Source organism: Rattus rattus, chromosome 11 (genome assembly GCF_011064425.1).
Source record: "Rattus rattus isolate New Zealand chromosome 11, Rrattus_CSIRO_v1, whole genome shotgun sequence".
In the NCBI taxonomy this organism is placed as follows: Eukaryota; Metazoa; Chordata; class Mammalia; order Rodentia; family Muridae; genus Rattus; species Rattus rattus.
Genome location: NC_046164.1, coordinates 53,908,253 through 54,052,431, shown reverse-complemented (window position 1 = coordinate 54,052,431; position 144,179 = coordinate 53,908,253). Strand labels below are relative to the sequence as shown.

At 42.1% G+C, this 144,179-nt stretch overlaps 2 protein-coding genes and 1 long non-coding RNA gene across 3 annotated transcripts in view; 1 reads left to right on the top strand and 2 right to left on the bottom strand.

The window, feature by feature from the left end:
* Positions 1-31,956, bottom strand: part of Ppargc1a (PPARG coactivator 1 alpha) — a 648,614-nt gene extending 616,658 nt beyond the window's left edge. The window contains exon 1 of the mRNA XM_032916066.1: positions 31,445-31,956. The gene's annotated coding sequence lies outside the window, so the exon portion shown is untranslated. The remainder of the gene's footprint in view (positions 1-31,444) is intronic.
* A 36,341-nt stretch (positions 31,957-68,297) lies between these two features.
* On the bottom strand, positions 68,298-105,935 carry Dhx15 (DEAH-box helicase 15). Its single transcript, XM_032917002.1, has 14 exons — positions 105,697-105,935; positions 100,518-100,953; positions 97,092-97,285; positions 88,048-88,207; positions 86,787-87,005; positions 83,647-83,814; positions 80,467-80,553; positions 79,439-79,588; positions 78,796-78,904; positions 78,098-78,289; positions 75,285-75,407; positions 72,063-72,253; positions 69,695-69,864; positions 68,298-68,866 (listed from the first exon to the last, which is right to left on the bottom strand). Exons 1-14 carry the CDS (start codon positions 105,765-105,767, stop codon positions 68,749-68,751), a joined length of 2,388 nt encoding a protein of 795 aa, XP_032772893.1. The 5' UTR covers positions 105,768-105,935; the 3' UTR covers positions 68,298-68,748.
* A 161-nt stretch (positions 105,936-106,096) lies between these two features.
* Positions 106,097-125,686, top strand: LOC116912417. Its single transcript, XR_004389459.1, has 3 exons — positions 106,097-106,269; positions 121,779-121,873; positions 125,489-125,686. It is a non-coding gene; the product is annotated as an uncharacterized LOC116912417 (long non-coding RNA).
* The last annotated feature ends 18,493 nt before the right edge of the window (positions 125,687-144,179 follow it).

Genomic DNA, 144,179 nt, shown 5'->3' with positions numbered 1-144,179 from the left:
ATTATACCAGGAGCTACCAGATGAGGTGAGGAAGGAGTGACTGACTCCAGACACAGTCCAGGAGGTGAAGCAGCATGGCTTCCTGAGAGGTTCAATGTGAAGAGACAGAGAGAGGGAGGCTGATCCTTGGATCTTGTAACAGCGCAGAGTTGGGGAGGCAATAGAAGACTTAAAGCACAGGAGCTGTGAGGTTCAAGATGGAGTGAGGGGTTCTCGTCACAGTCTCTGGCCAAGGTATGATACGGGAGAACAGGATACACAGCCACTGCAGTGCCCTGACCCCCAGCTGAAAACAATCACCCCTCCCCCTCACGTCTTACTCACAGCGATGAAGTTTATTCCTAATAATACAGTTGTGATAATTTATTCACCGCCCTTGTGTTTTAGAATTACCATAGCTGTGGAATTTATATTCAACAGCACTATTACAATTTTCAGCTACTAATGAAATTATTGTTTCTGTTTGTGATGTGTTTGGGAGCTATAATGATAAACATTTCCTTTCAAAAATAACCACTGCAATGTTTATGTCCTCAAAACCTGCCATAAATGACAAATTGCCAAGGGCCCCTAAGCAGTTAAACTCTCTTCTTGGGAAGGCTGAGCTTCTCGCTTTTGCCATAGTGGGAATTAGATCCTGGAGTAGATAGGATTTGCAATACCAAAGGTTGACATTTATAATCTAGGACTGTGTGGTCTCCAGGTATTTTTGATACTATAGCTCATCAACCACAACGAAAAAATTTAAGTTTGGTACATACTCATAAAGCATGCTGATGCTCGATTTATAATATAACATAACGTAATTTAGCTGTGATTATTTTCCACTGAGCTAATTAATATACAATGCATACAATGAGGCATCCACCGAAAAGAATTTGAGGGGATGGTAAATAGAGTCACACAGACCTGCTGCCTCCATCCCTCTCCCCATTGTGGGGAACTTGCCTGGGGAGTCTCCCTGTGATGTGGAGAGCCTGGCCTAGAACATTGTCTTCCCACATCCTCCATCTTTCTCATCCTTTAAGAGAGGAACTGATATAATATTGGATTCCCAAGCCCCAGGGCTAAACACAGAACCCTGAAAGAAGGCTTGCTGGGGAGACGGGAGCACCATTTTCATCTGTTTTAAATTTGAGGGTTTTGAGTGAGAAATTCTGCTGAGCACTGGGGCTTTGTAGTTAATAAGATCAGGTCTAAAAATCCACAGCTCTCCAGAGCAGTGAGGGCTCCTGATGCATGCTGGGAAGAAGTTGCCTGCTCGCTCCCTTCCATACTTTTTCTATACCCCTTGCTACACTTGGCCCCCAGGCTTTTCTCTCAGGGCCAAGGCAGTCCCAGTGCCTCCTTACAATGTATAACTGGTACTGGGCAGACTCTTATACCCAGGGGCAATACAGCCACCATCTGGGTTCCAAAAGCAACTGCTTTTACCTTAAAACAAGTTTTTTTTCAAAGAAGTGTTTAAAAGTCTATGCCACCTCTAACTAGCATCCATGGGAACATTGAAGTGGCATGGAGTGACTTTGCCATAACTGTTCTCATCCCTGGACATCAAAGGTTCAAGACTCAGCTAACAAGATGACCAGTAGACAGTTACACACAGCAAGGCCTAAGGCCCGAGCTTTGCTTGCTGTGTGTGCCTCTGCAAGTCCCTTACCTCAGAGCATCTTCTCCAGAAGGAACATGCCCAAAAGAGAAGCTACCTGAGTCCTTCACTCTGAACTTCCCTCCTCTTTATCCTCTCTATCTCAAGTAATATACCTGTTCCTTTGGTTCCTGGAGATCCTTCAGTCTAAGAAGCCTAAGAGAGGTCTCCCTCCTTCTATCTCATTCCCTTGCAATTGAATCCTGAGAGGCCTATACCATGTGATTTCAATCTAATGGTAGGAACATTTGCAGATACCCCTTCATTGCTCTGAGGTTGACCAGAAGTATCTACAGAACAGAAACCCTGGTACATTTCCCTGCACACAGTGGTTATCAGGGAACATTTGTTGAATTCCAAGTCTCTTCCAAGCTCCTCATCAATTTCTTCCTTTAGCTCCTATCAAGAGGACTAGGAATCCCAGCCTAAGAGTGAGGCTAGACCAAGAAGGGAGGAAACTAGATCATAGAAGACGCTTAGTACCACATGCCTCACACCTTAAACCAAGCCAAAACCTGTGGCCCTGGACACATTTATGCACACACCACCCCATGATTTGGTAATGTTCGAGTTTTTGTGGTTTTGTTTGGTTGTTGACATTTAAAAGCCAGCAGACCCACAAAGCAAGGAAGGCATAGGTAAAAGTGGGATATCCACTCATGCTGAAAAAGCCAAACCCACAGGGCAGTGATGGACTACGAAAGGTTGCCTCCTCTCCAGACATAGAGGTTCTTTTTGCTTTACAAGGCCCTCACATTGCCCAGAAATCTAGAGCAGCGTGAAGCTAAGATTTGAAATCCTATCAACTTCACATTCCTTTGAACAGCTGTCACTTACTGGCCAGAGACACTGTGGGGTAGTGACTACTGTAGCGAAGGGCAAACACACGCTCTAGTCACCACGCAGCCAGACTCCTGCAGTCCTGGGAGGGTTCCACCTGCAGTGTTCACTTAGCACAGGTTTCCTGACCCACTTCCCCTATCCTGACACTCCTCTCCCTGCTTTGATTTATTCTCACTATAATTACCTAATTGCTTCTGTGTCCTTCCACTTCCTTTTCCGATTAGTATTCCCCTGCCCTGTTCCTGCCGTGAGATCCTGTTGGTAGGACATCTGAACCAGACCTTACCTCATTCTCAGAGTCTAGGCTGCTGCGGCCTTGCTTCTGAAGCAAGTCAATGAGGAACAGGGGCAGGACCACAGGCCAAGCCACGGGCCTGGCCAAGGGCAGGGCTAGCGGCAGTAAAATTCATTCCTAAGGCTGGCTAGGCCTGGCAGAGTGGGGCGACCTCAGTCACAGGCCCTGGAGGCCCAGGAGGTAGGAGAAAGGGTCAATGCCCAGAAAGTGCAGCTTGCTGGCGTAGGTGAAGGCCAGCCTCACATCTGTCAACCCCTCTGACCAGGTTCTTTGCCAGGAGAGGAAACAGAAATACAGAGACAGAGGTAGAACAGGGGGAGGGGCAGTAATAGAAAGAATGGCAGCAAAGGAGTTTGCAGAAGGAGAGGAGAGCTCAACAGAACCCCTGAGATCCAGCAGGCTCCTCTCAGAATGCGTTCCTACCCAGAAGCACACAGCACCACCTGATTTAAGCAACGCAAGGAATGTGAAGTACGATTTGTCCTTAAAATTCAACAGCACAAGAATGAAAAGAAAAGGCTCCGGCGAGTTGTGACATTTAAGTGGTCATGCATTTTTCAACATATCGGCTATGCAAAGATGTTTATATTCCTCTCCTCCGCAGTCATGTTTCATTTAAATAGGGTGAAAAATGCCTTCAAAAAGTTTAATTAAATAAAATAGAAGCACAGAAAGCAAAGTTAGCTGCAAAAGACTTTAAAGGTATTCTTCTTAAAGGGGGGAGAGAAATATAAATTCCATAAATAATGAGGGAGAGAATAAAAAGCCAAGGGGTAAACTAAATAAATACCCTTGTTATCTCCACTCCTTGCCGTTTCAAATCCAAGTGCATTTTTATCTTGTATTATATTTCTAAAAATCCAGAAGGAAAAATGTCAGGAGTTGACAACATGTAAAGGTTCATGGATGCTGAGTTAATCTAAAGCCTTTCACGAAAGGGGGAAAAAAACTTCATTTAAAGAAGCAATTTTTAAAAAAAATCTGTAGGGCTGCACGGACGGATTTAATTCATCATCTTGCAAGCATGCACAATGAAGTTCACAAAGGTCTAATAGTGGCCCTGGCTAGATTCTGGCCCATCCATCTCGGCTCTCTGTTCATACACGCCAGCGTTAATACGCACCATAATGACAGCAACAATAATGACCTTAACTTGGGTAATCCATTTGTTGACAGCAGGTGATAATTCGGCCATCCTGATAGTAATCTGTTTTTTTGGCAAACGGGAGAGAAGGCTATTTGCCACGTACATTTATTTTTATGGGGATGACATGTTTTATAAAGCTGGATGAGGGACAGTACAGGTGTGGAATTAATTGTCCAAGTTGCAGAATATGTTCGTGCTGGTTAAATCTATAGCACACAGTGGCCCTGACACAACGAAATGCTCGCTTCCATTAAGTAACCACAGGCCTGGCTTTCCAGTCATGGCACTGCCTTTTTGCTGAGTGGAGAGCTTGGGGCTTCCTTTTGCTGCCGGTTTATGATCTGAGCTCTTTAATTTTCCCAATCCAACTCTTAGGGCCACAAAGACAAGCCGCCTGACTTTTAAATAACATATTCCCCCTTTTAAATTTCTGCCTCCTACCATTTCCTGTCATGATAATTACAATAATTTGTATGTAGTTCCTGGGATCACATTCCTAATTGAGTCCTAAATTGGTTAGCCTCACGAAGTTATTAGTATGCTTTTTTAACCTGCACAAAATATCTATTTTTTTTCCAGCTGGGCAAACAATCTTCATTGTTTCATATATTCTTTACCTCCCTTCCTTTTGTTTTAATATCACTATTTTAGTTCAAAAAAAAAAGTGAGACTTTTCAAAACAGAAACATTAGAACCAAAGGGGAAGATTTGGTCAGAGAGAGTCTTGCGTGTGACCAACCAACCAGGTCAGAGATCAGGCTGGCCTAGAACATTCTAGGTAGCCCAGGCTACTCTTGCCTGAGTCCCAGAGTTCTGGAATTACAGATGTGGAGTCACTCTGCATCCCGTGAAAGTAGTTGTTTTTTAAAGGGATTATCACAGCCAGACTTCTGTTTTAGAAACATTGATTCTTAGGCAGTTCAAATTAATAGTCTATGGAACTTGTCTAAGCTAAAAATACGTAAATGCAAACACATAAACTAAAGTTAGAGCAAAGAGGAAAAAATGAGATTGGGGAATTTTCACCTGCAGGGAAGCGCCCATTCAGCTGGAAGATGAAACTAATTCAATAAAACAGAACAGCTGGGCGTGATGGTGCACACCTATAATCGGAACGCTCAGGACTCTGAGCACGAGGCTTTTAAGTTCGAGACCACCCTGAGCTACACAGAGAGGCCTTGTCTAGATGAATAAATAACAGAGAATAATACAAAGTGGCTATGGTCTGAAATGAGTTATCCTTTAAACGCACACACACACACACACACATGAACTTGCAATCCCCACTATAAAGTGTTAAGAGGGAGGGAATGAGGACTTTGCATTAGGGAATGGGTTCATCCGTCTGTAAAGAAGTGCATCCATGGTAAATGGGACCTCTCACGAGTAAACTGTTTGGTTAGATCTTTTGCCACATGATGCCCAGCACCACTGTGGGACTCTATAGCAAGAAGGTTGTCATAAAACAAAGTATCTTGACAGTGAGCCAGCTATGGCTATGGCCATGGGCTAGCTTCTTGCCTTCCCAGGAAACCGTGGCTTGAACGTGTATGTAAGTCATCTGCCTGGGAGAAAGGAGAATGGAGGATGCTCTTTGGATAACCTCACCCCAGACCTGGCAGTGCAGCCGTACTTCAGACTGCAAGGCCTGAAGTCAGTTCAGGGACTCTTCCGCTGAAACTTTCTCCCAGGGTTAGGCCACTGGAATCTCAGGTCCACCGAAAACACACATCCGTGTTCGATCACTACATCAGCCAGAATCAGACTCCATGGTCAGTGGCGTCCACAGGTGTGACCATTGAATAAGATCTCAAGATGGATCGCCTCACTCTATTGAAGGCACATAATCCCTGACTGCTTTTTCATTTAAGCGTTTTCTAAATCATGTGTCTGTGAGGCTGTGTTGAGACAAAAATCAATACGCTGACAATTCCTCTTTGTCTCTTCTGACGACAAACCAGTCTGTCAGGGCCCCTATCCTGCCATTTCACACAGGCTCCTTTCAAAGTGGCAGGGACCGGGTTTAATATAATTATACAATAGTAATGACCTCACGTGCGGAGGATGAAATGTGGTGTTTGCTCGGCTTAGGGTTTAAAGCCTGTCAGTGGTCCAGAGCGCCGATCCTCAGCACGTTGGAGGGTCTCGGGTCTGGGTAGGGCAGGAGAGAGGTGTGAACATAATCTGAAGAGTCTTAAGCCCCTTCCATGTTTATTGGGCAAATGCATACATTCTGAGAGTGCAGAGAACGTTTCTGGGAAACAGGTGTTGATTCAACACCACTGAAATGGGCTTCTAATTCCCAGTGGCGCCTTGCCCTGGAATCTAGCATGTATCAAAGTCAGAATGGGAAAGCAGACAGCGTACTTTGTCCACATCCTCACTGACTCCTGTTGTTTCTGTTTCTCAGGTTTGTTGTTTTTGTATAGTTTTTATATAATTGGTTTATAGTGCATAAATATATATCTTATATTGCTTTTATATATCACACAGAGGTGTGGTGATATCAAAATGTGGTTTTGATTGGCATTTGCCTGCTACTCTAGTGACTGAGCGTCCTCTCATACTTCTGGGCCTCTTCTGGTGATCCGTGTATTCAGGTCTCTGGCCTATAGTCTTGATTATTTTTAAGGTAGCACACAGAGTGGGTCTTGTCATGGCACCTCGTGTACCTGTCCTTATACTTGATTTTCCTCTGTTTCCTCCCCGTCTTCCCTCATTGGCGTCTCCTCCCCTTCTCCCCCAAGTCAGCCCCACCCTGCCTTTTACTTTCTTTTCACAGAAGTCCCACTACTATTTCTGTTTCCACCTCCCAAAAGATCTCTCCCTTCAGAGTTGGAGAGGTGGCCCAGTGCTTACGAGTGCATCCCTCTCTTGCAGAGGACCCAAGTTTGATTCCCAGCACCCACACGGAGCAGCTCACTCTAGCTCCAGGGGGATCTGACTCCTTTGGCTTCTACAGGGCAGCACTCATATGGTCACTCCCACACACAGGGACACCATAATTAAAAGTAATAAAATCAATCCTTTTTAAAAATCTCTGTTCCTCTCACAATGCCACTTCTAGCTTCATACTGTACAAATTTACACACACACACACACACACACACACACACACACACACACACACTTAAGCCCCACACAGCAGAGAAAGCATGTGGTATTTGTTTCTTTCCTGAGTCTTCTTTAACCCATTTGGATTTACACTATCTAGTGCAGAAACTCTTCACATATTTTAATCCATCAAGAAAAGGAAAGAGACAGTCTATGTTTTGTGTAATAACACGGAAGATGCTGGGGAAAGGTCTGGCTCTCACAGCAGAGAATGTGGGAAACAGAATCTTCTAGAGAATTGTCTCACATCTTTGCCTTTTCTTGCAAATCTGTCTGCAAACTACATATACATGTACACACACACACGCACACACACACACATACACACACACACATACAAACACACACACACACACACACACACACACACATACACACTCCTTCCCAGTAATGTTCTTGTGCCCTGCCAGGCTCTCTCATCCACCTGACTGTTGCCCCTTCTCCCGTGTTCCTCTAGTCCTCCCTTAGAGCAGCTGTGGAATTCTCCAGAGCCCAAGCCAACTGGAGAACACCAGCCAAGTCTTCTTCAAGAATGACGAGAAATGCTCTCTGTTCTCCGCGTCCTGCCCCATGATGGCCAGGCCTTTGAGAGACGGAAGATGGTTCTTCACCAGACAGTAGTGCATATCCAGTGTTACCTAGCCAGCTCCACTGACACGCTGCCCAGCCAGAGAGCCCCAGGCTCTGTCAACCAATGAGGAGGCCTGTGAGTCCAAAGGCTGACCACAAAGCACTAACTGCCCTCTTTAAAACTGGGACAAGTGAAGCAGAGACAGCCAGTGGAGTGCCACACAGAGATGGCTCTGCCCCTGAGATGGAGAGAGTATGGATCAGAACATGCCGGCAGCCCTTTGCTGACTCAAGCCCAAGTGAGTCAGAACAGAACCGGGCTCTAAGAACCTCCTGGCACAAGAGACACAGCTTCACCTCACTCTTGACCGTGGATTGCAAGGTACGCCAGAGTCCTCCCAGGGTGTCTGCTATGCTATCCACTCTTACAAACCAAAGAGCCAAGGAAAACAAAGAATGAAAGCCAGGTCCCCGGGTTCTACTGTGTCCCTGGTCCACTCCTTTCTCTCACACTTAACCTATCCTTCCCCATTTAGGTTTCCCTCAACATTAGAAAAAAAATTGGCTTGAAACATTCCCAAGAGACATTCTTTTCTATGGGACAATGGCAGCCTATGACTCACATCTCCCAGAAATGTCGTTCTGACTTATCCCTTCCAACTGGGCAGCTCTTCTGCTCCCTAACCAACAGAACAGCTGTCTGCTTTAAAAAAAAATCCAAATCACTCCACTGTTAAAAACTGAGTGCCTAGAACCCTGTCTCCATCCTTATCAGCCATGGAATCCCATCTCATGATAGAGAATCATGGACACCTGCCCTTCGCTTCTGCCATGCTGAATTCCCTAGTCTCTCCCTCAAAAAGGGATGGTTTCCTTACACAGGCAGATGGAACATTCTCAGAACTTTACAATAACCCAGCTGTCCAAGCCAAAGGCTCAGCACACCTTGGGTGTGGGGTTTGTCTGCTGTCCAATGCCTGAGGGACTGACTTCAAATTCCTATGCTCACACCAAACACGCCCATTAGCCTGGCATACTGCTGGCAAGCAGAAGCAGCTGCACAAATGCTTTTTGGTTTAAATTAGTGTCTTAGCTTCTTCTCCTGTTGTTGTGATAGAAGACCCTAATGAAAACAATTCAAAGGAGGAGGGATTTATCTGACTTGCCATCCCAGGTAACTGTGAAGTAAGCTGGTAGCAGCAGGCCTTGAGGGAGCTGGTCACCATGCATCTGCACTCAAAAAGCAGAAAGCTGTAAAGGCTTGCTTTTGTGTACTCAGCTTGCTTTCTTGATTTTGACAATCCAGGGTGGCAGCCAGGGAATGGTACCGCCCACAGTGAGCACGCCTTCCCACCTCAATTAATGGAATCAGGATAAACCCCACTAGCATACCCAAAGATTATTCCCATGTTAGTCTAGACTCTACGGAGTTGACAATTAATGCCATACACAATGGTTAGCAATTCACTTTCTTTAATCCCTATGACAACCATCTCTCACCTGACTCACACAAGAGGCTCCAACTGACCTCATTCTTACCCCTTCTCTGTTAAGGAGCCAGACATCAGAAAGCATCAATCAGGCCTAGTCCTTCCTCTGCTCCAAACATTCTCAGTGGTTTCCAATGTCATTGAAATAGATTCTAGAGTCCTCATGGGGCCTGTGGTCCATCATGACCTGGGCTATGTAGTTCCTGATCTTATCTCTCACTGCACCCTCTCTGTTCCTCAGCCAGTTTGCTGAGTGGAGAATGCTTTCTCTGGAGCCTGCCCTGAAGAAAGGCTCAACCAAGCCCTTCCAAGGAAGGTGACAACTTCCAGCCTGGACACTTCACATCTCATGCAGTGTGACCCATTCTTGTCACAGGTTACTCTCTGTGGTCCATTTTCATAATGGTCACAGACATTTTCAGATAGTATCATGTGTTGACACCACTCTGTCCAGTGTTGTTGGACTGATTGTTTTGTTCTTGCTCTCTGTGCCCAAGTCTTCAAATCATGCCTGCTCTGCCATAGGTACTTGCAAAGCATTGTTCCCTTATTCAGAAGGACAACCTCTTAGCTTGTATTCAAAAGAATGGGTGTTTTTGAGACACTTTTGTTCATAAGACATTCCCCATTTCTAACCCCAGAGTACTAATTTCCACCTTGATATTACTTTCTCCCCCAATAATAGAAATAATAGCCACCATTTGGTTTTGAAATACCACTCTATATTAAATACCTAGACAATCTGCATTTATTATAGGTCAACCAAAAAAGAACTGGATATTACCTGTCTTCTATAATTGGATTGTATTTTCTGAGGAATCATGTTATTCTGGAGTTTTGCCTTCTAATTTTCTTTGGTATTATATGTTTTTATTCCTTGCAAATAAATGGGCAAATTGTTCCATTTTTGCATGCAGAAATCAGGAGGGAAATATTAAAATCTTAATCAGACTACAAACCTCCTAGAAATGACCTGACGCGTGTATATTTGAGCATAAGGCTTCTGAATAAAGCAATAAACAAGTGCATTCTTAGAAAATACTGTAGAGGGACTGGAGAAATGGCTCAGCGGTAAAGAGCAGCGACTGCTCTTCCAGAGGTCCTGAGTTCAATTCCCAGCAACCACATGGTGGCTCACAACCATCTGTAATGGGCATGTCTGAAGTCAGCGACAGTGTACTCACACACATGAAATAAATTAATAGATAAATAAATCTTTAAAAAAAAAAAAAAGAAAGAAAATACTGTAGAGAAACTGAACTCACCATCATCATGATCTCTGGGAATAAATCCAGCATAGGATAGCTGAACCAAACAGACCATGGTTTCTCAAAATGGTCTCTTGTATATCTAATTAACATCATCATTTAATATACCACCCGTCTGTCTCTTTCGTTCTTAATGTTTTATTAATATATGTAAATTATACATAATAATGGGTTGTTATGACATTTTTATACATGTACATAATGTATTCTATCATTTCCCTCTTATTCCTCTCTGTTCCCCTTCTCTACCCCCATTCCCATTAACCTTCTTCTTCCTCCCATTCCTCCCAACTGGTCTTTCCTTTGTTTCCTCTCATAATGTGTGTGTGTGTGTGTGTGTGTGTGTGTGTGTGTGTGTGTGTGTGTGTGTGTTGTCCCATTTGGGTTTCATTAGGGTTGTTTGTAGTAGTTTGTTTGGGTGAGTTTGTTTTACAGGAGAACATTGCCTTACTGGTGGCTATACCACTGAAGAAAATGTCCCATCATCCCCCACCAACCGTTATCTGCAAATAACTGGAAGGGTAGGACCCCAAAAGCTCCTTCCCTAGGGTGATGACCAGCCTAGTCTTCTGCAGAGCTTGTGCAAGTTCTCGTAGCTTCTCTTGACTTCAAGGTTACCACAGCCATGCCATGTCTTCTGTCAACATTCTGCACCACTCCTTTTTGTCCCTTCTCTGAGTCTTGGGGTTTGGAGGGGTGATACAAATGTACCTCTTATGTCTGAGCGTTCAACAGTCAATTATTCTCTGCACTTTGACCAGTCTGTCTCTCAGTATAAAACTGACATCATGACTTGCTCCCTACGTGTCAAACGTGTTCCTAAACTCATAGAGCCTATAATCTCATTTAACTGCTAAAAATCAGAAAGTAGATGTTGAAGGTCCATTTCACAGATCAATAGACAGGGTTAGTGATGTGCAAAACCAACTGTGAAGCATGCGACTTTCACTGTCACATCTAGTTACACTACCTCTGAAACTTTCTTGTAGGAGGATTTCTCCCAGGGGAGGCTACAATGTTAAAGCAAGGCAGAATTCTTATAGGAGTCTGCCTAGGAAGACAGAAATGTTTTGAGAAGTCTCCTGGTAAAAGCGAAGGGATGACACTCACTAGGAAAAATGGTGGCAGCATTACTAACAGCCTTGTTGAATTTATCACTACAAGTAACCTTTCTCTCGCGCCTTGATTTTATAAACACTGCATATTAAATCTGGGCCAGGTGCCTACAGTCATCTTGGAAGAGTGTATTTCATCATCTGAATATCTGGCCATTGAAGAAAAGAGAATCGCTTGTCCCAACTTCTACCAGTGTTTTCTCTGCCCTGTGATAATACAGGGACCCGCCCTTTCCTGCCTCATGAATGCCACCCAGGGACAGTACTTTTGCTACAGAAAGATTTTCTCAGAAACCGAAAGCTATCTAGGAAAACAGTGGTTTCTTCTCTGAACTCCTCTGCATCTGCTCCAAGCCAGGAAGCATCGGACATTTGAAGAGAGCCACAGACAGAGTAGATACAGGGGGAGGACAAGGGAACACAGGCTGTCAGCACTTGAGCCTGCCCTCCTGATCAAACACCACACGGTTTTCACTGTTTTACCATTCCAGGCACATGCCATAAACTTTGATTTCATGTTTGCATAAAAATGAATACTGTTTCTATATTTCTGTTGTATCTTATTGACCAGAATTTAATTAACCCTCAAATAAGAATATTAAAGTTTCCTTAAATATTCAGGGCTTTTCCTAGCTCTGACAATAGTTACCCCTAAGTCCTCTGACTATTTATTTTTAAACTACTGAGTATGTTTTTAAACATTGACTGACATTGAAATCAGGCAGTATCCTTATGATGTCTTCAAGGTCATTCACTTCTACCCATGTATACATCAGTGGCTAAATTATTTTTAAATACTCTTGCCTACACTATGGCTACTACATTCTCTGCCCTGGGATCGTCAAACATGGAATGTGTGATATAGTTTGCCAAAGGTTTGACCAGACAATTTTCTGAATGTTTAAATTGGATGATCAACATTTAAATGAGTGGATTTGAGCAAAGCAGATTACCCTCTCTGGGGTAGATAAACCTCATCCAGTCTGATGAAGGTTGAGTGACGTTTTCTTGTAAGTTACTCTTCCCTGCATCTCAAGCCTGACAGCTTACCTTGCAGACTTTGGACTTACCAGGTCTCTAGAGCAGCATGATCCAATTAATTACCAACAGATCCAGTAGATGAGAGATTTATAGATAGATGAAGATATATTGATAGATGATAAATAGGTAGATATAGATAGATAGATAGATAGATAGATAGATAGATAGATAGATAGATAGATAGATAGATACTCTTGTCTGTTTCTCTAGAGAATACTGAACAATATAGACTGATTCAGACAATTTTAACATCATCGTCATTGGCAAGGTACCCCATTTCTTTGTTAATAGAACATGTGCTAATCCAGCAGATCTGGCAAGTTCCACTCTGTCAATTTTCAATCGTTCTGTACTGGTCAGAATCCTGTTGCGAGTGAGTAAAGACCAGAATCTTGTCCATTCCATGGCGATGGTCAGACTAAAAGCATAGAATCGGGGTTCACTGTTCTTCTTTGTCTTATAAATCTTGAGACCGTCATGTCTCTGGCAGACTATGTCCTCAGTGTAGCTAATTTTACTCCTTTTCTATAAGCAGAAAAAGTTCGCCATTTTTGTTCAAGGTAGTAACTGTGTATCAAGGGATCTACTCTTCCTTGACTTAGAAGTCATGAAGGCAAATACCCTACCTTCAAAAAGCTTAGAGTCCAGAAGAGCAGAGAAAAATAACCACAATATTTGACATTAGGACCAGAGCTCTCAGACTCATCGCTGGACTCATCCCTGTTCTGCGTGTGCACATTTGAATTCGCGTGTGTGACTGCAGACACATGCCCACACTGGCAGGTGTATGGAGGTCAGAAGTCAACCTCAGCTTTTATCCTTCTAGGTTATTTAAAGCAGGATCTCTTGAATAGCTGTCCAATACTGGCTTCTGTCTCGGCCTCCCTTTGCCCTACGGGAGGGCAGAGATTACAGACATGTGCTATCACGTCCAGTTTTATGTAGGTGCCCACTGAGCCATCTCCTCAACCCACAGTGGAGTGAAACTGAAAATTAGCTGATAGAAAGTTATACTAACAGTATTACTTTGGTTAAGTTCAGGATGTAGTCAGGTTGGAAGAAAGGGTCCTTGCAGGTATAAGTATATGCACAGGACAAAATTAAAGTGTCCCTTAACCCAACATGACCAGTGCCCTTATAAGAAGAGGAAATGTGGACTGAGATGCATAGAACAGGAGTATTCTAGGAGACACAGGGAGGAGGTGGCCATCCTCAGGGAAAGGATCCAAACCGCCAGTATCACAGACCTCAAACCTGCAGACTACAATCTGTAAATATCAGTGGTTCAGGACACCCAGTTTCTGGTACTTTGCTACACTGGCCTTAGAAAACTAATGCAGATGTCAAGTATGAGAAACGTGTTGGGCAGCAGGTGAAGAGGTGTGCAAGTGGGGGAGCCACCATCGAGACAACGTTATCTTCATTTAATGACTGGCCATAAGTAAAAGAGCGTTCTGTGTGAATCATGTAGGGTTACAGGTGCAGTAAGCTATGAGGTGGCTACTTGCTTTGTCACACATGCGTGAAACTTTCTTACAGTATGTCTTTAAAGACTCTCTGAAAGGTAAACTCTCCCATCAAGAGTTAGAGTGCCTTCTTCCTCTTCTCTCCGAATATTGGCCTGAACCTGGCCCTGTGATTTGCTCTGACCAATAGGATGAACTAGAAGTGATCTCTTGTGAGCTCCAATCCAGGCCTCCCGAGACCTCACTCTTCTTGTTTTTTTTCAAGAATCCTATAATCACTACTATTGGGTAAGTTACAGCTAACTTCAGAACGATGGGCTCCTAGCTCAGTTAGCCCACTCCCCTGTCAGTAGCCAGGCATCTGCCACCATAGGCACAATTACCAGCCGAGTGCTGGCTGCAGACACAAGTGATCCAACAGCAAACTCCAGCAGAAGAACCACCCAGCCGACCTCGACACATGTCCTTGATGCATATTGTACACTTACTCATGGATGCTGTTTTAGACCAAAGTCTTGGGGTAACTTTAGTATACTGCAAAAAAATAACAGCACACACACACACACACACACACACACACACACACACACACACACATTGTGTATTGTTGCCTTCTACCCAGATAAGTAATTCAAAAGCAATGGAATCTAGATGGAAATTCTCTCTTCAACATTCTGTGTTACAAATGTCTATGGCACTGTTGAGTATCTTGCTGGTTACATAATCCTGAAACTCACAGGCGAGAAGGCTTATCTGAAATACAAATCTGAAAAACAGTGAGGTGGCTGATTTCCATGCACGGGGAGGTCCCTCTAAAAATAATATGGACAGAATGAAGAGGGAATCGATTCACAGTGAGAACTCGGAATCAACATTTAAGGTTAAACAAAACAAGAGAGTCGAGAAAGGAGAGGAGACAAGATGACAGATAATAGAAGGGCTACAGAAGAAAAAGGCAGTTCTCAGCAGAGTCAAGTCATTGATACATATGTATATGTATGTGTATATGTATATGAATATGTATATTATATATGTATATACAGATAGATAGATAGATAAATAGATACATAGATACACACACACACACACACACACACACACACACACGGCTAAACCAGGCATGGTGCCTTTTACTTTTTATCCTAGTACTAGAGAGACCAAAGCAGGCAGAGCTCTGTGAGTTCCAGGCTAGCCCAGGCTACACAGTGAGACCTTGTCTTGGAAAAAAAAAAAAAGACTGATAAGATTCCAACATTTAGACATTATGAGGAGATGGAGATAAAGGAGCATCCTCACCCTGATAACCTGATTTCAGATCCCTGGACCCTACATTTTAAAAAAAACCAACAGCAACAAAAGCCAAATCCAGTACCTGTACATCTGTCACTCCATTTGTCTTAGAGTGAGATGGGGGACAAGGGCACTCCAGGGATAGCTATCCTGGACACACAGTGTAGCAACAGACACAGAAAGGCTGCCCCCTGACCTCCATGTGTGTGCTATGACTCATGTAATCTCTCTCTCTCTCTCTCTCTCTCTCTCTCTCTCTCTCTCTCTCTCTCTCTCTCTCTCTCTCTTTCCCCTCTCCCTCTGTGTGTGTGTGTCTGTGTCTCTGTGTGTGTCTGTGTCTGCATCTCTCTGTGTCTCTCTCTGTCTCTCTCTGTCTCTGTCTCTCTCCCTCTCTCCCTGTCTCTCTGCTCTCTGTCTCTCTGTCTCTCTGTCTCTCTGTCTCTCTCTGTCTCTCTGTCTCTCTGTCTCTCTCTCTCTCTCTCTCTCACACACACACACACACACACACACACACACACACACCTTGCACCAAGATTTAAGAAAAAAGAATTCCAACATTTATGAATTAGGCAACATTACTACAAGACCAGCAAATTATTGAAGGCTAAATTCATATTAGAGGTCACCAGAAGGAGGAAGGAGGAGGAGGAATGAATGAATGAAAGAATGAGGTTTTTAAAATCATGAGTGAATACAATTCTCTTGCTGAGTAGCACAAACTTATCACTCTGCCTTAATATTACCTGCCTCTTGCTCTAAGAACCTGTGAGCTACAGAACACAACCAACCTCAAGCATACAGACTGACGTCATTAAAACGTATGGTCTCCAGTCCAAGCTGAGCCTTTCACGTCACACAGTAAAAGGAAAGAGACAGCCCTCGAGTGGAAGTGAAAGGCTCACAGAGGGATTTCTTCAAATAAGAGATGTGGGGGCATTCGTTCTGAACTTGATTGAATCATGAAGTCATAAGTTAGATCAAAGTCTAAAAGAAGGAAGGAGATACGTCCACAGCACTGGCCGAAGGAAAGCCACAATGGGGATTTGGTGAGAAGAGGCCAGAAAACTTGGATTACCAGGATTCCTTATCTGGCAAGGAGCCCAGTGATGCTCAAGGGAGTCAAGAGTAGCAGACAGTGTTTGAAGTTGCAGATAGAGACAGTGAATGGTATGGACGGAGGTGGAGGACACTAAATTTTCACTGTCATTCTTCGGAATAACTGGTCTTTATCCAACACCATGGCTTATATGATGAAGCAAAGAGGACGGGTAGACTGAGGAGGATGGGTTTTTTATGGACACATATAGGGGGGTAAGAGACTGTGGTCTTTGTGACTTAGGCAAGATAACAGTTTAAGTGATGGATCCTGAGATTCATCACCCATTTTCAGGGAATAGGGACAGCAGGTGGTTGAAGATTAGGAGAGAAAAGGGGGCTTGGGGGTCAGAGACCTTGCAAATAAATGCTCAAAGAAGCACAGGGAAGAACTTCGAGGCCGTCATCCACTGCTGTCACCCGGTGTGGTTATAATGGAGGCTTCAGAAGGGTGGGGCTAGGGTGGCATGGCTGGGCTGCCTGAAGTGTTGCAACTGTGAAATTAAGCCACCAGATAGTCCTCCACAGGGGGATACTAAAGACCACCACAGAGGTAGAAGTCGAGGTAACGGAGGAAATAAGACCAGCAAGTAGCTGAGCTCTCAGGAGCAGTATCTGGGAAGAGAGTAAGGTGTGACATGTGTGTGGGGGTAGCCATACAACTCTTATGTGTACACAGATCCTCGAGGCTAGCAGTTCTCAACCTGTGAGTTGCAATCCCTTCGGGGTCATATATCAGATATCCTTCATATCAAATCTTTATGTTACTACTCATAACAGTAGCAAAATGGCAGTTATAAAGCAGCAACAAAATAATCTTATTGTGATGGTTGGTATATGCTAGGTCCAGGGAGTGGCACTATTAGGTGTAGCCCTGTTGGAGTAGGTGTGGCCTTCTGGAGTAGGTGTGTCACTGTGAGTGTGAGCTTTAAAGTCTTCATTCTAACTGCCTGGAAGCCGATATTCTGCTAGCAGCCTTCAGATGAAGATGTAGAACTCTCAGCTCCTGATGCACCATGCCTGCCTGGATGCTGCCCTGCTCCCACCTTGATGATAATGGACTGAACCTCTGAGCCTTTAAGCCAGCCCCAATTAAATGTTGTCCTTCTAAGAGGTGCCTTGGTCATGGTGTCTGTTCACAGCAATAAAACCCTAACTAAGACAGTTATGGTTTGGGGAGGGGTCACCTCAACATGGGGAACTGGGAAAGCAGCACTGGGAAAGTTGAGACGCTGCTCCAGGTCTAAGGAGTGTGAACAAATGAGCAGTTCCTGTCCCCTCCCCCTCTGTCCTTTCCTAAGGAAGAATCAGACCGTAGCAAAGGCGAGACGTGGAGAAGAGGAGTTAGTTTTGAAAAGACAAGACCCAGCAAAGTTGTGACTGTCACCTGAGGACAAATGCTCAAGAGCAAGCATGGCGACTGTGTCTGCGCCACGTGGACACATTTCATTTCGTTTAAAAACTTTATTTTCACAGAAATATTTATGTTTCGTCATGGTTGGGTCTGGTCTACACCAGAAACGTGATGCTTTCCTATATTCTACAATGGCGGTCTTAGACTTTTCCTGGGAATTGCTTAAGAACTTGACTGAGAGGGAGCTTAGGCTGACTTCTTGCTCCCAGTGACTAGAAAGACATTTTCTGTATGTCTCAGAGGAACTAAGCTGGTAGGTGTTTTCAGGGCTACGGAAAGGAGAGAATCAAGGACCCGCCTGATAACCAGGGTCAACACTCCACACCACTGGCTTGAATGACAAGCCAGACGTTTGGTTCCAGTAGCTGAGTTTGCAGAATCTATGGTGGAGAAAGTTCTTTTCTGGAATGAATGTGACCTTTGGACTGATACGGCAACTAAAAAAAAAAAAAAAAAGGTTTGTTTTTGAGTTTTCAGTAGATAGAGAATATTCTGGGAAAGAGGGCACATTTTAAAATGGCCACCATTTGGTGCCCTGGACCTGGAGCTGTCCGGAGTGAGCTGATTCGTGTTCATGGAGAGGCAACAATCATGACGTCTTGAAGTTTTGTGTGCTCTTTATCCAAGATTTTCTACTACTGTGCGTTGTCCTAAAGAAGGAATTACGATGTGCATCACTAGTATGAATTTGTGAGACCTAAATACCCAACGGTCCAGGAAGATTAAGCAAATGGCACTGTAATTATGCAACGGAATATCTAACAGTCACATACGACACAGAGGGATGTGAAGCAGCATATGGAAAATGGGTTAAAAAGTCAAGTTATAAAAACATTTACAGGTGATGCCGAGGGGAAAAGTTGGGGCTGATGAAATAAGTTGTCCTCTGTGAGCCATACACGCACTGTAGTACTTATACCCACGCACTCGCACACAAGACGGAAATAAATAAATAACTTTAAAAACTGGGAAAATATGCATTGAAAAGTGATCTGTAATTCTCTTTAGGTGGTCAATTAAGGGTGGTTTTGATTTTCTTCATTTTTTTCTGATTTTTTTCTAAGAAAAATCCAAAACAAAAAAGTTAGCACGGGATATACATCTATAACAAGAAAAAAATGACTTTAATCATTTCTCCAGATATAGTTTCCAGCAATGGTACTCCAGGAAACAAAGTTTAAATATTTGTTTAAGTTAACCAGTAAAATATAGATACATATTCTCTATAAATTAGAATGCAGATTGAGAGAAAGAGTGTGTGTTAGTCCTCCTAGGTCCAAGAGAAAAACACCACTGTTCAGAAAATGTCCTTATGTGGAGGTGCTTTAAAGAATCTGCCTTACCCTCTAGCTCCTGGTCTTCTTGATTCCTAGTTGTGTGATTATGAGATGATCATGTCTCTAGGTTGATAGAGGGAGTTCCGGGTTACTTCTCTCATAAATGGCCAGTAGGATATTAGTTAGCCCCTATCCTATGCCTTTTGCTGTATTTAATGTTGCAAGTGATATGTGATGTCATTTGGTGATGTCAGAGGCATGCCAAAATACACACGCGTGCGTGCGCGCGCACACACTCACACACACACACACACACACACACACACACACACACACACACCAGTATGAAAAAAGAGGCATTTATAAATCAATTGACAAAAATCTGTAGCTATTTTTACTCTAAATATAAAGGACATAAAGGAACTAATAGCAACTCACCTTCAAACAATGCTTAATATTTATAAACTGTTGGGTTTTTTTAATTGCATTTTCGAGATAGGGTCTTGCTGAGGAGCCCTGGCTGGCCTGCAACTTACTATTATATCAGATAGAGGCCTTCAAACTTACAGTGATCCTCCTGCCTCAACTTCCCAACTCCTGGGATGACAAGTTTGACTTGCAACTTCCTTAAATATGGTCTATTCCTACATACAAGATAAAAAATTTTTTCCCAAAATTCTCTAGAAAGGGAATATTTTAATATTTTCAACCATTCTCGCATTAAGGAGCAATCTCTAATTACTTTATTTAAGCAACTAAGTGATGCTTGGGGGAAGCTCTTTAGCCTGAGATGACCTCAGTAAAAGCTACAGGAAGGGATACTTAGAGAGGTTGTAACTGGTTATACAGACAATGAAGAAATTTAATAAGGCTAGTGATGACTCCCAGGCACCACAATGCAAGTGTTAAGTGTCACTGTAAACAACCATGCTCACATAACTTCCTGAGTAAGTAGCCAGTATGGTTCTTTAACACTTCTTCTGTTCCTGAGTCTGGACTCAAGGCTAACAGTCCCTCTTTTCACAGACGTACTCTTCTTCCATTGTGAGAATGACTAAGAGAGAACCATGTACACTTCACAAACACGCCCCAGACAATCTTCATACTGAATTATACTGGTGTAGCGAAAGGATAAACAAGACCAAGGCTTTTTAAAAAAATAAACATTTATTTGTAAACCACATAAACAATGTGAAATCGGGGAAAATTTTTTAAAATTATTTTTAATCCAGCTATTACTATCAGGGTCAGAAAAATCAATTAGCAATGGAGTCTTACTTCTTAAACCATAAGGCTTTGACAAGTATTGCCAGGATCATGCCATTCCTATTTTTTTTGCGATGTTTTGGGCTCTTTTCTTCAAAGCCCTGTAACCCTTTTAGGTTGACATCATGCAAAGAAAGGCGTCAAGGATTTCATTAGCACGGCTGCATGGGCCTCAGAGTGTGTCCCAACCTCCGATACTATTTCACTCTCTAGCTTGGGTGACTAATTTTAATCTCAAATAAAGTTTAGCAATCGAGTGAAGTGCAATGAAACCTCAAAATAAAGCTTTACGTTTGACTTACTAATTAAACTGTTCTTTTGACATTGTCAGCCAAGCAAATTTCAGTGATGCAAAGATCTTAAGGTTCCCCCCAAGTTCAAAAGCTTGTTCGCTTGCTGGCTGGTGTGAGATAGGACAATGTGTAAAAGAACTCCCCCAGGCTGGCTCACGAGAGCCCAACTGTGCCATCTCTTTCCCTTTGCTAAGAAAGAGTTCGAAGAGGATCTGTTGGTAAACAAAGTCAACGGACCCAAAGAAGGCCTCAAGCTCACACTGGAAAGTGCCTCCCTGTCCATTTCCAATTAAAAGTTCATGATGACCAGATGAGCGATAATTAGATCGTAGGTAGATATCTGACAGATGACAGCCGGGTGTGTACACACCTACATGAATCGATGATAAAAGATAACATATGCATATATGCATATATTATGTATGTATAGATATGTCTATATCCTTTATATATAGACATGTGTAATAAAGATGACATTTATCTGCCTATTCACCTATCTCGTGTATACATACTATAGGCAAATGTGTATGTGTATGCGTGTGTGTGTGTGTATGTGTGTGTATGTGTGTGTATGTGTCTGTGTATGTATCTGTGTATGTGTCTGTGTGTGTATGTGTGTGTGTGTGTATGTGTGTGTATGTGTGTGTGTCTGTGTGTGTGTGTGTGTGTGTGTATGTGTGTGTGTGTGTGTGTGTGTGTGTGTGTGTGTGTGTGTGTGTGTGTGTGTGTGTGTGTGTGTGTGTGTGTGTGTGTGTGTGTGTGTGTGTGTGTGTGTATGTGTGTGTGTGTGTGTGTGTTTGTGTACATCCTACTAAATTACATATCCTGGTAAACAGACATAACACAAGTACAAGAAAAGTGTTAGATCATTTTACCGAATAAAAAGGTTTTACCAAGTAACTACCCACTCTGAGAGACATCTCCGTTGTGCTTTCCCTCTGACTGGAATGCTCCTTCTTCTCCTGGTTGCACACCTATCCTTTTTGCCTACATTGTTTATCCCTCAAAGTCCATGGCCTATGGACTGATCTTCTGAAACTCTGCAGTTCCTCCAGCAAGAAGGCAGGTCCCTCCCCCATGTTGCCATAGTGATGTCTTTGTGCCTTGGTCGCTTTCTAATTACTCTGACCACAAGTGAGGGCCCCCATGCTGTAAGAACTTTTCCTTCATCCTCGGTGCTCCTCTGACCATTCACCCATCTGTTCACCCAGCTGATGGTAGCTGGTGGTGGCCTCCTTGAGAGTTCAAACTTCGACTTGAGCAAGAAGCATGCTTAGCTACAAATCCTGGCTCTCCCACTTTGCCAACTGGGTGACCTTGGTTAGGCCACTTGTCTGTTCCTCTGCTACATCGCTTGTAATATACAATACTGGTAATAGTGGCCTCCCCATAGGGCTGCTTTGAAGAGTTGATCATGGAAATCACTTTAATGGGTTCCCACTGTTACAGTAATGGATCAATATATGGATCTTGCTGTGACAGGCCAGCATAATTTACTGAGAGTCTACTGTGTCCCAAACTTTCCCCTTGTAGGTATCCCATAGAAAATGGAACAGATGAGAAGTCCTATCTTAACCACGCCCTAAAGAGTCTTCAACGCAGGTCTTCCAGGTCTGCAGTCTCTCTGTAGCCTCAACGACTGTGCTGAGGCTGACTGTCCTCTCTTCTGTTCTACCCTACACACCACAGCTTCATGAGTGAGCTGCTCCCAACGCTCACCTCACAAGCCCTCCAACTTCTAGACACTTTTTTCCGACTCCCTCCTGCAGCTCCCTCGACTTCACATGGAGCAACGTTGCCAGCATCTGCTCACTCCCGTCATTAGATACATCCTTGTGTGTGTATAATGCACCACTGATTTGTTTCAGACTAAATCGTGGGATCTAAAAATAAAGAGATGTTGAACATATTTCCCTGCATATTAACTTTAAAGAAATGGATTAATCTTTTAGAAATAATCAAAAATGAAAGCTCCACTCAGTGTGCAGCAGTTGCCAAGAGCATTGAGATGTAACACTGCCCTCACCCCGATTCTCATCCCCTTACACTTTCTGAGTGTATTAAGCATAAACTTTATACTTTTTCACTTTAGAAATTAAGAAATACAAGTGAGCCTATGGTAACCCAGCCATGCTCTTCCCTGGGGACAAGTTAATAGAAACAGAATTCATTTGTTCTCCAAGTCAGATTCCCATTTTCAAAAAAAGGCATCGCAGAACTGACTTCATCTTCCCAAGCAATTGAACACAAAGATATAAAGTAACATACAAAAAGGGGAAAAAAACGACGTTTTCTGATATCTCAGCCATGTCTCCAGCACATACATGCTGTCTGCTGCAGGCTGGACACGGTGAGGGACCAGGAACATAGAGAGCCATGGCTTTCACTACAAAGAAGCTTCCTCAGTAGAAACGCAATGGCGGGGATACATAAGGAGTTACAATCAAGAGAGAAAAAGTTAAGGGTGGAAGTGGAGGGGCTAAGAGAGTCAAATCAGAATATGATTGACCTGTGTGATAGGGCACATAAAGGGGTCTTCCTTCAGCCATCTTCACCCACTTTCGTCTTCACTCCGACCACCTCCTCCCTCCCCTGCTGCAACCTGAAAATGCCCTAGTCACCAGCCAGCCCTTGGATAGTCATCTGTCACCAAAGCTTGATGACAGAACTCATTGTTTTCCTATTACTCGGGAAGGGTTACAAGTAACGTGAAGTATATATTCTGGGTGTACCATGAAATAACGAGGCATAAAGCAGCTTATAAAATGCAGTCATCCCCTGCCAGTTCCGTCTCAGCAGAGGGAGCACTACAGCCAACTGGGTGGGAACAATTACCAAATTGTCAATGGAATTCAATAAACGTTGTTTTAAAAAAACTAATTATTTGTTACAATAACCAGCTACTCGTGCCACTTTGTATTTGGAGGTTTGTAAACTACTTCCATTTGAAACGTAATTGATTCCATTTTTATCATTTGTTCAAGTTTATGTGGTTGTTCTCCTCCTAAGAGATGATAACATCTATTTTCAGCAAATTATACATTATAATTCCTCATTCAAAAGCTGTAACGGAAAACAAAATGCTAATTTATGCTGTAAACGAAACTACGGAATCATAATCACTCATTGTTAACATTAGGGACAAACCGCTACTGGAAATAATAAATTGGACTAAAATGTGGTTAAGGTTGCTGCTGGGTCTCCTTTTCCTTCCTGACTTTTCCCAGCCAGTTTGATTTCTAAGGCTATTTCCCCTGAGAGATTTCTTGGGTGTCTTGTCTTCTTCTGGAATAGACCAAACATTCCCTTTATCTTTAGCTATTACCTGCAGCTCCATTTCAAATGTACAGGAAGACGAGCTCACAAAGCAATCAGAAGCGCGCTCTACAGAGGGAAGCATATTAGAGCCACACACCTGCTTCTCTACGTTCCATTAAGTCTCCATTCCTACATCCCCTACACATCAACCATCTTCCCCTACCTCACCCCAGGTTCCCTCTGTACCAAGGTCCCTCTAAAGTCCCTTCTGGCCAAGGGGAGCCTTCTCTCAGTGCAACTCCCCTTCTTAAGTAAATACACCAAAGAAATAAACAATTGCACAAGCCCAGTTACATTCTTATTAACAAAAACAAGGGGGGAATGAGGGAGAGGTCCGGCACCATATTCCAGAAAGGCACTGGGCTTTTTAAATAAGTATGTTTGGGAGAAAAGATTTTAACATAGGGTAATGGCATTTTTCTCTTTTCTTCATTTTTAAAACATATAATAGTGCAAACCAAATGGAAAGATTTAAATACAAGCATTATATCAAAAAATGTGAGTTCTTTGAAGGGACCAAAAAGTCACACCGTCTTGGAGAGTGAGTCACGTTTCCGCTGCCCTTTGAGTCAATGCCATCTGCTGCACACGTTTACCTCTTTGCTGGCAAGGTGTGATCATTGATTTCCTATGGTCTCTTGGAAGGAAGCTCTGCTTCCTTGATGATGACTACAAAGGGGAGGTGACCCCATTCCCACTCCAATGCAAACCCTGCACTTTTATGTTTCCGCTAGGGCCACGGGAACAGTGAAGCCAGCAAGAAACATCCTCTCCGTATTGCTGCTGACATCAAGTGTCTTTTCTCCTCTTCCCACAACTACAGGGTGGAAGAACACGATATAAGGGCCCAACCACAAAAGGGCACAAAAGGTTCCTGATGGACAGGAACGTTAGGTGCCCAGCTCCTTACAGAAGACTCCTGGGAAAACATGGGGTGATGAGAGAAGCAAGTCTCGGTCTGAATTGAAAACATAGCCAAGCTGATATGAATTCATGTATAAAAGGGACATGAATGCATGCCTAAATTGTGTATACACGTGTGTGTGTGTGTGTGTCAGAGAGAGAGAGAGAGAGAGAGAGAGAGAGAGAGAGAGAGAGAGAGTTTTAATGTGTCTGAGAAATTTAAAATTAGTCTATTTGATTCAGGAATTCAACCAATCTATAGGCTGTCCATTTCTCTGGCCAGATCCACTATCCAAATCAAACAGAACAGCAAACTCAAGTATCTAGCAAGGTCCATCACCAAGGGGGAAAAAGCATCAGGTGGTTATAGTTGGCTCCACCAAAGCAGACAAGTTCACCCAAAAGAATTCTATCTACAATATAAAAGAAAAGAGAAGAGGGCTGGGGTTGGGGCGGGGAGATGGACCAGTCGGTGATGTCCATGATGAGCTGTTTAAGCAACCTCCTCAGCACCTGTATAAAAATCTACAAACTGGGAGGCAGAACCAGGATAACTGGATCTGGCCGGCCAGGCTGTCTAGCTGAATTGGTAAGCTCCGGGTTCCATGAGTGACCCTGACTCAACAGAATAAGGTGAGAGCGCCTGAAGAAAGCACTTGGCCTCAACCTCTGGCCTCCCCGATGTACGCATACATACCTGCACATATATTTATGTAAACACACATGAACATGTATGTGTGCATACTACACACAAAAAAAAAGTGAAGAGAGAGAGGTATGTAAAGATTTGGATAAGCACAGAAGATGTTCACTCTTTGTACAGGCAAATAAATGACATCGCCAGAGACTTTCAGGGGACCGATGTGTAGCCTCACAGTGCCTTTGTGTTGCAGAGAGGAATGGAGAAAGTGGAGACAGTAAGAGGAAGCTGGCCTCAGGCTGCCAAACCAACCCTCATTACTTGCCCCTAACTAGCACTTAATTCTGTCTTGTTTGCATTCTCTGTAAAATGGGAATAACAAGACAAGGCCCTACCCTGTGCTGTTATACAGACTAAAAGAGCCATGTATGTGTAAAGTGTTTGAAACAGCATTTTAATTGTATTTTATTTATAAAAATAGTAACCACCATCTAAATCCTTTGATCCCAAGTTTATAGAAATTTATAAAAGGTGCCGGATATTTTCAAACCAAAGCTACCAGAAGGCAGCTCATCTTACAGGAAGACCACAACAAACCTACGTATGCCTTTCTTTCTGTTACTGTGTACTGTGTCATGTATGTGTAAACAGACATACATCCTACACGGATGAGTATGCACGTATGCATGTAGGGGATAAGAGACAGCCTCGGGTATCACACTCGTGAGCACCGTCAGGTCAGCACTGTTCCAGACTCCACTCCCTAAGCTGAACTGACTGTCTAGTGAGCCCCAGGCCTCTTCCTGTCCCTGCATCCCCTGCGTGTCCCTATGCCTGCGAAGTTAACGTGGGTGCTGGAGATGGGAGAAGACTCTTCCCAGTTGCAAGTCTTGGTACATCTCTATGGATCCAAACACCGCCATCACTTTAAGAATTGTGGAATAGCCAGAAAGAAAACATAGATATATTCAGTTCTACCTGGTGTTTCCTGCTTCGTCTATTTCTATTCCTGGAACTGAAGCCAAGCTCCTCCTATTCCTCCAACCAAAAACAAAAGGCAGACAAAAGTGGTCAACAACTTACCCACCAAACTCCCTGCAATGAGGCTGTATTAAAACTTCTGCCTTGCTAGACAAGAGAGAGTCACAAGCACTGAGTAGCTAAAAAGATAGAGTGGAATCAACAGGAAACCCGACTGCTCTGCAAAGGAGCAGTCCTTCCAAGGAGGCCATTTTTTTTTAAATTGGATATTTTCTTTATTTACATTTGTTGTCCCCTTTCCAGGTTTGGTTTCCCCTCCAGACACCCATCCCATCCCATCCCCCCACCCCCTGCCTCCATGAGGGTGCTCCCCCACCCACCCACCCACTTCCTCCCAAGGAGGCCATTTTATATTGAAAGCCTAGAGTTGGATGGCTCAGGAGGCTAAGTTAAAATGCATAGTCACACCAGATAGTGATGTGTCTTTCACAAACTTGGAGTTAAGCTGCCAGGTAACCAAAGAACTGGTCGGATGTCTGGCCTCTGGGACACCCACGCAATCAGCTAATTGGCTTCATTTTTCACTTTCAATGGATTGATTCTGTATCATACAGACCCGGCCCGCTTCGATCTGGGCTTACATAGTGACAACTAATAAGGTGACCCGGGTTCCAAATGCAAGCAGGTAATGGCCACCACGGCAGAGGATGGAGCCTGAGCGCTTAAACAACTCCAGGGGAGATGCCCAGGCTGAAAGGCGAACATAAAAAGAGAAAGCTGGGTGTTGGAAGCTTGCTCTACCGCCATCCCTTGGCGTGAAACTGTAAATTAAAGAACGGGCTGCCGTCTGCTGCATGAGCCAAAGCAGACACATCTCACAGATACACTTTAATTGGGGGTTTCATTCTGACTGAAGCAGATTCTTCCTCAGCAGATGCTTCCCCCACACTCCGACTCCTGCCCACACACACACTTGTGGTTTGTTTTGCACATTGGAAAGCCCATGCAAAATACCTGCAGCATGGTCTCAGAAACAGGATGGAATCTCCCAGTTTTAAAATGGTAACAGATGTAGTTTCGGCTCTAATACACATTAGACTCTTTCTCTCTCTCTCTTTCTCTCAAAAAAAAAAAAAATCAACATCCACCCCCTCCAGCTTCAATAAATGTCACAGAATATCTAAAATCCTTCCCTTCTACAATGATCTGTAGCAGGAGTATTTTCAATGTCTGTGTCTTTGCTTGTTTTTGTTTGCCTGGTTTTAGAAGTGAATAAATGACTCGCTACTTTCCAGATGCTCCATCTCGTCCTATTTTTCAATCCCTTGTTTATAAGGAACAGTGTCATAATCGTGCTTCTTGTGAAAACGAAAGAAATCAAACCGCCTTGTGATTCCAGGAAAGGAGGTTCTTCGTAGCCATGCCTGCCTACTATTGATGTTGTAAAAAGGTTCCTTTTACATAGTATTAGATGTTGAGAGCACATCATATTGATCTAGAAATAAAAAGCTTGATTTTTTTTTTTTAGTACAGCCAACCCTTACCTTCATAAGCACTTTATAACACTAAGGAGAGGGTTTTATTTTTAATTGAGGTAAACAAATTATAGTTGAAGAACGTTGCTATTTTTAGGGAATGAAGGGTTTGTAAGCTTTTTGGCAGCAATTCAGGTAAAATCATGAATAAGTCTCACTCTTTCAAATTTGGCCCAGGCCTCTCTCCCCATGTCAGTGCTGCCTGAATCCTGGGTTAAGATTTTAAACTATTGCCTTTGTTTTCTCCTTGTTCTTCGTAGGAACAGTTGCAAGCAGTTTTCGCAGTCATTTGCCCATGCTCGGATGCTGAAAGGGCAAACTGGAGCTCAGTAAGGCCTAATGCATACGCTGTATAATTCTCCTTCCTTGAAAATGGTGGTGGTGACTGAGCCGGAAACCGCAAGTCCCGGTAAGGCATTGCTCTGCTGGCCTGCACTTCCCACCGGACAAGCACAGCTCGGGTAGTGGCCGCCCCTTCCTCGAACAATGCACGTCTTTCGTTTGTTTCTGCACTTTATCTTAAAGTTCATACCGTAGCACTGGTGGAAGAAATCAATACTTCAAATCATCTGCTTTCCCCACCATCCAATTTCTCTACATTCAGGTTAGCTCGCTCCCCAGTACCAGTCTGTGAGCTAATCACCCTCCACAGATCAGCCCCAGCTGCTTTTTCAGAAATTCTTTCCATTTTCTTAGCAACGCAAGTGCCCCTTTCTGGAAGAAAGATGTTGTCTTTGGGAGAGCTGCTTTTTCCTAATCAAGTTAAACTAACTTTACCCAAAGAGAAGCCAATAGTTTGCCTCTTTCGAAAAGAACCCCTCTTTAAGGTTCCCATCTCTTCGGGGTCTCCCAACCTGACCCCAACGAACCTGTCTGCAACCACACACACAAACCCAGACGCCCACCAACTTGGGCTTGTGATTGCCTATCTTGAAAAACAAGGCCCGGCCCTCGGTTTTTCCAAGCTCTTGGACTCCTTTCCCATCTCCTTAAAGATGCTGCAAAGCCTCCCATGGCTCTAGAGCGGCGTTGCTGAGTGCCTGGCGACACCCACCGGGTCTCCCTTCTCTCTTCTTCCTGACGAATAGCAAGCGGACGAGTTTCTGCTCCCTGCGGTGTTGGTCAGAGCCACTTGCCCGGAAACTTAGCCTAAAGCATTCAGGTCCAGGAATGGTAAGAGCGGCGCAGCCGAGGAATCCCCTACCACCCCCCGGGCTGGTGGCCCGTGTGTGCTTCAAGCCTCAGTCCGCGCCTCGGTCCTCAAAGGCGAGCTGGGGTTGGTTTCTGACTCATCGACAGCCACACGCGCGCGTCACACACACACACACACACACACACACACACACACACACACACACGCACACACACACACACACACACACACACACCACACAGACGCGCTCATGCAGGCTCCTGGAGACTGGAGTTTGCCAAGCCCGAGGGGTCCGTGGCTTTCGGCAAACAGGAGCTGCCGCGGACAGGCGTGGAGAGAGCACCCCGAGCCTGCCATGCGGGGTGGGGTAGCTGGGTAGAAAAGCCTCAGGGCGCTCACAACCTGCAGCCAGGGCGCCCCCTTGACCCCATCCGTGTCTCTCCAGGGTCCCCAACTCCACCGCCAGCGCGACCACCTCCGCAGCTCCCGCAAGTTTCAGATCGCAGCCGGGCCTGCTCTCTCCCGCCGCTCTGCGCCCCGCGACCTGCCGGCTGATCTGGGGGCGGCCCGGCGCCCCATCGCAGCGGCGGCCGGCCGGCTGGCAGGATCTTATAGCCCCGCTCCCGGGCGATTGAGGCGGCGGGAGCCTTTTGGATCTCCCGAGCGGTTTCTGAATTATTCACTCCGGCGGCCGCGGCGGGATCCGGCGAGCCCACGCCAGGGAGGCGAGGTCGTCACCTGGCCACTACTACTTTGGCTATTTGTGCCTGGGAGACGTGGGAGGTGATGAAGGAGTAACGGAGTACGTTTTTCTGTTCTTTGGCTTTAGGGCTTCGGTTTATTTATTTTTAATTTTTTTCCCCTTTACGCGAGCTCACAGGAGCGCGCTGAGATCTGGGCCCCGGAGGGAGCGCGCCAGGGCGGGCAAGCGCGGCGGGCAGCCCCGAGAGCGGCCAGAGGCTAGCGGGCGGGCGGGCGGGCGGGCTCCGGGAGAAAGACGCCGCAGCAGCCTGGAGAGCCGTGCGGGACCGAGCAGTTCCCTTCGGCACCCTCAGCCTCTCGGGCCCGCGCCCTCGGGTGCGCGCTCCACCGGGCCCAAGAACTCCCGGCGCCCTGACCGGCCCACCGAGTTGGTGCCGCTTTCACCAATGCTCTTCCACCTAGCTTCTGGCCCCAACTTTCCCAAGCCGTACACACACGAGAGCGCGCACAGACACACACACACACACACACACACACACACACACACACACACACACACTCCTCCTCCCATCCCTAGACCCCAGCTCCACTTCCCCGGTAGTTTGAAGATGACAGATGCCTGTAGACTTTCACCAAACAAGCGGTGGGGGCAGCAGACTACAACAGTTATTTAATTAAAAGGAATTTTTTTTTCCCTCTAATTCTCGCTCTGGCTCCTGGAATAGCTTTGGCAACCCCCCTCCCAGAACCTGAGCACATGCCCGTCTCTCTCCAGGTAATCAATGGCCGGAGGACACCGGTCTCTTTCCACGCCCCCACTTCCCTCATCCACCTCCAGTTTCCCCGGCCCCCCCCAAGCCACACCGATTCACACACCTACAGGCCGGCAGCGGGGAACGTGCAGGACACGATGCAGCCGGACTGCATTGCACAGTCATCAAAGTTAAGTGTGTGTTTGTGGGGTGCTCGTGCGCACCCGGGAAGGTGCGGGGTCGGGAGGAGTAGAGCCTCCTCTCTGCTTCTCACTACCACCCCCATCCCCGCGGGTCAGGGGACGCATCTACTTGAGATTGCAGCCATTTTAGGGAAAGAGGTGGCTCCGGGCCCCAGGGGAGTGGAGGGAGGGACAAGGCGTCGCGGGGGGTCTCACAGCTAGGCAGCCTCGGGGCTCAACGGGAGGGCGGGCGAACGCCCGGCGCACAGGGGCGCGGCGCCCGCGGCGACTTGGTGAAGGTTGCGCTCGAGTTCCCTGCTTTTGCCTGGAGTTGTCCGGGGTAACGCGCCAGCTCCTGCCTCTTTCTCGGGTACCCTCTGGGCTGGGAGGTTTAGGGGCGAGATAGGTGTCTATAGCCAAATGAGCACTGGAGGGACGCGACAGCCTCTGGAGCTGGCGCTATGCATGGGGTTATAGAGAAGGGGGAACACCTCTGTCGCCGGTTGGCGCTGACCCAGACAGTGCGACCCACTTGGCCCCCCATCCTCCCCACCCCCTCCCGAGAGTCTGTCTACCCGCCTGGTGCCAAGTGAGCGAGCAGCGGGGGGCACGGGGAGACGCCGCCCGACACTGAGACACCCCTTACCTGGTTGGAAGGGGTTTCCCAGGAGGAGCCGTAGTTGTAAAAGAAGGAGGAGAGGAAGGTGTCTTCCGACAGCCCGCAGCCCGCCATGCTCTGGATGCAAATAAAACGAGGAAAGAAAAAAAAACAGGACACACACACACACACACAAAGCAACCAAAAATGTTTCCAAATCAAACGAAACCAATAAGGCAGCTGAAATTCTCTCGCAAATAAAGAAAAGGAGGGGGGAAGGGAATGGCCGAGGGGACGGGAACTCTCGGCGATGCTCCCTCTCCGGCTGAGCAGGGATGCTCGGGCTGCCGCCGCCGCCGCCGCTCTGCCGCCTTCTCAAGACGGTACCTAGAGAGGTTCGTCCTGACTCCGGCAGCCGCCGCCGCCGCCACCGCCGCCGCCGCCGCCTGTGCCGGCTGCGTGTATGCGCGCGTGTGTGTGCGTGTGCGTGTGTGCGGGGTGTGCGCGCAGAGCGAGAGACCGCAGGGGAGGCGAGAGGGCGAGAGAACGAGCGAGCCGGGATGCAGGGCGCAGAGGCAGAGCAGGCGGGCGGGCGTGTGCGCGCGAGGCTGGGTGCGTGCGTGCGTGTGTGAGTGTCTGAGTGTGTGTGAGCGCGCGCCCCCGTGTGCGCGCGCGCCTGGGTGTGCGTCTGTTTGGGGAGCTCACCGGAGAGCCGGGGCCATCACGTGGGCTCCCCGACTCCGCCGGCTGCCGGGGACAGCCTGTACTACAGCCCTGGCCACTAAATCAGCCCGCGCCACCAGACCTTTGCAGCCCCTGCGGCGGGCCGGACCTCCTGGTCTTCCCCCTTCTGGCTGTGCGCCCCCAAGACGGCAGGGGGCGCAGGTGCTGTCGCGGGCAGGTGGGCGGATGAGGAGAGGGCCAGGCCAGGGGAGAGAGAGTATGCCTGGGAGATACACAGCACCCGGTTACAACCTGAGCCTTCCTCGAGCCTTCCTCCCACTCTGCTGGAAGATCTTTTTCATCTTAATTCCTAAAATTGTCTTCCTATGCAGGGACTCTTCTCCCAGCTACGGGAAAATTGTGTTCACACAGTTGCTACGTCTCGATTTTCTTCCTGTCCGGAGCCACTAGTCCACCCCAACCCCGACTGTGAGCACAGACAGACAGTCGCGCGCGCGCACGAAGACATACACACACACACACACACACACACACACACCCACACTCACACACACATATGCACGCGCGCGCGCGCGTACACACACACACACACACACACACACACACACACACACACACACACACACACACACACACACACACACACACACCCCGGTGGCTGCCTTCTCAACCATTCCAAAGGCAGATCCACTTATTTCGCCGGTTGCTGTAGTAGGCGAAGTCAGTGCTATATCAAACTAGGCTAGGCTGAGAGGGCTGGAAAGTGGATTTAGGGGACAATACTGCCCCAGCAGGAAGAAAGACTCTGGTCTGGTGTTCTGTTGATTTAACCATTCAAAACAGAGAACTATTTTGTAGCTTCTGCCCTAAGAGTCAGGCCCTTCGAGTTACAATTCTTTAAAGAGATATAGCCTCTTAAGTCCATTATGTGTAATAAAAATGTAAATAATGTAATTTCCTCCCCTCCCCTAGCCAAGGTATTTCAAAACCAAATCATTGTGTCCCAGTAACTGCGTAGCTGAAACTTTTTTCCCACTGTAAGATATTCTTTCCTTACTTCTCTTGACTCTTTATATAGATATTTATAGAAAGTAAAATTTTAAAAAAGGCATATCTGTGTATGATGTTCTTCTGAGTACTTGATTCCTCTCAGGGAAACTTGCAAACAACCTCTTAGCGGTTCATATTGCTTTCTTTCTGAATCTCCTCTTTCTCAGACCAATTTTGTTTTTCCAAGAGTTTGCACTTCCTCTTCCAAATTCCCCACGTGAGGCCCAACTCCTCTGTGGAATAAACATTTCCACAGCAACCCAGTGATGTCACAAACCTTCGGCTCATGATTGCAGGAGGGAAATAAAGCAAGAAGAATGGATCTCTCTAGAAAGACGGCTCCCTTTTTATTCAAAAAAAAAAAAAAAAATGGCTCCCAAGTTTTTGGGTTTGTAAACTAAGTGTCTAGCTAAATGCCTCTTTTCTTCTCTTTCCTTTTCTTTTCTTTCTTCTTTAGTTTTTTGAGATTGACTTATTACAAGATTGACTTTCTGAGATATGTCTAATGACCTTTAAAAAAAAATAGACCAACATCCTAACTTCTGAGTCCATGAAAAATGACATTTCAAATCACTCGTTCCTAGATGTACTGACCATTTAGATTTTTTAATAGGAAGGAAAAGGATTGATGCTTTTCAAACACAACAAACAAAACATGCTAGAAAGAACATTATGAGATGAAATTTAATGTAGTAATGTCAGAACCAAGTAATGCTGACAAAGCTTCGAAAGTGCAACTAATTCTTTAAAACATTAGGCCTATGGGACTCTATTCAGTTCTCCATGACTGATCTCATCCGTGTTGACTAGAGAGCCTTCTCTACCTCCTGGGTATCCTGGCTGTGATGAAGAAGGGACTCTTCATCATGCTCCTGTTTCAATCTCGACGATGAGGTGTCACCCTGCACACGTTAAATACAGAGGGAGAGTCGGACACAAAGCCTTGAGTTTACTTAGGAACTTCCCGTTCCCCTTCCAGGTCAATGGGAGTTACTTCAGTCTCTGTTATCGGTTCGCCTACTTGTTGAATAGATGGATATATTCATCCCAAAAACTTTGGAAGGATTCCCCTCCCTTATACAGATGGAGAAGTGGGCTCAGTGATGTCCTGGGTCATGCAGCCAGGACGTGAAAGCCGTGAAATGCAGGTCTTGCTAACTTGTCTGCTCGAGAGGGCATCACTGTGCGGGCTACTTCACAGGCGAATATTCACGAATGGAAACCCCAGCCTTCCCTTTGCCCCCAGTTGATAACACCTCCTGGGCTATGGCAGGGGCAGCTTGGTTTGAGCTGTGTGATACAGGCCCTTACTCTATCCCCAGATGACCTGGAACTCACTGTACAGTGAGTACATAACTCACAATCCTCCTGCCTAAGGCTTGAGTGCTGGAATTAAACAGTTGAGCCACCATACCTGGATTTAATTTTGTTTTATAGATGAATAAACTAAGACGCGGTGGGAAACTCTTGCCTCCCCTCCTACCCACACAACTGGGTCTTGAAGAAGACTTTTCAGCTCAATACTTCTCTTTCTCTGAAAGCTGGTCTCTCCCATTACTAAACTGACAGGAAAATAAATACACGCAACCGCCAAGCGTGCCTAGGGCCTGCAGAGGCATCCAGAGAGAGCAGGGAGGTCCAAGTGACAAGAACTTCCCTGGCACACTTGGGGACAACCGTACACATAAAGGTTGACCTCTAGTCATCAACATTTGGCTTCCCTCAAATCTCTAGCACTTGACTTCTTTAATAGGGACATCCAAAAGAAGACCACACCGCTGGCGGTCTGTTTCTGGTAAGCTGTCTCCTTTCTCTGTCCCGAGTGGCCGTCTCCTGGGGCAGCCCTGCCACCCCAAAAGAATTCCTCTCTCCTCAGGTTTGTTCAACAGCACACGGCACAGTAACACTGAGGTTCGGCTGCTAGTTCTCAGCGACATGAAAACAAACCACCCCCGCCCCACCCACACACACAAACCCCCAGGGCCAAAACAGATGGAGCTGGGCCCCTTGGGAAGCCCTGGGAGCAAGCAGCAAGCTCATTGAGAAACCATAGCTCCAGTCACCTTGCCAGCTCCTCGCTGTGCAAGAGACAGACGTCTGAAGAGGAAACCAACCCCACAGCAGCAAGCTTCTGGTTTCCAGATCCACAGTGGCTGGATCTCCCAAGACAAGCTAAACCACAGTCATCTTCAGTGTGATTTTCTTCATCATAATGCCAAGTCACAACCTGTCTCGCTAAAAAATGCACGGTGTTGACTTGCTGTGGCCTTGCTAATGAACCATCCTCCTTCATTCGCAAACACTTCCCCCAAAGACGTAGGGTTAGCAATCACCTCACTTTGGAAATTGGGTAATAGTCCAGATGATGGCGGGGTGGTTTCCTTGTTTATAAATGAGTTGCATTAACACTCTCCTACCACTAGGGTGTCATTTAGTGACGGGCTGCTCAGCTCTGTAGATGCAAGAGGCCAACTTCTTAGAGATGGAGATATTAAAAGAGAGAGATGGCTTTGGCTAAAACTGCTGATGGGAAGCAAATGTAGCCTACAGACAAAGTGGGTCTCTTTTCTCAGTTTCTTTCTTACTGAAATCAGCCTGCTGTCTTATCTTCTACTTCCTCTCCTTCCTTTTCCCCTTTCCCCTTCCCCTTCCCCTTCCTCCTCTTCCTCCTTCAGCAACCTGAATACAGCTATTCGTGACACAGCTGGATCAGAACCAAAGAGTTCTAGCTTGTCATAGTAACTTCTGGCAAAGTGAAAGCCAATATTTTATCCCTATCCCCAAGAAGTTTACAGTGTCAGCAAAAGTCTGGATTACTGTTTGTTTGCTTGCTTGCTTGTTTTGGAAAGAGAGCTAAAGAAACTAGTAGAGAAAACTGGGAGAAGCTGTGCAGTGTCCTTCTAGGCCAGGAGGACTCAGTCCCATTTGGAGCCTCTAGGGGCAGTACGGAACGTGTCTTATTGGTAGCCTACATCAAGGATGAAGTGGCCCAATTCCCTGGTGGACAGCTACTGGCAAGTGTTGTCACCTTTCTGGCACACCCTCCCTGTGGCCAGGACAGTCGTGGTGGGATCCAGCAGCTGGGAGAATGTCTTCGGTCCATCAGCTGAAGTGCTGGTTATGGGGGCAGTGTGCCTGGGAGTGCTAAGGGCTGTGAAAATGAGGCTGGGGAAGAATTAGCATCTGGCCCAGCATGAAGTTGTGTTCTCTTACACAAGCCCGGTGAAGTGGGAACGGCCACATCTCCAGGCTGCCCAGGAGGATACAGTGGAGCAGTATAGAGTGGAGCAGTATAGAGTGGAGCAGCTAACGTCAGTTCCCTGCTCTGCTTTCCAGAGCCATTTCCCTTCAGTCTCCATCATGGTCCATAATTGCCTCCCTTCGTGGGTGCACTAGGAACCCAATCTGACCCCACAATGCGGAGGACATTGGGAAAGAGCCTCTTCTTCTGTCAAGGGCAGAAGGAGGCTGGAGCTCCTCTAGACTGTATCACTGTCATGGGAACAGATAATCATCAGAGTTGAGGGCAGTTGGATCCAGTCCAACCTGGGGCTGGACACTCCCTTAGACTTTCCAGGTGCATAAGCCAAAAATTTTTTTCTAATTATAAACCAACTTAAGCCCAATTTCTAGAATTAGCAACTCAGCCCAAATTGCACATCTTGTCTAGGGGATATTTATGGACAGTTTGCGTATTACTCAGGATTCTTGGCTACAAGTAACAAAATATCAACACCTATGCTAGAACAATAGATATTTAAGTAAATGAATAAACAAATCGTTTCAAAGGCTCTTTATTGGCTCGCCTAACTGAAGGAGCTAAGGATTGTGCTATTTTTCAGGGCGTTTTGGTTTGTTTGGTGCTTTGGCAGGCAAGCACCAGCAATGCCTGGCTCACCCTCTCGTTCCTATCAGTGGCCCGCAGTAGAACCTCTCTCCTCCCTCCCTCCCCTGGTCTCTCCCTCCCTCCTCATTCAGGCACAAATCCTGAGGTTTCAAGTGACTCTCATCGGTATATGCCTCTACAGTCTCAGACTGGCCAGGCTGAGTGACTGATATTTCTACAGAGCTGGGCTCACCAAATCAAATGACTGAGCCTGGGTGAAATGTGGGACTCCCTGGAGGTAAACTAGGGTACACGCTCATCTCAATCCATAAGAAAGATGAGCAGGCACTAAACAGGCAAAAGTGTCAGTAACTGGGGTTACAGAGAGAGCTCAGCTCACGGGGGCCAACAAGAAGGCTCGGCAGATAAATGTGTTTGTAACCAAGCCCAATGCTGTGAGTTCAATCCTGAGAACCCAAATTAAAAACAAAACAAAACAAAAACAGAAAAGCAGGCATGGTGACATGCACCTGTAGTCTTAGAACCAGAAAGGTAAAGATATGAGGACCCCTGGGGCCTATGGCTTACTAGTCAGCCAGCCTAAACAAATTGGGGAGGGGGGTTCTGGCCCAGTAAGAAACCTTGTCTCAGAAAACAAGGTAGACAGCTTGTGAAGAATGATACTGGAGGCAGCCTACACACACACACACACACTCTCTCTCTCTCTCTCTCTCTCTCTCTCTCTCTCTCTCTTTCTCTCTCTCACACACTCTCTCTCTCTCTTTCACACACACACACACACACACACACTCCACACATGCACGCACGCACGCATGTACACACATCACATCATCACACGCCTGCATGCATGCACATCTACATACACATGCTCCCTTATACACAAACAGCAGTTCTCTGACAGCAGAACTCATGTTGAATACATCAGGCAAGAAGGTCTTGGGGAAGCTGTGCGATTTCTGAAAGGACCAGAGAAACGTGTCTGGATGATGCAAATGAGAAGAAAGCTGCGAGAGATAAAACTTGGGTGGGACAAGGGATCGACACCCCACCCCTGCCATCCTCTACCGTGGGAGGAAGACCTAGCCATTGGATTCTTCTGAACGTAGCCAAGACCATCTGCCTATGTCTAGAGATAGTAGGTTTCCTTGAGAGTACCTTGATTTCATAGTTGGTTTTGACCCTCAACATAACCCATCCTAGAGTCACCTGGGAAAGGAGTCTCAATTGTGGGACTGCCCAGTTGTGTCTGTGTCTGTGTCTGTGAGGAGTTGTTTGTCTAGGAAGACTCTGATCCCTGGGCATCTAGTCTTGGGCCATGTGCTAAAACTAATTAAGCATGAGCCAGCCAGCTAGCAACCAGCATCCAGCTAACAACCAGCATCCAGCTAGCAACCAGCATCCAGCTAGCAACCAGCATCCAGCTAGCAACCACCATCCTTTGTGGCTCCTGCTGTGTCTTAGTTTGAGTGGATTTCCCTGGATGGAGGTGATGCTGGGTGAACTGATGAACTGTCCTGCCTTCCGGTTCTTGCCTTGACCTCCCTCAGTAATGGGATGTGCTTTGGAAGTGTAAGAGGAAACAAACCCTTTCCTCCCCTAAGCTGCTTTCAGTCATGGTAGTTATCATAGCAACAGAATAAAACCAGAACCCGAGCTCTCATGGTCTAACCTGCAAAGACATCTGAGAGGTAAATTTCAGCTCTGTGGCCTTGGAGTTAATTGTGAGAGTGCTGGAGTCATACCCTAGGAGAGGAGTAAGTTAAACGTGCAGTATCTATTGTAGAGCAGGTTGTGGACATCCACTACCGAGAAGATGCTGGCTGGGCCTAGCATCAGGTCCCCGGTCACACTGATAGCCTAACTTTAGCCAACCTTTGCTATGTGAGAGAACCTAGATGCCAGGTGACAAAAATGGTTGTAGAAGCCACTGTGGGCATAGAAGCCACTGTGGGCCAAACCTAGAAGTCTTAGAAGTAGAGAAGGGAAAGGACATCAGCAGTGTGGACCATGTTGGAGGAAAGGCTTGACTCTACCCCCTCAATATCTATACCCAAGACCCCTTCCTACTCGGCCACCTAGAGCAGCCCTGCCCCCTGCTGCCACTACAGTAGAAGTCTAGCAGGTCTTTTCCATACATACTTTCCCTCCACCATGCATACTTCACCATGTAAAGGGACCTATCTTTCCCAGGCATGGGTAGCATCCCAGCCTCCCTTTAATGACTTTCATTGATCTTTGGGTCAAAAATCTTTATCTGAAAAGTGATGCCAATTCCTTCAGTTTAGCTGCCAGTCCCCTCCCTCATAGGTGGCATGGTTTTCCACAAGCCTACGGTCCCTTTAAGGAACTGAAAGGCCTCCGGGATGGGATTCCTGCAACTTGCCTCTTGGATTTCAAGAACCGTTTGTGTCTCCCAAGTCCCATGTGACCTGAGGACAGCCCACACATTGAGATTCTCGGCGAGGATGGTCTCTAGGGTATGACTGCACACTTGCATTTGCTCTGTCCAAAACTCCCTTCCTTCCCTATCCTGACAGTCTAGCAAAGCCCTTCACGAGCTCCAGCTTTGAAGCTGGGGACAAGCTCTTCATAGGGACAACCCGTTATACTAGTCTTAGAGGCCATAACCCATGTGTCTCACTTCTCCCCCACGAATACGGTTTTCTGCAAGCTGAGCTGCACACCTCAGTTTTCTGCATTTAGCTCAGGACCTGCTCAATACAAGTTGACTGGAAAAGACTGTATAAACCTTTAAAAGAACAAGAGGAGGGAGAAAAAAAGCAATCCCTACCCAGAGAGCCGCAATAAAGAAAATGTGTTCTACTACTACCTTGGGACCTCAATTAATGTGCTTTTCTCCTCGTGAGTCCTTGCTTCAAACAAACAGAATCTGACAGGCTGAATTAAATCATTTATCTTTCTACTTCTCTGCCTTGGCTCTAACGCTAGTGTAAAAGCCCTGATATTTCATAAGAAAGTGGCAAAAACAAGAGCTGAGGCCTGGGCCCTCGACTTTTATCTGGTTGTATGGTCCATAAATACAGATAATATGGGAGAAAGTGTTTGCTCCCGATGCAACTGTTACCCAGGCAGAATTAAATACCAAGTTACCATAGATGGAGTGTGTGTGTGTGTGTGTGTGTGTGTGTGTGTGTGTGTGTGTGTTTGTACATACGTATGTATGTACAAGTATGAGCAAAAGAAGACCAGAGGTCAACATCCAGTGTCAGTCTTCAAGAGATGGCTAGATATTTTTAAAGACCAGGTTGCTCAGCATTTTGAAACTGCCCAGGTAGGCTAGGCCGGCCAGCAAGCTCCAGGAGCCTCCTATCTCTGCCTCAACACTAGAATTACATGTGTGTGCCAGCCACCGTGCACAACTTCTCATTACACAGGACCTGGGTTGAACTTGGGTCCTTATTCTAGCAAGGCAAACACTTTACCAACTGAGCTATCTTGTCAGCCCTCATAAAAGACCTTTGGTCTCTCATAAATGCCCAATAGGTGGTTGGGGGCCGGGAAAGAAAGAGAGAGAGAGAGAGAGAGAGAGAGAGAGAGAGAGAGAGAGAGACTATGCACATCTGTGTATGTGTATGAATCTGAGTGTATGTATATATGTATGTATGTATGTGTTTGTGCATCTGTATGTATGCATATATGTATGTGCCTGTATGTGTGTGTCTCTGTATGTACATGTACATCTGTGTGTATCTGTGTTTTTACATGTGTATACAAAAAGCATGCTATCCAATTCTATCTCTTTGTTGCTATTGTTGTTGTTGTTTACCACTCCAAGAGCTCTAGCAACAAAGACAACAGCCAGAAACACAGCAAACTTCTGCTAAGTGTTCTGTGCACTTCCTTCTTGCATACTTTAACGCCTTTCATGTGGGGCAACTATGGGTTCCCAAGCCTGGGCCACCAACGAGACAGCCATTTACACCCAGCCCGGTGTAGTTTAATGCCTAGATAAAGCTTCCTCCAGTTTTGCTTTCTGAGGCAAACAAGGTTTGTTTGCTTTCCATCACTGTGTATGAATAACCACAGCAGTAGGATTTACCTTGCTCTCTATCTCTAGGCCCTTAAATCAGGGTCCCCTGAACTGCCCTGAAACAGATCACAGAGGCTTCGGGTTTGGAAGCCTGCAGTATTTACTTTTTCCCTAAATAACGAAAATATCCTATTTACTGCACACTATTTGAAAAGGGATCGTGGGGATAGAGCCACTCAGTAGATAATCCCACGCAGGTCTACGGATTCAAACTTTTTTTTTCCTATCAAATCTTCGTCTGGAAGCTGCAGATCAGTCCGGAGTGACTGGTCCAAATGTTGTTGCAACTCACCTTTACTGAGATCTCGAGATTGAGATGTCAGAGCAATGATGTCAGGGTCCCTCAGGGAGGAGGCAGGTGGTGGGGAGATCCTAAAATGAGATGGGGACTTGATACTGAGGAAGAAGCATCAAGAGAGGTACCAAAGGCAGGAGGCAGAGAGCTGGGCTTCTTAAGCACCTAGGATGGGGCTTAGGTACCTGTATTTTCTAGAAAGCTCCTAGCATTGCTTGGCCTGCCTCAGCCTGAAGCTCACAATTCCAGTGAGTAAGGCGTAGACTTGGAGCTCTGATTCATGCGGGAGAGGCTGGGTGTCATTTGTCACAGAGGCTGGCACTCTCGGCCAAGGTGTCAGATGCTCCTGATCTGGAGACTTTACCATGTGGTGATGATAGAACCTGTGACCCAGGTCTACCAAGAGGATTAAATTGTGAGGGGCTTAGAAGCAACAGTCACATCATATGAGCACTTGATCAGTGTGACCTCCTGTAATCTTACTCTGACACCTCTTGTATGGAAGGGCATATCCATCATGACAGAAGGGGGACTAGAGCATCCCCCAAGTCCCTGGAAATGGAATCTTGCTCAGTTTATTATTTTATTGTTTCCAGTATTTAGATTAGGCTGGGTCTTGTTTTCTCGTTACACAAAGCAATTCACATTGATGAAGAAGAAAGACAGCACAACAGTTAGAGCGGTAAAAACAGAAAGGGAGGAGAGAAGAGAGAAGTGAAGGAAAGGGAAGGATGAGGAAATGAGAGGAGGGGGTGAGGAGAGGAAAGAGGGGAGAGGAAGGAGAAGGGGAAGAGGAGAGGAGGGGAGAGGAGAGAGAAGAGAAGAGAAGAGAAGAGAAGAGAAGAGAAGAGAAGAGAAGAGAAGAGAAGAGAAGAGAAGAGAAGAGAAGAGAGAGAAGAGAAGATAGGAGAGCTAGCACGGTGGTGTACATTTGTGAAGTGGAAGCAACAGCATCAGAAAGCAGTCAAAAGCCAGTCTGTTCTCAGGTTAAGGCCTTGTTTCAAAAAGAAAAGAAAGAAAAAAAGGAACAGAAAAGAAAAGGCAAGCAAAAACTCATTCCTTTTTTGTTTCTATTTTGTTGCATTTATATTTATTTTCTGTGAGTGTGTACATGTAGGCAAATGCATGCCGCAGCACATATGTGGAGGTCAGAGAACAACATGCAGAAGAGGGTTCTTTCTTTCCTCCATGTGGGCCCCAGTTGGCTGCAATCACATTGAACCACTGTACCATCTTGCTGGACCAGACAAAGCGTTTCTGCATGGAGAACAAGCACCATTTTGGCATATATATTTCCTATCTTAATGTATACTTCTAGTGTACACAGTATTTTGTAATCTTTTATTGTCTCCAGATAGCTTACAGTAGTAGTAGCAGTAGGGATCACCACACCAGTAGCTGGTCTTACAATGTGCCAATGCCCCTTAACAGTCAGTAGAATGTCTCTTTGAAGCAAACACATCCTTACAAATGAGATAAGTGATATGGAAACTAACACATGGTGATCTCAGGCTGAAGAGCACACTTCTTGGTCCTGTCACTCTCCCTTTAACTCCATGTTCTACATCCTTTCTTTTCTGTTTTTATTTTTGTCACATTTATATTTATTCTGTATGTGTGTGCATGCCACAGCTCACATTTATCCTCATAAATAAATACCACCTTATAGCCTGATATTGCTTCCACTTGCTGTAGTGTGAACATCCATACTATCCCGTGCATGCATCCATTCTGAGCGGTACTTGGTATTTTGCCTGATATTTTACAGGCTAGAAAAGCATGGCTTCACATGCAAATCCCTGGTAAAGAGTAAGTGGGAATGATCACAACCTGCCTAGAAGCCTAGGTGCTGTCACTCAAGAATGCTTGCCCGAGGACTGGAGATATCACTGGCCCAGTGATAAAGAGCACTGGCTGCTCTTCCAGAGGTCCTGAGTTCAATTCCCAGCAACCACATGGTGGCTCACAACCATCTGTAATGGGATCCTCTTCTAGTGTGTCTGAAGACAGCACATAAATAAATCTTAGGAAAAAAATGCTTTCCCACAAAGGAACACCAAGTAGCTGTATACACAGGACATCTGTTGGTCTCACTGGAGACTGGAAGACCACTTCCGTTGTGGAACTTGGGGCTTAAAGGGTTGAGAGACACATAAGGACACCAACAAACAAGTTATTTGAGATGTGGATATAGAGATGTTATCATCCTTGACATGACGGATACAACAGTGACATCTCAGAAAACTAGGGGGTGGGGTAAGTTCCAAGTGCTATTCGAATGTCAGGGAGGAGGTGACACCAAGAAATCTAGAGTCACATTTATTTAAATCTCCACATAAAACAAACACTTCACATAGCAAACGGTGATCAGAATTTGCCTAACACAGCTCTATAAAGATGGGGCAGAGAGCAAGCAGCCAGGATGGAGTAAGAGGACTGGTGGGGTGATCCTGACTTGATGTCGGCATCCCATAACCTCTTCTGCAAGACAGGCAGGGACACCTGTCCATCCCATAGGCCATGAAAAAGGCACATGAGGCAACCAGCCCACAGAGGACCCTGAATGCTTTTCTTCTGTTCCCATGATCACTGTGTGCTAGGTTTTAGATGTGTTTGAGTGTTCCCCCAGTGGTCTGGCCTCGAGGCAGCCACATCAGAAGTGATAGGGTGTTCAGAACAGACAGACCTAATGAAAACTGTTTAGGCGACTGCAGGTATGCTCTCAGAAGGGACCTGTTGAGCTCTCGTGAGACCTTGGTTAATTGAATGAGTGAACCTGAGCCTCAGTGTAACCTAGTGGTAGAGCCCTTGTCTAGCCTCCATGCACACAGTCACAGTCTGCAAACACTTAAGTAAAACAGGATGACTTTTGAATCTCTGGTATTCCTCATGCAATAATTCACTCCCACTCATGTTCCCACCATTAAGGCCACCACTACACCACACAGCTCAGCAAGCACAGTAGAAGCCAGCATAAACCTTCTAGAAACCATAAGCTTAGCACACCTCTTTTCTTCATAAAATGTCCAGCTTTGAGTATTCTGTTACAGAAACAGAACACTGTCTACTATATTGTATACTATACTATACTATACTATATTTGTGCTCTCATTTGGAGGGTCTAATCTTGGGGATCCTAAGACATTGGGCATAATCAGTAATAGGAAAAAAGGATTTCAGAGGCCGCACAAAATACACATATATAAGCGATGGAATTATACCATGTTTAAGATCCTTTATTTGCTAAACTCCCACTGTGGCAGCTTGGAAAATTCAAGTTAAGTTTCTTCAGTTTGACATTTAACCAGTTTACCAGTGAACTGGGGACCTATTACCTACGCAGGGCCATCTTTGACCTTATCAATTCTCTGGTGGTAACACTGCTGAGGAAGAGGCCTTAGGGGGAAGTTTCTAACTCTTTCACCTTGGTTTTTAGCAATAAATAATGCTGGCAAAGGCTCAGAGCCCATGGTGGGCATGGGATGGTGGGAGTGGTGGTGATGGGGCACTTTTTTCCACGATGGAACAACATCCTCCACCATTCTTATTTTACAAAAGTCCTCTGGGAAATCCCACTGCACATATACAACCAGCTTTGGGCTGGGTCCTTTCTGTGATGCACGTCTAGCCCTAGCCTCACATTGGCATGTCGGCCTCTGTGCTACATTCTCCCTGGTGAGCTCTCACCTTGTCTTCAGATCTGTTTTGTGTCACTTCCTCAGTGAAATGCCCAGGTGATGGATGTAGAACCAGGGTCAGCATCTTCTTCCTTCATCCTGCTGGTCACAACTACACTTGGGGAGTTGTTCCCCTGGATCCATGTGGTCAGTGGGGTTCAGACCACCAGGTACTGCCCCACCTCTTTTCGTCTTTGTGACTTGGGACACATTATTTAGCTCCTGACCATCCCAGTTTCCTGGTTTGTAAAGTGGTCATTACACTAATGAACACATCATAGAATGGCTACCACTCTGAAATACTCATGCAACCAAAGGATAAGGCAAGTGCTCCACAGACAGCCCTTGGTATGTGTGCATGAGGAACAGAACAGACTTTCTCCTCAAACTGCACAGCAGAGGAGGAAATGCACAAACATGTATGAATACTCATGGAGTACCAACATGGCCATACTCATTTAATAAGCAAGACTGGGTCACTCATCCAAGGTTACCAGCTAGTTCAGAGGCTGAGACAGACCCTGAGTCCCCTAAGCATGCTCACTTAGCTCTGCATCTGCCATAAGGTCTTTCTCATAGGCAAAATGGGAAAAACTAGTTAGAAGCTATGGCAGTGCACTCCTGAGGATCATGAGTGCCTGCCTGCCATCTTGAAGACTTGCTTCAACGTCTGAAGAGGGGTTCATGAAAGGTCTTCCTGTTATTGGGACATGTACTTTAAATAGATTGTGGGAGTCTCGTGTGATATCAATCTTGTCAGATTGGTGGGATTTAAAATTCACTATAGTAACATACCTCTGGGCGTGTCTATAAGGGTGTTTTTAGGAAAGTTTAATGGAGCTGGTGCCTCAGTAATTTCTATTGCTATGAAGAAACACCAAGACCAAGGTAACTTTCAAAAGAAACCCTTTATGGGAACACATGGCTCCAGAAGGTTAGAATGTATAAGTATCATGGATGGGAACATGGCAGCAGACAGAAAGGCTTGGTGCTGTCCAAGTACCTGAGAGCTTACATTGGATTCACAAGCATCAAAGAACTAACTGAATAGTGTGGGCTTTAAAACCTCAAAGCCCCACCCCAGTGGCACACCTCTCCTCTAGAAGGCCACACCTCCTAATCCTTTCCAAACAGTCCTACCCAATGGGGACCACACATTCAAATGCAGGAGCCTAAAGGGGCCATTCCATTTGAAACCAGTACAGTTGGAAAGACCTGCTCTGCACTCTGAACATAGGCAGTATGGGTCCGCCAGCTAGGGTTCCAGACTGAACAAAATCCAAATGCACAGAATTCGGTTCTTTCTGCTTCCTGACTGTGGGTACAGTGTGACCAGCCATTCTCTCTCCCTGTGGCTTTCCTGCTGTGACAAGCATACTCCCTCCAATTGTAAGTTACAAGGAGTGTTTCTTCCCTACCCTGCTTTTTGTCAGGTACTTGGGTCTAACTCTGAACAGTAACTAATGCCTTTGGTCTCTTCACTTCTTTCTCTTCCCACCCATAAGGTGAGCAATATTCCTTGCCATGAGATGCTGCCATAGTCCCAAAGCCAAACCAAGAGCCAAAATACGCCTTATCCTCTTCATAAGTTGGTCATCTCCGGTACTCTTAGACATCGGGATGCCTCAGTGGGGAAAAGTGATTGCTGCCAAGTCTGAAGTTTGAGTCTGAGACTCCCATAGTGAGTAACCAGAGAGAACCAACTCCTGCAGATTGGAGGTAGGAACCACCCTAAAATGGAGGGCACCCCCCTCTACCAAACACACACACACACACACACACACACACTGCATTCATACTCCCTTTCGGTATGGCTGCTCTGAGCAGCTGCTAACAGCTGGAAACAGGCAGCAGTCAAGGGGCTGCAGGAAAGTCCAGAGAGGAGCCTTGGTAGCCCAGCTCTCTCTGCTTGAGACAGTGCCACCTCCTACCCAGCCTGGCCTGCTGGGAAAGAATAAGGACTGGGATCTCCATGTACCAAATGCCCCAGTGTTTGGAACTCGCTCCACCACTTCCTGAGGGGCCTCCCATCCTAGGCTGAGCCCATTTTTTCCTGAGAATGTTCTACCAGTGTGCTCCTTGTGTCTTCAGAGGAGAATCAATCCAGCCAGACGGTCTCTGTGCGACCAAACCAACCTGACATCTTTTTTTTTTCCTCTCTTGAATTTAAGAGCCCTGCAGACGCAAGGATCCTTTTAGCTTTTAACATATTTAATAATTTATTATTTATCTGATATTTTTGTAAATGTATTCCTCAGATCATGCCTTTGCCGCTGCAGTTTCCAATTTGCACCTATCTGACATCGTTTATCTTCCAGCCCCTTGATGCTCCGGAGGGCGGGGTTCCTCTTTAACACTTCCTTAGAGTCCTAATGAACTTCCGTGCTTCAGTTACTGGGGAAGATGGCGCGCACACGCACGCACACACACATCCATACACACACACACACACCCTTTTGCATTTTCTTCTGCTCACAGGCATAGAAATTGTACGTGCCACTAATACAGTGTTGATTTCTCCCTAGGTTGCTTTCTTTTTTTTTTTAAAGATGTTTGCCCTTCAGCCTGCTATTAACCAGTTTCTTCCTACTTTGAAAAACTCACTCTTTTACATTTCATCATACAGTATTTCCCCGGGGATTTTACCGTTTATTAAGTAGTCAAAACCAATTTTGGAGCAATCATATATACCAAATAGTCTCATGAATCTTTTGTATTCTCCAGCACAGGTGGGCACCCTGCAGGAACATCAGAAATACTCACTGGCTAATCCATGTGACCAACAGGTAGCCTCCCGACAGGCAGGCTGGAGTGCTGCTCAAGTATCAGGCTGTGCGGGTTTAAGCGATGACATCCTCTTGGGTTAGCGGTGTGACCTTAAGCAACTGACTCAATCGCTCTGTGCTTCCACTCACACTGTAAAGAGGGAATCCTCTCTACCATTGTGGGTGAGGATTAAGTATCCGGAGCATTTTTACCGGGCTGAGGAAGTTCTTCATACACAGTAATTTTGCTCTGGAGATGTGACTCAGGTGTGGGGCATTTATCTGCCATGTGCAAGGCTCTGGGTTCTATCTCCAGCATGCTAAGTAAGTAAGCTGTATTTCTTGAGTAGTCTTTGGAAGGAATTTAGATATTAGAGATGTCCTTGACATCTCGGCCTGGGCTGTCTATGCAGGCATTCAGGTGTATGGTGATCACCCATCCATCCATCCATCCTAGTGCCATCAAGTCACTTATGTGTGACCTCAAGGTCACAATCTGTAAAACGGGGGTGGGGCTCATAATCCCGGTTCTCACCTTCATTCAAGTAATTTCTTGCCTAAGAGGACTGTCTACACTTAACCAGTAGGCAAGAACGCCTCAGCTCACGTGGCAGAGGCAGAAATGCCCACTAGGGGGCGCGTGCGCTCTCTTCAGACCCGTGCTGGGGAGGAAAGGCGAGCTGGGAACCTTTGGGGCCCATCTGTGTGCATCAGCACTGGCAGACCCTCCACTGCCCACCTCACGGCTGAATTCTCTTCATATTAAACCTAAGAAATCTGAGGTTAGGGGAATTAGTTAACTCACCCAGGATCTCAGAGCTAAGAGGAACAATGACGATGGAAAAATGGGTCTCTCTAGCTCTGCTAACCAGTCATTAGGACCAGGGAAGGGCCGCCCTGGATTTTGCCTGCAATAAGGGAAGAGAATGTGGGTACCCCCAAATAGGCACGGGTGTGGAACTGTTACCTAGTTCCCCCGAGAACATTGACACCAGGCGGTGGCGCTCTGTGAGATTTGGGGTTAGAAGTTAGTAAGGCACAGCAGTAGCCAGCCTCTCCTAAATGCATAGTCCCAAGAAAGCCCTGTACGAAAGAGGCTGGTGTGCTTGACTTTGCTGAAGCAGCCCAGCATCCGTCGGACCTACTAGATACCCTGATTGTTAAAGACACATCAGAGGTGTAAACAATTAGCTTGACTTATGCTTTGGCAGAGTAAGGAACGCTTTGAAATAAGGATGTGGAGCATCGTGCGTTTGAAAAACAACCTCACATCACTGTTTCGGAGATAAGAATTTCACTATGTAGCCCTGGCTGGCCTGGAACTCACTATGTAGCCCCAGGTGACCTCAAACTTCAATAATCCTCCTGCCTCTACCACCTAAGTGCTAAGGTTACAGGTGTGTACCACACCAGGCTAAATGGTTGTTTTATACTGCTATATTTGAGGTGATTTATTGAACAACAAAGATAACTCAAACACCATTTAACTGCGCTGATACTACTGGACGCCAAAGTAGGTACTGTGTGTTCTCTCTTCCAGACCCAGTTTTTGAAGTAGGCTCTCCCAAATCCTAGATGGCTTCAAACGTATTGTGCAGTTGAGGATGACCTTGAAATACTTTGTGCAGTACCATGCCTGGTTTTCAAAGCCCGATGTCTCCGTAATCTTTAGTTGCACAGTCATTGAGAATGACGACTCAGATTAACAGTGGGCACATTGAGAGATGTAATCAATGGGGCACTAAGACATGGCTCAGCAGTTAAGAGGACTTGCTACTCTTACAGAGAATCTGAGTTCAGTTTCCAGCACCCACATGGCCAATCAGTGCTTAAAACTCCAGTTCTCAGGGATATAATGCCCTCTTCTGGTCTCTGTGAGCATTCCATACATACATACATACATACATACATACATACATACATACATACATATATACATACATACATACATACATACATCACTCATATGCGTAAGATAAAAACAAATCTGAAAACATATTCAAAGCCACAGGAAGAAGCCTGCTGTAGTCATCACCAAGACCTTTAATGATAAGGAAAGTAGGACCCTACAATGTGCTAATGATCAAACGGGTAGTGGAAGATTTACTGGTGGCCTTGTGTGGTATAAGGGATGGCATGAAATAATACAAAGTAAGAGCTACAGATGATGGAAAATATCCTGACCCTTGGGCTTCAGTTTTGCCACAGCTATGAGACTGGATGGGAAATGCTTACATATTAAGATCTTTCTGGAAGTGAGCAAGGCTCGAGTGCCATTAGCCTTTCCTACTAGCACCTATTAATAGGGCACCTACTGTGTGTATGGCAGAGTTTCAGGTAGTCCACCTGTCAAGTGTTTCTCAAATCCATGAGAGTTTGAGTTCACAAACCCTGCTCACCCATGTGCTCTCATTCCAGCATCACAGGTACTGTTTCCGGGGAGTGATGAAGCTGTCAATCAACAAATAACTGTATGTAGGCTCCACCTATGTACCTTGGAAATCATGATTCTCCTTGCCTCCTCACCTCAGCTAGCCTGCCTACCTCTTGTCTTTCTTAACACCTTCTGTGGTGATGTTTTTCAACTGTTGTCCCCTCTTGAGTCTACAAACTTTTATAGACAAAGGATCCAAGTGTAATGTATGAGGCAAAACAGGCAAGGGATGGGTGCACCAACGAATGAATGAGTGGGCAGGGAGAGTATATACGTGTGGATGGTTGGTGTCTGGTGACTTTTCCCAGAGACACATTAAAAACAACCCACATATTCACTCCAGAGAGAACGTTGACAGACCAAAGGAGGGACTCTTCTGTTCAAGTCCAGTGTGGTCACCAGTGGGTTTACTGGGGTTACTTAGAAGCGCATTGGTTCGACTCTTAAATAATCTCAAAATGGAGAAGGCTCATGAGTCTGAGTCTTTCCACTCTCTCCTGAGGGGCTCGTGTGTGGGATCACATTGTCTCCTATTCAGGACATCAACAGTAACGTCCAGCTCAAAGGAACAGCTATACTACAGTGAGTAAATGGGCAAACAGATGGGTAAGTGCGTGTGTGTATGTGTGTTGAAGGCAGAAGGAGTAGGTAAATTGAAGGGTGGGTGAATTTTTTTTTACTCAGTCCTGTGAATGGATTATCAAATCTAGACACCCAGCACAAGCCTCCACATGTTGGACTACCTATCTGGGTCTTGGGGTCTAGCCAGATTCAAATATAAAACTAACCATCTTAAGACTCTACTCTGCTAAGCAATTTGGGGAAAGAGAGCCTCGCAACAAGTGTAGCAGAGGTGAAAATCCCCAGGGAAACAGATACACTGAACTTGTTTCTCTCAAGAGAAAGTGCTCTCTACGGGACGCTGGAGTCTTTTAAGAAAATCATGCAAAAGGGCCAAGGACTCTTTCTGATGCTCAATATCTATTTTAAGAGGCTTTTGGTCCATCTGAGGCCGTTTACTTTCAAGAAATGTGGGAAGATTTGAACAGACCCAGAATGGAGCCAAGGCAACTAAAGGGCAGCACAGAAAAGCTGGCCAATTCACCATTGTCCCACCATAGAGGTGCCTTCTTCACAAGGGCTATAGAGAACTCAGACGCCTGGGATAGGAACCTGGGATTTTCTAAACCACAATTCTCAATCCAGTTATGAGATGAGAAATATGTTTTCAATGAGTCAGACCCAACAAGTGGATACCCTGTACCACACAGAGAACTCAGTAGTCTTTGAAACGTGGGTTCTGTTTTCTAGGTCTTGTGCATGACTGTACTGTGGGCAGCCGGGGGTAAAAGGTACTTCTGTGGTGGATCATTACATAAAGCTTGGAAGTCGCTGGGACCAACATATCCCTTCTCATCCAGGCTCTACCATTTACTGAAGCGATTGCTTTCCTGATGAACTAGGAGCTAGAAAAAGCTAGCCAAATGGGATGAAGTTACAGAGCAGTTCCTTCTGCCCAGTTCGATGGGGAGTAGGGGGTCTCTCCCTCCCCCACCGGCCCCACCTCGGATGTTTTCAAAGCCTGAGTATCAGTTGGGGTTGTGGGCACTGGGAGCTGACAAGCTGAGAGCTCACACTCAGTCAGTCCATGCAGCAATCATAGCAGCACACAACCCTGCCTCAGAGACACAGCTATGCAGTTGGCTGTCGTTTGCTACTTGGTGGGTTCTTCTTTGTCCCTTCTTCACCTTTTCTCTTCCATTCTTTCAACCCTCTAACACTAGATAAGAGAAAAAGGACAGAGAGGAAAGAGGTTCTTGAATAAAATCAGAAGCTGAACTACTTCCTGCTGATCAGCAGGAGTGCCAAGTTTCCTGAGGCAAGTTTGTTCTTTGCCATCAGGATATCTAATTTTGTTGTTGTTTCTTCTTTGCACTCAACTACTTAACAAAACTGTGACCAACAACAACCAACCAACCAACAACCCACCCTGCCTCTGGGGGCCCTCAAATGTATGTACCCATTGAAGAGTCCCCAGGATTCCAACCGTCACACAACTGCACAAACTATCTGCAGCTGGCAAAATCACAGCCTCACCCCCACCAGAGCACGAGGCAAATCACAGTCAAGTGCTGTGGACAGTGTGAACCAGCCCCACATCCCATTCCTGGGATTAAAATGAAAACGTATTCTTATACTATTCTGGTTTTGTTTTGCTGTTTTAAAGAAACCAAAACTCTATACAGCTAGTTTGGGTAGTGTTGGTTTCATTATCTTGTTTGTTTTACTATCTCTGAAGAGAGTGTAAAGGAAACAGAACTTACTCCAGATGCAGAAAAACTGAGCTCTACAGGTTTATGTAGGGAATCAGCTCATCCCCTCGGGGTGCCTGTGCAGAAAAAGAAGTGGAAAAGGGCCTGACTGGAAGCAAACCGTGGAGCTCCTATTAGAGCAGCTGTGCACTAGGGCTGCATGTGGTGTGCCCAACACTGGAACAGGCAGCAGGTAGGAAACTTCAGTGCTGACTCCTTAGGGAGGCCAAGAACAGTGGATCACACAAAGTTGCAGGAAAATGTTGATGCAATGAATATTTTTATCATAAAGAACTTCTAGAAAGTACCACCATTCTTCCTGCCTACAAACATAATGGGCTAGTTTGAAAGTTTCAGTATCTGTGAATTCTACAGCTCGCCCACTGTTGGTTCTCTGAGTTATCTATTACCCAAGTTCAAGGCCACCTCGTTCCCAGAGACTGGCCAATTTAGAAATGGCTTCACACACTGAGTGAATGAGTTACTGCTTCTTTCATTGTTTCAGCATCGGGGCCAAAAGTAGCCCAGGCTTCAAGCTTGAAGTCCCAACTTGCACCTCTGCAGTGCCTCATGCCTCTACCTCATTGTAGATGGTGCTAGGAATCTAATCCAGGGCCCCTCTCTGGTAAACTAGGATGGCACTCTAGTCACTACACTACGCCCCAGTACCCCATCTAGGGACTCGATCATCCATTGGCTCCCACTGGGGGAAGGTGTGGAGAGAATCCTGTTGTGATGTTGAACTTTTTGACAGAGTCTCACTGTACAGCCCTGACCTGGAACTTGCTGTATAGTCTAGGCTGGTCTCGAACACTGAGATGCACCTGCTGGTGTTAAAGGCGTGCCCCACCATGCTCAGCTATTACTTATTGTACTTTTAAGCATTGTTTTTCAACACTGTGTTGCTCGTAAGGATTACACTCCATACTTAGAACTGAAAGGATAACTCTTCAGGCACTGGATACCGTTGGACGATTAACACCGGGCCTGCTTTCCTGGAACCTCTGTCTAGAACTGCATCTCCTGTGGATGATACCCACTCCACTCCCACTCCCATTGCTTTCTATAATGCCCTATAATGAGAGCCAGAAGCCCATGTCTCTCTCATGCAGTGACAGAGTTATGGAGGGTCCTTCCCACCTCTGTATGCTCCTTATCACCTGCTGGAAAGGATACACTACCTCTCACCTTGTCATTTCCTGTCCTCTGGTGAAGGCGTGTCCATGGCTTAGGACAGGAACAAGATGGCTGATTCAGGGCCATTGCCCTGCCTCTTTAAACATAATGTGGTAGTTTGTTTTTTGTTTTTGTTTTTCAACTAGGCAGCTTATTTATTACCCATGGACCATTTGATGATGCCCACAGCTGGTGGCATGCTGGAAGCTCCACTTGACCATGCCCCCAGATGGCTACCTAGTGAGTGAATGTCTGCTTAGGAAAGCTGTCAAGGATGCTTTACTCCATCCTAGCACAGACACCTGAACCCTATGAGGTGGACACAAATCCCAATTCTGAAAATATACAGAAAACAAGTCAGACGGGGCCCGTCGACAGGATGCATTAATTCTACTTCTTTGCTTTTACAGTTGCATTACATATTATGAAACCTATTTAAAAACAAGTGTGAAGTTCGTGTTCCTATAAAAGCTGGGTGGATCGTCCTGGCATGCCTGGAGAGATGGAGGTTGCTTAGAAGAACATGCTGTAGGATTTGGCATGGGCCAGGAAAACAAAGCATTGGAGGTTAAAGTGAGATTCTCCGATCAGTTCTCAAGGATGTTTAACTTCCTCTTGGAGGCCACAGTTGGTGCATTATTTAAGGGCGTGGCTTCTACAGGACAGGGTATGTCAACCAGCACATCCAGATGACAAATAGAAACTTAGGCCAGCAAGGAGCCTGGGGTGTACGTACTCAGGAAGAGGAGACACAAGAGCAGCCGTGGGGCCCACACATCCCTCCAGTCTATTCAAATGAGGGCTTGTTTCACCCAGCTCCAGTCCTGCCCTCCCTCTTCAGATATGCATTTTAAGTTAAAGCGTGGACGGAATGGAACATTATGAAAGAGTCGTCATTCCATTAACTCAGCCATCCTCATTCTTGTTGGAAAGAGCGTCTACAATGTGCAAAAGATTTACTGAGCTTACTATAGTAAAAGTAAATGTTTGCTGAGTGGGTCCTGTTCTGAGTCCACTCCTACCTGTTGGCCTGTGGTCTGAAATGTGAGGCCCCCCCCCACTCCTTATCATATTAAAACTCTAAGCATTAGTGGTTGTATCAGAGGGCAGGGAGGCTGGAGGTGAACTGGCCATGATGGCGGAGCTCTGGAACACTTAGGAGAAATTAGGATCTTTAAAATTTACCCTTTCTATCACTTGAAGACACTGCAACCTGACAAGATGTTGTCTGTAAACAAGGGCACAGCCCCGCCAGACACTGAGTCTACCAGTGCCTTGACCTTAGGGTTTTTACCTCTGGAACTGTGAGAAACACTGCTGTTGATAAACTATTCGGTTTCTGGTATGTTACTAGAGAAGCCTCAGGGGATAAGACTGTGGTGGGTACTGTAATTTCTCTTCCAAGTGTTCACGTGAGCAAACAGGCATTGAGATACCTGGAAGCCATCCAATCAGAGGGCCTTAGGAACTACCGCTCCAGGCTGCTGGGGCCGGGGGCAACTCAGCTGAAGAAGAGTTCTTGGCCATGTGCTCCTTTTTTACCTACAGGCTCAAGGCTGTTCCAGGAGCCATTAACTCCAGGCAACCCTGAGTATCCAGGAACAGCCTACGGCAGGGACTACACTATCAGATCTAAAAGGTCAGAAGGTCACCAGTTACCGGTCAGTCTTTGCACGGATGCCACAACAAAAAGCCTGTCAAGTTCCTTGCAGAAGCCTGGGAAGCCAGGGTTCAGAAAAGAATCAATGTTTCAGGAGCCAACTGAGATTGGCTTTGGTTCACACAGGGAGGTAGGGAATGAATTGGCTAACCCAACTGCTCCCACTTAGCTGTTTCTCTGCTAACCTTAGGTGGTGAATTAGGATCCCACCTTACTGGGCAGCATGGCTTAGGGAGGCCCAGGTGGCTCAGCCCAGCAGCTTAAATCCCTGCAACTGTGGTTGTTTAGAGCTCCTGGCCCAGCGTAGGGCACTCACTTTTGTCATATACTGTGTCAAATAAACGCCAATGTCTTGCTGAGAATCTGCAGTGTTTGAAGAATTTCACAATTGAAGCAGTATCATCTTTTTAGTGGAAAATTTTAGGTGAAAAATATACGGACTAAACTGTAAGAACACGAGTGAAGAACATCACTTAGGAAGCCCTTAAGTGGGAAGATCCTTACGAGCAAGTTCCTTCCTTCCTTTCCTCTTTCAACAGTGACTTAATGGGCCCTCGCTCTGTGCTAGGGGAAAGTGAGTTGTGCTAAGGTCCTGCTCTCACATGGTAATAAAAGCGGAATCGTTTTTAGGCTGGAGAGATGGCTCAGCAGGTAAAGGCGCTTTGCTGTCAAGCTTGATGATCTGAGTTCAATCCCTCTAACCCACATGATAGAGGAAAGAAAGAACCCATTTTCATAGCTTAGTCTCTGACTGCCACATGCATACTTTGGAAAGCACTCATGCATGCGTGCACGCGCGCGCACGCGCACACACACACACACACACACACACACACAATAAATGAATCAATATTTAAATGTTACATAGAAAAGGATGCTCTTAAAGTAATGTCAGGTTACAGTGAACAATATAACAAAAAATAAGAGAATCCCTCTAGTGGGGCATGATTGGAAGCAGACCTCTCAGCAGATGCGTCCCAGGCTCAAGGAAGTGACTGAGGCTAGGAAGGAAGCCACGTGAGTATATGAGGGAGGCATCTCAGGGACAAGGGCTGTCACCGTGATCAGCCGCTTCTACAGAAGCCTGTCACACATTTGGGTAGTCTCCTGTTGCTGCAAGGACGATTCATCACAAGCTTACCCACCGTTTTACTGGAGGTCCTGATAGGCTGTCAGTGAACCTGCATTCCTTGAGCAAGCTTTAGGAGGTAGAGCTTCCTTTTCCCTCTCTGGTTTCTAGGCTACAGGCATTCCTCCCTTCCTCACAAACCTCCGACCTCTGCAAACGCATCCTATCCACGTGACTCTTCTGCTCCCTCTGCCTTGTGATTACTTTGGGCGCGTATAAGCATCCAGGATAATTCATATTTTATGATCCTTAATCCCACTTACAAAGTCCCTTTGTGAATGAATGGCAAGTCTCAAGAGTTCAGAGATTAGGGTGTTGACAACTTTGATAGTGCATTATTCAGTCTATCCCATGAGTACGCTGCCTACCTCTGACCAGTCAAAATGCTAGGACCTCCGTCTTCACACTCGGCTGGTCTAGATAGGGAAACCAGAGAAGGGCTCACTTAGTAGATGAAGAGTGGACTGACCATTAAGGGTAGTCAGGAAAGCTGAGAGGGGAGCGGGGGGTGAGGGGAGCCACAGCTATACCTAAAGATGAGAGGCCCAGAAGGAAAGGGACACGCAGGTACAACAAGCAAACCATTACTCAAATCAGGTGAGGAACTAGTGACTGTGCTTTGGGTTAATGACCTCCCAGCTGCTTTAAAATGCACCCCAATATGACAGAGCTGTGAACAGAATTTTAATATAAGGCCATGCAGTGTCTAAATGGCTTTAAAGCATTCCTGTGTCAACTAAACAGCTGAGGCAAGAGCTGTAACAAAGTTGGCAGAATGGTACCTGTTGGTGCAAGGGGGTGGAAGCACGGGACTTCATTATATAATACCCATCCTTCTGTGCAGGCTTGAAATGGCTCATTGGAAATCTGAACTCTTGGTTTTTCTGCTACAAATGGAGAGTCCTCTATTTGCACTCAGATATGTGCGAGCTCACTAGCAGAGGGGTGGTGACTAGCAATAAGCTGCTGACTTGGGAAAGTGAGAAAACATGCAAAGACCAACTGCCAGCAGCAATGTGCGTGCACTGGGGAAGACATGGGAAGACAGTTGCTTGAATAAGGCACTCTGGTCTCAGTGTAGCTGTATGACTGCAGCAGCATGGAGAACAGGAGGCAGCTGCAACTGTGACCAGCATGAGGTGGTGAGAAGCAACAGAGATGTGCCCACTGCAATACCAAGGGGCAATACTTAGTCCTAAGAGGGGAAGGTGGGAGGAGTAAAGTCTGAACTCAAAATCTAAGTATCCACTTGACAGGACACAGTAGAGGCACAGGTTATCTGCGAGTGGACATTAAACACTACAGCTCTTGCTCAGGTCAGATCCCACCTTAGACCACCACCGAGACTGAATGAACACAGCTACTGTCAGAACTTTGTTTCAGCGGATGATGTCCCTTACTAGAGAGTAAATCAAGTTTCAGTACCTGGATCGAACCAAAAGGAGCTGGGGAGATGGCTCAGCAGTAGAACACTTGCCGCTAAGTCTGACAACCCAGTTTCTCTCCTGGGCACCCACGGAGTGGACAGAAGTGACCCCTCCAGGTTGTCCCCTGACTTTCACATATGCCCACCCAATACCACATAAATAAGAGAATGTAGATTGGGTCGTCAATATAACAAGGCCTAAATATTCCTGTTCACAGCTGGGAGAGCAAGGCAAGATTTACTTCAGAGGAAACAGACCTCCAAGAGCCCTGGTGAGTTAGATACTGCTTTGCGCAGCCGAGGCTACTGCTGGAGTAACAGAGTAGGAATATATCCTCTTACAACCCACATGTACTCTCTCCACACTTCCCACACTAAGACATCAAAAGGCCAGCTGCACACAAACATGCTGGGACAAACCTGGAAAGGTCATACATATATATGGCTACTGTCAGCTCTCAGTGCAGGGAGAAGTTTGAGGGTAGTGTCACCTCAGATGGATGGGGAAGTCAACAACGTCCTGTCTAGTTTGACAATAGCTACTGTCATTGAGGTGCTAACAGTGATCAAGCACATGCTCAGTATTTCAGATGTATATGTTTCTAAATCAGAACAAGTACTCACACATTAATGCTATTATGACCCCATTTATGACTAATATGAAGGTATCCCTTAGATCATACAATTGGGCAACAGCCAGTCAGCATACTCATCCTGACCGTAACAGGAGAGTAGTATCACCATGAGTGGATATGCAAAAGAACCTTGGGATGTGCAGATTGTCAGAGAAACTGACTCCACCCAGGCATGTGGAGCCATAACTGTGCTCAACACTGCTGTCTGAGGTCCACCATTTCAAGACTGCAGACCGAAGCACTGACTCTAGTGGACAGATTCCCATAAAGAGAAGACCCTTCCCCGGCTAAGTGTGACTGTCTAGCAGCCCCTAGTAAGGAAATGCAGACTGGAAGCAGCTGGAGCCTGGGCTGAGTAGGCTTTCAGGTAGCTCCATGTTAGCTCACACACTGTTCAAGGAAGACCCGATCTTTCCTTTTGGCTATGAGAAGCCTCTGATGCCACTTGGAAGCTGAAATTTAAAGAGGGAGATTTCTTTGGTGTCTGGATTAGAGAAACTAAGATCCTACTGTACACAGAAGAACCCAGGCAAGCCGTCTCAAACCTCATCACTGCTGGGCCTGCATCACTCAGACATTGGCCCAGGATGTAGGTAAGAAGCAGACTGCTTGCCTGGCATGTTCAAAGCCTCATGTGTGATTCTCAGGCACTGTGCAAAACAAAGAGAACAAGAGCAAGAAGGCTAATAGAGGCATTTTCTCCTGTTCTAACTATATGAGTGTCCCATTCAAAAAGAGCCACAGAAACTGACCAAACATTTGATCAAGCTAAGAAGTATGCTGCTCAATACATTCTCACTTAATACAGACAAAAGGGCGCTACATACCCATTCAACAAAGTACAAATGTAAAATATGCGATCTCCCCAGCAGATCCAGAATTTGACTCCAAGCCCACTGACCTCATACCATGGTTCTCAACTATGTATTCTTTTCAACATACCAAGCTTTGGCCACCAACTTCTGAGACGAGAACTGGTGTGAAGCAACTGTGAGGTAGTTCCTCAAGCACTACCAAGTCTTTAACTTCCCACTCACACGTGGAAATTCATCACAGTAAATAAGGCTAAATAAGTGGAGAATTCATACTATACAATAAAGAGCATTCCACAACAGTTTGGAATGCTGCCCTCAGAAATGCAGACATCACAATACCCGACCTCAAACACATATATACATGCATACATTGCAGAGCTAGAGTACAAAAACAGCCTGGTGCTGACATGAAAACAGGCCTGTGGAAAAGACCTAGAAGTAGACCCAACAAAGCTATATATGGCCACCTAATTCTTGACAAAGGCAAAAAGACACCAGTAGAAAAATGAAAGCCTAGTCAGAAAACTAGCATGGCAAAATTCAATATCTGTGGAAGAATAAAATTACAAAGTTACTGTTTACCTTGTACAAAAGTGCCGGCACTTCAGAAGCAGAGACCGGTGGATCTCCAGTTTGATTTATATTCTATCTCCAAGCTTTGGCTCTAAGTTCCAGAATAAACAGGTCCGTGTATCTATCCACTGGGTCCCCAAACCACAAACCTAAACAAAACCCTCCCACCACGGAAAGCTCTGCCTCTACCATACACCTCTGACTTGTATCTCTTAACTATCTCATAATGTAGCGCTCAGGACCACCGAGGTAACAAGGTAACAGCAAACCACACCCCGGTACCCCTGGTTCTCACCAGCTGTCCATTTGCCCCAGACCTCTATCTTGGGTGGGCTGGAAGATCTGCTCTCTGATGCCTTGCTCTGCAGCAGTGCCATAGTGGAGGGAACTTGAACTGCACATGGATTCTCCTTTTCCGCTTTCCTCTAGAACCATCCTCAGGTTATTCTGCTTAGTTGTATTGGCCTAGTCTTTAAACCAGAAATACCTGAGGAAGGGCAATGCCTACCACAGGGATAATTTACACAGCATTTGTCACACAATAATCCCCACAGGAAAATTCAAAATTTCAAGTAGATGGCAGCAAATATGGATTCAAACAGAAAACCCAAAGTAACAGTTCTGAACAACTATGCCCATTACTTTGAACACCCTAGCCAAAGGCTAAAGACTTTCAAGGCTGGCCCACCTCTTCATTCTCCCGAGTCTCCTTTATGGGCCTGTTTTTCTTTTATATGCACACATCTGAACAAAAGCCAAGCACATCATTCCTTAAAAACATCACAACTCTACCACCACACTCGTGGGGAGCCAAGTCTGGGTGGCATGCTGACTCTTCAAGTCTGGATGAGATGGGAATGTGTTTTCTACTCTACAAGGGAGAGAACACTCCAGGCAGTTATCTGTGCCCCAGGCTGGAAGGCCAGACAGACACAGCCTGGAACACAACACCACCCCCAAGCTGGCCCCTGACCCACTGCTTCAGCCACTTCAGTGGAGAAAATGGAACAGGAAGCTGAGAATTTCTCAGTTTTCTGATCTGAAAGCCCAACCACAGGTGTCAGTTACCAAAGGAATGAAAATAAAAAGGTGGTTATCATTCCCACTTAATAATGCCCACAGAACTCGTGTGAGACTTGCCAAAGAACTGAAATCCAGTTGGCCCAAGGTATGACACTTATGTCAGGGAAAGCCTACTAAACTTTCACTCACACAAACACATCAATATTCATCTGTCCTAATCTATACAAATAATTCATTAGGCAGCAGAGGCTTACGACCTCAATCCTTCCTCTTGATTTAAAGATGAGGCAGGAATGGCCAGTAATTTAGAAGACAACCTAAAAAAGGCTGCTGGCACCAGAACACCTGGAGCTGCAACGTCTTTAAAAAGCACAGTGAAGGGGTTGGGATTTAGCTCAGTGGTAGAGCGCTTGCCTAGGAAGCACAAGGCCCTGGGTTCGGTCCCCAGCTCCGGAAAAAAAAGAACCAAAAAAAAAAAAAAAAAAAAAAAAAAAAAAAAAAAAAAAAGACAGTGAAGCTGCTGGATGACTGAAATTTCCAGCAGTAAGGGTGTAACCTGGTATGTTCTGACATCTGCCAACAGGCAGACACTGACAGGAGGAAGGGAAGAAGCCATAGATGTATGATACAAAGAGTGCAAGGCTAAAACACTGAAGTCTGTCTGCACTGGTGAGGGTGGAGCACAGGGTATTGCATGATGCAGAGATTAAGCTGATGGGGGTCATTGTGGATCTCACTCATCTGGTGCTGCCAACACTTGGAACAGAGTACTCCTTCACCACGGGGCTGGTGATACACTTTTGCAGTGCTCTCTAGCTTTGGCTGGTCCATAACAAACAGCAAATGGTAGTGCTTAGGATAGTACCCATACTACACTAAGTGTTCAAACAGCAGGAATACAACCAAACTGGAAACCTGTCTTCCATAGACCAAACTTTCTCTTAAGATAATCACTATACAGTTATGCTATTATCTACCTGCAAAATTTTAAAGAAAATTTCATCTCTAGTTGTATAGAACCAAGATGCCATAGTCCTATCAGAACCTAATCACATAATTAGAAAATGACTACGGTCAGATCATTAAAATGAAGAACACTGTTTTAAAATTATCACATTTGACCAAGCTGGCCTTTCACTCACAGGAAGACACAAAGCTCTGCTGGAATAAAGACTTTCACTACCACCCTTAGCTTGAAAATAATATTTCTGGGCTGGAAAGAGTTCAGAGATAAGACTTGCTGGTCTTGTAGAGGACCTGACTCAATTCCCATCACTTACACAGTGGTTTACAACCACCAGTGTCTCCAGTGAGGAGAGTCAATGTCCTTGTTCAGCCTCTGCAGGCACCAAGCATGACTTATACACCACAAGTGAAGCACATAAAATAACCTAATAAACTTTTCTTTAGGTAAAATGGGGAGCTCAAGTAGGATTTAAAACAGAAAGGCAGCACCAATGTGGTGTTGAGCGAACATGCCCTCCTCCCCCTTAGAATGAAGAGATAAATAACAATTTGAATGACCTTGTGCTAACTTTTATCTCTAAGGGGTTTAAGATGAAAATGAGAGTTTGAAGTCAGTGATTCTTAGCTCCTTCAATTCTAGGACATTTCTCCTTTTTGATTCTAGGACAGTTATTCCAATTGCAAAGAAATTCCTACCCATGTGGCCCTCCCATTCCACAAAAAGAAAACACAGTATCATTTTCAAAGTCAGAGAGCCAGAGTGCCATAGGACTGCAGAAGGATAAACCCCAACCTCAGTAAAACCAAAATGGCTTTTTAACCTAGCAGAAAAATCTAAGCTGACAGAGCATGCAAAATTTAGTTCAAATGGCAACAGCCCTTCCTTGTCTGAGTGCCTTGGAAAGTGCTTAGTGTTCACTGTTGACTGTTTGTGTCATAGGAGCAGTAAAGCTGGAAATGGGAATGTGATATGCTTAGAAGCTGAACCTTCAGACACCAGGGAAAGTCTTCAAGCAGTAACAGACTAAAAACCCTACCAATTCATAACGTCAATTGCCTGACTGCTTTGACAATATTAGAGGAGTCACATCATAATAAACTACCAACTGCATTTTCATGTCTCCAACCTTTCATAGTTACTAGATTTTGATACAATTCTAAGTTTAGATTTCCCAGGAATGGATACACTGAGACATTTTCCAAATAACTTTTCATGTAAAGCGGAACTTATGGGAAAAAAAAATTCACTTACGAAATCAAATCTTAAATAATAAAAATACTCTTAACTATATCATTCACACAACTGTGGATTCAAGAGCTTATCTGAACAGAACCTTGCAATTAAACTGCCTTCACTCAAACAGTGTCAGAAGGCAACTATCTATTTAGTACCCACTGATGAGTTATGACAACACCATTTCCTAACCTGTCATCCTATTTCATTTAACCCCCACCACCATGCTCAGGCTTCCTCAATGCTAAGGGCTTATCACAAATGCTTTAGTGTATCAACTGTACAAAAAAATAAAATAAAATAAAATAAAATAAAAAAAACCAACAATCAGGTGGTAAATGCTATAGCCAGAAACCAAATAATTACCTGTACGAAAAAGGCATAGGAGTGACAAAATGACATTTCACTTTTAATTATAATATTTTCTAGCAAACAGTACAGTCTAAAGCAGCAACCACAGAGACAAATCTAACAGACCTAAGAGATTCTATAAGAGATCCAATGGCTGTGCAAAGCTTTCGGAGCAGCACTACCAGTTTTAAGAAATACTCCAACAGAATATGAGCTTAAGGCTGAAACTATCAGAATTACTAAAGTGATACGATCTGGCCACAAAAACAAAGCATTCTAATAGAAGGGCAGCAGGCTAAGAGCCTCACTTGTGCCACCTGAGTATGTCTTTTGCTTTTCTTAGAACTGGGAGTTGGGGAGGGGTGAGGAATAGTACAAAGGGCTCTATCTCAGAAGACGCCTATCCTCTGCCCTCTGCAGGCACCCCCTGGAGATGGACAAGGAACACTATCAAGCTATGCACAGTTGGCAAGGCTGACACTGATGACACTGATGACTGGGCCAGCGACCTTTAGTTTCACTTCTTCCAAACTCAGTCATCTGCCCTGGGTCTATGTGTGCTACTCAGTTCTGATCTGAAATGCTGAGTCCCCAAAACAACCATCACTACTGATTGCTTTTTTTCCTCTTACCATGCTATTTTCTCTACTGCCTTCAACCTTGCCTGCTGGATAAAACCTGCTACTCTCGTATAACTAGACTCTACCAAATCATACCTATCTGCCATCACATGACGACAACTGGGGAAACCTGGGTTTTGGAGGTTTCCCTAGTCTCCTCTCCATCAACTAACTTTACAAAGTTACCAGGAGCACATCTATGCACTAGAGACACTGCTAAAGCAGCAAGCCCTTTGTGAAATCTTTTAACAGTAAGAAAATAAAATTCCTGTACAGAGGCCTTGAGAGATGCAGGTGCACCTGTCTAAAGTTTAGTGCATTTCTTCGAAGTCAGCTCCTTGCAAGTATAAAAGGTTAATTTCAAGTCCAGGATTTCACTAGAAATGATTAAACACAGGAACTAAGCTATATAAAGCACAAACATAAAATCTTATTTTGACCAAGTAGGCTTCAGTATGTTTTTGTACAGATCATACATTAAAAAGTACAGTAAAACTAACTGAATTCTCTCTATCAAGAATCAGAAGTTTTAAAAAATTCTGAAAGCAACTGTGTTTCCCTTTTTGAGAATGTGGCTATAAACACTGGCCAATAGTCCCCTGGATGAAATATCAGGTTCTTTCCTAAGACACTGAGCAAATACCTAAAGTATTTTCTAGCTCCTCATCTTGGCAATAGTTATACAATCTAAACTGATAAAAAGTGCAGCTAATATTAAGCATTAAATTTCTGTTCACTAATGGTCTAAGTCATCCCCTAAAACAGCCACATCTTAATTCATTCTGCTTCTCTACTCAGAATTGAGAAAATAAAATTTTCTTCTTTGAAATGTTCAATTATTTCCGCAGGTATAAGCCCACTCTCACACATGCTGGACTTCATAGAGATCAGATGTTTAGAAAAATGTGAGTTCCCTTCCTTTGGATATTAAAATGACTATTTGGCTGAAAATATCTCCTGAGGGTCACAGACCCTCTATATTTGACTCCTGCCTGTTGCCTCTACCTTAAACCTAAATTAGCTGGCTAGCTAAAAACCACATTAAGTTCAAAGCAGTTCTAATTCACAACTTTCACCACAGTAGTTTGTTTTGTGATAGGCACGTGCTAAATGTTTTACTTTTTGTTTCTGCCTACTGGAATTTTAAGAAAAATTACGAAATCTGCAAGCCAGTAGCGAAATAGTGTAGCATTTTGAAACTGGAAGCTTTCAAAGTTACAAGACTTATTGCATAATCCAACAACCTTGATTAAGCTTAGTTCAAGAGAGATAAAATATGTCCATATAAAGACCATAAATCTGTGACATTATTCATAGAAACCCAAATATATTTAACTAGCAAATATGTAAGTATGATATGTAATGAGTAATAAATACAGACACATACATTTAAATCTTAAAAAACCAGATATAAATTGGCCTAATTCCACTTATAATCCTGTTAAAAGGCAAAACTAAAAACAGAAAAATGCAATGGCTGATGAGAACAATGGGAAGAGAGACAGTAATTTTGAGGGGCAATGAAAAACTGCTGGGTAATATGATTACTACTGTGTATCTGCCTAACTATCAAACTATGCACCTAAGACAAATTTTTATATGTAAATTATACTTCAATAAAGCAGAACTCCAGAATACTACTAACCACGTAGGAATGTAAAAACCATTAAAACTCCACAGGAGACCCTGTGAAGACAGGTGGCTGACCCAATGGCTCACGCTGACTACTCCTCTGCGGCCTGGCTCCACTCCGGTGCACTAAGACCTGTCCAATCTTAACTGATCCTGCGCTGGGTATCTGGTTCTCACTATGTTCCTTGCACATGGCATCTATAGTTCTTTGTATAAGTTTTTAAAAACTCAACTGACCTTATGCTGAGACTGCCTACCTTTAGAGATAGCCTCACAATGCCTGGGCTTTAACTGAACAACACTTTAGAGCATTTAGAAAAAGACTAGCAGTTAGTAACATACCTGGCAATCGGGCATAAAGATCTGAGTTTCATTCCCCAGACCACATACAAACAGTGCCATTGTGGTGCTCATCTGTAACCCTAGCCACAGAGGAGGAAGAAGATGGAGCAACAAATGGGACAGCCACAGCTCATTGACCAGACAGTCTAGTCAATCAGAGGGCTGAGTCCAGTGAGAGGTCCTGTCTCAGATCAGTACAGTGGACAGTAACAGACAAAGATACCTGACATTAGATTTTGGCTAATGTATTCATACATTTTCTCTCTCTCCCTCCCTCTCAAAAGAAAATTAAAAAGTTGTATACCATGTGTTCTTGTATTTCTAACTCCTTAATCAGGTTCAACCTACTCTAGTCTAGGTCTGGTATAGAAAACTGGTGGTGTTCTAGATTCAACCCACAATATTCCATTCCCAATGCCTACAATCTGTGCATTATAAATAATGAGTCTATAACAATTTAAAGAGGAAAAAATGCAACACAGTAATTTTTAAAAAACATGTAGGACACTTGCCAAACACTCAGGCTTAATTTCATCTTATCCATGTAAAAATGAAAAAACTACCAAGGAACACTTTTGCTTTTCTGAGTTTAAATGGCCTGAAACAAGTCAAAGTAAAACTCAAGTTTCCATAACCTGAAATGATGCTTGTCTTACTGGTGGCCAGGCTAAATACTTAATACTTACCCTTGTGTACTACCTGCCTGTGAAGCATTGTATTCATAGGTCTTAAAACCTATGTTTTTGTGGGGGACCAGTAAAAAAATTCTGACGTGATTGACTCCCTCTCCAAGTCCTCTAATGTGTATTATATACAAAAAAATAAAAAAAAAAAGTGTGCAAACAGATATCTACCAAGCTAGCCAGTTTTACTTTTAAATTTCATATGGATTAAATTTGATTTTACACTAGTGAAATGCATCAGGCAGACACTTTCCAACAAACCCAAACATCTGAGATCAATCCCCAAGACCCAATGGTAGAACAATGACAGGAGTAACAAAAATTAACAAACAATGAGCTCCTAAGCCAGAATCGAAAAGGAATTCTAATCAGCTTCTCTATGAAGTATGTCTATGAGTCAGTCCTAGAATTCTAGGGCTGTTAGGTACACCTGGGCACTTTTCGTAGCCTCCGAGTAGGTTCTGCTAGAAATGCTAGATTAAAGGTCTTTAATATTCTGGGTTTAATTCTCTTAAGACATAGTTAAACAAGACAGAAACAATCGAAGATATCCTACTTTCTTTCTCTTACTGTCAACGCCAATGAACAATGAGTTGTTTTCCCCTCGCCTCTAATGTGGTTTCTAGATGCCCTGAACTACTAGGCATCATGTAATAAGAGGCGCACTAAAAAGTATTCAACTGACACATCCGTCAAGAGATCACAACTATACATTTCCCTTCCATATTTAGAAAAACTGAGGCAGAGATAGGAGAATCAGTGATTTCTGAGGCCAAGCTAGTCTACAGTGAACAGCAGGTCACCCAGGACTTCATAGAAAGACCCTGTATTACAAAAAGCAAAACAAAACAAGGGAAAGGCACATCTAAATTTAGTGTCAGTATTTAGTCAGTAAGTGAAAAAGAATTATTGTAGTACTGTTAACTAGCCACATCCACCTTCTCATTTTGGTTCCAGAAGGATTATAGTTTGTCTACTGCCTGTTAATACGAAGCTCAACTTCTCATTTTTAACACACTATACAAATTACACTATAAAAGCTTCCAACATTCAATATTTAGCAAAACTAATGGCGATCCAGAATACTGTTCCTTCCTATCCAATACAAACAAACATGTGCTAGCTAGGGGGCTGGAGCCCTTAAACTGTTCATCTGAGTACAATAAGACCTGGCACAACGCATTAAACAAGGTAATAAATGATCAGCCTTATGAAATGAGCTTTGAGAAGAATGAGGACAAAACCATTCTTCCATTATTCTGTCTCTGGGGATCCAATTTCAAAAAGTATTGCACACTTTATCCCATTAGATTACACAGTGATTAACCTAAGAAAGTGCTACATTATGCTCTTTAAAACTCAGGTTTAATGGCTACTGTACCTAAGGAGTACTCCTTTCAAAAAATGCTAAATATGTAGTAACAGTATAATTACAATGAAAAAAGAAAAATCCCAACATTTGGGAAAAGCGGCCACTCACTATAGACAGTCTTAGAATAAAAGATACGGAAGAACTTGGGCCAAGATTAGTATAAATAGACTTTATTGAAGTCAGTGCCTCTGTGTGGAGACAGAAGATTGTGTCTACAGAAGCACAAGTTGTAACATTTCACAACTTCTAAAAGGAATGTCAACAATTACAACGATCATGCATACCATGGTCGATAATCACATTTTAGAAGCATTTTCAACCATTTCTAAAGAAATGCTTATAACATTGTTATATATAGAACTACTTTCAATAAACTGCAAAACATTGATCGACTTTTCCAGTATGAGCTACAGTGTCAACACAAAAGGGAGGCATAAATGTTTAATTTATGAAATCAGAATGGAATATTTACTGTAAAGAAAAATTAAAAAGCTTTCAAATAAAGGCCATTATTGAACCAACATGAAGAGCACAACTTGAACTTGACTTCATTCATCTTTAAAGCTGTCCTCTGAATAGCTTCAGTTCTAAGCAGTGAACTCAGTACTGTGAATATTCCTTGGACTGAAGTTTGGCAATAATGCGGTCCAACTGTCTCTTTGCTTCACACTGTGGGAAATTGCTCATGTCATAATATTGAGGGGCAATTTTCACCAACCTGTCCAGAATGGGGGGGAAGAGTTATGAAATCAAGATTTAAGTACTAGAGTTGCTAATAATGACACTGCTGCTGAATGAAGGCAAATATTCAAATACAAATCAATGATAAAAGATCTAAAACGCCATCTTTACAAACATCAGTTTAGGAAATAACAGCTTAGCAAAAATATAAATCTTCTGTTGATCTTATCAACTATGAAAAAAGTATCAGGATTAATTTTTCTAATACTTATTTATATTAATATGAAAACACAAAGCTTGAGTGTTTCATTCAACCACACTTTTCAACCTGTATTTTAAAGGTTATGGTTTTAATAGTCAAACAACTTCATCTCATTATCAGTATTAAGAACTACAAATATAAAACTGTATCTTTTATAAACTATACATTTTAACCTTGGCAAAACATGTAATAAAATGGTAACGTTCTAAACAATTGAAGTGTCAAAAGCCATAAATCAGTGACGGATGGAAGCTGGGAAATCCTAAGTGACACAATCCACCATAAATGCTTTCCAGTCCACTTGGCTGACATTCCCATAACTTACAAAATGATGGTGGTAGAGAAATCACAAGGGCATCATTTGGCTAAAAATTGAACAGCCAGTCTTAATTACAATTTTTAGAAGCTAATACGCTAGGGAACAATCTGAGGTAATTTTTATCTTTACATATGGATGCATATACACATCTTTACAAAGATATACACAGCTAACTGAGAAGTTCAAGCTACACAATGAGCAGAGAAGGATACGTTCATCTACTAGACATATTCTGTCCACAACAAAATATTAAAATCAAAATCGAAAACAGTGTGCTTACTTACCATTCTGGCTTGATATCTGTACAGGTTCGGATATAATTCTTTGTTGTGAGCACAAACTCATTATAAAGCACCCATTCAGGCTTGTGATCAAGCACAGTAGAGGGATGCAACTGGACCACCTGGTTATCTTTCACAGTTAAGTAATGCCCTGTTCGTTCTAAATGTGCCACCTGAAACAAAACAATTAGTTTTTCCAGTGAACTATTTATAAAATAGCATGGGGATATTTACATGAAAAGAGAACTCAAACTTAAAAAAAAAATCTGTGACTTTTGTTTTACTGTGTGTGCACATACATGCTCGGGTGTTTTGCTTGCCTATTTGTGTACCACACGTGTGGCTGACTAAGGAGGTCAGAAGAAATGCTGGATCCCCTTAGAAACTAGAGTTACAGTTGGTTTTTTGATTTGAGTGCTAAGAATTGAACCCAGGACTTCTGCAAGAGTACTCAGTGCGCATAACTACCGTGCTAACTCCCCAGCCTTCATTCCTATCTCAGGCATGTATCTTCAGCACCACACACTAGCTACAAACTAGACAAATATTACCACACTCCTAACGCGAAGAAAAGAATTCTAAGCAAAAAGAAAGCAGCAGCCTACAAAGAAAAGAAAATGGTAAGAAAAAAAGCATGGAAAGAAAGATCACATAATTCTTTCCTATTTTCTTTTCCTAATTACACACTTACATTCATGATGCCTAACAACTAATAGTGCAGGACAAGAATGTTTGCCCTTCCCAACTCTACATATTATGTGACTTAATAATTTAATAACAATTAATGAATATTTATACTGAATATATACTAGGTGCCAAGTACCGTTTCATTTGTTGCCACTTTCTAGAATAGGAGCTGAGATACTACAGTTCTTAAGCACAGCTCGCGCTCTCTCTCTCTCTCTCTCTCTCTCTCTCTCTCTCTCTCTCTCTGTGTGTGTGTGTGTGTGTGTGTGAAAAACTTTAAGAAATACCAAGAAAAAGTTATTACATGTTAGTATATATTAAAATAAATTAAGTCTGGAGAAAATAAATTTATGCCTGATTGTATTGTTTACCTCATACCACTATAAGCATTCCTCCTAGACATAGAAACTACACACACCTGTAATCCCAGCACTTGAGAAGGCAAAAGAACCACTGGAGTTTAAAGCAACCCTTTTGTGAGACTCATTCTCACAAAACCACCAACCCACTTTTTCCTTATACTTTAATTCAAAGACAGATACTTCACAGGATCTCCTTTGATTTTAGATTATGGAACCAAATGCATCCATATTCCTTCTAGCTATTGAACACAAATGGCTTTAAGGCTAATGTAACTGGTTTAAGAAATATTCAAAGACAGAATAAACAAGTATGAGATAGACAGATTATTTTGAAAAACAATTTCAACTCAAGCAATGTATTTTGAACTTAACTACCAGAAAAGTTTTTATACATCATTTTGTTTTACCAGACCCTTAAATTTTCAGGAGCTACAGAAGTGGCTTAGCAGTTAGAGTATGTGCTCCTCTTTCAAGGGACTTAAGGTTCAATTCCCAGCACCAACATGGTGATTCACAGCCCACTCTAACTCCACTTTCAGAGTATCTGAAACCTCTACCTGAACCAGGCATGCAACTTATCCAGACATACAGGCGAAATACCCATACATAATCAAACAAAAAAATTTTAAAACCTGCTAAGAGTATTTATCTGTTTTTTATTCCTATTCCAATGACCTCTAATACATACATTTAAATTAAATAACTTATAAAGAAAAATTCAGAATGGCTTAAATCAAAGGACACATGCATTTTAGTGTCCCAAGTTAGTCATAAATACCAATGAGCACTGTACAGAAACAAAGGAAATGTAGTTATTTAAATATGGAGACATGGAGGCTGGAGAGAGGACTGAGGAATTTAAGAGAACAGGCTGTTCTTCCAGTGGACACAATGTGTACACACACACAGGCGAAACAGTCACATGGAAAATAGTGGAGATGCTTAAAAGGGAAAAGAGACTGTAGGATTCATGCATTTAAAAGCTTCATTTTGGTGGTCTTATGATAATACATTTTAATACCAAGAGTTTGAGAAACTTTAGTAGGTTTATCAAAACTCAACGGCTAAAATTTCTATTTGTACCTGAAAAGGCCAAGGTACTCATTTGTTAAAACAAAGACTCCAGTTACTTCTAACATTATATCCAAACAAACAAAACTTCTTAGTTAATTAAGGCACTAACCTGTCACTCATAAGATAGGATTCTGCATAAGTAAATCATTCAAAGAAACTAGACCTAACAGTAAGAACCAACTTTTTTAGACACTTTTCAACTCAAACCAGACCAAAAGCAAATACTGCCTGGTCATTTAACTACTTACCTGCATAAAATACCCAGTAACCAATGCTTTTCTTATATTAATATAATAGTCCCTGCTTGTGAAATCAGTACTTCGACGAGGCAAATTAAATCTGTCCATAATTCTTGATAGCTGCTGTCGTACATTGTCTGCAGACATCAGGGACCGGTAGTTAATGAAGTTGTCATAACACCACTGAACAGATTCATGATCTAAAAAGTAGGAGGGAAGGAAGAAAAGGAGACCATGAATCATCCACACAGTAGAAAACTTTGAAAGGCATCTTTTTATAAAAGAAAAAAATAGGCTGTGGGGCTGGAAAGATGGCTAAGTGGTTAAGAGTGTGTACTGCTTTTTTAAAGAACCAGAGGTCGGTTTCTAGCACCCATGCTGTGCAGCTCACATTAGGACACCTGCAGCTCCAGGTCCAGGAGGATCTGAAGCCTCTAGTCTTCTCAGGCACTTACATTCACCCACAGACAAACAGACAAAAACAAAGATCCACAACAAGATAAAATCTGTAGTAAGAAAGACAAATAAACTAAACTGAGAACATTTATACACATCTTCTTTAAATAATTACCAACTTTTCTTAAAAGAAAAAAGCAATAAACCTCATTCAAATGAATTCAAATAAACAGTACTAAGGTTTCTGGCTAATCGGTAGTAAAACAATGATTTTGAATCAATGGTTCTTAGCAAATTGAATTATTTACCTATTAACAGCCACCTGGCTGTTTCCAACAAAGGATTTATTAGACACTGGTAGATTCAGAGAACTTGGTAAAATGCCAGATTTTGCTCATTTTCAAAGAAATCACAGCCTTAGCTGAAGAAAATCAAATACAACATTAATGAAGTGAACTTCAAACAAGTAGCATGATGCTCTCTAACTGCCTAAACTAGTCCAATACACCGAGATGCTAAATTCTTACTGCAGCAACACCTGCCTGAGCAATTTACAAGCAAGAATTTTACTGTCATCTGTGTCTTCCAAGGCCTATGAATAAGCATGCCAAGTATTAATAATTTTACTACATATTATCAAAAAGGTATTTCTCTAATGATTTCTTGAAAATATCCAAACCAGTATTATTCAACTCATAGCTCAAAAGGTACCATTTAAATCAAAGGGAAAGAATACTTTTGGAGTAGCCTATTTTTGATGACAGTCACACAAGAAAACTGCAACATCTGCTTCACAGATCTTTGATATTGATAAAATTGAGAGGGTTTCAAAATTGAAAAAGTATAAAAGAAGAAAGCATTAAAAACTAGAACTAGGTCTTCTTAAGCTATTCTAATTGTAGTAAATTGTTTTGTACTTGGTGCTGGAATTCAAGCAACTGAAATGTTCAAGTTTTAAACAGACTTAAATAAGTAGACAGGCTTACCATTTTACAGAATATACTGCCATTTTAGCGTTAATAAGCAGTACTATGAAATACATCTTCCAACGAACTGAAGAATTTGAGCAAAAGCTGGGCAATGACAATCTCTAAACTAAGGTGTTGCTTTACATACACTAATCAAGAGTGCAGCTTTTTAAAGTTTCCCAATTTTTAAAACTCAAGCATCAAAGACTAACAAGAGCTTGGTGTGGTTAAACACGCCTGTTGTCCTAGCTCCTCAGAAAGGGAGTATCATCCAAGTTAAATGTCTGCTTGGATAAATCAACTAACTATCTATCTATCTATCTATCTATCTATCTATCTATCTATCTATCTATCTATCTATCTATCTATCTATCTAACTAGCCAACTGACCAATCAAATGACAGTGTTAGTTAAGATAACCACATATCACCTGATGGCTCTACCACATTTCTGATAAAAACAAAACAAAACAAAAAACTAAACGGTATAAAAAAAATCTAAACTAATACTTGCTAGTTACTCCTTACAATGCCAAGAGCTACTTTAAATATTCAAAGGCAAAGCACTTGTATGTTAGAATGAAGACTCCCCCACCAAAAAAAAAAAAAAAAACAAAAAAAAACAAAAAACTAGAATGAGGACTCCCTATATACAGTAGTATTACAATATAACCTAAAGTTTAATTGTAAGTATACAGATATTAAGATGTCATTTTATAACATAAAATCTTAGCCTCCCCATATTTCCAAGATAAAAATTCAATAAATAGAATTTGAAACATTCAAATAATATGGTGATCTGAAAATTTTCTTTTTACAAACTGCATTTCTTATTTTTAATTCTGTGTGACAGCAGGTAAGTTGCTAGTGGAGGCCTAAATCTTCAGATCCTCCTGGATCTAGAGTTAACAATTTTTGTAATCATTCAATGTTGAGTGTTGGGAACTGAACTCAGGTCCTTGGGAAGAACAAAAAGGGGCCCCTAATCACTGAATCATCTCTCTAGCCCCAAAAGTTTGTATTTTAAAAGGTAACAGTTAGTGAGTAAGACTAACTGTTCTACTTTGAAAGTATCTGTTCTATCAAATACATGTGCTGCCTCTGGTATAATACAAGGACACAGAGTAAGAGGTCTAAAACCCACCAAGGCTTACCACCCTTTTCCTAGTAACTAGAAACATTTAATTAAAAATCATGCCTCTAGGGAATTAATATTACTTTCTAATTCATTTTCTACCTCTGGCTTCTGTTGATAATACAATAGGCAGAGTAAGACATCTTTGGATATCCACTGTTTAATATTTTCATCAAATTCACCTACCAAAAAGTCAAAATACGCATATAAATACTACTTGTATATTTGAACCTCATAATTGCTTTGATAAAAATTAGAGAAATTAATAATTAAGTGGGCAACAAATGTCTTAATTGTATAGGTTAGAAACCCTGCAAGTGAACTTTTACAGACACTAGTAGTATGACTGAGAGCAGGGACTCAAACCTACTGCCTGTTCAATTTGTTAGTTTTATTTAAAAAATGTCAGTGTCGATTACATAATACAAAAATTACTGGAAAATGTACATTTAGAAATAAAACATAAAGCCTATCACAATTTTCCTATGTTGGCAGTAATACAGGTTTCATTTGTATCACTGTATTTTTCAAGTTTTATTTAATTGTTCCTCTTTCCTTGAATATAAACCCTAACAATTTTGGAAGAGGTTGGCAATTCTATTTTAAATGCTAGTTAGGAGTTTTCCTAACAAATCTTGTGACAGATTATAAATGAAATCGAGATGAAAAAATTATCTTCTATGTTGCAAGTGACATTCAGACAAAAGAGTACCTTCAATCTGACTTTACTTACTTTGTTTAAAAGCGTGGTAAACATTCAGCAGTGTCAGATGATCTCCATCTATGTGGGCAAATCTCATCTTGGCCTCATCTGCAGCTTTCTTGGCCTCCGTGGGGCGAACAAAACACTGTGGGACTAAACAAGGTTGGTATGGGCCCAACACAAACGCCCATATCGATGAGTCACGCATTCACAGATAGAGGAACAAGGCCTAGCTAGGTCAGTTCACAGAGCATAGGGCAGGGCAGGATGGCCTCCAACTGCATCTTGGACTGTTTACTACCTTGATTTGGTACATCACCTAACCACATCTGTAAGACAAGAGGGTTTCAAAGCTACAGAGTACCTGATTATTTTAACTAGATCTAAAAGTAGGCATCAAAACAGCTATTCTGAAGGCCATCAAATTACTAGAAAGCTCAACTTATTTCAAAAACCAGTGCTGATAGCTCTACCAATAACCAGAAGTATGGTATCAATAGCCTTTTAGTTAATTGTAATTTTTCAAAAGGCCATCCATTCAATCCACTGAATGGCTGTAGTTAGGAAGCTGTACTTGCCCACTGAGAAACTAAAACAACCAGTCTACTGCCACGTTTCTATCAAAATTGTTTCCCTAAATCTGTGGCTATTACCAACTGGTGGGTATCACTATTAGCACCGGTAAGCAAAAGCATATGTAAACATTAAAAAAAAAAAAATTCAAGAAATCTTGGGTTTGATGATAGCAGTAGTGGTGGAAGGTTAAACCGCCTTAGAATTAAGAAAATTCAAGAAGGCTGGGATATTCAGTCTAATGTTGCATTTTAATAACAACAACAACAACAAAAAAACAGTTAATAAAGCCCCAAGTTTAAAAAAGATTTGAATCAAACCCTCAATATAAAAGTAAATCCAATATTAAAGAATTGACAATTAGACTCAAGCAGTCACTATTTCAAGGGTCGTCAAAATATTGAACTACAGTAGTTGTTTAGAGCCTCAAGATTAATTCACAAACTTAAGTTCTTACAAAGTATGCACTACATTTTTTTGAAATACAACCTTCCTTAATTCACTTTAGCAATTCCATAGTTAGAAAAAGCAGTAACAAAATAAATACTTAACAAGCTTGGGACTTTTCAATATATTTTGAAGCTCTTATATAACCTTACCAATAAAAATCATGATCAGTTCAGATAGAAAATAATGGGAATAATCAACAATGAGATCAAACACAGCATCAAATTACTCTTTCCCTTATAGTTTCCCCCTTTAGAGATGCCAAAGTAGCCAAATAAAGATGTCAAAGCAATCACAGTAAGCATTACAGATCTTGCTTAATGTAACTGAAGCGAGGTAACTCATCAAAGTCCAGAAACATCTCACAGCTCTAAACACTAACGTGAGAGCACATAGGCCTCTGGTTTTCAACTCAGAATCTCAAACTAATGAGAGGAAGAAAAAAGAAAGAAAAAAAGGGGGGAGGGGGAAGCTTCACAAGCTCTAACTGCTTTTTGTCCATAAATAGCTTGTTTAAAAAACACTGTATGTATATTTATTTTCAATAGTGTAAAGACAACCACCAGAGGTAAATCCTGGGCCTTTCCTAATTCCTACTACACATAAAACTGAGATCTAGCTTATTAAGTTCAATCTCACCACAATGGCCCACTGGAAAGGACTAATAATCTACGTACAGCAACAGTACTGTTTCCTATGTCTGAGATGAAACCCGCAGGGAGAGAAGTCCTAGCAAACACCACAAGCGCACTGTCTACTAATTGTCGCCCTCCTTCTGAAAACTAGCGTCGTTGGGAGATTATGACAAGCATAAGCAAGGCAGACAACAACCTACCACCACCTCTGCAAGTGACAATTGATTAACACTGACACTGCCCTGCCCGTCTGCTCTGAGTCTGATCAGTCATAACTCTGCAAGAAAACATTTAGCTACTTCTTAAGTAAGTCACACCATTAGAATATACCATCATCTGAACTATGCCATAATTATATTTTAGAAAACTTTATTCTTTAATTCTGTAGATTTTTGAATTTTGGCAATAAGTAATTCAAACCAATAAACCATTCTGCAATTAAAAGTCAGTTCTCTCCAGCACTGAAACTCGTAATATACAGTACTATGATTACATTTAACTTTAAAAAAAGAAAAAAGAAAAAAAAAAGATTTCTGGAAATCTAATTTCCAAGTTAAAGTTTTATTGCCACTAAGAAAGAGCACTATTTCTCAATGTTTAAATATTATCAAGTTTATAAAAGATACTTCTTTAAGCAGGTGCTTTCTGCCATTGTGAAAGATTATCAAAATCAGGCTTTGACTTCAAGTCCTAAATTATACATCACTACTTCTATGTGACCCTAAATCAGAAACTTGTGTTTGTCACTGAATACGCCTACATGTAGGAAATGGTCAATTTAAATGGAACACAGGCTCAGTGAATAGTACCAAGTACTAACAAAGTTGGTGTACTTTCAAATAAACTTAAAATAGGACTAAGGGATCTAAAGAAAAAAAATGCAGTTACAATTGCATTCAAATTTATTCTTATTGCAATTTCTGTCTGTATTCAATAGAGCCAATGTTTTACTATATTTTGGGCATAAAAACTTTACTTCTGTAAAAATTTTTATAAAGCTATTTACAAGATATTTAGGAAACAAACTAAGTTCCTTAAAACCATCTGTAAAATCTATTACCATACTGAGTAGTAGTAATGATGATGATGATACTACTAATAATAGTAATAATAATAATGGTAACCAACAGAAGGGAAGTCCACCCAAACTCTGAAGAGCTAGGGTTTTGGTCCCTCTCCCTCTATTACCTGACAACATGGCAGTAATAGATAGGACCTCATTAGAACAGTTGTAGTCACAACTTGCAATAACCATTTTAGCGAGCTGGGGATCTAAAGGAAATTCTGCCATCATGGATCCCAATTCAGTCAGATCTCCATCATCATTTAAAGCAGCCAAATAATTCAAAAGTTCTAGCGCTCTCATCAGAGTTTCGGGAGCTAAGTAAGGGAAAAAGGCAATCTATTAGATGAGTTGTCTTAAGTAAGCAAAAATATGACAAAGTGCAAACTATTATAAGCAATCTCATTTTTCATTCATTACTGGATCCAGTTCAGAACTCAAATTGTCATCAAATTCAATAATACAGATAGAGCAAACAATACTATACTAAAATGACTTTCAAGCCAGACATTGTGGGAAATACCTATAAAGGATATCTTTAGTAAGACTAAAGCCAGCAGACAATTATTTTCCCATGAAAAATTATAAGTATAAAAATAATTTTTATATTTGCTTACTTTGGCAATAATTCAATTAATGTAAATTCCCAGAATAACATCTAGAGGGGACGTATTCACTATCATTAATTAACTGCTACTATTTTTAAAGTTTTAATGCTACCCTACCCCATAAAACCAATCTTAATGCATATATACTTTATAGGACTCAAAGAAATACATCTTCAATTAACAGAGCTGAAAAAAGGTGCTGTTTTAAGTCATACCTGGTGGGTCCATAAAATCAAAATGTACCAAGTCATCAATACCAAGCTTCTTCAATTGCAATACAACTGATCCTAAATTAGAACGCAGAATCTCAGGATAGGTGTTATCCTAATAAAAGCAAAAGCACATGTTATGATAATAACACTCTTTGTCCTTGCCCCCTCAACCTCTTGCTTTGGCATTATATAACTTGTACATAACTATCTCACAGGGAAAAAATACTTTAGATTATCCTAAAAGAAAAATCATACTTTTCCAACTACTTCTGTATTGTTTAAGTTTTGGAGCTAGCCACCTGAATTTGAAAACTTAAATATAAATCAGATAGATCAATATATTATACCATAACTAATTTGGGGCAAAGGTAAGCACTTAAGGTTCTAAAACAGTGGTTCTCAGCCTTCTTAATGCTGCCCTTTACTACAGTTCCTCGTGTTATGGTGACCCTAAACATAAAATTACTGCTACTTCCTAACTGTAATTTTGATACTGATATGAATCATAATGTAAATATCCATATTTTCTAATGGCCTTCAAAACCCCAAAGGGATCACAGCCCACGGGTTGAGAACCGCTGTTCAAAAATGTTAGCGAAATAAAGAAAGTTCTTTTTTCTTAAATGCACATAGTATTACTCCTTACCTGCATTTCTGTTTTATAAGCTTTCTCTGTGTACAGCCTGAAGCATTTCCCAGGTCTGGTACGTCCAGCTCGACCAGCCCTTTGCTGAGCTGAGGCTTTACTAATTGCTGTCACCAAAAGAGACTCAACTCTGATTCTAGGATTATATACCTATCGGAATGGAGACAGTTTATTATTCTTTCTTCAGCAAAACATGAAATTAAATGCAACACAACACTAACAGGCTACAATTAATGTCAAATAACTGGTAGTTTGCTGACCATGACAATCAATCAGCTTCCACACTGTTCATCTCACAGTCTTTGTTTCTTTTAGGCATTCTGGCTACCATTCCAAAAACTGAAGTTAAATGTCTAACACACAGAGGGCTTACATCTGTCTCTCTAAAGTTATTACTATGTTGTTAGGTGAAAGAAGAATTTTGCCAGTCCCAAAGAAAGACAGACAGACAGCAATTTAGTTATCTGTTCTTAAGAACAAGCAGTGAATAAGTTAGTCACATGCATTCACTTTAACGTGAAAGCTTTTTTTTTTTTTTTTGAAAGCTTTCTGTTAATAATATACCTATAGATTACATTGTGGTTACTTATCCAAATTTTTGAACATTTTAGCAACTATTCATTTAGAGGTAACTGGGTTCCTTTTCCTGGGGAATTAAAGTATTCCAAAAGAATGCCAAGTATACAAAATAGAAACTAATTTTGGACAAGTGGCTGACCAACATTAAGTATGATCCGGGATTTTCTATTACTACCATTTTTCTCCATACATGAGACCACATGCCTAAGCCACCATCATACACAAAAGGAACACAAAACTTTTATACCGAAGCATGTGGAAAATGTGGCCTAGATTACTGAACACAGCTTTAATTTCTAAGAGCAAGAAAGAATACAGGGATGTTATAAATTTCAAAAGGAAATCCAAAATTAGAGAAGTAACCCTGAAAAACTGTTTTAGCCACAAGATAAGCAAGCATTTAGCATCCTCAGTTCACATTATATAAAGTAAGCTCCAGCCATAGCTACCTTTTGCTTTGCAAATCCAGGGTCAATTACAAACACCACACCATCTATTGTCAAAGAGGTCTCTGCAATATTAGTTGACACAACCACCTGTTCAGAAATCAAGCAAAATAACCATGACTTAACCTACTGTCACTAACAAAAGAACTTTTAAACTAGCAATTCTTTATCAACACGCGATTATCAAGCAGTGATTATACAAATAGAAATGTAGTATCAAAAGGCAAGTAATAAAATACACTATTAAGCACAGTTTATAAAATCTCAGATTGAATATTCCCTTCAAAGTTCACATAAGCATGTATTCCACTATTTTCAGGCAATATTTACAAGTCTTACACACACAAACACACACCAATAATTTAAATAAAAATGGCAGAGTGAACAGAAGTAAATTAATAAAAACAGAAAAGCAAAACCAAGGTACAATTCAGTAAGAATTGGCAGATCCTCACAATGAAATGTAAACAGGAAGGAGAATGCACAGATTAGCAAAGAAAAAATAAATGTACTAATAGAATGATACTTGATGCATTCACATACTATTATGATAGTCTATTCACAAATTTGCACCATTTTCCTAGATTTTAGAATGTCTTCAGAAATTAAGTTTGAGAGGGCTCACTCAGCTTAGAGAGTGCTTGACTAGCAAGTCCAAAAAAATAAGGCTTGGTCAAGGAGGATGGAAGGGGATAGGATACCGGCAGGGACGACACAAAACTGGTTTTACTTGGGAAATGGTATTAAATACGTTCTCTATTAAAACAAAAGGAAATGATGGTAATGTTGACATTTAGAGACATGTATGCAACATGTTCACATAGATGTATCAAAGATATATCAAAGTCTGCTCCTACGCAGCCTGTATAATTTGGACGGTGAGGTTAGACATAGAAAGTATAAATGACAAATAAATACTTTGAGTTTTAAAATGTGGTTATTTTTTAATTCAAGATAAAAATAGCTTTTAGCATAGGACCTGAATGTTAAGACAAAATTTCTAAGAAATTGGTCAGCTTAGCCAAGGGTTTATACGTGACTATAGAGACACACAAGAACAGAAAGAACTTGTATTCTCCCTATTCTTTTACTTCAGGGGGGAAAAAAAGCAATCTTTTAAGTTAAAAACCTTAAATTCAGTGACTAACATTCACTACTCTAAATAATATAGATTTCTTATCTAACTGGAAGATTACAGTAAATACTAGCAGAAAACCTTGACATCTAACAACAAATATTTCAGAATCATTTAATGTCAATAAATGTCTTTTACACTGGTCAACTTATGAAAAACAATGACGAATAGCAGAAGGTAGTTTTACTTTCCATAGATCACATATTTATACAATCAATAATTAGAAGGGAAACAAACATATAATGCCTAACATTAATGATAAGAGTCCAACCCACGTGCACTATTCTTTTAAAGTCAGATTTTTGTTGTAGCTCATACAAAGTTAAGCAAGTATCAAAGCTAGAAAACAAACCAGAATACTATGAAGGTATTAATACTCCTAAGTGTCAATCTGTGTTTAAAACTCCCTATCAGACCATTAGACTAGTTAGTTAACACAGGGTTGTGGGGTACAAGATTACAGATCTCATTTTTAAAATGCCATTTAAATACTTAGAAACATGTGTATTTTTTAATTCTTCAGGAATATTTAAGACAGCAAAGCTAGACAATTATTTTGTTATATTAAAAGTGTACTTCACAGGGTTCTTTCAATATACAATGTGATAAAATTTCGTGATGCTGCCAACTTTAAGGAATTACAAATAAGCATCTTTGTTAGGACATAAGCAAGTAGCATACACCCTCTGGATATGATGAACTGATGAAGATTCACATTGTGTGCAAAAAGGGAACTGCTTAGTGAAAATGTCATCATGCTTCTTAGAACAGTGCGTTAACTTAAAACTTGAGAATTATATTTTTTCCTAAAATTAAGTATTTAAAGATTATGATGCCCACATGTAACACCAAGAAGAAAGCAAGACTATGAAGCATGGTTTCTTGCTTCAATTAAAAAAAATTTTTTTCTGGGAAAAAAACAAACAAAAAACCACCTATGCATATAGACATGTGGCCTCCACATGTTTAACAAGTAGAGGATAGTGCTGACTCAGCAAGCTTCATGTCATTACTTTTAACTATCCGTTGCTAGGCATATGTCAAATCCCACAATGTCAGCCTGGGGCTTTTGTTCAATAGTTACTGAAGTCTCTACCGCTGAAATGACAGGATTTAAAAATCATAAAAGGTAGTTTAGAACAAAAAGGGCTAATTTTCATAAAAGTTGTTAGAATTAAGATTATTTCTACAGACTAGACCTCTAGATCTGAAAATAGCTAGATAACATACAAAATACATACAGAAAAATGAATGAATGAACGAACGAACGAATGCAAGAGATGGTTTATAGAGCTGCACTGCAGCCTCATCAATCAGGTAAAGCAAGTAGTAAATATGACCTAGACATAACAGTTCCCTATTCAATTAGGAACTAGTCAGCAAAGCGATCCTGAGGTAGTCAAGGGATTTGCTTGAGAAAAGTAGGAATGTTACACGCCTGTTCTAGACTGTAACTTTGTAATAAATGTTCAAAACCAGCAAAGTGTTAGAATCTCAGGCCGAGGAAACTACCTCAAGGCACACTGCTGTAGTAGAAAGTAAGTCCTCAGCTGGCGTTAGAGCTAAAAATTTGAGGTTACCCTCAAAAACCTGTATCTAAATAAAACCAATATTTAGTTCACTAACTGCTATTAAAGTAGAAATTGTCCTGCTTGGCCACAATAATTATCTAAATTAAGCTAATTTTCATTCTTTTAGCCACCAGAACATGAGTGTTCCCCTCCAATTCAAAGACATTTATTAGCTTGTGTGGTTAACTACTTTAAATAACAGGATCAATAACCCTCCCTTCAAAACCATGGAACCATCTCTGTAAGGACCATGCCCCATTTTACTAAGCAATTCATATTTTGAGGCTTAATAGTAACTAATTAGCCATAGCAGAAACAGAAGAGAATCCAACTATTCTTAAATTCTTTATCCTCCTGCCTCTTCTGCCAGAGTGCTAATCAAAGGCATGTACCATGACATCTAGCTTCTAGTTTGAGTGACAGTACCATGCAGGTTTCCTACTATCAACAATGACTATAGTGAATATTTAATGTTACCTTTCTTCCAATTGCTCCATTCTGTTTTTTTGGAGGTGGTGGCTCAAAAATGCGCTGTTGCTGCTGGGGTGGAAGTGTAGAATATAATGGAATGATTTTAATATCACCAACTTCAGGACCCAAATCATCAACTTCACGCTTTATTCTCTTACAGGCCTCATCAATTTCCTAGAAAATAAAAATGTTAAGAGTATGAAAACAAAGTCTATCTTTGCTGTACACATTCCATTTGTCATATCTATGATCTACCTTCACAGATAATCTATTTCAAATGTGGTAACCAAAATTAAATAAATTTCAGTGTGATTTTTGAAACAACCAAAGAAATTTTGAATTCTGTATTGAGCCAAATATGTAAATACCATATTTGCATTCCAAAACCCATTTCTTGAAGACTCAGATGTCCTAATTAATTCTCAACCAACTGTATTAAAATTGAAATTTCTCACCCAGGAATATTTAACTGCACTCATAACCTTTTCATTTTCACAATCTAAAAGAAACTGATGAGTTAGATATTTAAAATACAGTAATTAGGCTTTAATGGCACATATCACTAACGTGATTATATCAAAGAATTGCTTCATTATGCCTAGTAAGAACAAGCACCTTTACAGTATCAACATAGCTATTTCATAAGTATGCTGACACAAATACATTAGAGCCACATCAGAATGTCAGAATGTTCTCCACCAAGGCAAACTAATCCAATGTATTTGTATTCAAATACAAATTTAAAGAAAGACATAATAAGTGCATTTGGGAAAGAAAGGAGCAGCAGCTCTGGAAGTAGCAAATGGCTTTAAAAAGGAAGGCTGATGGTGGACAATAAATGTTTTGCTGAAGCAATTAAACTTGAAAACACATTAAACGATTATTAAACAATCTTTCATGTATTAACTAGGCAGTCAACTATAGTAACAAAGAGTATCGTTAAGAGAAAAAAGGATTTTCAGGTAAGTTTTGTATCAAATGAGGCTTCCTGACAATGATTTTAAACCAACTTGTAGATTCTGTGTTAAAGAATATAAAATTTGGGGCTGGAGAGATGGCTCGCTGTTAAGAGCACCACTGCTCATACAGAGGACCGGGGTTCAAATTCTAGAACTACGTGGGAGCTCACAACTGTCTGTAACTCCAAGGTCTGACACACTTACATAGACATGCATGTAGGCAAAGCACATAAAATAAACGTAAATAAAAAAATACACATATTTGGAGGTTGGCTCAGCAGTTAAAAGTACTGGCTGTTCAAAGCACCAATATGGTAGCTCACAACCACTTGTAACTCCAGTTCCAGTGTATTTAGTTCTCTGTTCTGGCTTTGAAAACACAAGGTACACATCTGATACACATACATAATACATGCAAGCTGCATACATACACACAAAATGTAAGTATAAAATCCTTGGACAGAACCAACCTTTTTTTTTTTGCCTACTACAAAATAGCAATTTTCTTATAAGGTTATTTGACAGAAGGAAATTATTATTAAGAACCCAAAGTTTGTTTTGAGATTTCAAGTTTCTAGAAAATGAAAAGTCAATGCCATCTATTTGAAAGAAAATTAAAGTCTTTTAAACAAAAGATTGCTTTTAAATGCTCTATAAAGATCAGAATGTCTCCTGCTGGCATGCAAATATGGAATTAAGATCCCTATAAGAGTGAAAAATTTTAAATTAAGAAAATGAGACTCCTAATATTTCAGATTTTTTAATACCAGCTCACTTTAACAGTTAAGTGATAAGCCTAACAGCTACATTCCATGTATTAAAAAAGACTTTAGTAAACATAATAAGGAAATCTATGCAAAACAAACCAGCTGGAAAAGTCTTCAAACCCAAAACATAATGAGAGTACACAACTATAACTTTACTTCATTTTACAACACACCAGCACACAGCTGAAAACACGAGGCTTACTGACCTCCCTTCCCCCATGAATGAAATGAATTATAATAAGCAGACTCAGAAAAAAAGCCTTTTTGGTTCTCTCCATGAGATCAGCTGAAACTTCCAATACCATTCAAATATGCCTCTTCCAGAGTAGATTAAGTCAAGAGGAAGTGAGAAATTGTAGAGAACAAACACAAGAGGAAAAATGAATATTCCACAAGCATTAGCTTCAACAGTTAGAGCGTGAGTGCTGTTTACATGCCATGTGGTAAGATATTAGTTAAGTCTTTCAAAAGATTTATGGAAATTTTTCCACTTTAACTGCAAAAAAAAAAAAAAAAAAAAATGAGTTACATCAAAAGAGGGAAGACTATCCAGAAAACTGGATGCTCAACACCCTTAGCTCACAAGAACTAAGGGAATGTGTCTACAGGAGAAGAATTTACAAACACATTTCCCCAAGACATTTGGCAGCATCTAAATATCTTTGCTGGTTATGGCTAAAAAATACTGCTGCATCTACTGAGTGCTGATAAATGTCCAACAACAAAGGGATCTGAGAACACAAAAATTTCCAACTCACAATATAAATAGTATTTAATCGTAAGGACGATTAAAAAAAACACACACAAAACCCAAGATAACTGAGTGGCATTTACATCATCTGCTAGCAGTTCTATAAGAGCTGGACACAATAAAAAGAAGAGGTTTTGGTGTGTTTGGTTTGCATGAGATTGGAGCAATTTTCCACAACAGTTTAGGTGCAGTTATGTATCATAGTGGGGATGTTTTGGACTATAAAACACTCCTCTGGAAAAGCGACCAAGCCTACATCTTAAATGACCTAAAGAGCTTACACACTGTGTTTTCTCCTCAAACTTCACTTATTTCCAAAAAACATTAAACAAAAAATCAGAACTTGTTTTAGCAAATTCTCTTCCTTCAGACCAAAAATCTACTGACCATACTTAAGACATTCTAGAATAGAACTCAAGACCTTCTACTGTAAAAGGCACCCAAATATTTAAAGGAATTACAACCATCTACCATTTCAATTGTATTTTCTTCACCCTTTAAATATGAGTGTATAAAAAGAGGTGGTCAAGTATTACATATATTCAAAGAATTACACTGAAAACTTGGAAGGACTGAGATGAGAAAAATACGGCCAGCCTTGGTTATATAAGTTTAGAGTTGTTAGCTAAAGGACATTTGTACACAAAAATTACATTAAGCAAATGATACCTCTTGACCAGTCAAGAAAAGAAGAAGGTCTCCTTCCTCTTCTTCACACATATGTATTTGGATCACCGTTCGAATTGCTGCTTCAAGATAATCTCTCTCTGGTTCGGGAGTATAAAAAATCTCAACAGGATGTGTTCGGCCAGGTATAGTTAAGAGAGGACAGTTATCAAAGTAAATCTGGAATTTTCCAGCATCTAGGGTAGCACTCATAACTATAACCTGTAGGAGGAAAACAGCAAATTACTTTTGAGGCTTTATCTCTATAAAGATTCCTAGATGATCCCAAAGAAGAAAAAAAAGTTACTATTCTATATATATTTATTAATCAGCTATGAAGATAGCTTTAATCCCAGACTAGAACCAGGGAAGCAGAGGCCGACACATCTGAGTTCAAGGCCAAACTAACTACAACACAAAGAGTTCAAGACAGCCAGAGCTACATAGTGAGACCCTGTCTCATCATCACCCCTAGAGGGAAAAAGACAGTCTTTAAAGAAACATTAAAAACAAAATACAGGCCAGTGTAGTGGCACACATATTAAACACTAACACTCAAAAAGAGGTAGAAGTAGGTAGATCGCTGTGTGAGTTCAAGGTCAGCCAGGGTTAGAAAGTGAAATCCTATTTTTAAAAAACAAAAATAAAATATAGAAAGAAAATAAAATACGTTGAGGTTTTTTACATTTTAAACTACGTGATAAGTAAATAATGTATAAGGCCCATGTAAGGGATACACTCATATACCATTTAAGCCAATATGTTGTAACATGTAATAATGCGTAATGATACAATTAATTTTTAATTTAATACATTGCATTATAAATAAAAATCAAATAGAGCAAATAGAAATTTGCCTTAAATTAAGCACAGCTATTTTGAAAATCTAAAAAATGCTAGGGTCATTAAGCTGGCTGCCAGCAAGGCACTGGGATCTACATATCTCTGGCCCTAGGATTACAAGAAGGTGCTATCACACTTATACAAGAGTGTAAACAAGCGAGTGCCTTTAATCCCATCACTCTGGAGGCATAGGCCAGGGAATAAGCCTGGTTAACAAAGCAAGTCCAGGAGAGCCAGGGCTAGCACTTAGAGAAACCCTGTCTCAAAAAGCAAACAAAAAAAAGCAAGTGTTTCTTTGGGGGTGATAGTCATATGTACAGTTATTCCCACCATGTCATACTCTGGCCCCTGCAAGCACCCACAGTTATGTGCACACGCATACACAAACACACACTTAAAAATTAAAAAGCTACTTCTTCACCTTTAAATCTGATCTCTGTCTCACAACTTCCTTTAGAACACCCATAAGAATATCCGTAGCCAATGTTCTTTCATGGGCCTCATCAAGAATTATCACACCATAACGCTCCAGGAGGGGATCATTCATAGCTTCACGAAGGAGCATCCCGTCAGTCATATACCTTCAATCACAAAGACAACATTGGTCAAAATCATCTATGTATATTTAAAACTATCCTAAGTAAAAATTGTAAAAATTAAGCTTGCAAAAAAGAGACACTAAAGTTGTATCATAACATCTTACCAAACACTACAATAGACTAAGAAATATAATACAATTCCCCAATCATGGCATAGAATGATCACATAGTTTCACACAAATGACAAAACTAACTAAATTTGTCATTTAAATGCTTTAAAAAATTTCCTTAAAAAAAATTAAAACAAGCCAATAAAGCCAATAAACGAACCATTTTAAGTTGTCTCATGCCATCACACTACTAAAATATTACTATATGAAAAATGTACATTTTGGGGGAAAATGAAACTCAAATTTTTTAAGGTAATAATGTAACAATAGCTAACAGCAAACAATTCTACTATCCTCCATCGATATCACAAATGAAGTGACGTAAAGGACAAAATGAGTTCATTCATAAAGGTTCTGGGAATAACTGACAGCATCAGCACCATGAGAATGCTGATATATAGATGTAAAATCAAAAGCAAACGACATCAAACAGAATGATGACTCAAAAAAAAAAAAAGAAAAAAAGAAACCAGGCTTAGAATGGCTTCAGAGAAGGCAGTTACTACAGAATCCAACCATTACAGAAGGAACCATGTAGAGTCAGTATCAGATCAAGGATAGTTTGTAGAACATTGTATAGGTCAGCCATCTCCTGTCCACTCCACTCTGGCCAGTGCTGTCACTAAAACAAAACAACTATCCTTAAGTTGGGCACCTGGACAAAAACATAGCATGCCTTAAAATGCTAAAGTCACAGTTCATGGTCAATTAAATAAAAGCCCATTTTTTACTTAGAAATGGCATTAACAAAAATCCAAAGCCATTATTTATGACTTAATTTTGGTTCCTTGTCCTGTAATCTAACAATATCTAATCTTTTATAAACCAATTTGACTTCAAGTTTATATCATCTAGTGAAACAGTTAAGTTCAGCATACAACACAGTGAATCCATCTCTTTATTTACTCTAAGAGTAATTCTAAACGTATCAAAACATTTGGCAAACAAGTACACGTTCACTTCATGTCTATTTTGAGGCAAAGAGTTATTATATACCTCTGGCTGGCTTGGACTCTTGAGTGCTGCTGGTAAGAGTCATTATACCTACTCCCCATTTATACAGCTTATGTTTCTACAGTATTCTTTTCAAAATAAATCCCCACCATTTCTACAATCAACTCCAAGATCTTATTTTAAGAACATAAAAGAAAAATCACTGTAAATGTCATAACAATCCAGTCAGGTACCTAATAAGCCACACGATGGCTTCTAGATGCCTTGAAATTTTTCATCTTTTTGAGGGCATTTTGCAATTATTATTTTCAGACTAACATGACCTAGGCAATCCAGTGACAAAGTAAATGTGGATAAGTGCCTTAAGTGCACAAAACTCTTGTTTTAACTTTTAGGGGGACATAAAAGAAGTGGTTCTTATTTCAAGAAGATTTGCTCAAATGTCTGCTATACTGTACTGTATTACACATTTCTAGACTATCATTGCTAGTCTTTCAATAGGAAACCATGTACTTCTGAAAGCACTTTAATTAGCATATTAATTCTGTCTGTTATTTCCAAAAATTCACTGAGATTTGAAATATACACAAAACTAGATCACTATCAAATATTCACAGGAAACGACAAACACCAAACTCATCAATTACAAGTCTTCAACTGATTCTAAGATATACCTCAATTTATTAGAAAGTTGCAAAGCTGGCATATTACAACTAACCTAAACAGGCATTCAATCATAAATATTTAATAAAGTAAAGCCACATAAACAAAAAGCCAGAATTTGTGAATAGCACTAATCTAGCTTAAGTATTTTTCAACAAATATATACAAGTAACATAGACCAACCAATAAGTTGTATGTAAGTTATTCCTAACTAATGATAATGAAAACAAACTTCTGGGTGTGCCAATAAAGATATTTCCAGAAACTTTAAGGGAGTGGGAGGACCCACTGTAGATGTAGGTACAAACAGGCCATAGGATGAAGTCCTGGATTAGAAAGCACCTGAGCGTTACTTCTGCTTCCCCACTGCAGATAGATTATGACCAGCTGCCTCACACTACTGAACTCTATGCCTTCTTCATGATGAAACCCAACCTTTCTTAAAAGGTAAGCCCAAGTAAGCTTTTTCCCTTACAGTGTCGGTATACAGATACACACACACTGACATACTCACATAAACAAGTTTGTAGAAAGCAATTCTTTAAATTATAAAGAATCAACATTTCTAAAAGACATTATGATCTTTTGAATATATCATCCTTGGAGAACTGGTTTCAGTACACCAAGCATCTGTGTGGATTCTGTCTTTTATACAAATTAGCCTAGTATTTTCATATAACTCTAAACATTTTCCTATATATACATTTTAGTTTCTAGATGTACAATACATAATAGACTCTTACATCAAATTGTACAGTTTAAGGAAGGAAAAACCAAGTGTCCAAATTTAATATAGTTACTGATTTTTCCAGATTATTTTCAATTTTCATTTTTACAAATGCAAACCCAGCAGTGTCAACTCTTATTTTTATATTCTTTATTAAACAGCAGTTAGCAATAGAAAAGTTTCTGGATGACAGTAACAATGCACACAACAAAGGAAAAGCGGCTTTTTTTTTTTTTTTGGCAGAAAACAGATCTATAATAAAGACAGTCCCCAAACCTTGAGTAATAGTTCAACTCTACCCTAGCTTATCTATTAAAAACACTGGATTTCTGGTGGACTAATTCAAAACTTATAGCATTAAAGAAAAACTTCAGGCAAACCTTAGAATATGAATACAAGTTTTACAATGTTCTGTTATTTAATATTAAAATCTCTTTATAAACAGTCTATAATCCCTGGCTATGTTATAGACATAGCCAACTGAGTTTGGATAGTTAATAATCTCAATGCACACACACACACACACACACACACACACACACACACACCCCATCCAGAGCCAATCAATTAAACAACTATTTCCATTATAAACTGGTCACTTGAAATGATCTCCTAAATAATTTAAGTCTTCAAAAGAATCATTCATCTTAATAATATAAAAGGTAACATTCCTAATTCTAAGTAGCTTAGTGTATCAAAAATATTTCTTGGTAATTTTCGCAGGATCAAGTTCAATCTAACAATACAACAGTAAAGCATATTACCAATTACAGTGAGAAATACTAGATGTGGTGCTCACCTAAAAATGAAATATACCTCATTGTTCTAATAAATCAAAGTAAAAACCAGGAAATATCAAGCTCCTTTGTGACACACACACACACACACACACACACACACACACACACACACTCTCTCTCTCTCTCTCTCTCTCTCTCTCTCTCTCTCTCTCTCTCTCTCTCTCTCTCTCTCTCTCTCTCGGCTGAAATGCTTAGCCCAGACACCCAAACACGCCGAACAGTTTTGTTATGCCAAGTTATTTAGCCTGTTTCAAGTTTAAGATGCCTAATCAAGAAAAGGCCTAAAAATTTAACAACTATAAACAAACAATTTTTAAATACTTGCCCAATTCCAACTCTAAATTTTGAAGGCAATACTCTTTTACTCCCAGAACAACATGACAAAAAGCTGAGATTATAATTTCTATGCATTTTCCTACCAAATACTGGCACTGTGCAAACAAAGTAGGCCTTCTACAAGTAATTTTTTGCAAGTGCATAAATATTAGAAATAAGTAGGTGATCAAGTTAGCTTACATTGATAAGTCAGTAGAATTCTATTTGAAGGGGGCAAAAAGACCTGAGTTCAGTCTAATGATTAGAAAAGCCAACTTCTGACCTTAAGTGGTGCAGCACACTGCCTTGCATATATACAGATTAAAAAAAAAGAGAATCCCACTTGAAAAGTAATATTTCAGTCAACTGCTTAGTCAACTTACCAATTATTCTGTACTCCCCTGCCTAAGAGCACAAAGATCAAACTAAACCATTTAGCTTACACACTAGAGTTCAATAAGAACGGAGCCTACTACTATAAATTACTTTTAAATCGTACATATGTGGCTTAAAGTAGTAGCAGACCAGTTTTTACTTCTTATCTCAAGCCCTAAGGGCACTTGCCTACATTCATTCCACAATGACAAACATCAAATTCTAATTCATGCTAATATCCTCAACTGTAATTCAATTATTGTGTTATACAGAACTTTACATTGCTTTATTAAGCTCCTTTTAAATTAGTTTAGCTGGTAGGCACCAGTTACTTTCCTATTATTGTGAGAAGACACCAAGACCAAGACAACTTATAAATTTTTTGGAAGTTTGCTTTCAGTTTCAGAAGGCAAGGAGGATTACAGCATGCGGTACTGAAGCAGTAGCTCAAAGCTAACATTATCACCTCAAAGCTGAGGATTCAAGAGACAATGATCCACCCTTTCCTAGTGACATACCTCCTCAAACACTCCCAGGAGGAGTCCTTCCCAAATGGTCCAACTATAGGAACCAAGCACTCAAATATTTGATCCCATGGAAGCCATTTTCATTCACACTAAATCTGACTAGTAAGATTCTACAATATAGCTGGAAATGTACTTCCACTACCACCAGCAGTGTTTTAGCCATGTTGACTACATAGTTAAGCTGAGTGTCAGTATATCATGACTGTACATAGATCAACACACTTAGAATCCTTGAGACAGTTATTAGCTCCTTCCTCTGGAAACTTGCAACTAATTAGTAATAGGGCCGGGACCCAACTCAAGACCTTAGGATAGAGGGATCATCTTGGTTCTCAAATTCCTCATCACTGTGCCCTGTTGGCTAATGCTACAGACTCTAAATTCTTATACAGTTAGCACTTCAGTATTAAATTTGCCAGGAAATATATTATAATTTTCAGGGTGTCACTCTTAAATGTTCCCTACCACCAAGATCGTTACTGAGTAGTGTTTGTATTTTGCTAGTAGGATCTTTTGGCTTCTTCCACCTTCTTGCCTATAAAGAACGCCTACCTTTAATATTAAAACAATTCTATAAATTTTTTATCTAGATTGTATATACTTCTTATTAAAAGTGTATTTCCTTTAAGTTTTAAATGGAGTTTATACAATGAAATTCAAGACTGCCATTCATTTTTCCCTATGTTTCAACCATGTCCTTCCTCTTGTCTTTACCTTTTCTTGGCTTCCTAGCAGCTTAACCTCAAATTATACCAGACAAAATTCTGGGTAGAGTATGAGAACAGTAGTTAACAGAACAAACTCATATCCCTTCAAAATTATACTTGTTTTATATACTAACTTCAGAGTCTCCTTTAAAATCCCAAAACTAAAGCTAATCAGATAACCAAAACAGATACTGAATGAAAGAAAAGGAAATTACCTAAATCTCTAAATCTCCATGTTCTGCTTCATCAACAGAACCTTAAAGAATTTCAGAAGATCCTTATTATATCTTCCCCTTCTCTTAATTTTGCTAAACATTCATCAAGATTCTTATAGTCACAAGTTTCACATTCCTCTGTTGCCCATTTGACTTCCTCAGAGTAAGTGGAGAAGGGAAGAACCCACCAAGTTCCACATACAAGGCAAGCATAGGAGACAGACTCAAATTCTATCCCAAATTTGTAGCTCCACTAAGCAAGACAGATTAAAAATCCCACCTTTGATTATTGTCCACAATAATCTAGTTCTTTAATAACTTAAAGTAATCTGGCATAAAATGTTTATATGTTTGTTCAATGCTTAAAAGTTTTATTACTCACAAAGTAACTGTGGTACTTCCTCAAGCAAAAAACTTTTAAGTGCATGACATGGTCAGGAAGCTCAGGCAGAACTCATTTCTAGGCAATCCTAATCTATAGATATAAAGCAAAAACCAGGACAGGTAGGGCTATAGAAACCCTATCACATGTGCACATACACAATAGAGAGAGCCATACATTGTTCTGATAAACACATATATGCCACGGTTAGCCATGCTCAAACCGACACACACATTACATATTTAAAGGATTAAAAGCTAACCTTTCCCTTAAGGGAACAAAAAAATTGGGGGTGGGGGTTATCCCATATGCCTGGAATTCTGGCACCCTGTACCTGAATCTTTCTATTTGCTTCATTCAACTGGATCGTAGACTGAAAATGCCGACTACACAAGACTGAAATACGGCTCACTGGTAGATCACTTGCCTAGCAAGCATGAGGTCCTGGGTTAGACTCCACACTGTCACCAAGAAACCAACTTCTCCATCAAACGTGAATTATTCTTCCATATAAATATGCTCTACTTCAGCTATCTGAAACTTTGTATTTATATTTGCTCTTGATAGACATAAACCAGATTAATTTCTTACTACTATATTGTCTAATACATAAAGCATTGTTCAATGGCTAAAGTACTGAGTATTTCTTGATAAATAGCTGGATTCCCTCAACATCAAACTACTTCTATTGTTCAGCTGTTATCACCTCAACTACCAGTAATATTATCTACAAAGTCAACTCCAAAATATTTTTTCTACAGATTAAACTGTTCCCTTTCCAAAGTCATTTGTTCCCTGAAAATAAACTAAGAAATGTTCTACGATTTGTTACAACTCATACCAAGAAATTCTTCAATCCATAGCAATGGTATTACACATCAACGTCTTGTTCCAAACATCACGATGAATCATGATGCTCTGATATGACTGTCACAATGGCATTTATCCTTAACCCACTAGTTTTCAGACTGGACTGTTTCTTTAGCTTCCTTAATGCTATGTCTGATCTCCATGTCGACTAATTTGTACAAGGTCAAATCCTCTGCAAACAGTACAATACCTAATGTAGAATTTAATGCATCTCAAACATTGAAAATATATTATGGATACTATACAGGACCAATTTTAAAGACACAAATGTAGCTTTGAACTGTCTGTCTATATTCTGAGATATTCAAGAAAAAAATCTTTAAAATTTAGTCTCCTCTACTATCCTTTTGTATTAAAAGTTTGACTATTTGATGAATATGTAAACACTTTAATTTCTAGATAGAAAAATAGTTAATGCAGGGTAAGGACCTGTCTATACATGCATTCTTCCTACTCAGTACACAACTGACCTTCAGTTTAAAAGCTTTGCCAGTTTTTACTCTCTGGGTTTTCAGTGAGTTAATGCAAATATATCCAGGTACTTTTACAACACTTCTTAGTGAAGTCATCCTATCAATTAAAACTACCACTAGCACTCTTACTACTAAGAGTTGCATTACAATTTTTCTTTCCTTGAAGGAAATAAAACACATACCCATTTCCAAGTCCATTAACAATGCCAGGTTAGTTTTAAAGGATGGTGAACAGATTGTAGAATACCAACAAGCTTAGTTTATCTAGAATAAGTTTTAAAGCTTTAATTTCAAGATCCATCTTTTGAAAGTCCATCCTTCCTCTACTTCTACCAGATACACTATTAATATGGTTTGTAATTTTCTCAAAAATCCACACTGCTTTATTCCCTTTACTGTAGCTTACCGAGAAAATGTGGTACATAATCAAATATTGAAAAGATACTCCTTGTAGAGATGAGGAAAAAATCTATTCTTTATTTTCAAGTTCTTGATATCTACATCTTATAGAGTAATAAAAAAGCTGATTTTATGCAATAGTCATTATACTGTAATTTCAAATCACAGATGTTATCACCTTAAGTTTTATATTCAATGAAAATGAAGATACAAGCCAAAAATACATCCCTTAAAAGTAAAAAAACATAAGCTGATTAGTATTTTAAAGTTGAATTTCTATTAAAAAATTATGAAGTTCAAATGAAACCCAAGAACTTAAAAAAAAAGTGAAATATAAGCTAAAAAGTTAACAGTTTTTACTCTCTGGGTTTTCAGTGAGTTAATGCAAATATATCCAGGTACTTTTACAACACTTCTTAGTGAAGTCATCCTATCAATTAAAACTACCACTAGCACTCTTACTACTAAGAGTTGCATGCCTTTTCGGTTATAAATTTTAAGAGACACACTAAATATTCAAAAACAAAAATATGTACTACTTAAGATCAATGCTCAGATATGGATGAACCAAGAGCCTAAGGATGGTGGATACAGAACCTCATACTATGCTACTGTACCATTTTTCCTAATCCAATCAATCTCATTCATCTTACCACAGGGCATTTCCACACCACAGGTTCACATCACTGACCATGTATTCCAGGTTTGTTTTTTATAACACACTTGAAAACTGCACTGTGACCAAGTTATTTCTAAAACTGACTAATGTCCTATAAACGTGAATACATAAAAGCAAGAGGAGAAAGTAAGATTTGTTGGACAGCAATTATCACTAGTTAAGCAGAATGTAACTGTAAGACACAGAAAACAACTATATAAATTAAGTTACAAGGCTCAAATTGGTCACAGAAGCAGGATCTTGAGATGGTATAAATACTTTATTACAGAACAAGATTCTTCCATGAGCTCACACATAGCAAAAACTACACAATTTTCCTTACCCATAAATAAATCATATCCCACCCACATATCATCTGTTCTAAACATAACTTTTACTAACATTTTTACCCTTTATTACATTTAAATGAACAATCTAAAACACCACACTTTATGCTATTAGTAACATTTTACACAGGATATAGCACCACATAACTAAACTGAAACAGAATTTCTACTGAAAAGCTAAATATACTATCATCAAGAAAAAACACTGACAAAAATCACCTGGCATGTCTATTTTTGTATTTTAAAGCTGGCAATTCCATTAGTAAGTCCTTACCTAATGAAAAAAAAAAAAAAAACCAAACCTATAATTAGAGTAGTATCCACTTTAAAGATAGAGTACTTACTTAAGAATGGTTTTTGCACTACTGCAGTCTTCAAATCGAATGGAGTATCCAACTTCCTGGCCTAACATCACGTCCATCTCATCAGCAACTCTCTGAGCCACACTCATTGCAGCCACTCTCCTGGGCTGTGTACAGGCAACTCCCCTTTTGGGTCCTGGCAAGGATCGCATATACTCCACACACCACTGTGGTATCTATGAAATGATTTCACATTTAAATTATCTGTACCCTACCCACATACAAACTATATGTATCTAATACTTTATCTTACTGTAATTATTTAAAACAAAATTCAGTTATGCAAAGTTGTTATGACTCAGATTACACTAACGCGAGCACTCTAAGTCAGAAGGGGTCATGTACAACAGGGATGTAACATAATAACACTCCTGGGAAAACAAGATCCACTCAGATGTGCTCAATGTGCTCCGCAGTACAGCTGCACCATTAGTATTTTCTAAGCAATGGAAAAAACATCCAATTTAAATTCTATCCTTGAAAGAATTTTAAGTCTCAGAAGTAAAATACAGCAATGTATACTTTTGAAAATCACATTCTTAATTATAAAAATGTAGGCACAAGTATCATATAAATTGCAATCCATCAAAACGTCATTATAACCCTGTTAACTTTTCTCTCAGGAGCAGTATTATGCACAGTAACAGTACCTTAGATAACATCTTAACTAGTTAAGTTCTCAAAATCACCACCTTCAAGTTCAAAGGGACTGAGAACAGCCAAGGGGAAAAGAGAAAAGAAAATTTGAAGCTCAAGGTGGTCACTATGGTGACCAATTACAATATGCAGACATGAAGGGCTTCTCTCATAGTTTGGTTCTCTAGTCATTTAACGGAAAAGATAGGAAGATGTAAATGTTCACAACCTTAAGAATCCTCAGCTATAAGTACCTAGATCTGTTTCATCAAGGATTCTGAAATCTGAAACAGATTCTAATACTAAAGAATGTACAGGGCTTGGATCTCAGTGCTTACATGACGACATCTGATGAGAAATGTTGGCTGATACACTGTTATATATAATTTAGTTAATTACTTTTGCAATTTGACTAGCTCATGCATAAAAACAAATAACTCAAAGGGGAGACAATTATACTGTTTCTCCAAAGAAAATAGTGTATGTTTTTCAAGGGCCTAAATGAAGAAAACTACTAACACTATCTTCCTAGTTCTGGGAACCAACAGAACCATAGTGCTTTTCTAGGAAAGCTTTAAGGATCTACCTTCATTTCACCAACCCTCCTCCAAAAGAAAAGGAAAGTAAAATAAAATCAAACAATGTGAAATTCGAAGCACTGACTAGCAGATTAAAGGAAGTTAGCCCTTAATTCTTAAAACTGTTCAGATTAAAAAAAAAATCCATTCTAATGAAATGAATGACTTAACTTCAAACTTTTAAAAGTTCTTTATACTCTTAAAATAACTAATGAGAAAGTAATAGATTTACATATTAATTCCTAGTGAAACCCATCTTATAAACTTGCATTTTCACCCCACAAAAAATAATTTTTTCAAACTAAACCTTTCTAGTAGGATGTATTTTACATATTCTCAATTCTGCTGTCCAACCTGATAGACAGCACTTAGTTCTCTTTATGTCTGTCCATCTGCACAATGCAAACTACCTTCAATGTGGCTATTAATAAAGCATGAAAAATACATATGGTTTGACTTTCCAAAAATATTAACAAAGATTGTCAATAGCATCTGAAATAGTTTAAAAATTCTACTGGCATTGATAGTTAGGGCCACATTCTCATGAATTTTTTTTTTAAAAAGACATTAAATTTAAAAATTAAGGGTTTGATACAGGGTGTCTCTCTGTAGACAAAGCTGCCCTCAACATGCTGAAATTAAAAGTGTCACTATCCACAGCTAAAAGTTTGAGTTATTAACATAAAGTTGTCCCTCAATTAAATCTTTTAATATTTTTGGTTGCTAGAATATCAAAATGTCTCTATGAAATACTCAGTTTTGATCTGTAGAACATAATTAAAAAAAATCCTAAGCCAGACACAGTGGTCCACATCTAAGGTTCAGCAGGCAAGAGGATAGCAAACTAGAAGCCTAAATAGACTGAATAGCAAGATCCTTTCTTTAAAATAAAAAAAAAAAAAAAAAAAAAAGGGGGGGGGGACACGACACCCTGAGCATAGAGCTCAATGGTAGAGTACCTGCTTAGCAGCATGTTCAATTAGAAATGTGTACCCTACATTCATAAAAATGAATGAATAAGTCAAAAAAGCCTTTCATCTTTACATATTAAAATGGGCAATTATTAAGTTGATTTCAGTATTTTCCTGTGTTTTGGAAATATTCTACCATACCCAACAACTTTTGTAATCAAAATGAGACTCTTCACTGATGGCTTCCCAAGTGTCTATTAAATCCACAATTACTACTAAATTCAAGTTCAGGGATATATCCGAACAGCTGACGGGTGCTCCATGAGGAAAGAAGGACTACTTGGCTACATGTAGTACGAGTGCAATAAATCTAGACATTTCAAAAATCTACAAACATACTTGTCCCTAACAAAGCCTAAGGTTGGTATGTCAGCTCAGTGAGTTAAAGGCACTGGCCATTAAGCCTTACAATTTGAGTTCAATCCTCAATACCCATAGGATGAACAGTAACTCTCCTAAGTTATTCTGATTGCCACATATGTGCTTTGGCATGGGTGTACCCATACACAAACATTCACACATAAATAGATGCAGTAGTGTAAAAAAATATAAAAATAGGCTGCACCACCTATCAACAAGATCAAGTAATGGCTTGTTCATGTTTAAAACCTGTGAGCACCCGATGAGCCCCCTTTAACAGTGTTTAGTACAACAACCCTGGAAGCAGATGGATGCAGGTCACAACCATACTTTGTACCTTGCAGCATTTCTAATCATTTTCTTCTTGTGAGACAGGATCTCATTATAGAAAACTGACCTCGAATTCAGAAACTTGCCTACCTGATTCCTAAATGCTAGAATTAAAAGATTTGCATTATCATAACTGGCAATTTCAACTTTTTTTACACTGTTCACATAATTCTAAATATTTTAACAAATACTTGGAGTAGAAACAACTACTTCAATTGTTCAGGTTTCTCTACTCAAGCACTCAAAAATAAACTTTGTATTTCTAACTCTGTATTGTCCTAGGGGTAAAATGTGTTGAAAATTATTCCTGCCGTACCTACAAGATGAGACCATACCAGTTATTTTCCTATGTGGACTCAGAAAAACCTGAAAAAAACTCTATTTGAATCACACCCTTAAAGTTACTAAAGAGTGCTCATCAAAGGATAAGACAACTGGAAATGAGTTGACAGACAATGGAAAGGACTACCAAGAACCAATCAGCACATTTAGTTTGAACATGAACGTATTTACCATGGTCTTTAACAACTCACCTGTGTTGTTTTACCAGACCCAGTCTCACCAACCAGTACAAATGACTGATGTCTAACAAGAATATCTGTAAATCTATCCTTGTATTCCCAAACAGGGAGCTGAAGACGTTTCTTTAGAATATCATAATATCGAGGAGTATGGGGCAGGTTGGTAAATGGATTAATACACTGTGGAAGTGATGTGTGTCCTGCATGTCCAGTGTGTGTTGAATGGGCAGAATGTGTAGAATGTGTTGAATGAGCGGAGTGGGTTGAATGAGCGGAATGAGAAGCTTTTAAAGGTGGCAATCCAGCACTGATAAGCATAGCATTGGTGGAAGCTCTCAATTCCTTTTCCTTTTCTTTCTCCCTCTCCCGTTCTCTGTCTCCTCTATCACGTTCTCGGTCTCGATCTTTAGATCGGTCCTCTCTATCCCGATCTCGTTCCCGGTCTTTCCTAGAAATACAAAAATTTAGAAATCAGAGTGATTTTAAACACATATCTCAGTTAGTTATTAGAAATTATGACCAGATTCTTCACATACCAGCATAATCATCCTTTACTAGACTAAGTCTCTAGTTTCATCCTTCTAAAACCTTAAGCATGGCAACACTAAGAACTGACCCATAGCCTATTGAAATGGCTCAGCTCCCAAGTCTGACCGCCTTAATTCAATACCCAGGACATAGCCTCAACACAAAATGCAATGTAATTAAAAAACACTTGAAGCTGGGTATAATAGCATACATCTTTAAGAACCCAACACTTGGAAAACAGAGGAAAGTGATCTCTGTGAGTTCCTTGTAAACGTATGAACCTGGATCAATCAAAATGAAATGTAATCAAATTAAAAACTTTCATAAAATACAGAGTTGTTGTAAAAACTAAGAAATTCAGAAAAGTCAATTACTTTTCTGAACTTATTTTAAGCAGTCATTTCTGGTATCTACTACAAATATTCCTAGTGGAGTAATTTTAAGATAATTTATAATAGAAGACAAACAATATGGCTTTGAGTTGCATCTAAAGGTGGTCTGAGTAGTTAGTGATAGAAGGAACCTGTTTACTCATTCATTCAAACTTTACTTCAGACCAATTCCTTAAGTTGCCATAAGGTTTTGGGACCCAGACTAAAATAATGAGGCATTTTGGAGATTAGACAGAAAAAAACCCCTAACTAAACCTGTCATTGCTCATTACTTACAACACATAAAAGTCCATTTCTTGGGACCTAAGTCTCAGTACAGCAGAGCAAGGAAGAACACTCACTCTTCACAGTCTGATGGGGGAGTAACAGTAAAGACCTTAAACAGAACACAGCTAAAATGCTAACTAAACACAGTACTGTGTGAAAATGGTTCAGCCACAGCTGCGGTAAACTTTATCCAATCTTTTTTGTCTTGGTCAGGGTTTCTATTCCTGCCCAAACATTATGACCAAGAAGTAAGTTGGGGAGGAAAGAGTTTATTCAGCTTACACAATTCACATTGCTGTTCATCATCAAAGGAAGTCAGGACTGGAACTCACACAAGGTAAGAAGCAGGAGCTGACGCAGAGGCCATGGAGAGATGTTACTTACTGGCTTGCTCAGCTTGCTCTCTTATAAAACCCAAGACCACCAGCCCAGGGATGGCACCACCCACAATGGCCTGGGTCCTCCCTGCTTGATCACTAGTTGAGAAAATGCCTTACAGCTGGGTCTAATGGAGGCATTCCTCAACTGAGGCTCCTTTCTCTGTGATAACTCCAGTTTGTGTCAAGTTGACACATAAAACCAGCCAGTACATTATTCTTAAAATATGAGATTCTATTCCACATAATCTTAAGAGTGAAGAAAAGCCTCACTAGCCTGTGACTTCTCTTCTATTCTAATGTCCAGGCACACACTTGGGAGCCAGAGGTGAGTTTGAGGCCAGCCTGGTATACAGACAGTTCCAGGACATCAAGAGCAACACAGAGAAACCTTATCTAAAAAGACCAAAACCAACCACCTCCTCTCCCCCCTCGACCAACAAAACAAAACAAAACATCCCAACCCCCACCCTCACACAAAACTAAATAAAGTCTCACAAGCCAACCAAAACCCAATTCACCTGCAGCTTCATTACTACAGTAGAGAAAAAAATACAATGCAAAACACAAAGATTTGCTAATCAGTGAAGTGAAAATTTAAATTAAAAAAGAGGGGCATGGCAACCACAAATGTTGCAATACACTCGAAGGTCTAAGACTCACTTTATCTGCAAAATGGGAACTTTCACTACAAAAGTTTTGTTCATAAAAATTCTCTAGTTGAAACAATGCTTTTAATTTTAAAGAAAATAAAAACAATCCCAATGTGGTGGTTAAAACACCGTTAGTCCCAGTACTCTGGAGGCAGAAGCAGGCTGATCTCTGTGAGCATGGTCTATAGAGTGAGTTTCTAATAGCCAGGGCTATGTAGAGATGCTGCCTCTTTTTAAAAAGAAATGATGGACGGACGGATAGACAGACGGACAGAAAAGTGCTCTAAATAGCACTTTAGTTTACACTGACAATTATCGAGAACAGCATTTCCTTGCTCACGTGCAAGCTATGGTTTTTGAAATGGAACTAAAAACATTTAATAAGCTAATAATGTAATGCTGCCTGGAATATCTGAAATGCACCAGGCAAATACTGGTTACTACTGATGTTCCATTTAAATTGTACTTGGAATAATAATGGGCACTAATATACTGCTAAAAAGGATGGAAACTAGTCATCTACTTCAGATATTTTATATAAACACTACTAAGCATGGGCATTAATATGTATACATTATCTATAGAAAAAAAAAAAACCAGGAAAGCACTTAATATCAATGAGCAAGACAAGACTTACGCCTTACAACTTACTACACAAATAGGCCCCAAATTCCAAGAGCTCAGATATTACATTTTGTATTTAAGAATAAGTATGGTCTCCAAAGATGGAAATAATGATTTGGAGTAACTTACTGCTCTTTTCTTTATACCTTAAAGTGTGAAAATTTCTTGCTCACTGCATCTTATTATTTAATTTCAGCTACCACAGGATTGTAGTGAAACACACACTTCTACCTACAAAGAATCATAATTATTGAGTTTCGATCAGGAATACTAAGAACCATTAGAATAAAAATGTCCTCAGATTTTCCAGAGCTGGTGAGATGGTTCAGAGTGAAAAACTGAGTTGACCCCTGGGGCCAGCATGGTCAAGAGGAAGTATCTAATTCCATGTTTTCTTCTGCTTGCCACAAGCAGTGGTCATGTACCCAAACACACAAAAGTGTGCTGGAATGGAGACAACAGGGTCTGGTGACAGCTGGGGTGACAAAATGAACAAGCCTATGCTGTCAAATACACTAAACAAGAGCAAAAAGGAAGGAAAAGAGGGAGGGAGGGAGGAGAGGAGGGACAGAATCCCTGGCAGTCAAAAGTGCCTTCAAACTAAGTGAGGAAGGGAAAATCAAGATACCAAGCACAAATATTGTATAAACTCATTGCTAAAGAAAATCAGTTCTATAAGAAAAAGTACTCAAAACACTTACGGAACAGCAACAACTGCCCTCCAGAATCTCCAGAAATTAAGGAATTACTCTTCAACTGAACTCTCCTGTACTTACTGACAAATATTAAATACTCAGAGAAAACATGAAGCTACCATGATATACCCAAAGTCCATTTTACCAATGTTATGCATTAGCAAGAGAAATCACCATGATCACTGTGATCAATGTGGAGCCACTAATCGAAATAAATGCACTGAGTAGTGAACACACACATAAAAAAACACTGAAAAGAACTATCTCAGAGTGACCTCTAAGGTGGGAAATTAGTTGCATCTTAGCCAAATGTGACAATCACTACACTTTATCAATCCAATAAGAATGGCATTATGACAGGTGGTAATGTGTAACTACAGTTTTGTTTCATGTTGAGAAAAGGAGATTTCTAGATGCCACTGTAAAGTATGGAAAAGATCACTGTAATGTTGCTCTCCCTTGGAGAATAATCATGAGCTGTATTTCTACCTAAGAACTGACTGAGCTCAAATATGAATGCTTGGAATTTTTGCTTGCGGGAATAACTAGCTGTCTTGGGATGTTGTATTATTACAATGCTTAGTATTACAAGCTTTAAAAAAAACTACAGAATCAAAACATAACAAACCTACTTTCCATATTCAATATTTCAATCTAAGGAGAGCATCAGAACACATCCTATCCTGACCTATACCTCACATTGGTAGTTAGAAAGCAAGCCCAAAAGACTTAAAATCTCAAGAGACCACACATCTGACTTGACAGCCAGTGTCACAGGGCGTAAGAAAATGATAAAAGCATAAAACAGTTTTGGACATTCGGACTTCTGTGGTTATATTTTTTTAATTAACCAAACAGATCTCTGTACTGCCAAAGTATAAACATACAGTTAATTAAAATGGAAGGGTAGGAATATAAGCTAAAGTACATTTTAAGTATGAACTGTGAAAGAAAAGCTGGAAAATGATAATACAACTGCTTACATGCTAAATGCCCCGTCTTTGCAAAAGTCTACGAAAAGGAACCAAACTGCCAGACCAAGAATCGGTGTAAGCATTCCTCAATCTGCACGTGGGTGTTGTTTGTTCAAACACGCTAAGATCACTTTTTGAAAAGTGCGTCCAAAGTCGGGAGGAGATAGAAATAACTTACAGAGCGGAGGGAGATTACGTATTTTCACAGGCCTACCCCACTGATGCTTAGCAAGGCCGGTTTTTAAGCAAAGCAGGAAATAAAGGAGATGGCGGGAGGGCAAGCAGAGGGCGGAAGTTGGCAACGGCCTCTTCTGAAGTGCCTCAATGGAAGGAGGCCGTCCGTCTCCCGCCAAACAGTGCGCCCCGAGGTCGGCTGGTCTTTATCCCCAAGTAGACAGCTCCCGCCGCCGCCCGGGGCCGCTCAAGGGGCAGTGCCCTTGGCCACCCCATTCCGGACACTCTCCCCGGCTGCGGGCCTCACGCGAGCACCGAGGCCTCGCGGCCCGCTCCTCACGCCCGCCGCCCGCGGCCTCGTGGGCACCACAGGCCTCTCACCCTGACCGCACACACTCGGCCCGCGCCCCAGCCGGCCGATGGCAGACAAAGACTCGGCTGCCGGGCCTGCTCCCCGCCACAAGCCAACAAAGCCCGAGCCGCGACTGCGCACCCGGCCTGTCTTACCCATCGGTCCCCGCACGCTTCTTGCCGGAGGGGTAATCCTCCCCCAGGTCCAACCGATGCCTCTTGGACATCTTCGCACTCCCAGAGCGGACGCTTAGGAAGGAAGGAAGAAGAGAGACTCCAGCAGCCGGATCCACACAGAAGAGGCCCGCTGCTCAACTCGCAGGGACCCCCACCCCTCCCGCCACCACAGACCGCTCCGTGCGGCCCGAACCAGGAGCTAAAATGGCGGCCACGACGAGGGCAGGGCCTGCGCGCGCGCCGCCGCGGCGGGCGTGCCGGCGTGTTGCGCGCGCACGCCGCCCGGAGGCGGGAACTCCCGTCCCGCCCGATGTGCCATTGGCTGAATGGCTCTGCGCCCCGCGGGCTCCTCCCCTCTCCTCCTAGCTGTGAGCCGCTCTGAGCGATTGCGAAGGACCAAGAAGAGCCTCAAGCTGTCACTTGCTGCCTGGAGTTCGTTCGGAAAGTTGAAAAAGCCTAATTCTAATTAGGAAATCTATCCAGCTGTGTATTTACTTTTGTTTTTAGGGTCTGAAGCTCAGGAAGGCTTAAGGAAACAAGATCACACAGCTGGTAAGTGGCAGAGCAGGGCACAATTATTTTATAACTCCAGAACAGGAATTTGCAGTTGTTGCGCCAGATTCCCAACCGCGGTGAGAAAAATGTTAATTTACCGTGACTCGTTTTGTCCACTTACCCCAGAACAGTATTTATTCAATCTATAGGTGTTTTGGATAGGGTTCAGAAAATTGGAGGAATTCGTACTGGGCACCTTATTTTTTCTCCAATCCTCTGCCCTAGTCTCTCTCCGTTTGTGTATATATGAGTACATATTAGGCACTTGGAGATGTTAGCCCTATCTCTGTCCTCGTTTGGTTTGGTTTGGTTTGGTTTGGTTTGGTTTGGTTTGGTTTGGTTTGGTTTGGTTTTCTAAGACAGGGTTTCTCTGTGTAGTTCTGGCTGTCCTCAAACATGCTCTGTAGAAGAGGCTAGCCTGGAATTCAGAGATCAGGTGCTGTCTCTGCCTCCCAGTGCTGGGATTAAAGACGTGCCCTAGCATGCCTAGTTGCTGTGCTCCTTAGTAGAGTGAACCCTGAAAGACATTTTATAGACATAATCACCTAGACTGAAGGAAATCAACAAATAACACATCCATTAAGACTCCACTGTAATGGCAAGTTGTTGAGGGAAGGTGACACTTAAGAGGTTGTGTATCTTTCTCCCTTCAGCCTATGTGCTTGCTCAATTGCATTTATTTCCAGAAGTGTGGGGGGGAAAGAATTCTAATGATCAGCCCAAACACAGAGTATCACTTCATGTCAAGATTCTCCTTGACTGCTCCTTGGCTCTAGTCCCTCAAAAATTCTCAAAAGATTAAATACAACAGAAACATGGCAGATGACAGCTTCTATTTTTGTATCATCCATCAGTACAAATTCAAATGAATATCTTTTTGTTACTTTCACAATATCCAATACAACCTTCTAAATGTACATTGACAATCAATTAAGCCAGGGGTAGTAGTGAGTGCCTTTAATCCCAGCACTCCTGAGTGCAGAGCCAAGCAGGTTTGTGTGGGTTCAAAGTCAGTTTGTTTTACATAGTGAGTTCCGGGACATTCAGAGGTACATAGTGAGTGTCCCTCCCTCCTCCTCCCCCTTCACACACACACACACACACACACACACAAACCAGCCACTGAAAAGTCCCATGAGTATCTTACAGGCAATTCCATTCATGAAGAGCCCTACCCTTGTCAGTTGTATTCCTCTTTATAGTTCCTGGATCGGAGGGGCCTCTTGTTCTTGAGCTTTATAAACCCCATGATCATCCTTTTCCCTCCAAGATGTGTGTTGATGGGTCAGTCCTATGAGGAGCTCATGGGAATTACCATCATAGCTTCTCTGATGTAGGATAATGCTGGTCATGTCCAACCAAGAGGAGATAACTACTACTCTATACTTAATACTTAATTGCCTTAATCAGGGTCCTACATGTGAGAATGAAAATGTAGATATATATAGGAATTTCTTAAAGTGAATTATAGACTGTGCTCTGGTTGGTCACTGTCTTCTAACAGAAAGGTCAAGAATCTGGTAGTTGTTTCATCCATGAGGCTGGAGGTCTCAGCTGGTCTTTGACCTTCATCAGAAGTCTCCTCCCCCCAAAATAGGTTCTAATACGAGGGAAGGAATACCCCAGCAGCAGGACAGATGAACTTGCCAATGAACAAAAAACAAGGGTTTCGTTCTTTTTATAGGGGCTGCCACCAAGAAGGTTGAAGAGCACCTCTAGTTCTAGCACTCAGGAAACAGAAACAGGTGGATACCTGTCAATTCCAGGTCTTCCTGGTCTACTTAGTGAGTTCCAGGATAGCCAGGGACCTGTCTCGGAGAAAGCAAAACAAAACAAAACAAAACAATTCTCACAGGTACGCCCAGCTGCTTGGGTTTGAATTGATTTCAGATATAGTCAAGTTGACCTCAAGATGATCCATCAACCAATCTTTAATGTATTCATTCAGTGGATCTTTTTAAGCCTGTGTCAGGCATTGAGTTAAGTGCTAGAGAAATGGGGGGAGGGGGAGGAAACAACAACACGAAAACAGGAGAGCTGTGTTTTCTGCCTTCATGAAACTTACTGAAAGGAGAGAAACAGCATTGAACAGCTAAGTGCATAGAAAGGTGCTTTGACAAGACTGTGACAAGTCCTAAAAATGCCATCTAGAGAGGACTGGGGTGGCGAGAACGAATAAGGGGTCTTAGTCTGGACTGAAGTTGAAAGAATAGATCCTGAGGGAAGAGACATTACATAAGATCCACAAGGGTCATAGAAAGTGCACCACTTGGGAGGCAGAGGCAGGTGTGTCTGAGCTGGAGGAAGAAAAGGAGGGAAGCATTTCCAGCAGAAATCCTAAAACTTTAGAGACTCATGTGTAGGCCCCAAAGAGAACAATCGATACTGGATAAGGAAGTGCCATCCTCTGGATGCAAAGACAGGCCACTTATGCACAGCCTGGAGAGCCCTGCCCAAGAGGTAAGGGCTAAAACGGCAGCAAAGCACTTAAGTCCTGCTTTTATCTTTCCTCCTTTAAGCCGCCCACGCTGGGTTATTCGATCACTGCGATGGAGAAGCAAGCACTACAGAATGCATCTCTGGACCCCCATGCAATTGGGTCATCAGCTATGTGATGTTACCTCAGACCCCAAAAGTTAAGGTCAAGATTCCTTTAAAAGAAAAACAACAGCAACAACAACAACAACAACAACAACAACAAAACCCTAAAGATTCAGGGCTGGAGAGATGATGGCTCAGTGGTTGAAAGCATTCACTGCTCTTGCCTAGGAGCTGAGTTCAATTCCTAGCACCCACATGTCAGCTCACAACTATCTGTGACTCCAGTTCCCAGGGCTCTAACACCCTCTTCTGACCTCCACAGTCACCAGGCATGTATATGGTGCACATAAATACATGCAGGCAAACACCCACACACAGGAAAGAAATCTAACAACAAACCTGAAGATGTCCTCTCCCTAGGTGCCATCCATAAGCTCAGTAGTCCCCAGACTGCCTTGACCCCTGTTCAACCAGGGACAAGTTCTGGTTTAACAATTTGTTAGAATGACTTGCAGAACTCAAGGAAGCAACATGTTCATTGTAAGGGATACACAATCTGGTCCTTATCCCATAGGATCAGGACATAAGACCCTGTGGTGAATTATCGCTCTGTAAGTTTTAGTATAGGAATTCTTTCCTGCAATATTGGAGCTTAAAACATAGAGCTTTGCTCATGCTAAGTATTGTACAACCATTGGCTATATCACCTGTGCCTTGTTTGATTTGTTTCTTTGTTTGTTTTTGTTTGTTTGAGATAGGATTTCTCTGTGAAGCCCTGACTGTCCTGGAACTAGTTCTGTAGAGGCTGGCCTTGAACTCACACAGATCTGCCTGCCTCTGCCTCCAGAATGCTGAGCATGGGCCACCACTGCTCAGCCTTTTTTTTCCCTTGAGACAGTCTTTCTACATAGCCCTGGCTGGCTTTGAACTCACAATGATTCACCTCCTCATCTGGGATTAAAGGCAGATGGCACCACATCCAGCTGTTTTCATTATTGCTGATCCTACATATGCCCTTTTATAAACTTCCTGACCGTTCATCTTTGATTTGGAGTGTACAGTTCATGGAATCCAACCTCAAATACTTGAGCCCAGGAATGATCCAAGAAAGCATATACTGTAATTGGGTAAGGAGTTAGTAATCTATTACTGTCATCAGTGGATCAGTGATATCAAGTAAAACACAACTGTCACAAGGAATTGGTCATGTCACTGAAACTTTCTGTCATGTACTGTAGAACAGACCACAGGAAAGATCTCATGGGAAAGATCCTGTGGTGTTCAGAAAAGAAAATGCAATGTTCTAAACCATGATGACAAGAACTTAAGAGGAGCATTTACCCTAAAATGTATTCATTATATTTTAATTTTATTTTATTTCTTGAGACAAGGACTCATGTATCTTACTTAGGCTGGCCTTCAACCTGTGAGGCAAAGAAGACATTGAACTCTTGCCCCTACATCTATTGTACTGAGATTACAGGCAAATGCCTTGTTACTCTACAATTTGTAGTATGCCCAAGGCAGCCAACTTCTCAAAAACAAGGCAAAATAAAACAAGACCAAAAAACAAACAAGCAAATAGAAAAACAACAGAACTCCCTTCGATTTGCAGCAAGTACCAAGACCAGAGAATCTTCTGAGCAGCTGTGGGAAGGCAGAGTAAACTGAGGACTAAGTACCAGGACTTAACCATAATGGGAGAAGGCCAAGTGAGAACTCAGAATGAGCTAAAGCACTCCCCTTAAGCCATGATAGGAAAACCGAGGGAAACCTGAAGCTCTAGTGTCATGTACCTTTAGTTACTTTTAGTTGACTTTAAAGTCATAATTTTGTTGGCCATACAACCGGGCTATGTTAGCAGCCTCCCACTAGCCTGACTATAGATAACTTTGAAAAGTATCAAGCTGACAGTTGCCTGGTTTATCTTTTAGGGTCTTGGCTCAAAGTAATCTAGGGGGTGAGCTCTTTGATGTCAGGAGACCAACATCCAATCATCAGACAATGCTAACACCACCATTTTAGAAGGTGTATCCAAAAGTGAGCCTACATACACACTGATTCCTTCATATCCAAACACATTTCCTGGTGCCTATGTCACCTGCTTCTTACCTGTTAACTCTCCCTAAACTCTATCCTTAAGAGGCAAATTTGAGCCTTGGACCTCTGTTCTCTGCATGTGTGGGCACTTGGGAGGCCAGAGACAAGAGGATCATGAATTCAGAGCCAGCCTGGGCTATGTACTAAAACCTATATAAAAAAGGCAAGGTGCTGGAAAAAAATTTAAGTAAAAAATTGAAAGGTACTTGAATTGTCTGTAAAATGTTCGTACAGCTATAATAATAAATACCGGGACAGTGGTGACACACACCTTGAGTGCCAGGCACTCGAGAAGCAAAGGTAGGCAAATCTCTGAGTTTGAAGCCAACCTGATCTACAGAGCAAATTCCAGAATAGCCAGATCCAACTCTGTTTCCAAAAACCAAAGGTGGGGGGAAAGGTAGATAGATTAGATGATTAATAGTGTGGTGGTTTGAATATGCTTGGCCAGGGAGTGGCACTGTTAGGAAGTGTGGCCCTGTTGAAGGAAGCATGTCACTGTGGGGGTGGGTTTTAAGACTCTCCTCATAGCTCCCTGGAAGACTATCTTCTCCTGTTTGCCTTTGGGATGGAACAAGAGGTAGAACTGTCAGCCCCTCTGGTGTGCCATGCCTGCTTGGATGTTCTCATGCTTTCTTCCATGATGATAATGAACTGAACCTCAGAACCTATAAGCCAGCCTCAATTAAATGTTGTCCTTTATAAGAGTCGTCTTGGTCATGGTGTCTCTTCTCAGCAAAGGAAACCCTAAGACAGACAGGCAGGCAGGCAGGCAGGCAGGCAGGCAGGCAGGCAAGCAGGCAAGCAGACAGGTAGGCAGGCAGGCAAACAGAAAAAAAAAAAAAACAACAACAACAAATGACTCCCCTCTATCCCCAAAAGTATTCTTAGTACTAGACACCTAGAGTCTCCATTAGAAGAAAACACTAAAGATGGATTGTTGGGAATTAAGGCAGGCAAAGAGATTCCGATTCCTGATTTCCAGACCTTTGTATTCTACTGTTAGGGAAATAGCTCCATTAGAGGTCATTCATTCAAAAGGCACATGGTGCTCTGAAGGGTAGCATGCCATCTTCGTAAGGTGTTCCCTCCAGCTGATGACTCTAAAGTGGCTCTTGGTACTACAATATATGATATAACAGCTGTCCTTGGTTCATGTGTTTGTTCCTAATATAATAATTCAATAAATCTGATGGGGGCTGGCTGATGTAATGGGATGGTATATGACTTTTTAGCATCATCTGTGTAATGGGTGCTTTCTAATAGGTATGAACATGGGAAATAAAGATTTTTACACTATGCTCACTTCTATGTGTTTTGTTTTTATTTATGAACCTGTTGTGGGCCTGTGGATGCCATATTGATAGTTTGAAATCAACCATAATGGAAAACAAATTTTGTTTATCCATGTGCTATGGTTTGAATGTGCTCAGCCCAGGGAGTGGCACTATTAGAAGGTGTGGCCTTGTTAGAATAGGTGGGCTTTGAGTGTGGGCTTTAAGGCCCTCATCCTAGCTGTGGAATGAGTATTCTGCTAGCAAGCTTCATATGAAGATGTAGAACTCTGTTCCTCCTGCACCACGCCTGCCTACATACTGCCATGTTCCTCCCTTGATGATAATGGACTGAACCTCAGAACCTATAACCCAACCTCCATTAAATGTTGTCTCTTCAAAGAGTTGCCTTGGTCATGGTATCTGTTCACAGCAGTAAAACCCTAAGACATCATGTTGCCACTTCTCTGTTTCTATTTGGGCACCACATTGCTCCAAGAACTGTTTTGAAAGGTACATATTTCTCTTTTGCAGTTGGTATGGCTTTGATCCAGAATCCACACCATGATTCTCCCCTTGGAGTTTGCCATAAAACCTACACCTTTTTTTTTTTTTTTTTTTTTTTTACTCAACGCCCTTATACTATAGGATCTACTGGATCATGTGGTCTGAGGGGCCAACTTAAAGCTTTGGATCTCTTTTCTATGTCATATCTATGTGAGCTGGAATACTATTCTAAGAATATAGCCTCTGGGGCCTGAAGAAGCTGTTTTAGTGACCACTGCATTCCTATGATGAGAACTGCAAGGTACATAACTTCTCTACTTTGCAGATATCTCAGTGTGGTAAACTCCAGGTTCTCTTGCTCTCTCTCTCTCTTTTTTTTTCAATCTTTATTAACTTGGGTATTTCTTATTTACATTTCGATTGTTATTCCCTTTCCCGGTTTCCAGGCCAATATCCCCCTAGCCCCCTCCCCTCCCATCCTCCCCCATTGCCTCCCCCCAACAATCTCATTCACTGGGGTTCAGTCTCGCAGGACCAAGGGTTTCCCCCTTCCACTGGTGCTCTTACTAGGCTATTTTTTGCTACCTATGAGGTCAGAGCCCAGGGTCAGTCCATGTATAGTCTTTGGGTAGTGGCTTAGTCCCTGGAAACTCTGGTTGGTTGGCATTGTTGTTCATATGGGGTCTCGAGCCTTTTCAAGCTCTTTCAGTCCTTTCTCTGATTCCTTCAATGGGGGTCCTGTTCTCAGTTCAGTGGTTTGCTGCTGGCACTCACCTATGTATTTGCTGTATTCTGGCAGTGTCTCTCAGGAGAGATCTACATCTGATTCTGTCAGCCTGCACTTCTTTGCTTCATCCATCTTATCTAGTTTGGTGGCTGTATATGTATGGGCCACATGTAGGGCAGGCTCTGAATGGGTGTTCCTTCTGCCTCTGTTCTAAACTTTGCCTCCCTATTCCCTGCCAAGGGTATTCTTGTTCCCCTTTTAAAGAAGGAGTGAAGCATTAGCATTTTGGTCCTACTTCTTGAGTTTCATGTGTTCTGTGCATCTAGGGTAATTCGAGCATTTGGGCTAATAGCCACTTATCAATGAGTGCATACCATGTGTGTTTTTCTGTGATTGGGTTACCTCACTCAGGATGATATTTTCCAGTTCCAACCATTTGCCTACGAATTTCATAAAGTCATTGTTTTTGATAGCTGAGTAATATTCCATTGTGTAGTTGTACCACATTTTCTGTATCCATTCCTCTGTTGAAGGGCATCTGGGTTCTTTCCAGCTTCTGGCTATTATAAATAAGGCTGCTATGAACATAGTGGAGCAGGTGTCTTTGTTATATGTTGGGGCATCTTTTGGGTATATGACCAAGAGAGGTATAGCTAGGTCCTCAGGTAGTGCAATGTTCAATTTTCTGAGGAACCTCCAGACTGATTTCCAGAATGGTGTACCAGTCTGCAATCCCACCAACAATGGAGGAGTGTTCCACTTTCTCCACATCCTCGCCAGCATCTGCTGTCACCTGAGTTTTTGATCTTAGCCATTCTCACTGGTGTGAGGTGGAATCTCAGGGTTGTTTTGATTTGCATTTCCCTTATGACTAAAGATGTTGAACATTTCTGTAAGTGCTTCTCAGCCATTCGGCATTCCTCAGCCGTGAATGAAACCCCATTTTTTAATAGGGTTATTTGTCTCCCTGCAGTCTAACTTCTTGAGTTCTTTGTATATTTTGGATATAAGCCCTCTATCAGTTGTAGGATTGGTAAAGATCTTTTCCCAATCTGTTGGTTGCTGTTTTGTCCTAACAACAGTGTCCTTTGCCTTACAGAAGCTTTGCAGTTTTATGAGATCCCATTTGTCAATTCTTGATCTTAGAGCATAAGCCATTGGTGTTTTGTTCAGGAAATTTTTTCCAGTGCCCATATGTTCGAGATGCTGCCCTAGTTTTTCTTCTATTACTTTGAGTGTATCTGGTTTGATGTGGAGGTCCTTGATCCACTTGGACTTAAGCTTTGTACAGGGTGATAAGAGTGGATCAATCTGTATTCTTCTACATGCTGACCTCCAGTTGAACCAGCACCATTTTCTGAAAATGCTATCTTTTTTCCATCAGGTTCTCTTATGGTATGTATCCCTCAGTGTTACATGGACCCCTAAACTTTCCAACCTTCTAGGCACACATTCTTCCAGGAACTTTAGTAATATGATATGCTTAGATACAGCTTCTCTTTCCATCTCTACATTTTTTATAGTTTGCAGATATCTTCCCCGTGGAGAATTCCCAGGAAGAGCTCACCATTTCAGCATCCCAGTACTAGCCTGACATCATTGGTCCACGTTTATTTCTTGAGTGGGATTAATAGGCACTGTGCAGTCTTGCCATTTGATTCTTGTTCTTGTGAGTCAGCATGTCCACAGGTGGCTGCCATTGACTTTCTTCCCTCTTGATTCCCAGGATATGTTTATCAAAGAACAGTGTCTTCCCTCTGCACACCTGCAATTCTACTAAATAGTTTTATAGCGCCCAATACATATGTGTACAATTTTGTCAATTATATACTTAAACACTTTATAATCATTAACAAAAGAAAGCTAATTAGTATGAGTGTATGAATCAACTCAAATAGTTTTTAGTTTTTATTTTTAAAAAGCTGTTTTTTTTAACATTTATTCATCATATGTTATGAGCACATGCTTCATGAAACATATATAGAAGTCAGAGAACATCTTTCAAGAGTCAGTTTTCTCCTCTCATTATTTATGTTCCTGGGATTGAACATGAGTCTTCTGGCTTAGTAGTCATCATTTGTACAGACTGAACCAACTTGGTACTAACTTAGAGTCACAGTCTCTCTCTCAAGATATCAGATTCTGCTACCCACCCAAGCCAACGAAACAGCGAAATTAATAGTAATAAATGCAGAAAGATGAGATTTCCTTCAAAATGTCCACATTAGAGAGGACAAGGAGATCCAGCCCACCCTCACTCACCATTCTATCTTTGGGGGCCTGAATAGAAATTAAAGTTTAAAGAGAAGTTTGGAGACACACATACAACTGAGTAATCCAGTCCTGGTGCTGTCCCACCATCACCAACTCATCATTGTCTGACGTTTTTCTGGAGACCTCTGCTGAAGCCTTTTTCATCTTCCAGCATGGCATTTTCTGGGATATTTCCATTTCTTGAGAATGGGAAAGACAAGGGTATCCTCAGAATATCTTCATTTCTGCCAAGCCTGTTACAAGCTTCTCAAATTTTGTAGTGTTAGGCATTGAACCCAGGACCTTTGCACGCTAGGAAAGTGCTCTGTCACATCCCTACAACCCTGGCCCTCACATTGTTTAGAGGGGTTTTGTTTGTTTGTATGGTTGGTTGGTTGATTGGTTGGGTTCTTTTGTTTTGTTTTAGGTGTACGTGAGGTGAGGGGCTAAGAACATTAGAGATCTACTGTCCTAGAGAGAAAATATTGTTTTGTTTTGTTTAATCAGCTGTTTGGGGTGGGGTTTGAGACAAGATCAGACTTGGGACTGGCACTGAACTTGTGATCCTCCTGCCTCGGCTTCTCATGCACCACTGCGCGAAGTGTATTAGACAGTTTAAATTGCAAACATACTTCATGAGTAAATCCTGTCATCCGCTGTCATGATACTAATCCCTATCCTTTCATCTCAGCCTGGACACCCCTGTAATCTCTTGTAGAACAGGTTTGGTGGTATTGCACTCCCTCAGCTTTTATTGTCTGAGAACATCCTATCAGTTCTGCATTTCTCAGGGATGGCTTCACTGGGCTAAGTACCCTCGCCTGGCAGTTTCTCCCAGCACTCTGCTGAGAAACTCACAGCCAATCTCATGGGAGGCAGGGCTTGTCCTTGTGTATCTCGTGTTACTTTCAAAATTTTGTCTTCCATTTTTGTCTGCTTGGGTTTTGCACTTTTCATTTTTCGAGACAGGGTTTCTCTGTGTAGACCTGGCTATGCCAGAACTCACTCCATAGGCTAGGCTGTCCTCAAACTCAGATCTGCCTGCCTCTGCCTCCCGAGTGCTGGGATTGAAGGTGCGCTCCAGCACTGCCCAGCTCATTCTCCCTTCTTAACTGGAGAATTTCTCATAAACTAACTTTTTTTTAAAAACTTGATTGGGTATGGCGTTGATATTACTTACTGCTTTTTCCTTTTGGCTCCAGAATTCCCATTTAGTTGTTTTAGATTCCGATCTCCATTCTAATCTTCAGTTAGATGTGCTTGCTTACACCACGTTGTTTTCTTTAGTTTGAACTGCAGCTTTACCTTCTTTCTTGTCTTTCATTGCTACAGAATTGAGCCTAGAAAACCATGTAAACACTTGTTCACACACAAACTCACAGCTCTCTTCTTAAAAGGGATAAGAGATAGTTTCTTCTGGAGCAATTTTGAGTAATAATGACTCGAGAGCCCAGATACAGGTTCCCCCAAATTCCATGTTCCAATGCGGAAGTGGTTTCATGAGGTTTGATCGAATCTTTACAGAACAAAAACAGTCATAAACCAATGCAATTTAAAATACATTTGTGGGTACATTAGAGAGTGAGCAAGATGGGAAAAGCTTTTCTATAGGCCCAAGATGCTATCTGACAACATTCTTACTTTTTGCTTTGGTGGAAGCTAGTGGTTTGATTTAATGGATTAAAAAGCTTTTTGGTTTTGTTCATTTGTTTTGTTTTTGAGACTGGATTTCTCTGTATAGCCCTGGCTATCCTGGAACTCACTATATAGACCAGAGATCTGCTTGCTACTGCTTCCCAAGTGCTTGGGTTAAAGGTATGTACCACCACCCCTGACATTTTCATTTATCTTTATATGTGCGGTGTTTTCCTTGCATGTCTGTCGTGTACCACATGCATGCCTGGTGCCTGTGGAGGCCAGGAGAGGGTGGATTCCCTGAAATTGGACTTACAGATGCTTGTGAGTTGCTGTGTGGGCACAGAGAACTGATCTGGATCCTCTGCAAGAGCAGTATGTGCTTTCAGCTCCCGATCCATCTCTCCAGATCATCCCAGCCCCATTCCTAATGTATACAGTGCAGAACAATTCAGAACACTTGTACACCCATCCCCAGGACTTTTTCACCTTGTGAACTGAAACTCTATACCCATTAATTACTGTGTTTATTTTAATAGACTCCTCATATACCTTTGCTCTTGGAAACTGCTAACTAGAATTGACCCTATCTCAATATTACTATCTATTAGTCACAAGATGTTAGTTTAGACACAGATGTGGGCAAAGATTGACTGTTCTTAGGGCTAGAAGTAGGCCAAGGTAAGATAACTAGCTCTTAGACCTCCAACATTCCAACCCTTCCACAGAACTGCAGTTCTAACCAATCAGGCTCTGCAGACACAGCTTCCTTCAGAAGTTCTCATTCATATACACTCTACCCAAACCTATACCCCAAGTCACCTTTTTATTTTGTGGCTTACTGAACTCCCCTAGAACACAATTTGCATTCCTTGTCAGGTGATCCATAGGCTGTCACTTCTCTGAATCAGATTCTAGAAAATCACAGTTCCTTTAATATTGTCTTTCTTTAAAATGTTCCTGAAAGTCACATATTGTCCCTTTTCCACTTGAAGAAGTAGTCAGCTGTTTCGGTCTTGTTATGGAACTTGCAAGTAACAACTTGTGCCCCAAGATAGGTCTGGCCACTAATCCTCAATAAGCCAATTAAGCCAAATTAAAAATGGGGAACCAAAAAGGGAAATGTATTCAGTGTAGCCACATGGAAAGAGGGACAAGGGAACCCAGTTTGGATCTCTAGGATCCTGAAATGGGATTGAAGATTAAATAGACGGCTAAAAAGTTGTACACTGACGACCTCTCATTTAAGGTGTGGTTCCATCCACCATTAGCCCTTCATTTTCCTCCTGTAAGGTAGTCTGTCAAGTTGTTAGAACTGTGTGAAATCTCTCTCATTTGAAAGAACAGGTTTCCCTGCCAGACTGTTGCCTTTCCCTTCCATAAGCATGAGATTTCTGAGTTGCTTTTTCTTTGGGGTCCATTGTTTGAATAGCCTGGTGACTGAGAGGCACAGGCATCTCTGGAAAATACCTTCATTTCTGCTAGGCCCATTGCACTCTTCCCTAACGTTAGAGAGAAAACCTTCACCACTCAAACTTGCCTAGAGATCCTGAGACTCTTTGATATTCTCTTTCCATTGTTTTTGGGTTTGTTTGTTTGTTGAGACAGAGTCTCTTTATGTAGTCCTGACTGTCCTGGAGTTAGCTTTGTAGACCAGGATGGCCTTAGAATCATAGAGTTTCTCCTGCCTCTGCCTCAGGAGTGCTGGGATTAAATGTGTGTACCACCATGCCCTGCCACGTCTTTTCTGTGAATACACATCTTGTCACCTCCCAGGTGTTGGATATATGGAAGTTTTCTTGACTTTTTGACCCTGCAGAGTGATTTCATGGATTAACAGGAATTTTTCATGTAATGCTGGGTATATAGGTATATAAAGTAAGCATATACAGAGAACATTTACTGATAATAAATAATCAAGGAATGTATTTTAAGATAATTCCTGGGCACACATGTGATTTTATCATTTATTAAAGATGAAAGCAAATTTACATACTAATGAAGTAGATATGCATACTCATTTTTACATAGAAAATTAAATAGCCAGGCATAGTGTCATGTTACAAAGGTCTGTCAGATGATCCTGGGCCAGAAGGCTGAAAACTGATGCTCCGACATATTAAGGAATAGGGGGACTGTCCAGGTGATCAGCAGTCTCTATAAATTGGCTAAGCTTGGAAGCCATGTTTTGTGCTTCCCATATTTTCAGGTAATATTAATCATTCTTGGATTTCTGATGTGATTGGAGACTGGTAGTCTCATAGACAACCCAAGCGGTTTAGTATTGAGAAAGATGATAAATCTGTTAGAGTGGTTTTCAGGTGGCATAGGATCTAGAACCAGGATATAGTCAGGTATAGTTTTTAGTATAGATGACATGGTTAATAAACAAAATTGATGGACTGGGTGATGAGTGTATTGTTGGTTTTATAAATTGCAGAATGGTAATAATACTTAGTTCACATATGTATAGGGAAAAGGTTTTTTAACTGGACAAAAAGGGGGAAATGTTGTGGTTTGCCTTGGAGTTCTCTCTGAATTTGTAAAATAAAGGCAAGAGCTCGAGATTTGGGCAGAGGGAGGAGTCGGGAGCGAGAGGGGAGGAGTCAGGAGAGGGGAGGAGTCAGGAGGAGGAGGAGTCAGGAGGGGGAGGAGTCAGGGAAGGAGAAAGGAAAGAAGTGAGGAGAGAGTTGTCCTGGGAGAAGGAGAAGCTGGAGACCTGGCAAATAAAAGGTGCAAGGGATGAGGGATTTGGGAGCTAGGAATAGGGTGGATCTGCCCAATCTAGACGCTAGATTGTTTTCATATTAATTGAGTTGCGTTTTCTTTGTACTGGCCGATTTGGGTTGGAGAGGAAACTGCAACAAACTGCAACAAATCACAGCACTTAGTAGGCAGAGGCAGGCAGATCTCTATGAGTTTGAGGCTAACCTGGTCTTCATAACACATTTCAGAACATCCAGAGGTAAATATAGAGACTCTGTCTTGCAGAGGGGAAAAGAGAATTAATATATCTGCTAGGCAAGATAGAATATTTGCATTAACGAATCCAACTTTCTGATTGAATTTGAAGCCTGCTCCACAATAGGAATTTAATACTTGTCAAAGTTCATTGCTTTAGGAGGTCTTAGGACCTAGAGGGGAAATCTACTACTGTAAATTTACTAAATGGCCATGTTGTCAAACTGTCTTTTAAATATTTACATCCGTACCTGTGGATCTGTTCTCGTAACCTTAGAGAAACTTCTTTTTGCAGTGAATAGTGGTTAATATAAACTTATAACTGATGGGATTACTGAGAATATGTGGACTGATGAGTGTTCAACCCTAAAAGGGATATTTATATCAACCTTCCCTAAGACTCAAGGAATATCTCAAGGAGGATGCAGAGAGAAGGTAACAGCCTGAGCATAGAGTAGAGTGCTATGGGATCTGTCTTCTGGACATGAAATTCTGCTGTACTTAGGAGTTATGGTTTCCTGCACAAGACGTACACAACATCAAGCCAATGTACATTCTAGCATGAATGAGCAAGAAGCTCACAAGGTCATACTCCTAGCTGGGGAACTATTGGCTGTTCACGGATACTGGGCATTAGGAAAGTATTTCTTCTCTGGGAGGGTGGCCACTGGTACACTGCTCATGCCCCAGTGGATGGCCCTACACTTATTTACATTCCCCCAAAATTTGATGCGTTTGAACCCCTTCTCCAGCAAGACTACCATATAAAGACTCCAAATCTTTCTGAAACTGCCCTACCAGGAAGGGACAAATATTCAGACATGTGAGCCTGTTGGAGACATTCCCCATTCAAACCACAGCACACATCCATGTAATTAATATGCAATTTGATTTATTTTCTAATGTTAAAAGTATATCCATACCAGGTATCTTAGTTAGAGCTACTATTACTGTGATAAAACACCATGACCAAACCAACTTTGGGAGTGAGGAGGAAAGGGTTTATTTGGCCTACACTTCCATTTCACTGTTGATCATCAAAGGCATCTAGGACATGAACTCAAATATGGCAGGAACCTGGAGGCAGAAACTGATACAGAGGTCATGGAGGGGCGGCTGCTTTCTGGGCTGCTTCCCAGGGCTTATTTACCTGCTTTCTTATAGAACCTAGAACCGCAATCTCAGGGGTGACCCCATCCACATCAGTCAATGGGCTGGGTCCTCCCAAATCAATCACTAATTAAGAAAATGCTCAACAGACTAGACTACAGCCCAATCTTCTGGAGGCATTTTCTCAATTCGGGTTCCATGCTCTCAGCTGGCTCTAGCCTCTGTCAAATTGACAGAAAATTGGTCAGCACACTAGGTGTGATGGTTTGCATATGCTCAGCCCCGGGAATGACACTATTAGAAGCTGTGGCCTTATTGGAGGAAGTGTGTTACTGTGGGGGTGGATAACCTCCTCCAAGCTGCCTGAAGATGTTCAGTCTGTTCTTGGCTTCCTTCAGATGAAGATGTAGAACTCTCAGCTCCTCCTGCACCATGCCTGCCTGGATGCTGCCATGTTCTCTTCTTGATGATAACGGAGTGAACCTCTGAATAGGTAAGCAAGCCCCAATTAAATGTTGAAGCTTATAAGACTTGCCTTGGTCATGGTGTCAGTAAGACCCTAACTAAGACAGAAATTGGTACCAGGAGTCGGGTACTGCTGTGATAGGCCTGACCATGCTTTTGTTTGGAAAAATGTAGATTTGGATACTCTGGAAAGCAGTGGAATGAATTCAGTTGAGCTTAATGGGCTGTCCTAGTAAGAATAAGGAAGACTTTGTTTCTGAGGGTGATTTGAACTGTGTAGCCTGGGCCCAAGAGGTTTCAGTGGAGAAGAATTTCAGAATGTGGCCTAGATACTGTTTTTGTGTTATTTTGGTGAAGAATGTGGCTACTTTTTGCCCTTTTCTAGTGAGTCTATCTGAGGCTAATGTGAAGAGACTCAGATTAAATTGCATTGACAAAGGAAGTCTCAGAAATAACCATCATAGATTTTGTTCTCTGGTTAAGTCTCATGAAGAAAATTTTGAACAAGAAAAGCAAGCTGAGAAAGGAAAAATATAAAATATATGGTTGGAGTATTAAAGGGGCACCAGGAAGTGAAATGGAGCTGAATGCTGTGTTCAAGGATATTAAATTGAATTAAGGGAGTAATGACCTTGTGGCAAGATTCCTCCCAGCTAAGTTTAGGTTCAGGCACCGTAGTACAAGCTTTTAATTCCAGGAAGAAAAGACAAGCAGATCTCTGAGTTCAAGCCCAGCCTAGAATAGAGCAAGTTCTAGGAGAAGAAAAAAATTAAGGGGTTGGGGATTTAGCTCAGTGGTAGAGCGCTTGCCTAGCAAGCGCAAGGCCCTGGGTTAGGTCCCCAGCTCTGAAAAAAAAGAGAAGAGAGAGAAGAGAGAGAGAGAGAGAAAGAAAAAATTAAATCCAGGCTTGGTGAACAACACCTTTAATCCCAGTGCTTAGGAAACATGAAATCTCTGAGTTCAAAGTCAGTCAAAGGAAGAAGTTCCAGGACAGTCCAGCTTAAGCAGTGAAGGAGCTGGAAAACAGAAAGCTGGTGATAATGTGATAGAAAAAAGGACACCATGTTCCAGGCCCAGCAAGCAGCAGAACTCAGCAGTTTTGGGCACATGGCTCTGACTTTAGAGTGAAAAATAGAAGTGACTACTGGGACAATTGGTGCTGGTTAGCTGGAACTAAGAAATTAGTGTTGATTAAGAAGAGACCAGCACCACTGAGGTTAAATCTTCTGGGAAATGTTTTTTGAGAGCCGTGTCCTAGAGACAGCCAAGGTTGTACCTCATGCTGCAGCCGTACTTGGTAAGGTGTAAGAGTCACCCAGGTGTACTGGTTTTGAAGGCATGAAGGGGTCATGAAGAGCAGCTAAAGCTTGGCACTGTGAGAGGCCATGAAAGGCCATTAGTGAAGGTGCAGCCTCCACTGTAGTTGACAGCCCAGGACTGAAGGGATGATACAAAGGATTTGAGGCTTGGCACCATGAGGAGAGCCTGTGAGAGACTATTGGTAAAGTCTAGTTGTAGCAGAAGACTCCAGTGTATTGGACATGCCAGTACCTTGGGTTGATCACCAAGAACAGCAGTGGCAGTGGAGTGGATCAACCTGAGCTTAGAGTGCTATAGAGGGTAGAACTGGAGAAATGATGTCAGCCCTTTGGAAGAGTCCAGAAGATCATGTGTGGATCCCAGACATTGAAACAAGAAGTTGTAATGCTGAGGTTGCCTTGGAGACTCCAGGATGTTTGAGATGCCAGAGTCATGGTCTATCTGCCGAGAAAAGCTTCTAACAGGGAGTGGAACCAACCCAAGTTTGTTGCAGTCAACAAAGATGAAAAAAGAAGTTGGAGATCTGAAGACTGCATAGACATCAGACATGGAGATGTTTGGAGTTTGCCCAGCTGGTTTCCTGTCTTGCTTTGGAGATTACAGCTAAGTGATTGCACAAATCTCAGAAGAGACTTTAACACTGTTGAGACTGCTATAGACTATGGGGACTTTTGAAGTTGGACTAAATGTATTTTGCATTATTCTATGTTTAGGTATGGCCCCCATAGACTCATGTTTGAACAAGCCAGGGAGTGGAATGCAATGGTTTGTATATGCTTGGCCCAGGAAGTGGCACTATTAGCAGGTGTGGCCTTGTTGGAGTAGGTGTGTCACAGTGGGGGTAGGCTTGAAGACTCTCCTCCTGGTTGCCTGAGCATGCCTAGTCTGTTCTTGGCTTCCTTCAGATGAAGATGTAGAACTCTCAGCTCCTCCTGCACCATGCCTGCCTGGATTCTGCCATGTTCTCTCCTTGATGATAATGGACTAAACCTCTGAACCTGTAAGCCAGCCCCAGAAGTTTATAAGACTTGCCTTTCTCATGGTGTCTGTTCACAGCAGTGAAACCCTAACTAAGACACCAGGTCTGTGAGATGACCCAGTAGATGGAGGTACTTGCTGCCAAGACTTGAGTTTGCTCCTTAGGATCCACATGATAGAAAGAGAAGTGACTCCTGCAAGTTGTCGTTAGACCTCCACACATGGTCCATTGCATGTGTATGCATATATACACATATGCACTCAATAAAAATGTCATATATATTTTAAAAATATCAACTGGGTATTGGTTACACACACCTTTGATCCCAGTATTCTAGAGGCAGAGGCAGGTGGATCTCTGAATTTGAGGCTAGCCTGGTCTACAGAGTGAGTTCCAGGACAGCTGAGGCTACATTATATCTTTAAAATATATCTAAAATTTTAAAGTAAATTTCTTAATGATTTATTCCCAGCAAATGTTTTATTCATATATCTGTCTTATAAAATATATATATATATTTAATATAATATATAAATATAAATAATATATATTTAAATTACTGAGTCAGGGGCTGAGGTTGCAGCTCAGTGGTAGAGTACTTGCATGTATAAAGGGGGTTTGATCATCAGCACCAAAACCAAATTTCAAGTGAAAATGGGTTGTAAGTGAAAAGTATTTACGAAGTCCCACCTCAATTCAAGGAGCAGTTCTGTTGGGATTGTCAACAGTAGCAGGTTTTAGGTGTAAGAGGAAGCACACCAGCGAGTTAGGTATCCTGTAGGTGAATGTGAAATGCCATTATAAGTTTAGGACATGCAAGTGTGTAAATACACTCTGCTTTCTGCTGTCCCCAGATAAAGCTCCAATGTAATCATTTAGCGAATATCAGCAAGTGTGTTTACAGGGCTTCCAGACAGTTCCTCCAGTGGGCAGAAGGACCCCTTTGGTTGCAGCCTTGAAGGGTCTGGGTAGGAAATGCACCTGACCTGAGCACCTGACTTTCTTTTCTTTTCTTTTTTCTTTTCCCTTTCCTCTCCTCCCCTCCCTTCTCTCCCTCCCTCCCTCTCTTCCTTCCTTCCTTCCTTCCTTCCTTTCTTTCTTCCTCTTTCTTTCTTTGTCAGATTCAAAGACCCTCCCCCAGCCCTATGCAAAGACTCAAGAGCAATCTGAAAAAGCTGCCACAGAGCAGCGAAACAAATAACATTAATAATTATGCTACATTGAAACCAAATCCATTATGCTTATATCTGACAGTTTAGAAGTAAAGAAAACATAGTTACTGTCTTTAGCAGGTTCCAAGAGACCACATCCTCTGAACAGTCCTGTTGTCTTCTATATTCCCAGGCACTAGGTGGTTGGAAAAGATACCAACTTTTGTAGAAGGACCTTCGAAAGCTGTTCCAGTTAACAGAGATGAAAGGATGGATCTATTCAGCGTTGTGGAGGTCCTAACGGATCGGTAGATGGACTTCTGACAGCAGCAACAACAATTAGGCCTTCTCCACATCCTAAATGAATGTTGGACATTGAATGACACCACAAAAGTGCAGATAACAAAGCTTAGGCTAAGGGAGTGTTTTTTGGGAAACAACCTCTTTACTTCAGTAAAGAATGGGAGAAGAGGGAGGATTCTGTAGACTAAACCAACCTGAACACTTAGCACCATCAGCTCACTGACAGCTTTAGCTATCAGGATTCTATCCAAATAGCCATGAGATAACGGGGGATTAGAACATGATCAGACATATCTTCATATCAGGAATCGCTTAATTTTAGCTGTTATAAATGGGCTGGAGAGATCATCCAGTGGGGAAGAGCACTTGTTGCTCTTGAAGAGGATCAGGGTTCAGTTCCCAGCACATACACAGTGGATTACAGCTGGCTGTACCTCCAATTTCAGGAAATCAAATATCATGCTCACTTCATGTAGTGCACATACATACCACATAGACAAAACATCCATACCCATAAAATTAAAATACATGAACTAAAAATAAAATGCTACTGAACTTTTCACGTACTCCAATGAAGAACAATGCCCTTCTTAAGAAAGCAGTAGCATCCGAGTTACAGACTGGACAGTTCTCCCTTTTACAAGGTGGAATAAGTCAGACAGAGTCATTCAGAAATCCACACACAAATATCCTAAGCTTGAATAATAACAACAACAAAAAGTTCTGTTGAAGATAAATAATGAGAGGCCTGCCTTCAACTGAAAGCCGCAGTGATAAAAATCACAGTAATGCAATCAACATGGTATTGGCATCAGGGCAGACAAATCAGTGGAGCCGAACACTGAATCCAAAAATAGATCTCAGCATATATCATAATTTAATATGTGACAAAGGCAGTATTTCAATTCTGTGGGAAAGAATGGTTTATTTAATAACCAGTGCCGGTGTAACTGCCTATTCATCTAGAACAAAATGAACTTGGGTCTCAATTTCACAAGTCTAAAAACAGATTCTAAATGGATTAAAAACTTAAGTGTAAGCAATAAGCCTTAGAGAAACATTCAGGTAGCTACACGCAGACGTGGGTGACAGAGAACACGTTCTAAAAACTAAAACCAGGAACTCGGGAAATGGGAAATGTGTGGTAACAAAACTCAAAACCTCTAAATGGCCAGAGATGCCAAGACCATCATGTCAAAACTTGTTTAGTAAAGCACATGAAACACAGATAACACATGAGGGGTAAATATTTCTCACAAGCAGCAAATTCATAGAAGTTGATAAAGGAAAGATAAAACATACCAAGTAACTAAAAAACATGTTAAAAGTTTTTAAGCTCACCAGCATTTTGGGTTTTGCAGTTAGGATAATAATATCTAGCCAGATGTGGCAGCATATGCCTATAATCCCACACTCAGAAGGTAGAGGCAGGAGAAACAAGGATAGCCTTAACCACATAGTGAATTTGAGGTCATCCTGGACTTCCTGAGCCCCTGCCTAAAAACACCAAATAAAATTACTCCACTAATTACGAGGCATTATGTTACACCCATGAGATTCAAAACATTCAAAAGACTAATACTGTTGCAGTGTTTGTGAGACTGAACTGTTGCTGTAGTCCTAAAAACATCTGTTAAAAAATCCGCACAACCTTTGACCTAGTGATTCAACCCCAAGGCAGGTGGAAATAATTAACAACAAGCCAACATGGAAGGCTTTATGCAAAATTGTAGTAGCAAAAAATTAAAAGCAAAGTAAACGCATAACCGTGAAGGAACAGTTTAATAAATTTTTTGCTACATTTGCAAACATGCTGAATGGTGTCTCTGCTTCATAAAATAGTAGGCTTTGAATTCCAAGGTAGAAGGGAACTTTTAGTGAATTAGGATTCTCACAAGCGTGGCGTGAGAAGGGCAAGCCACTGGAGTCTTACGGCTCCTAGAGGCAGACAGATGTACATGGTAAGTTGTGTGTGTGTGTGTGTGTGTGTGTGTGTGGTGTGTTTACGTTTGTAAACAGACTTCCATCTGTTTAGGATTGCATGAGCTTAAGGACATGGTAAGGCACAGACATGGGGTTAACAGTGGGGCTCTGCCACTCTGGAGTACGATTTGGGTAGATGCTGAAAGGAGGAAGGTGAAAGAAGACACAGGTCTAAAGTTTTCTAAGAACTTCATTCAGATTAAAAAAGAAAAATCATCTAGTGTGAGTCAGGGAGTTGAGGCTGGTTCATGCCTTTAATCCCAGCATTCAGGAGGCATTGAAAGGTTGATCTTGAGGTCACCCTGGTCTACAGAAGGAGTTCCAGGACAGTCAGGGCTATTCGGTGAAACCTGTCTCACAAAAACAAAACAACAAAACCTACTGTGATATGCTATTAATGTGTCTGCATCTTAATGTGTTTATTTGCCTTTCTTGTTTCTGGGACCAAAGACCGGACAAGAAACAACTGAGGAGGGAAGGACGTTTTGACTTGCACTGTTGGGGGAGGAGGGCACTCTGGCAGGGAAGCCATGGGAGAAGCAGATTTCAGTTGTGATGACAGGATCTCTTGAACCTGCTAGCTCACATCTACTCGTAACACAAAGCAGAGAGGAGACAGGAAGTAAGTAGATGCTGAACTTCAACTCCACCAGACAGCTCCCAGAGGGCTGTTTCCTCCAGATAGGTCCTACTTCTCAAATGGTCCACAACTCCCACAAATAGTACTACTAGTTGGAGACCAAATATTCAAACACCTGTTCCTATGGGAGAGACTTTGCATCTGGACAACAATCATATATGTTTAAGCATTGTATGTGTGTGCATATATGCATATATATGTATATTGCATAGACATAGACATAGAATAATATACACTACATTGGCAGAACAAGATGAAATTAATTATACCCAAGTATTTGAGAATGTGATTGATAAACTATTAAAATTGTAAAAATGGTAACATGTGATAAGGCTGTGTTTTGACACAGTGGACATATGAGAGAAGGCCTACAGAGCTGAGCTATATAAAAGCTTGTGATTCTACTGAGCCATGCGAATGATAGGAAAGGACAAATGCCATGTTGTTAATGTGGTACCCCTAAGGGAGTGGGGATGGATGTGACGATGGATTGTTTCTTTTACAGATAACTGTGCTGTTTTACTTGTTCAATCGGTCTGAATGTTTTGTAATTTGAAATAATAAAATAATTAAAAATATAGTCTTTCACCTAAGGATATGGTAGCTTCCATTCTGCATTGAATTCTCCCCCTCCCTCCCAGATAGTTTCTTGGTCCCTCTAGCTTCCTCTTGATATTTCTCTTAAGTCAAGAATGAGTGTTTGAGGTTTATGGCATTTCATTGGCCTCTCCTAAGACAGTCTGGTTGCCCTCCCTTCTTAATTGTTTGTCTTCCTTGTCTTTTTGTGTCCTTCGTGGATGTCTTATCCAGCCTTAGGGCTTTGAACACAACACCTATCTGTACAGTCCCGGGTCTGGAGTTCTCCTGGGCTCCAGATGCTGGATTCCTGACTGCAGATAGCTGCACTTGAACATCTGTTTAGACCTCTCTCAGTATGACCCCGAATGGAGCTTTTGACCAACAGCCCTCTCCCTCCTCTCATCTTCTCCAAACTTCACACGACCTCAGAGGGATTCCTGCGGACACACATGGGTTATTCCGTAACTTTCTTGGAAATTTCTGTTCCTACCACTTTCAAAAATATTCTGAACAGGTAACTTTCGTCACTCACCACTCCCAGCCTGAGCAACAAAACCTCCTTCCTTCACTGGATCACTGATTCCCCAAGCCTCTTCTTATCCCTCTTACAGTCAGTTCCCAACAGTCACCCTTGACTCGGTGTGTATTCTATGTATTCAGCTCCATGCCTCCCTCATTTAGGACTCCGAATCCTCCACTCCTCCATACACTCCTTGCTCTGCCTTTATTTCCCCTAAGTTCATCCCCAAAGGAACACGAAGGGACATCTACACACCCTCAATCCCTGTGACGTCAGCCTCGGTCCTTCCACCTGCCAGTTTACTCTCAGGGCCACTGTGGCTTCCCTGCATTTCTCCCCACCTGTCAGGCATACTCCCTCCCAGCCTTGGGCCTCTTCCCTCTGTTTCTTAGAAAGCTCTTTCCCAGGAGGGTGCTAGGGGACTCCACTCCTCCCACAGACCATCCCAGAAGCCTTACTTAGTCAGGGCCCATCCTCCTACCTTGGCACAATTCATGTTCCACACCTCTCGCCCTTTTCTGATCTACCAAAATGTTTCTGTTTCACTTTGGTTTTCTGAGATAAAAGCCTAATGTAAAACAGGATGGCCTCAAACTGGCGGTGTAGAACTCTCATCTCGTTTTGCCTTCCAAGAGCTGGGATGACAGGTGTTACACACGTGACACTAAGTCTATCTTGTTTATCTGCTCACTCAAGAAAGCTCAAGAGGCCTGGCGTGATATTGCAAGCCTTTAATCCCAACACTTGGGAGGCAGTGATAGGCAGATCTCTGTGAGTTCCAGGACAGCCAGGGCTACACAGTGGCCCTTTCTACAAGAGAGACCCTTTCTCTTGTCATCAACATCAAAGAAACCAACCAAACAACCAAGTAAACATAAAACAGAGAAAGAAAGCTGCTAGAGGGAAGCAGGTCATCCTAATCATTGATGTTATCAGATGCCAAGAGCCCAAACATAAAAGGTACTTAAGGGCTGGGGGCGTGGCACTTACTGTTTATCCCTCGTAGTGTACTTAAGTTCTGCATCACTGAGAGACCCTATCATATACAAAACAAAACAAGGTAGACAGGGGCTAGAGAGGTAGCTCAGAAATTAGGAGAAACACTCATTCCTCTTCCAGGGGACCCAACGTTAATTCCCAGCATCTGCTTGGTGATTCATGGTAATCTAACTCCCATTCTAGGGGCACTGGTATCTTCTTTTGGCCTCTGCAGACCCCAGGCACCACATGAGGCACACAGACAAAGCATCCATACACATAAAACAAACAAACAATATATAAAATGTTTAAAAAGACAAGGACTAGAGAGACCATGCTCCACGGTAAACAGTGCTTGCTGCTCTTCCAGAGGACTCTGGTTCGATTCCCAGCACTCACACGCCAGCTCAGGACTGTAACTCCAGCCAGTCCCAGGGGTCTGACACCTTCTGTCCTCTGAGGGCACTGCTCGTACACTGTACGTAGTCATGGATGTAGAAAAAATATACACACACATAAAAATTTAAAAAATCCAAGATAGACAACTCCCCCAGCTCCATGAGCAATAAAAGGATAAATTTGTACATTGTGTTAGCTCTACATGCCCTGAGCTAAACCAGTCCTTCTAGGCGTTTTAATTTCTCATTTATTATTTCATTACACACACACACACACACACACACACACACACACTATGATGCACAGGTAAGGGAGTTGATTCTCACCTTTCCCATGTTTTTCCCAGGAGTGAAGTCAAAAGGCACCAGGCGCCCTTTCCTTTCCTGCTGGGCCTTCTCACTGGCCCATTCCTCCCTGCTTTAAGCAATGGTTTTCTGTAAGATGCTTTTTGCTCTTGACTTTAAATCCTCTCCTAAGAGTAATTCTGTGTTCACAGCTCACCATTCATCATAAGAGACCAATTCTTACCAAAAGTAACTCCTCAGGGCCTGCCTAGGATTTGGCAGGCTTAGGTCTCTCTTACCGGTCACTCAGCCTTGTACCTTGAGAGTCTGCTTGCTGGTGAGTCATCGTCCTCACATCTGCACGAATCTGATGAGTGGGAGTTCCTGGACTCTGGGCCGCGGTGGCCACCCATCCTTTTACAAGGTAGTTTTGTGCAGCGTGACTGGGCTGCCCGCCACCCGCGGTCTCTATGCACAGCTGCAGCCCATTAACCGTACCCTCTCCCCTACTAACCAAGGCTTTATGAAGTGTGCTTCAGATGCAGAGAGGAAGTGAGTGGCACAAATGTGAGAGAACCAAAAATGTGTTCCTAATGCTTGACGCTCCTTTTCCTCTCCACTAACCGGCTCGATCATATAATCAAAGATAGCCACCCACATCCTTAGGGACCCCATGGAAAGTCTCAGGCAGCTGGAAAACTTTCTAATCTCCTTTTACCATGGCTCTAGTCGGCAAACTAAAGATGGTTCAAAATTCAAATGTGCATCTTTGTGTCTGTTTTCAAAATCACCAAAAGACCAGCTTTTGACCATTGACTTCTGCGTTCAGCGTGCTTCCCCTACCAAAACAAATGTTAGTTTGAGAGTTTGGGAACATGTTAAGCTATTTTTAATCTAACTTACCTTAGCATAGCATTTCCTGCCCACATAGTATTGCTCAGCCACAGAAAAATGTGCTTTAAAAATACTCTCAGAAAATGATATTCTCAATGCTCTGGTTGTTTGATATAATTCTGTAACGTGTTGGATTTGAGGGACAAACTGGTCTCTGTTCACTCATTTGTCCAAGGCCAAATATGAATTAGTAAAGATCACAAAGTCACACAGTCACTACCCACTCCTTTTGTATTTAATGTATATGCCTGCATCTATGTCAGCACACTACATACATGCCTGTTGCCCTCAGAGGGCAGAAAAGACTGTCAGATACTGGAACTGGAATTATAGATGGTTGAGAGCTACCATGTGGGTGCTGGGAATTGAACTGTGAACTGTGAAGGGCAGTGGTGTTCTTAACCATGGAACCATCTCTAGCCCCTGGCTTGCTTGCTCTCTCTCTCTCTCTCTCTCTCTCTCTCTCTCTCTCTCTCTCCTCTTTTCTTTTCTTTTTTTTTCTTGTTTTGTGTATGCGTGTGTGGTACACGTGATGGAGCCCAAGGCCTTGTGCACGCTAGCTAAGGGCTTTGTTGTTGAGCTTCGTCCTAGTCTATCAGTTATTATAAGATATTGAGTCAGCACCTCTCTCAGTTGATGAGGCCTCCTACAACCCCTCCTAGAAACACTCATCTGATAAGAAGGTAATGAGCAAGGACCATGCATTTACTTCTTTTGGCATTGTCTAGCTTAGGTGCCCTAAAGCATCTGCCTTTAATCCCAGCACCGGAGGCAAAGGCAGGCAGGTCTCTGTGAGTTCAACATCGACTTGGTCTATATAGTAAATTCCAGGCCAGCCAGTCTCAAAATAATAAATTAATATATTTTTTTCAATCTTCTTCTAGAGGGTCCAGATTAGATCTTTCAACTACCTTAGTCTCAGACTCAGGGTACAGACCTATGCCATCAGGCCTAGCTCAAAACTGTTATTCGTGTGTGTGTGTGTGTGTGTGTGTGTGTGTGTACATGCCATGGAGTACATGTAAAGTCAGAAAACAACTTTCAGGAGTTGGCTGTCTCCTTTCACCTTGTTAGATAGGATCTCTTTTATTTATATTATTTCTATTCTTAATTATGAAAATGCATGGGGGGGTTGCTGTAAATGTGGGTGCTCTTGGAGGCCAAAAAAGGGTATCAACAGACACCTGGAGCTGGAGGTACAGGCAGTTGTATGGATACTGAGAACTGAACTCAGGTCCTCGTCGATGTGTGCTCTGAACCACTGAGCCACCTCTCTGGCCCCTCTCATGGTGGTTTGTTTTGTTTTGCTTCCACACTGCATACTCCACTTGGACCTGCACACTTTGACACAATTCTCTTGTCTCTACTGTAGGAGTGCCATCAGGTGTGTGCCATCACATTTGGATTTTTAAAAATGATTTATTTATTTTTGTCTTCTGTGCAGTAGTGTTTTGCCTGCCTGCATGTCTATGTGAGACTGTCAGATCCCCTGGAACTGGAGTTACAGACAGTTGTGAGCTGCCCTGTGGGCACTGGGAATTGAACCCAGGTCCTCTGAAAGAACAGCCGGTGCTCTAACCACTGAGAAATCTCTCCAGCCTCCATTTGGCTTTTTAATGTGAGGTCTGGGAATGGACCTCGGTTCATTAGACTTATATGTCTAGCTCTACTTTGTGCCCATCCACCATGCCAGATCATGGAAATTGGTATCTTTAAGAAAGCCACTTCCACTTTATCAAGCACAAGTGAAAAGATCCTAATTCTCCATGGAGTATGAACTGTACCTGAGAACAGAGGACAGGGCAGACCTGTTTCTCCCAATCATCACGCGTAGCAATAAATCCCTGTTCTGAGCTGGTGCTGAGTCCTACCTTCTCCCTTTACTCGTTTCTGCAGGCTATGCCAAAGAACTCCTACACCTCTGTAGGAGAGGTCGGATTACAGAGAGGAGTGCCTGTGAGATTCTCCGAAGAAATCCTTCTATCTCAGTTCTAAACTGTTTACGGAACATTGAAATATATCATTAAGAGTAAGATGTTTGAGGCAGGGCCTCCACCTTTGCTGAGAGTTTATCCCATTAGTGTAATGCCATGATAGTAAATAAGTTCTTCCTTGTGCTCATCAGAACCTTTTTGAAAATTCGCTCTTCCCTTTTTTCCTCTCCGCCCAGAGGAAGGGATGTGGACAATTATTGCTCATAATCTTCTGTATTATTTGCAGGGACAATACACAAGTTCTCTCTTTAATCCGTTCTATTTTCACTTTTACTTGTGGAAAAAATGAAAACCTACTTTTCATTCCTTGTCATATTTTGGACGCTGTTCAGAGCTTCCACGTGACTGTTAAAATGTGGCCGAAATGAGAAGCTATTGACTAGATCTTTGTAGAGATGGTAGCTTTCGAAAGACAAAAAAACAATGGGAGAAATTAAACAGGAAGTGACAAACTTAACTGTAGAGTTCTTGCATTGCTGTGCTATAGAAATTAATAACTCGAGCTGGAAAAGCACTTGTGTTATGCAGCACAGCTAAGACTCATGTGTGTGTACATACATGTATATACCGTGTACATGCATGTATATGATATCTAACAAATTCAATTGTATTTATGAAGATACACTTATGTATTGTACCTGCTATTAATGAATATTTACCTAATGAGATATTTTTAATTAGAAAAATCTTTTTGAATACATCAAGTTTCCAATAGTCTTATTGATAATGTTTTCTTTTCCTCAAAATCCAGTTAATAAATCATGTTCTGGAAGCCCCCCCAAACCCCCAAATCCTTAGTAAAGTAAACTCTTCTTCAAACTCTGTGAGCTGACTTTTATAAGACGGTCCATCACCCCTGTCCAGGAGTAGCTTCAGTTCTGAACCCTGCCCCCTAAACAGTCCTTGCAGAGCAAGGACTGTGCATCATTCTTTCTGCACTGTCTAACGAAGGTGCTCCAAAAGACACACTTTTAATCCGAGGGCCTGGGAGGCAGAGGCAGGCAGAGCTCTGCGAGCTCAAGGTCATCTTGATCTACGTATCAATAACATTCGTAGACAACAATGAAAGCTAAACAAGAAACAACAACAACAACGAAAAGCCTTGCTGTTCTTCATACACAGACCTCTGATCCTCTGAACACATGAAGAGTTCGTAGCCAATCAGGCCAGCCAGTCTTGAAATAATAAATACATAAATAAAAATTAAAAAAAAAAAAAAAAACGATCTTCCAGAGGACCCACATTACATTCTCAGCAACTCTGTGGCAGTTTACAGCTCTTTATAATCCCAGTTCTAGGAAACTGGGTTCCCTCTTCTGGCCTCAATATGCATCACTCACACACACACAAACACACACACACACACACACACACACACACACACACACACAGAGCACACAGGCATTCATGTGGACAAAATACTTATACACAAACTAGTTAATTAAAACATTTTAAATGGGGGGATGCATCTGTTAAATACTTAAATGTTTGATCACATCACAGTGTTTAGCCCTTGGTGGACTAGTGTGGAAACAGAGTCCATTAATGAGGAAACAACTGAAAAGACACATGTCAGGGCTATTTAGAATAGAGCTGGTCTCAACAGCAGTGAAGCGATGCTCTGTTCACTCTTTCTCCTGCTTCATCAGTGAGCCATGTTGCAAACGAGGGGAAGCCACTTGACAAAGGCCTCTTGAATCTCTTCTTTCACCCAAAGGAGATTCAATGACTCCAACCCCTGGAGGAATGCTGTAAATCACCAACCATCTAGAAGGAAGCACGAGTTTTAAGTTTGAATGGACAAGGCTGTACTAAATATGACATAAATTGTGAGACATTCATGTCCAATAATAACGCTGATTATTTAAATACTTCCCCAGAATTCTGACATTTGCATGCAAAAGATGTCTCTCCCAAATCAATAACATTCATAAATAAAAATAAAAGCTAAACAAAAAACAAAAAAAAATCCCTTGCTGTTCTTCATACACAAAAGTCTGATCCTTTGAACACATGAAGAGTTCATAGCCATCCACGTAGAAAAGGTGAAGGATCCAAAAAGAAAAGGACAATGGAGATGAATGCAAAATTCCTAGGAGAGAGCTAACCGTCTTATCCATCTACGAAGAGGTAATTCTTTTACTTCTAAACCTGGCCCAGTAATCATTGTGTTCCTGGCCCCTCTTCAACAGAGACTTCTTTAACAACTATGACAAGGGGCTGGTTGAAGACCACTGATTGCTCTTCCAGAAGAACTGGGTTTAATTTTCAGCACCAAAATGACAGCTCACAGCTGTCTATAACTCCAGTTACAAGCATCTGCATGTAAGTGATTCCATCAAAATACTGGCGTGTTCAACCTTTATTTTTTTAAAAAGATTTATTTATTTTATGTTTATGAACATGCTGTCACTGACACACCAGAAGAGGGCATTGGACCCAATTACAGATGGTTGTGAGCCACCAGGTGGTTGCTGGGAATTGAATTCATGACCTCTGAAAGAGCAGCCAATGCTTCTAACTGCTGAGCCACCTCTCCAGCCCCTCAACCTGCTTTCTTATGCAACTGAAGAAAACCTGCCCAGGAATTGCACCACCTGTAGTGGCTTGGACCCTTACCCCTCAATCACTAATCAAGAAAATATTCATTAACATGCTTACCCATCAGTCTGATGGGGGCAATCCTTCAATTAAAGGTCCCTCTTCCCAGATGACTCTAGTTTGTATCAAGTTGACCAAAAAAAAAAAAATGAGCAAATACACCCCAAACAAGACAAATTCTTTAAGACTCATTCTGGATTCCAGAATCAGTCACCAGCCGTACTCATAGCCTTCCCCTTAGAGGTCAAGGAACAGACTGCAAGGAGTATCTGGGAGTCTTCTGGCTTTTCTATACTTCCAGCAAGGTCCCCATGTAGTATGAGGAGACCTTTAATCCACCCCTGGGCTTTAGCTTTTTCTTTTGCCTCAGTCACCCTACTTCTCTTTCTGATACCATCTGCTACACTAACATGCTTCTTACACTTTCTTTGAGTTAATATTTACACACACACACACACACACACACACTCCCTACCTGCACCTTTCAGGAAAGCTGATTGTGAAGTTTGTGGGAAGTCTGCAAACCTCAGGAGGATCTCAAATGTGGTCACTGGTAGGAATATTTGCTTATTGTATAAGCGACTCCCTGCCCCATGCCAGCACTGGCTGTTAAATTCCTCCCAGCTACCACTGCCCACTCCTTTATGATTTTATTTCCTCTCTTGCCTCCTGCAACCTGTCTAAATTTAATTCAGAAATCACCATTTCTAGTTAACACGGGCTCACAGAACATTTGCATTTGAAGATATAAACTGCTTAAGAGCAGATGGTGTCACCTCTCATAAGCCTTTATCTCCTGTCTGTACCGTGGTGATAACATGCTCCTTGTTGGCTAGGGTGGGACTCGATGAGGACACAGACACACACACAGACACACACAGACACACACAGACACACACACACACACACACACACACACACACACACACACTTGGCATAATCCTGCCTGGCTAGTGTTGCTGGTATCCTCCTCCACATTCGCCCGGCCTTGGAGTATTCAATGTCCACAGACACTGTGGTGCTGTTATCCTTCTGAGTAGCTAGCACTGATGGCTCAGCAGTGAAGTGTGTTTGGAGCTGGAGAAACGGTTTGAACTGGAAAGGGTGGGTAACTCACAGCAACCAGTCCTCCCTTGAGTATTGCTATAGCATGTGAAAAGCAGGCCTGTTGTGCAGGACTGGACCCTGAGAAGTTTGGAATGGTTCTAAATGGCCATTCCTAGGTTATCCGCGTTGGCTGTCCTCCTCTTAGACACTGTCTGCTCTGGGAGTCCTCACCCAGTGTTCAGCTCTGTCTAACTTTGCTTGGTTTTGTGGAAAGAGGTGTTTTTCCTAGCTGATGTGAATAGCCTGGGCAAGGCTCAGGGGCGGCCCTTTCCCAAACTCTTCTCTGAGTTCAAATTGAGGCCTTCCATGACTCCCAGCACCTGATTTGGGGAAAGGCTATGGACCTGTTTGGCTGGGTGGGATTTGAATTATTTTTGCATTGTGTGACCAGCATATGTGAGAGAAAAAACCTGGCTCACCCATTCAAAGAGCTTTCAGCCTGCAAGGTGAGGAAGACACAGGGCAGGGGTGGCCCTGGCTGTGACAGTGGGAACACAGGTGGCCGTTCACTCAGCAACAGATCAGGAGGCAGAGAGAGCAGCACCTGAAGCAGGGCCTGGGATTGCTTTCTAAATTCAGTTCCTAGAGACCTGCTACCCCCAACCAAGGCCCACCCCCTCAAAGGTGGCACAGACTCCTTAAAGGGTGCCAGCAGCTGGGCCACAGGTGCCCCAAACATCAGCCTGCGGAGGACATGTCGGGCTCTAGCACAGAAGAATTCCTCTCTGGTTCTTTGAGAATGGAAATTATTCCCTACTGTTAAAACCACACATGTTAGTGACTCGTTAATACCTCGGAAATGGATGAAGTTGAGCTTGGCGAGCTGGCTTCATGGATAACAGCACTCGGTGCACAAGCATTCGGACCCGGGTCCTAATCCTCAGCACCCATAACTCCCATTGCTGTTGGGAGTGGAGACTGGAGATCAATTGGATTTCCTTGTTGCAAGCCTAACTCTGACCTCTGACCTCTGGCCTCTGACCTCTGACCTCTGACCTCCTCCATCTGCCCCATGTGCCCATACACACCACACAAGTGAAACAAGCAAACAAATGCATAAAGCGTTTCGGTTTTTTTGCTTTTTTGTCTGTTTGTTTTAAATAGAGGTTGTTTGACCTTGGGAGGTACTAAGGTCTCTTTCTGTTGTTTTTGTGGCTCCAAGGCTCCTATGGAAGAGTTCATTTTCAAGTTAGGTATGTTGGGGTATAATTACAAAAGAAAAATATGCAATAATATTTACCCATTTGGGTACAAGTTTCGACAAACACGTGTGCCAACACAGACCATATATAGAGCATCTGTAAGCCTTTCTCAAGTTTACCAGGGCTCCACATAGCCAGCCAAGGTCTCCAGCCCTGGCTGCAACAGCCACTAACTGCATCCCAAGTGTTGCATGCAGGATTGTACAGCATGTATCCTTTTGAGTCTGCCTTCTTTTGCTTAAAGTCACTTGAGACATATCCACACTGTGCTTGTATTAACTTGCTACTTCATAACTGTAATTTTGCTACTGTTAAGATTTGTACTGTAAATATCTGCTATGCAGGACCCCAAAGGGGTTAAGACCCAGAGGCTGAGAACCACTGTGCTAGGTCATGATACACTACATGTATAATGGTGGTCCCATAGACTTTTGTTTTTAGAGACCACTTTTTATTGTTTTTGTTCCTGAGACAGTTTTTGTTTGTTTTTAAGATTTATTTGTTTATGTATGTGAATACACTGTCACTGTCTTCAGACACACCAGAAAGAGGGTATGGGATCCCATTACAGATGGTTGTGAGCCACCATGTAGTTGCTGGGAATCAAACTCAGGATCTCTGGAGGAGTGGTCAGTGCTCTTAACCACTGAGCCATGTCTCCAGCCCCAGTCCTATAGATTTTAATGGAACTGAAAAATATCTGCCCTCTAGTGACAGCAGGCATTGTAAAGCCATAGTACCTTGTACTTGGGATGAAGGTGAGGGAAACATGCCACTGTACCACCATTCATAAGTCACTTCTGGCACAGTTACCACAGCGCAGAACCTTTGCTAATGACAAGAAACAACTGTGTCCCTGGGTTGTCTACTGCACTCTACTTTCTGTTTTGCTACTTACAAAAGCAGAAGCCAACCATAATACAGTATGCCATGCCAGACCAGCCTCATTAATCTTGTGTTAGTTGTGTCTCTCTATGACCTCCCACAGGCTGTGAGGAGTGATTAACCTGTGCCATCTATATTTGTGTAAGGATGCCTTGTATTGTTGGCACAATGGCAAAACTTTCTAGAATATGTTCCTCAGAATGTGTCCCCATCATTAAGCGATGAGTCTGTCCTCTCTGTTTGCTAAATAGTATTCCACAGTATGGAAGCCGCATGGTTTGTTTAGCCATTCACAGTTACACAATATTGGGATTGCTTCTAGTTTGAAGCAATTAGGAGCAAAGTTCTTACACAAGCCTACCTGTAGAGTTTTGTATAAACTAATGTTTTTGTTTCCTTGGGTACATTCTACAGACTGTTTTCTTTGCTTCTCCTACTCTTGAGTCTCCCTGGTTGGTTATCACCCTCAAACCCACCAAGATGGGAGCCGTGTATTACTTTCCCAGGATACAAAGCGGTTCGTAAGTTCCAGATCTAGGAATACTGCTGTTGTCTGGTTCTTTTGACAGCTAACGTGCCTCAATGGACACAGGCACAATGGAGCAGTGGCGACAGCAAGGGAGGAGTGAGGAGAGCACAGGCAAGCCAGGACGGGGCAGGGCTTCTGCGGCAGGTGGTGTGATTAAGGGCCTCTTAATTAGCAGCCCAGCTGCCTGTAAAAACTGAACGATGCTTCTCTGCTCACAAACTGGACTGGTGACTCACTGAGTTATGATTTGCTTCAGTCCACACAGACCATTTCTGCATCTGAGCTGATCTACAGCAGTGGATATACGGCTGCTATACAGCAGGGGATATCTGCACTCAAGTGAGGCGGTTAGACAGACGATAATGAAATCTAAGCAACGATCCTAGTGGGCTTGCCATGATCTACTCTAACTCATTGGATCATCATGGTTACCCAGAGCTGGCAATGGTTTTCTCACTTTGAAGATGTTACGGGATCTGAGATACAGAGGCAAGATGACTAGTAAGGGGCAGAGCTGGAACATAGCCTGTTTGACTTGCAAGCCTGATCCTCAGCCATCAGACTAGCCTGCCTTATACTCTCACCCCTGTGACTCACATGTCCCGTACCTCTTCTTTGGCTCTCTTCCTCTTCCTCTTTTCCTTTTCTCTCTCTCTCCCTCCCTCTTCCCCCCTCCCTCTCCCTTCCTTCCCCCTCTCTCTCTCCCTCTCCCTCTCCTTCTCCCTCTCCCTCTCCCTCTCTGTGTTATCTGTTTCATATAACCCTCATCGGCTTTGAACTTCCTGTTTAACTGAATTCCAGCTCCTCCTGCCTTCGTCACTCAAGTACTGAGATTACAGTACAAACCACCATGCCCAGCAAGGTGACTCATTATCTATTTTTCATAGATGAGGGAATAAAGACTCAGAAAAACGAAGGAGCTAAGTCAAGGTCTCCACGCCTGTGGGTCCTGGAGTTGGGAATGAAGCCTGAGTGCCCATGCTCCTACCACCTCTCCCTACCTCTAATAAAATCACTTGGTTTTCCTTGGACTTGACCTAAGTTGAGAGGCTGTCGAGGACATGAAATGAAGATGAATTTGCCCGAGTCTCTGTTAACCTTGCTGCCTGCGCGTTTCTATGGGGAGCTGGCTCTGCGCAGCCTGCTGCCCCAGAGAGGATCTCTGTGGGGACCAGGAGGGACATTGTGAAAACGTTCTTGTTTTTACCTTTTCTGAAACAATAAACTCCCCCAGGAAAGCTTGGAAAGAACAAAAATGAATACTTGTTAAGAGTAGATTTACAATAAATGTCCTTTGCATCCTTTTGGCTCACATTCTCTTAATAGGCCGCTTATTCTGGGCACCACGCTTGCTCTAATTAGTTTTTGCATCAGGTGCCGGTTAGCCTCCTGAGGGAGAGGGAGCCTGAAAGCAGGAGCCACAGCTAGGCTATAAAACAGCCGGAGCAGCCCTTCATCTCTGACCATGTTTCTGCCTAGCACAGGAGAAGGCTGCCCTGTTCTGGTCCATCTTGCCTGTTCACAAATGCCCTGATGCAGGAGATGTTTGCCGCCCATCATCACCTCCATCAGTACCTTACATTAGCTTTCTGCTAGCGCCGTGCTCAGCACTCTTGGAGGCTTACTATCTCCAGATCCCGCTGCAGGCTTTCTGTAGCTGTCAATCCCCCTATTGAATTATATGTTCCTGAATATGGAGAACTAGATCATGCAGGATGAATGGGATCAGATTTCCCATCACCCAGGAGCTGCTAGTTATATAGGAGAACCTGGCAGGTATATAAACAATCAGACTCCAGGGCATGCTCTGACCGTGCCACTGTGACAACAACAGTAACAAGAAACATTTAAGGAGGGTGGATCCTGGTCTTGGCATCGGGACAAGTTCTGCACATTTATATGCTTCCGTCTGCAGTGAAAGTGTTACTGTAACAGTTATCTATTATTCTGAGACTGGGTAACAGCCATAAACTCTCAGCAGAGAACATTTATTTTTGCTCCCTTATTCATGATTGGCTGCTTCCAGGGCAGCTGCCTGTTGTCTGTGGGCATCTGGGCTGCTGCGGGGAGGGGGTGGGAGGGAGTGGCAGCTCTGGAAAGTTCTCTGCTGAAACAATTTACTTGTTTTAGAATCTGGTCCTCTAGCTGGTCCTTCCAGCAGGGACCGGGCCAGGAGAGCCATTCTAACCCTTGAGGCTGGGACTTGAGTTGGGCACACTCATTTCTGATGCATTTTCATTTGACCAAGGAAATTTTCCAAGGATAACCCAGACTGAGGGAATGAAGAGACAGATTTTAATTCTTGATGTGAGGAGTTCCAAGACTTATACTGTGAGGGGAATGGATTCCAGAAGGGGTAGAAATTGCAGCCACTTCTTAGAACTTCTGGCTAGCTCTATTACTACCCCTGTTCTGCAGATGATAGAACTGATACACAGATAATAATGGTAACACACACGAAAGGGATATAGCATCACCAACAGAAAGCTTTCACATCCTTTTACACCATCATGGAGGTGAGCTCACACTGCAGTCCTGTTGCAGAGGCCTGGCTGACTTGCCCAGAATGCAATGGTGGGCCAGTTGTAACTGACAGTTCCCATGTGCTGCCACCCCTCCCCTCAGGACTCTGCTTTTCTGCTTGAAGCCATCTCCAGTGCCAGGATGCACTCCTCACAGACTAGAACAACATTCCTATTTTAAAAGTGAATTGACCTTTCTTACCGCGCACTTGGCTATCTCCATATCCTCCATGCATCTATCTTTTCTGTAATGGGTCTTACCTTTTCTATTTCAGTTGTCTTGTCCTGACTTAAGCTCCCCCTGCATACACTTCCCAATTCACCCTATTTGCCCCTTCCCCTCATCAAAGCCAATTTCCCTTCTGCAAGTGTGCAAACAAGTCGCAGCCAGCAAATGCAATCTGTGAGATGGGACTGTGCAAGAGGAGAATGTCAGAAGGTCCTGAAAACCGGTGGCCGCTGGCAAGGGGATGAAATAAACACGGGAAAACTTGAGGATGACCTGCTCAACTTTCTGCTCCCCGAAACATCACCCCCCAGCCTCCAATTCTTTGCTCTGCTCTTGCGGACCCTGCAAGCTTTTCAGTTCTCAATAATTCTCTATTAAAATGCAAATACCTACTGGGAGTTGTTAAGCCTTATCAGCTAATGGTTGACTGTGGAATGAACACAAGATCCTGTTTTAATAAAGCACAGGACAGCAGAGGGACAGGGCCATAGTGTGGAAGATTCAGGAAGGAGAGAGGGTATTTATGGAAGGGTCATTTTCTGGTCTTTCTTCTATTTTGGTCCAAGTGAACTTTGCTCACCATTATCCACAGCCACCTCCTTTGCCTTCTCAACAGCAGTGGATTTAAAATGGTTGGTTCATTTCTCCTTGACCTGAACATCCGCTGAATTAAGGAGGGATGCTGGCATAGCTTTGCTTTGCCTAAATTAGGCAGGGTAAGAGCAGTGCTAGCAAATAACTATACACCCCCCAGGTCTATATTTAGCTGCACTTGATTGCATGAGTCCCCTGGTACACATGTGGCCTTGGTAGCCCAGTGAGTCACACAGCAAAGCCAGGATGCAGACAAGGAGTTGGGCGAGCTTCTTCTGAGGCAGGAAGTAAGCTCCTGACTGTAGTCCTCCCATGGGTGCCCACCCGAAGGGACCAAAGGGGCACAGCTGCAGACTGTCCAACCCATCCCAATTCCCCAGAAAACCATAGAGCTATAGCTTGACTTCCTCAGGGAAGGATAGCTGTCCCGGCCTCCTGGTAGGAGCAGGTCTCCATCTACCCATGGCTCGGAACACACATCTTCTCTCTCCTACTGCACCTGCAGCAGGAGTCCAGGCTATTTCATCACTGAGTGCACATCCACAGTGCTTCTAGAGTGAAGGCGCCCACAAAGAGCTGGCAGCAAGGCAGCCTCATTCCAGAGCAGGATTAAATCATCCTAGTACTCCACACTTCCCTCA

What these genes read in the sequence shown, in the direction of transcription:
- Dhx15 (XM_032917002.1), bottom strand. Translation starts at nt 105,767, where the DNA reads ATGTCCAAGAGGCATCGGTTGGACCTGGGGGAGGATTACCCCTCCGGC. An exon ending in GACAGAGATCAGATTTAAAG is followed by an intron (nt 87,006 to 88,047) that starts GTGAAGAAGTAG and finishes TTCCTCCTACAG; the next exon opens with GTTATAGTTATGAGTGCTAC. An exon ending in CTGGATTTGCAAAGCAAAAG is followed by an intron (nt 79,589 to 80,466) that starts GTAGCTATGGCT and finishes CCATTCCGATAG; the next exon opens with GTATATAATCCTAGAATCAG.